We start from the raw sequence: 121,896 nt of genomic DNA on the forward strand, positions 1-121,896 counted from the left end.
CGGGGTCTGCAGTTCCCACCAGCAGAGCTAAAACTAACCAGGTCTCTGAAAAATACAAACATGTTTTAAGAACTGATTACAGCCAGGTGGTGGTGGCGCATGCCTCTAATCCCAGCACTCGCAAGGCAGAGACAGGCAGATCTTTGAGTTCAAGGCCACCTTGGTCTACAAAGAGAGTTCCAGGAAACCAGGGCTACACAGAGAAACCCTGTCTCAAAAAGAAAAAAAAAAAAAAAAGTTTCAAATTCAATCACTGAAGTTGGTCTAAGGATGATTCTTCTTAGCTCCTGGTTCTTACTAGAGTTTGTACCCAAAAAAAAAAAAAAAAAAAAAACCTACCCAATCCTGAATGAAAACTGAAACACACTCTAGGCATGTGTACCACTTTATAAACTAGAGCCCAGGTCAGCAAAACATAAGGTATAAAAGTCAATAAAAAATACATTGCATGATTTATGAGTTTATGAGTTTTTGCGTTTTATTTTAAGGATCATTTTAACTGTGGAAGAACTATAATGAATTATTCAGGATCAACGTTTAATTGCTCAACAAGGTATGGTGGTTCATGCTGTAATCCCAACACATGGGAAGAAAGAATCAGGAATTCAAGGATAGCATGGGATACATGAGACCCTGTTTCATACAAACAAAAACTATAATCACTTAAGGCAAATTAAGCTTTTGCAAGATTTGAACACAATTTCTCTTTGAAAAGCTTGCTCACGTCTGAATCTTTTACAGTAACTGAGTTTAAGCTGGGCACAGTAGTCCCACCTGCTAGGAAAGCTGAAGCAAGAGAATCGCTAGGGCTCAGGATCCTGGTCAAGGCCCGTCTTTTAAAAACCACCACCTAAAACAAAATCCCTATTTCCATATGGCTTATATAATCATTGAACAAGTTTTCTAAATTTAACTGAAATGTCTTGAAGTCTGAGATAAATTTTTATCAATTGGAACACTATCTTCTTCAAGAAAAATGGTAATGGTTTGACCATTATCTATATTACCAGTGCTGCAAAAATGAATTCATTTGTGCTCTTTCTCTCTCTAGCTCCACTACTGATAAGCTCCTTTGTAGCTACTCACCAGCTATCAGTCACATTCTGAACCTCTCCATCCCTGTTGGGGACTCACTAGGGATACTGTGTAAAAAGAACCAGAGCTCCTTAGCACCTGCTCCCAGGCCTACTAATCAATCCTCTACACTTGCCCTTCATTCTAACAGAACAGGTAAGAAAAGACCATAAAAGGATGGACGGTAAAAGGACGTTTTAAAGTAGTCAAAATTAGGCTGGGCAGTGGTGGTGTACACCTTTAATTACAGCACTTGGGAGGCAGAGGCAGGCAGATCTCTGTGAATTTGAGGCCAGCCTAGTCTACACTACAATTCCAGGACAGCCAGGGCTATACAGAGAAACCCTGCCTCAAAAAAAACAAAAACAAAAAGGGAGGGAAGATGATTTTAAGTAATTTTTTAAAATCACCTTTCTAAAGACCGTCCCCATTTGAATTTTTGAGACATACCCAAAAAGGTCCAGTTCCTCTGTGGAGCTTTTGCTGCCTGTGATTTAAATCAGACCTGACCACACTGATGGCTGCTATCAACCCCAAGGACTGGAGACCCACAAGAAGCCTTGCTTCAGCTCCTGTCTGGTTCTCAACACATCTGCTTACTGGAAGAGAGTTCAGGAGCTGTAATACTTGAGGAGATTCTCATCTGTAGGTTTTAGAATTTTCTTATCTGCCATATTCACCACCCAACCAGGAGCAAGACCAAAGAAGATCTGCCTTGGATCCTTCCGAGCACTAAGCATTTTGAAGAGTTCATCTTTCGTGATATCAGGAAGAACATAGCCATACTTCATGGCAAGTTCAAGTCTTGCTTCAGGAAACTTGGCAGGGTCAGCCAGGTAGCCTCGGTTTCTGGCGTCAGTGTAATACGGCACCAGTGCTTCCGGCGGGAGCATTCGCTTTGGGATGGGCTGTCCCCGCAGGAAGAATGGAACAGGCTTGCACAGAATGTCTAGAAACAATTTTAAAAAGAGAGATGTCAAGACTGGCTTATACATAATAACTATGTTGGACATTCTTTAGTTATTAATTCACTGAGATGAGAACTGAATTCCAAGAACTTCCTGTTAAACAGGCTTAAGTAAGAAAACAGAAACAACTCCTTATAATTTTTTTCATTTTTTTATTATTATCCTATGTGCTATGCTGCACATGGAGATCTGATGACGACTTTCAGGAATTGGCTCTCTCCTTCCACCTGATCAAACCCAGATCAGACTTGCAGAGCAGGGAGGGGGTCTTGCCTACTGAGCTATCTAAGCTAGGCTGAAAAAAGTCATTTTTTTATAATTTGAAAAGGAAAGGGAGACAGAAGGGAGAGGGGAGAAGGAGGGATGAAAGGTTTTAAACACTTGAGATGAGCTAACACCCCTCTGAAAAACATATTTTAAGATTCTTTTAGTTTTAATTATGAGTCCCATTTATGTCAGTGGTGTTATGTGTACACGAGTGCAGCGCCCAAAGAGGCCTGAAGGGGGCAGCTGTGAGCATGACAGAAGCACTCAAAAGGAAACTGGCAAACAGGCAGTATAAGATAAAGAAGAAACTGACCACCAGACTTACCCAGACTTCTTGGGTCATAGAAGGCTGTAGTAACAACACCACCATTTTTCTCAATTGCAGCAATTGCTAATTCTGAAGCCAACTGTACCTCAATATTAACTTTTGCTTGAAAAGTATCAGCACCCTGTCATAAGTTAAAACAAGGCCTGTTAGTAAATAGCTTAGCTGAAGGCAAATCAGCACAAGGTCTGTTTTCAGCTGTGCTTCCCCCTCCAAAGTACCTGCAATTCTATCTTGAACTACCTCCGTCAAAAGCATGGGAGCTTAGTTAGGATCCTCTATGAGAAGACAGGAAAAGTAACACAGAGAGGAACCAAGTGTCAGGACAGAGCTGAAGCTGTATAGATAGAGTTTTGTCTTAGAGAGATAAAATAAACGGACAAATGAAAAAGAGCATGATGTACATAGATTCTTTTCCTTGAGATAACCCACCAGACAAAGCATCTTCCCCAGGATTCTGGGAGGAAATCTTCTAAGAAAATTCCAGTGTGTGTGTGTGTTTGTGTGTGTGTGTGTGTGTGTGTGTGTAATCACAGCATGCAACATGCATGTTGAGGTCAGAGGACAATTTGCGGTTCTACCTTTTTTTTTTTTTTTTTTTTTTTGGTTTTTCGAGACAGGGTTTCTCTGCGTAGCTTTGCGCCTTTCCTGGAGCTCACTTGGTAGCCCAGGCTGGCCTCGAACTCACAGAGATCCGCCTGGCTCTGCCTCCCGCGTGCTGGGATTAAAGGCGTGCGCCACCACCGCCCGGCGGTTCTTTCTACTTTTATGTGGATTCCAGGGATTAAACACATGTCTCCAGCTCTGAGTGGCCTTTACCCACAAAGCCATTTTACCAGCCCACCTCTGTTCTTAACTACAACATTATGCTCCATTATACAGACTAAAAACAAATCTTCCTGAGACTGGAGAGACAGCTCAGCAGTTCAGAATACTGGCTGCTCTTCCGGAGGATCATAGTTTGATTTCCAGCACCCACATGGTGCCTGAGAACCATCTGTAACTTCAGTTCCAGGGGATCCAATGCTGATGCCCTCTTCTGGTCTCCCCAGGCACTAGACACATATGGGGTACATAGACATACACACAGATAAAACACACATACATATTAAACATTTTTAAAATTTTAATAATAAAATAAAAACATCCTTATCCCTAAGTAAGCAACAGGAGGTTATAGAGGAGGCAAGGGTCTGGACTAACCTGGAAAACAAAATATCTGACAATACTGAAGGGGTTGGCTGTCTTTAGGGAAAAAAGGGAGAGAGGGATCCATTTTGTACTCATTGTCAACTTTATTATACTCCCTAAAATGGAGGATGCATCTATTTTCCCCCAGAATGTTTAACACTAGAAGATGAAGCAATGAACTTAAAGTCCCGTCACTCAGGATATGCTAATATTTGTCTAACTTCAAAACATATTGCTTTTGCCATTTTAGTATGGCTAAACTAATTTTCACTCACGTTATGAACATTTCATATATTTCAATATTCCATCAACTACAGGATGTAGTTTCATTTTATATTTGATAATGGTGTGCATTTTTATAATCAACTGACTGTTGATTTAAAACTAGGGACTTGATGTATTAATTTGTGATTTTTTTTTTCAATTACTACTCTGAGGCCAGGCAATGGTGGCACACGCCTTCAATCCCAGTACTCAGGAGGCAGAGGCAGGCGGATCTCCGGGAGTTTGAGGCCAGCCTGGTCTACACAGTTAGTTCTACGACAGCCAGAGCTGTTACACAGAAAAACTCTGTCTCAAAAAACAAAAGAAAAAAGCTTCCTCTGTTACTTCTCTGGTTCTGCTGCTCCACCACCTCACTCTTCTTCTCTGGTGCTAGTGCCAGGGTTTAAGTATTATAAACTGCATTTTTAGGAAGGTCTACAAATCAGGTTTCTTTTATTTTCCTTGAGAACATATACTCCCAAATAATTCTGTGCTTAAAATCACAGCCATCTTATTACCCACTATTTACTTGCAAATCTAAACTCAGAAAAGGCAAACAATGTACAAGCTACAATAACTGTGTGACTACATTTATTCAATCATTGGCCCAGTGTAGAATTTTCAGTATAATGTCTGCTAGCATAATATACACATACCTAAAGCATACTGAGACATGCAATTTAAATACTGCCAAGGTTATGGAATTTTCTATGATGTACATGTCTTTTTCTTTACACATCCATAGTAGAATATTGAGGCTCAATCATGTCTTCAGTATTGCTTTTCCAAATGAACTTAACCGGTTTTATTAGGGTTTGCTTTGTTTTGTTTTTCTGTAAGACAGGGTTTTATAATGCAGCCAAGGCTCACCTAGAATTCACTTTGTAGCTCAAGGTAGTCTCAAACTTACAGCAATCTTCCAGGCTCAGCCTTTCAAGTGCTGGAATCACAGGCGTGATCTACCACATCAGACAATGAATGAGACCTGGAAAGTGCTTATCTTTAGGTTCACAGTCTCAAAGAACTTGAAAAGCTTCTTCCATGGGTATATGCTTCCCTCTAGTGGACACTAAGTTACTATTTGGCTATGTAGTTAATCTATTTATGAATTGTTGGTCAATCAGTGTAACAGAAATTTCTACTGAAGTTGAAATGGGATTAAATTCATTCTTTTTTCCATAAATATTAACTTTCGGAGCTAAGATTGTCATTAACTTTCGGAGCTAAGATTGTCAATATTGAAACTATAATAAAGCACCTACCTTTACAAGGCTTAGGTGATAGTGAGAAAGATAAAATGGAAGCGCAGTTGTGCACCAGATAATAAGAAAAATTAGTTGGGAGGCTAGAGAGATGGCTAAGCAGTTAAGGGAACTAGCTGCTGTTCCAGAAAGCCAGGATTTTATTACATTACATGTGGTGGCTCATAGTGTCTGTAACTCCAGTCCTAGGGGAGCCAAAGCTTCAGCTGGCACCAGGAGTACATATGGCACACACATGAAGTCAAAACACTCACACATTTAAAAACAATAAAAAGAAAACTGCTTTGGGCAGGAAAAGGCAGACCTAGAGTGTGCTTCTAAGAGTGGGGACAGGGCCACAAGCTGCACTTGAGTTTCTGGCCGGCTCTTGTCACCCTGCAATGTAAACTATTTTTTAAAAAGTGTGGGGTAGGTAAACAGATGTAGTGGCACAAGCTTGTCATCTCAGCACTGAAGAGATAAAGGCAGGGGCCAACCTGGTCTACACAGTGAGTTCTAGGACAGCCTGCCAGAGCTATCCTGCCTCAAACAACAAAAATAATTTCAGAAAGATGTTTCTGGGGCGGGAAAGAGAGCTTAGAGGTCAAGAGCACTTGCTGCTCTTCCAGGGTTGGGGTTTGGTTTCTAGCACTCACATGGTGGCTCACAACTATTTGTAAGTCCAGTTCCAGGACACCTAACATCCTCTTCTGAACTCTGGGGACACCAGGGATACTTATGGTACACATGCACACAGGCAAAACACGCATACATATAAAATAAAGAAATCTAGCCAGGCAGTGGTGGCGCACACCTTTAAAAATCCCAACACTTGGGAGGTAGAGCCTGATGGATCTCTGTGAGTTTGAGGCCAGCCTGGTCTACAGAGTGAGTTCCAGGACAGCCAGAGCTACACAGAGAAGAAACCCTGTCTTGAAAAGCAAAAACAAAACCATCTAAAAAATATTTTAAGGAATTTTTTTTCAATGAGGGAGAAAGATGTACAGATCCACAGAAGCAGAAGACAAGGCTGTGGCCTAAATGTACATCAGCTTTCTGTACCCACAGCTAGCATGAACTACATTTTTTATGTTTGTATTTATTCTGTGTGTATGTATGTTTTGTCTGCATGACTATCTGCATACCACGTGCATGCACTTCCCATCAAGGCCAGCGAAGGCAGTGGATCTCCTGGGACTGAAGTTACAGATGGTTGTGAGCGACCATATGGATGATGGGACTTGAACCCAGGCCCTGTGGATGATTGGCCAATGTTCTTTACTACTGATCTATCTCTCCAGCCCCCAAGAAGGGGTAAGTGCTGATTAAGCAGTCTCTCAGTTTCACCTTCCATGGTTTCTGTTACTGGCTCTGCAAGGCTAGGAATCAAACCAAGACCCTGTGCAAGCTGGACAGTGCATCTCCAGTACATTTTAGAGTGTAAACTGTGCTGTGGAGCATGAGGAGGTCTTGTGCTGCTCAACCCCATCCCTTCCTGACATGAATTACACCTTTCTATATCATTTTTACATTCTATCTGCTACCCACCCACCACCCTGCCATAGTATTTTAATACTGTATATTTCTCTCTTATCGTACAAGAACAGAGATGCTAACAATTCTGATATGACAAAGAGAACTACAGTGTACTTTAAGCAGAGAGATGGAGTTCTCCATTTCAAAGGGTTAAGGTTTCTAACAACTGTAGCAAATTATTACTAACCTCCCACTACACCTAACTTATGAATTAACCTTTATCATATGTCTATATAAAAAGAAGAATACAGTTTATACAGTTTGGTAATGACCACAGTGAAGCATGCACATGGTATGTGTCCCTCACAGATAAGGAAAGACTATTATGGCAAAGTGTCTATACACCAAACAAAACAAACAAGCAAACAAAACAAATCCAGACTTACCTCTTCAACCAGCTGGACCCCATAATCCCTTTTAAGTGGTTGGATGGTCACACCTCTCCCATTGACAAGCTGGGTTAAGTCAATAGGTTGAGTTGTATCAATTCGACCTAAATCAATGAGATACTGCAGTCTCCTGAGACTCAAAGGTTGATACTGACGTCTGAAACTGTAAAACAGGAACATAATAGTTAGAAAACACCAAGTAATCTTCCTGTAACCTCTTCAAATCAAAAGCTTTGTTTTGTGTTTTCCTTCATCATTTCTGATGGTTTAAAATAAACTTGAGTACAATACAAACACATAAAGCACTAGTGCTTCCTTTGTTCCACTAAAAACAATTTACCTCTCTAAACATTTACTTCACTCACGCAAACAAGTAAACTCACAAAGGTTTAACCCAAAGTAGCAGATTATAGAATAATGGTAGCTACAATATACCATAAACATTATATATATACATATATGTGTGTGTGTATGTATACACACACACACACACACACACACACACACACACACACAAAATCTAGGTTAAGTTTCCTTACTGGAAATTACTCAGAGGAACAATATAACAAGTTTGCTTCTAAGTAAATATAAGGTTTCTACCAAATTATTTATTTATGCAATTCTTGTTGGAAATTAGGGATTTGTACTTCAAAAGAAAAAACACCCTTACCTATGTCCTTCATTAAATCCGTATTTGGGGATTCGGATGTAAAATGGAGTCTGCCCTCCCTCAAAGCCCAGCCGGGGCCGAGTTCCTCTCTGTCTTTCTCCTTTATGGCCTCTGCCACATTTCCTGCCTCTTCTCCGATCTCTGGGACGTCTTTCCTACAAGGAAAAGTGAATTTCAGGATTTTGTTCACCCCATAGCACATTTCTTTACTATGCCTTTTATTCATCCAACCAGTACTAGTTAGGTACTGTGTGCCAAGCTAAGGAAAACGCCATTGTGTGCTACGAACCCATTCCCAATTCCTAAAAGATAAGCTCCTGGTGTCCCTGACTCCTTGTCCCCCTCCCCAGAATTGTAAAGCTGTTGTAAAACTGATTAACCGCTTGCTTTGGTTTCTGTAAACTCCCTACATGGCAAAGAGTGAGACAGTTCTCAGGTATGAAGTAATCGCGACCTGCCTTTTAAGCCCTCCTCCCCTTTAAGCTGTGCCTCAGTCCCAAATCCGACCACGGGAACCAAGGACAGCTGCACCTTAAATTAAAAACTGGCTGATTACAACTCGGTAGAGTCGGGTGCTCTTTCGGTGTTTTCTAACTCAGTACCAATATCTTCCCTTTACTTTACTGTATCACCTCCTACAAGCAATAAACTGAGTTACAATAAGAGGTGACAGAAAACAGCTTTCCTAGTTGTGCCGTGGGGTGCACCTAGGACAGCTGAAGTAAAAAGTCAGTAACAGGCACTTTGCTAAAGGACTTCCGTTTGGAGGTGTCTGCGGATGAACCATGCAGCAGTTCCCCGGAGTGTGCCCTCCGCACCCTTGGCATCTTGGTCATTTTCAGCCGGAGCCGTACTACGGGGCGCACGCGGGAGGCCGGGGGCCAGGGCCCGCGGGGCGCACGCGCGTCCTCCACCCCGGCGGCGCGGCCCAGCACTCCCGCACCGCTGCCATCCGTTTACCCGTTTTCTGGAGTCAGGGTTGGGCTTCAGGTTGGCCAGGCTCACGCGCGGCAGGGACCGCAGCAGGTCCAGGCTGGCCCCGCTGCCCCGCGCGACGCCAGCCATGACGCACGGTCTTTCCAAGGGCGCCCTGGGAGGCCGGGCGGGCTCGGCGTTGCTTTACGGCCTCGCCCCGCCCCTGTCGCGCTACAGCACGCCGACGACCGCGGAATACGGACCCTCGCTTCCGGTTTCCGGGAACCGAGCTAGTACAGTGTTTGGAATGGCATCGGTTTTTGTGAGGTCGTGCTTTGTTTTTAGGCTTTGGCACCACGTTCTGAAAAATGTTCGCTTCCACCCTGAAACGTTAGAGGATATTTTGAGTTAAAATTCGGCTTCTTCGTTGGGTTTTGAAAGTGGTGTCTCATGAAACGAAGAGTAATCCAAAATAATGTGAGCAGTTTCTAGCTTTGGGGCTTTGGTAATCTGTTACAATGCCTGGCTCATCTTCCTGCTCCGACTAGCACTGAATTGCTAACTTATCTTACAGTTAATGATGGGGGCCATACTGAGCACCTGCTGTGTGCCAGAAACCGCGTTAAGTTAGCCTTCTGTGATGTGTATCACAGCCACCCTAGAGGTAAGGAAGATTTGACCAAGCCAATCCCTGACCCAGCCAGGATTCAAAGCTAATGAACTTATACTGCCAAACATATATTTGACTCCAAAACTAAATGATTTTAAATACTTGTCTTAATGCAAGTAATATAGAAAAGACCGTGTGCCTTTTGATACTCTTTTGCTATTTCACTGTCTTGCAAGAGAGTTGCTCCTGCTAGCTCTTACTAACAATTACATAGTTAAGGTGAGACAATTTGTAAAGGTTGGCAGTTGTTTCTAAATCTCACTAAACCTTTTTGAAGTTACTGTAAAGGTTTTGTTTTGATTTTTTTGTTTGTTTTGTTTTCATGTGTATGTGTATTTTTAAGAACTGGCAGAGGCCAGAAGAGGGCCTCCTTCTGGAGTTGGCATTATAGGTAGTTGCCAGCTTGAGCTGCCCCAAACCAAATGCAGGTCCTCTGAAAAAATAATAAGTACTACACCGCTGAACCATCTTTCCAGCCTCCAAATCAACTATAAAACAGCTACATAAACAAGTTACATTCATGCCTTTAAAAAATATTTTTATGAGCAAGGCACTGGCCAAACCAACAGACGTAGTAGAGGAAATCAATCTAAATATTGCTCCTAGGTTGTTTGAAATCCAGAAGAATCCAAAGTCAACTTATTTTAAGTTTGTTTTTATAAGATAGGCTCTTGTAGTCTTGCAAACTAATTAGCAAAACTGTTGCAGTGGTTCTCAACCTCTGGGACGTCAAATGACCCTTTCATAAGGGTCGCATACCAGATATGCAAAATTACAGTTATGAAATAGCAATGAAAATAATTCTATCTTTGGGACAGTTACAACATGAGAAACTGCGGTAGAACAATGCTTTTGTACACTGTGAATATGTATCACTCTCATTGGATTAATAAAGAACCAACTCGTCAGTAGGTAGGCAGGAAGAAGATAGGTGGGAGGGCCAAATGGAGAGGACACTGTGAAGGAGGGCGGGGTCACCAGAGTTGCCAGAGAGAATCAAGTTGACCGTGCCATACTGAGAAAAGGTACTGAGCCACACAGTAGAATGTAGATAAGAAATATGGGTTAATTTAAATTGTAAGAGCTAGTTAATAACAAGCCTAAGCTAATGGCAAAGCATTTATAATTAATCAGTCTCAGTGTGATTATTTGTAAGCTGGCTGGTGGCCCTGACAAAAACTCCACCTACAAGGAACTGTAATAAAGGGTTGCAGTATTAAGAAGGTTAAGAACCACTACATTATGGGGTCCCTGAGTTTTTGTCTTTTTGAAGGAAAGAAAAAAATCAGTCAAGTAACAGACAACTTGAACAGTTTATTTGAAAAAGATAAGCAAATAGTCCAGTTATTGGAATGGGCTGCCCAAAGGTAGGGAGCAGTCTCTTGAATTCTGCCTTGTGGAGTTTTAAGATTGATTGATTGATTGATTGATTGATTGGTTTTTCAAGACAGGGTTTCTCCGTGTAGTTTTGGTGCCTTTCCTGGAACTCACTCTTTAGAGGCTTGGCCTCAAACTCACAGAAATCCGCCTGTCTCTTCCCGAGTGCTGGGATTAAAGCCACCACCACCCGGCTGGGTTTTAAGAGTCTTATGAATAGTTATTAAGTGAATGATATTTAAAAGGGAACAAGTTTATGACCTTCCATGGTGGATGGGATCTCCGTTTAAGGATATTTCTTCCAATGATTCGCTAAGAAAGCCCACGGAGTGGGGGGAATTCAAAATTACAGTGCAAGTGGGTTGATCAGCACATTTGAGGATGCAGACCCTTCCTTAGTGTACATAAGTGGGAACATGCCCTGGTGCTTTAATTTCTGGTAATGCTTGAACATAATGGCAGCTTCAAGAATATTTACCCACAGAGGGCATTCTGAAAGTATGAAACAGAGATGTAAAGATTCAACCACAGTTTTCCCCCATTTCCTCATATCTTAAGTCCTTGCCTATCCAATACCAAAACTAGTTCTACAAAATGGTAAAAAGATAAGGTCCAGACTCAATTTATAAGAACAACAACAACAACAACAACAAAAACAGAACTATAATAGTTCTAGTCCATAGTTGTTTTTAATTATTTTCCATCACCTTTTTTAGTAATACTTTTGGGGGAAAAATTGCAAAATATAGTTACAAACTGTACCTTAATTTACAGAAATATATACATTGTATTAAATGACGAACTTCCAGTTGAGTGTTAATACCAATAATGGCTTCTCTATTTTGAGAAGAATTTGTATGGAGTAAATGAGATTCAGAAAATACAAAATATGGTGTTGCATTTCTTGTGAGAACACATTTTCTTTGTTGTGTGGGTTATATAATGTAACTAATATTCATCAGTCAGTAACAGTGGAAATATTGGTCTGTAATTGTAGGCTATATTTACCTCAAATTCAAAAGCATATAAAACTGTGAGAATGAGTTGAAGAGTTTGATGTATGTCATTAAGAGTGTCATAAGGGTGTAGTAAATCACCAGTCCTAGCTCTGTGATAACAAAATTTCTTTAATCACTCAGTTGTTATCTATTATACACAAATATGCTTTAGGCATTACTCTGAATTCTGTTTAAATAGTTAAAGAGGACTTGTAGTAATAATATATTTATTTCAACAACAACAAAAAGAGAAAACACCAAGTCATAGTCTCAAGTTAAAGGTCACTTTTTACAATTAAAGAGGTTTTTGCTTTAATTTTTTGAAGTATATTTATATATACTATTATATAATACATATATAATAAATATAATAGTACAGAGGGGTTATGATGAGACAAGTAGACAGATAAATCTCTCCCACCCACCAGTACATGAATAACCAGTCAGAGGCTTAATATTAATTACAAACTGTTTGGTCTATGGCTCAGGCTTACTGCTAACTAGCTCTTTTAAATTAACCCATTTCTATTAATCTATGTATCTCCATGTGTCTCATGGTTTTACCTGTGTCCCATTACAGAGAAATAATTGTTCCTTTCTTGATTGAGGTTTTGTGCCTCTTCCCAGATGAACCTAGTATGTGTCAACAGAAAACATACTTTCATGATAAAAGTCCTAAAGAAATTAGTAACAGATTGAACATACCTCAACATAATATTATATATATATATATAATTTATTTATGGAGAGAGAGATGTATGAGACAAATTATATAACCAACATTATACTAAATGGGAAAACACTGACAGCATTTCCTCTAATATCTGGAATTATATATAGGTGTGTATTCTTTCCACTTCATTCAACATAGTGTTTGAAGTCTTAGCTAGAGAAATAAGATAAGAGGATATAAAAGAGATACAAATAGGAAGGAAGAAGTCAAGTTCCTCTATTTGAAGATGACCTCATTCTATACTTAAATATTCATAATGATTCCACCAGAAAACTTTTGGATCTGCTAAATACTTTCATTAAATTTATAGGATACAAAAACAAGATGCAAAAATAGTAGCTTTTATATATATGTGTGTGTGTGTGTGTGTGTGTGTGTGTGTGTGTGTGTGTGTGTATATATATATATATATATATATCAATAATGAATTTTCTGAAAAGAAATTAACAAAAAATATCCCAGTTATACAATCACTTCAAAGAAATTATCGGGGGGGGGGGGGGACAGGGAGAGCACTGGCTAGAGAGAAAGATAGCTCAGTAGTTAAGAGCACTCAGCTGCTCTTCCAGAGGACCCTAGTTGAATGCCCAGCAGACATGTAGTAGCTCACAACTGTTGTGGAATATTACCTTAACTATGTAAAGATGTGTTACATTTGTTTATGCTGCATTTGTTTAATTATGTAAAGATGTGTTGCTGTTTTACCTTGCCTGCCTGGTTGGTCTAATAAAAAGCTGAATAGCCAATAGCTAGGCAGTAGAGGAATAGGCAGGACTGGCAGGCAGAGAGACTAGGAGGAGGAATGTAGGCTCAAGAGAAAGAGAATGAGAGAGAAAGAGAGGGAGACACCTGGGGCACACAGAGTAGAACATAAAAATGAAAGAAAGGTAAAAAGCCCCAAGGCAAAACATAGATGAAGAGAAACAGGTTAATTTAAGTTGTAAGAGCTAGAGGGACAAGCATAAGATAAGGCCAAGCACTCATAACTAATAATAAGTCTCTATGTCATGATTTGGGAGCTGGCTAGTGGCCCAAAAGAAAGCCTGCTACACACAAGTGTCTGTAACTCCAGTTCCAGAGGCACCAGACACACAGGTGGTGTACAGACATACAAGCAGACGAAATACCCATACACATAAAAATACTAATGAAATTTATGAAAAAAATTATGTAAGAATGAGCCTAACCATGGAGGTTGAAAAACCTTTACAGTGAAAACTTTAAGACACTAAAGAAAGAAACTGAGGATGGCACTAGACAATGGAAAGAGTCTCCATGCTCCTGGACCAGCAGAATTAATGTTGTGAAATGACAATATTACTAAAAGTCATCTATAGATTCAGTGCTATACCACTTCTGGGCATGTACCCAAATGAATATATTCTCCAACAGAGATACTTGAACATCTATCACAAATGCAAATGATACTTTTCATATAACTAAAAAAAAGAAAAAAATCCTAAAATTCATAAGGAAATATAAAAGACCACAGAGAGCTATATAGTTTTAAGTAGCAAGAACACTACTGGTGGCATTAAAAAAATGTGACTTAAAATTTTACTACAAAGCTATAATAACAAAGAAAACATGGTACTGGCACAAAACAGAAATGTAGATCAATGAGACAGAATAAAGGACTTGGAACCTAAATAGCTATGGACATCTAAATTTTGGCAAAGGTATAAAGATACAATAGAGAAAGGCCTGTTTAACTAATGGTACTGACAAAAGTGTATATGCAGTGAAAAAGAATGAAACTAGATTCATATCTCTAACCCTGTACAAAACTTAATTCAAAATAAGCCAGGCATGGTGGCACAGGCTTTTAATCCCAGCACTTATGAGGCAGAGGCAGGCAGATCTCTGAGTTCCAGGCCAGCCTGATCTACAGAGCGAGTTCCAGGACAGGCAAGGCTAAACAAGGAAACCCTCTCTGTGTGGTGTTTAAATGAAAATGCCCCCAATAATCTCATGGGAGTGGCACTATTTGAAAAGATTAGGACATGGGGTCTTGTTGAAGTAGGCGTGGCCTTGTTGCAAGACACATCACTAGGAGATGGGCTTTGAGGTTTCAAAAGCCCAAGCCAGGCCCAGTGGCTCTCTCACTCTCTCCCTGCTCTCTGCAGATCCAGATGTAGAACTCTCAGCTACCTCTCCAGCACCATGTCTGCTTCTTTGCCATCATACTTCCCACTATTGATGATAATGGACTAACCCCCTGAATAGGAGCAAGCCCCAATTAAATGCTTTCTTTTCTCTTCTTTATTTTTTTAAGATTTATTTATTATGCATACAGTGTTCTGCTGTCTTGTACACCTGCAGGTCAGAAGAGGGCACCAGATCTCATTATATATGGTTGTGAGCCACCATGTGGTTGCTGGAATTAAACTCAGGACCTCTGGAAGAGCAGCCAGTGCTCTTAACCTCTGAGCCATCTCTCCAGCCCCTAAATGCTTTCTTTTATAAGAGGTGCTATGAAAATCCACAGAGGAAACAGAAAGCAAGAAACAAAACACCCACCCAACAAAGACAAACCTAGAAATCAGCATCTGGACCTATAATCACCCCAAACTCAGATGCCTAGACACAATGAAAGACAGGACAATGTGTCTCCACTAGAGCCCAGCTGTCCTACCATAGCAGGCCCTGATTGTTCCAACATAGCTGAGGCACAAGAAAAAAACCTTAAAAGCACCTATATGAAGTTGATAAAGGTCCTTAAAGAGGAAATAAATGAATTCCTCAAAGAAAGCCAAGAAAATACAAACAATTGAATCAAACATTAAAACTATTCTAGAGTTAAAAATGGAAATAGATGCAATAAAGAAATCACAAATTGAGGGAATTCTGGAAATGAAAAATTTAGGAATTCAAACAGCAACTACAGAGTCAAGCTTCACCAGAAGAATACAAGAGATGGAAGACATAATCTCAGGAATTGAAAATACAATAGAAGAAATAGACACACCAGACAAAGGAAATGTCAAATCTAAAAAATCCTGGCACAAAACATCTAATTGGGACATTATGGAAAGCCCAAACCTAAGAATAATAGGAATATACAAAGGAGAAGAAACCCAGGCCAAAGGCTCAAAAATATTTTCAATAAAATCATACAAAAAAATTCTTAACCTAAAGGAGATGTTTATAAAGGTACAAGAAGCATACAGAGAACCAAATAGAGAGGACCAAAGAAGAAAGTCTACTTGGCACATAATAATAAAAACACTAAACATAGAGAACAAAAAAAGAATATTAAAAGCTAAAGGAAAAAGGCCAAGTAACATATAAAGGCCGACCTATTAGAATTACACCTGACTTCTCAACAGAGACTAAAAGCCAGAAGGGGCTAGACAGATGTGCTGCAGACTCTAAGAGACTATAGATGCCAGTCCAGACTACTATACTGACAAAACTTTTGATCACCATAGATGAAGAAAATAAGAATTTCATGATAAAGTCAAATTTAAACTATGTATGTACAAATCCAGCCCAATAGAAGGTGCTAGAAGGAAAACTCCAACCTAAGGAAGTTAACTACATCCATGAAAACACAGGAAATAAATAATCTCACACCAGAAAAAAACAAAAGAAGGGAAACTGATAGACCAGCTTAGTTTGGTAAAACACCATTTTGTTAAGGTCAGAATAAGTTGCTTCTAGTTGCTGCAAAATTCAAGTTTGACTCACATGTACCCCATCCTGACAAGATACTTTGTCATGGAATCTTGAGATTTTCTGCCAAGATGATCTGCAAATAATCTAATCTGCTTTCTGCTTCTGTAAAATTCACTTGCAAAATTCTTATATTACAAAATCCCCAGTTTATACTTTTTCCCTATAAAAGGAGGCCTGAAAAGTTAACCCACACTGTACTCTCAAACCCCACTTTGGAGAGTCAGTTCTACGCATAGTAAATAAAGCTTTCTTTCAACTGGTTTTAATTTGGATGGTGGTTTTTCATTCTTGGCTGGAGGGGTTAACAAAATACACATACACACACCACTACTAAAACCACTACCACCACTTCCACTACTAACACCACCACCAACAACAACAAAACAAAATAAAAAGAATCAACTGTAGTCAGAAGGTTTCTCTGGTTCCGCCCAGCCCGGTCCCACAGCCACATATAAAATAATTACTCAGAGGCTTGTATCAATTACCAATTGCATGGCCTATGGCAGGCCTCTTGCTAGCTAGCTCTTATAACTTAAATTAACCTATTTCTGCTGGGTGGTGGTGGCGCGCACCTTTAATCCCAGCACTCAGGAGGTGGAGGCAGGCTGATCTTTGTGAGTTCAAGGCCAGCCTAGTCTATGGAGCAAGATCCAGGAAAGGTGCAAAGCTACACAGAGAAACCCTGTCTCGAACCCCCCCCCAAAAAATTAACCTATTTCTATTAATCTATGTTTTGCCACGTGTTCCGTGGCTTACCAGTTTGCTGACATGTTGTTCCTTAGGCTGGCATCTCTCTGCTCTGCCTTTCTTCTTCCTGTCTCTCCAATTTCCCACCTAGCTATAACCTGATTTGCCATAGGCCATATGGCTTTATTTATCAACCAATCAGAGAAACACATATTCACAGCATACAGAAAGTCATCCCACAGTAATCAACAATCATTAGTTATTGATATCTCTCAATATCAATGGTCTCAATTGTCCATTAAAAAGACATAGAGTAACAGAATTGATGTGAAAACAGGATCCATTCTTCTGAAGCATCCAAGAAACACACCTCAACATCAAGGACAGAAGTTATCTCAGGGTAAAGGGTTGGGAAAAGATGCCAAGCAATATAGCTAAGAAGGACGCTGGTGTAGTCATTTTAATATCTAACCATATAGACTTCAAATCAAAAGAGATGGAGAAGGATACTTCAAACTCATCAAAGGAAAAATCCACCAAGATGACATTTCAATTTTTAACATGTATGCCCCAAACACAAGGGCACACACTTTTGTAAAAGCAGTACTACCACAGCTTAAATCATATACTGACCCTCACACAATGATAGTGGGAGACTTCATTGCCCAATTCTCACCAATGGACAGGTCATCCAGACAAAAACTAAATAGAAAAATACTGGAGCTAACAGATTTTATAAACCAAATGGTCCTGCCAGAAGTTTACAGACCATTAAACCAAACACAAAGGACTATAACTTCTTCTCAGCACCCCATGGAACCTTCTCCAAAATTGACCATATACTTGGTTAAAGCAAAACCAACTCCAAATTTGTAAATAATCTAATGTCCAATGTCTAGGATCCACTCATGATCTGGAATCCTCCCAAGGGAGTGGGTCACTTCTCTGGTTCTGTCCTGTACAGCACACGCAGCTTGTCTTCAAGGCTTCAGCTGTTCTCACTCCACCATTGCTGCTGTTCTTGGTGGTCATCTCATGGTACTGGCATCTCCAAAATGCTGGGGTGTCTTGATGCAACTGGTCTGTACTTTTACCAATACCCTCTCCTGAGTTCTCTTCAAGGACTCCAGTCCTGCCACATAGTGCCAAGGCTCAGCTGCTCTCTATGACCCTTGCATCCCTTCAAAACCAGTACCACCTAGGTGACTTACACTACCAAGCTCAGCTTCAAGCATGATATACAACCTTGGCCACATCTGGAACACAGCTTCTGTGTGCTGACCTTGAGGAAATGTGGGGGTCCCTGAACCTAACTCCATGTTCAGCACACCATCTATGGGAGGCCAGCTCCCACCTTTTAAAGGTGTCTGCTATGACACCTTCTGCTATGAGAAGGAGAGAGGAATAAATTTTTAGATAGAGAGATAGAGAGGAAACAGTTAGAAACATGACAGCTTCAGGAGGACCTAGATCAAAATCCACCGGCCCCATCTGTCTTTTCAAGAGGGCTTTTTATAACAATGCCAAGGGGTGAGGCAAAAGACCTCCCCCTTGCTAGATACCGCACAGCCAAATGCAGACCGTTCCAAATACCTGGTAACCACACCTATTGTCCAATCATTCCCCTATGCAGCCCTGCTGGGTAAAGCAAGTTCAGACCTCACTAGGAAATCTCTGTGGGTCTCCATAGCTCCCCCTTCTTCACGTATTAAAGGGCCCCTTAGATAGACTGTGTCTGCCTTAGGTCGTCTTCTTTAGCTAGACAAGCCTTACCCATCTTCCAGATATACTTTCTGCCATGTGAACTCTGTCTTATGTTGGAAGCTAGCAAGAAGAACGTTTCCCATCCCTGACTACCAGCCTCTGGCAAAGGGAAGTACAGAGCTTAACTCAGCTCTGACTCAGGTCCTAACTAAGAACATGCAAGTAGTTGAAACAACCACAGCAATCCCTAGGGCTGCCACACACCCCAGTAAAGTAGAGGTTGATAAAGATGGAATATAATTTTCAAATGGGTCTAAGATGTCTATAACAGCCTTAGCTGTGCCAAGCCCTTTTTTAAAATGAATAGACTCTTGATGCAAACACATCAAATAAATCAATAAACTCCAGATGCAACTGCATCAAACTTAAAGACTCCCAGGACTGGTGAGATGGCTCAGTGGTTAAGAGCACTGACTGTTCTGCCAGAGGACCTATGTTCAATTCCCAGCATCCACATGGCAGCTTATGACTCTGCAACAGCAGTTCCAGGAGATCTTCTGACTTCCTCAGACACTGCACATAAGTGGAACACAAACATACATACATGTATCATATACATAAAAAATAATAAAATAACATTAAAAAAAACTTAAAGACTCCCTTAGCTTCACCAAACCATGGTTCATTAATATCAACAGATTAACATAATTCTAGCAGAAATATTACTATATATTTACAACTAGCATGAATATTATTATACATATTTACAACTCTTCCAAACTTACATTCAAAAGCAAACTCTATATAGGACTACTTTGCAAACTTTAGCAAACATCTAAAAGAGATCTCTTAACGGAACTATTTACATTTTCTTCCAACAAGACAGAGGGTGAATGAATCATGAGCCACCATAATTTAAATTGCAGGTGAACTCAGAATTGCTTCATTTTGAAGTTCAGAGTCAGTTTTAATACCAGTCCCAAAGTTCAACTGACAGTTTGAAACCAGAGCCTAATTCATCAGTGGCACTAGAGCCTTTGTATACGGCCCCCTCACCCCTGGGATTCGGTGAGTGCTTACCAGGGGGCTGTTACACTTGGAGTGATGCTGCTCTCCCGAGCCACCTTCTCTGCCTGACCCTCCGAACATTTTGGAACCAGCCGAAGTGCACCCAGTGGCAGATGGTCACCAGCCAAGGAGTGGTCTCTTTACCCAAAGTCATTGCAGTTCCCCTGAATGCAACAATTCAACTAAGTTCAAACAAGAGGCTCTGAAGTTTCACTCTTAGCCATGGGGGCATTTTCAATTAGCTTTCCCTAGTAGAAAACTGCTCCAGGGCAAAAGCTGTTGGCTGGCTAGAGAAAAGTCCTTTCAAAATTACAGCCAGCAAACAGAAACTGAGAGGTAATAGCTGCTAGCTCTGTTCAGGCATTTACAATTCCAGTCCTGAGGCCTGTGAACACTCTCAACTGCCTCTCACGCCAGAGGCTCAAGGTTCCTCCTGCTGCTATGAGCCATGGCTCTCCAGCAGCCCTGGCTCCTGGAGGAAACCCAGCCACAGCTGCTCCATTTACATTCACTTGCACTAGGTTTCCCCGGGTGTCTGGCTGTTCAATTACAGGGAATATTTGAAAGCCTTGCACCTCTTCCCCTCTGCTAACTGCCTTCTGAATACTGGCTTGAAGAGGAGACACAGCGCTAACAGCAAGGGTTTGCCATGTTCTGGGAGGTTTTTATGCCAGGGCAATTATGGGCGGCTTTCCCATTCTGATAGATGACCCCCCAGGTGAGTTTAGTTCTACCCCTACTGAAGGAAGAGACCTAAAGAGCTTCCAGTTTTTGAGAAAGAGAAATTACTAAGTTTTTCAAGCCCTTTAGTTCCTCCCTTGTCCCATCCCAAGAGTTCTGTTCCTTACACTCAGCTTCATGGCCAAGAGGGAACTGACCCTGATTAAACGATGTTGTAAAAGTGTTCTCATCTAGCAGCAGTTCCAGCAGAGAAGAAAGTTTTGTTCAGCCCATGTCTGCCTCAGGAAAAATTCCCCCTTACAACTCAGGGGTTAGATCTAAGCTGTCCTGAATTAATGCCCACAGGCCAAAAGCTTCCACAGGACTCTTTTCTGGGCCATATTCCTTATAATATTTTTGCATTGACTCCAATTCTCCCCAGGAGTCTGAAATTCCTCTACAAACTCCAAGAACCTCAGCACTTATTGCAGTTCTACCTTAAATACCCTAGTTTTCAGACTTTCTACAAGCGAGTATACTATTTCTCTGCCCCATAGTGGCTTTTCTTTCTCAGACTGCTAAATCCACAGTGCTGCTTGTTCCTGGATGCTGTTTTATGTGCATCAGGTCTGGTACTAAGGAAATTCTACTCTTACCCTAAATTCCTTCCTACACAATATTCCTATATTTAAATTCTATAATTTTACCTAATTTAATAGATAGAAATTAAGAGAGAGATAGAAAGAAACCTAGACAGAGAGATACTTGCAGCAGCCTAGTCTTCTTATATACAGGTTTCATTCCTGAAGAATAAAATACCACTGTCTAACCTTTTCATAATTCACAACTGGACATGTCCAACCACTTCTGTGGTGTTATCCTACTCTCACTTACTATCCTCTGCACCCAAGTCCCTAGTTTTGGTACCATCTGTGGGGGTCCCTGAACCTAAGTCCCTATTCAGGGCACCATCTGTGGGAAGCCAGCTCTCATCTTTAAAGGGTTCCTATGAGTAGAAGAGAGAAATAAGATAAAAAAGATAGTGGAAAGGAGACAGAGAGAAACACAGGAAACCTCTGTGGGTTTCCACAAGGAAATCATTCCCAGAAGACTTTATCTCAACAATGCTGGTCTCTTGTTAATCTCTGCTAATTTCTCCCAGCATCAATTATCCCAGCAAAGCAAAGGTTTCACTTAGTTGTTCTGGTATCTTGTTAACCATAGCCAATTCTTCAGCCCCAGCTCTCAGGGGGCAGAGGCAATCAGATCTCTGTGAGTTCAAGGCCAGTTTGGTTTACAGAGCAAGTTCCAGGACACCCAGAGCTACACAGAGAGACCCTGTCTACACACACACACACACACACACACACACACACACACACACACACACACACACACACACACACACAAAGTTCCCTCTCTTAATGCAGCTCTTCTAAACTGCCTGGCAACACCTTTCCACAAACCTGTTGTTTCTCTTTTCCTTTATAGTAAGTAGGAGGTTGAGAATAGTTAGGGTTTTGTAATTTATCTGTACTTCTAAAAAGCTATTTATTTGTTTATTTATTTATTTATTTACTTATTTACTTATTGTTTTTTGAGACAGGGTTTCTCTGTGTAGTTCTGCCTGTCCTGAAACTTGCTCTGTAGATCATGTTGGCCTCAAACTCAGAGATCCAAGTGCCTCTGACTCTCCAGTGCTGGGATTAAAGGCATATGCCACCACACTTGGTTTTCCTATTTATTTCTGACATATCTTTTAAACTTGTAATGTAGCTTGTGAAACTCATTAATTTTTTGTAAATTATTAATTTTATCATGTTTTTTTAAAAAGATGTTTTTATATTTCAGTTAAAGGAGGCTGGACATTCATGATTCTATTGCTTAGAACTCTCAACTTAGCATACAAACAAAAACGAAAAATTAGGATCAAATGTTCCTCATTGAAGGAAGCATAAAGCCAATTATCTTTAATTAAATTTTACCATTTCCCAAATGGTAAAGTAGTTGTATAAATACAACTATCACATTTATGAAGCCTAAAACCAACTAGAGTACAAAATGGCAGTTTTTCTCTCAACATTTTCTCCTTACTTGAACTAATATTGGAGGAGTGACAGGAAAAAAGTTGAGAACTAGAAAATTAACAAGAGAATACTCTAAAGCAAATAAAACAAAAATAAACTCAGTGCTTTGAAACTATATACACTGAAAACAAGCAATTTGGATGCTTAACCATAGGTTCTGAAGGCAAGAAAAAAGATATTCAAAAAATAGGATCCTAGGAACCAGCTCAGAATAACCAAAGGAACATCAAGAAAACCATGAGAAGTCTCAGCCCTAAGAATTCACCAGCATCCATGTGCAGCAGCAACACTAGACTGTTGAACACAAAGGGCCCATGCGGGTACCTGGCACCAACTCATCTTACTTCTTCAGTTGTGGTAATTTGAATGTAATTGGCCCCCATAATCTCATAGGAAATGGCACTATGAGGAGGTGTGGCTTTGTTGGAATGGGTATGGTCTTGTTGGAAGAAGTGTGTTACTAAGGCGGTCGGTTTTGAGATTTTCTATACTCAGTGTCAGCCCAGTGTCTCAGTTGACTTCCTGTTGCCTGCAAGATGTAGGACTCCCAGCTACTTCTCTATCATCATGTCTATCTGCACACTGCCATGTTCCCCATCATGATGATAATGGACTGAACCTATAAAAGGTTCAATTAAATGTCTTACTTATAAGAGTTGCCATGATCATGGTGTGTCTTCACAGCAGCAGAAACCATAAATGGATCATCCATGGGGCCCATGTTTACACACCAAAAACTGATGATAGAAAACTTCAACTTTGAACTTTCACATGGAAAAGAAAACGAGATGGTTTATTTATTCATTATGAAATATTTATTCAGGACCATGATCCAGGAACACAGATTGTGGTTAACCCAAATACTGTGTTCCAAAATGATAAGTCTCATGAACTTTTTATAGCAACAGAACAAAGTCACAAAGCAAGCTACTGTAAAAAATGCATTGATAGAGACATCAGATAGGGAAGTTACTGCAGAGAGGAAGTCCCTACTAAAGGCTCCAGATGTTATCTGACAACATTCTTAGCCTGTGGGAACCTAAGGGATCTGCTTGTATATTCCCAAAAACATTCCCTGACACTCACAAACATGTTTAAGCAAAGAGGTGGGCAATAAATGACTACTAAGGAGACTAAAGATACTCCAAGATAATCTGTCTCCAAACTGGTAACATTCCAGCTCTCTATAGCCATTAAAGTTTTAATCAGCAGAAAACATCTGATGATAAGCAACAGCTTGTTTGAATAAATTGTCATAGATGATTAAAATACTCTCCTATAGAACAACCAGAGCTAGAAACTAAATACCAAAGTGGGGCAGCATCATAAGCAATGGTTGACACAATAATGATGAACTCATTGGCATCACACCTATCTGTTCATCTCTACACCTGCTGAGCAACCGTGGATTAGTTCTAACCAGTGACAACATAGAGACGAGAATAGCTTCTTTTCATCAGACCCATCACTGAAACATTTCTGGTTGATGATTATATCAACAGCAATTGATATATTTCCTGTATGCTTGTTACCAACAATTACCTTATGCTGACCATAGCTGTTTTAATTGGGATTCTCTAAAGAAACAGAATGGATAGATGGTGTGTGTATAGGAGGTGGGTAGTGACTTACATGCTGTGGAATAATCCCTTTATACACTGTGAAGATTTGTCACTGTCATTGATTTAAAGAAGAAGCTGATTGGCCAATAGCTGGGCAGGATAAGGTTAGGAAGGAAAACCAGACTAAGGACACTGGGAAGAAGGATGGAGTCAGAGGGTTACCAGCCAGGTGTAGAGGGAGCAGATGAACATGTCATGCTAATAAATGTACTGCCACATGGAAGAGAGTAGACAAGAAATATGGGTTAATTTAAAATGTAAGAGCTAGTTAGTAATAAACTGAGCTACTGGCCGACCATTTGTAATTAATATTAAGTCTGTTCATTTATTTTGGAGCTACGGTCACAACAAAAACTCCACCTACACTTACAGGCTATGGCTTGGGTAGTCCAACACTGGCTGTCTCGTGATGGAAAAGCCAAACTCCAGCAGTTGTTTCATCCACTGGATGTCTCAGCAGTCTGAATCTGGCCCTGTAGTCTTGGAATTTTACTTAGAATTTTACTGTGTTCTTCAGTTTATGTTGGAATTCCAAAGAAGTAGGATCTAATGCCAGTGAAGGAATGCTCAGCAGCAGTGTAGATGAACTTGCCAGCAAGAATGAAGACAAGCAGGCAAAAAGCAAAAGCTTCCTTCTTCCATGTCTTTTTTTTTTTTTAGATACAGTGTCTCACTGTATGGCTATGATGGCTTGGATCTCACTATGTAGACCAGGCTGGCCTCAAAGTCACAGAGGTTCACCTGCCTCTGCTTCTGGAGTACTGCGATTACAGGCATGTGCCCCCACACCCTGTTCATTTACCACCAGAAGATGTTGCCCAGATTTAGAGTGAGTCTTCCCATATCAAATTATCCAGTCAAGAAAATCTATCATAGCCATATACAGCCACTTGCATTTTAAATTATTCCAGATGTAGTCAAGTTGACAACTAAGATTAGCCATCACAATGACTAACCATTATCATGCCTTGATGCCAGTCTGCATTTGTTCTTGTACAGATTCAAGGAATCATTCATACACATGTCCTATGAGTCTTGGAACCAATTGAATCCTCTCCATTGATAGCAATATCAAGAACATCCACTACATGATCCAGATGTTCCTTGATAGCTGGCATGCCCATAATGGTTTCTGTTTTCTTTGTAATGCCCCCTGAATCATTTCCAAACACAAAAACAACAGGGTATGATTCTAAGTTCAGAGATAAGACCTTTAAGCCTGAAGGAAAAAAACTCTACCATTTCTTCTGCTTGAACAACCTCAGTCCTTTGAATCTGGCAACATTACACCAATACTTCACACACACTTAGTATATCTGAGGTCAACAATGCTTTCAACTCCAAGAATATATTCTCTAAGACCACAAGACACCTCAACAGTGCCTGTGTTCTGAGGATGAGTGTTGGAGGCATGGAGGCACTTTGTAGCAATGAAGGAAGATCTCAACATAGTTTTTGAAACACCTTAGACTGTCAAGGTAAGACACAGGAAGCTGCTGCCATGGAAACAGTATAGACAACATTTTTATAGTTGCTTCTTGAGTGGCCACTCTGAAGCTGCTGTCTCTAGATCCTCTATTTCTTCTTCAAGAACTCTGAATATCTTTGCATAGTTATTTTACCATCTTTGTAACTTTTATAATTATAAAATTTAAAAGTCATATTACTGAAATTTTAAATAAAATTGTTATTAAAATAAAATGTGTAAGTATTTTAGTGGAGATTACATGGTAGATTAAGTCTGAGAAAATTGGTAATTGTATAATATTGGATCTTCCTATTAACTTGTCTCTTCTTCACCTGGGAAACTTGATACTTTTCTTGATATAGGTCTAATATATTAAAGTTTTGCTTATGGAAAGTAAAATTACCTCTGCAGATGTCACTTTTAGAAAACTCTAGAGTCTCCATCAAAAAAAAAACAATTAGAATAATGGTGGTGTAATCAATAGTCTTATTAAATAAGAAACACAGAAACAATGTAAAAGAGAAAGCCGAGAGGTCAGAGCTCAGAGCTAAAATCTCACCCTTCAGCCTGCGGTGTCCCAGCTTCCCGAAAGAGACCTATTTCCTGTCTGTTCATTTGTTCTGCCTTCTCATTGGTTGTAAACCCAAACACGTGACTGCCTCGTCACTGTCTAAATGTACAGCCCCCTAGGTCTTAAAGGCATATGTCTCCAATGCTGGCTGTATCCCTGAACACACAGAGATCTATGGGATTAAAGGTGTGTGCCACCACCGCCACACTCTTGCTATGGCTCTAATAGCTCTGACCCCCGGGCAACTTTATTTATTAACATACAATCAAAATCACATTTCAGTACAATTAGATTACCACCACAGAATAATGTAACAAATGCAGTAAATCTGCAAAATATAAGGTTAACAGACAAAAATTAGTTGTATTGCTATACACTGGCAACAAACTATCAGAAAAAGAAATTAAGAAAACAACCCTTGCTGGGTAGTGGTGGTACATGCCTTTAATCCCAGCAGTTGGGAGGCAGAGCCAGGTGGATCTCTGTGAGTTCAATAACAGCCTGGGTTACAGAGCGAGATCCAGGTCAGGCACCAAAGCTACAGAGAGGAACACTATCTCAAAAAAAAAAAAAAAAAAACAAGAAGAAAAGAAAAAACAAAAAGAAAACAATCCTATTTACAATAGCATGGAAAAAAATACAGGGACAGCAGGATGGCTCTGTGGGAAACCACTGTAGAAATCAGTATGGCGGTTTTTCAGAAAATTGGGAATTGATATCCTCAAGACTCAGTTACACCACTCTTGGGCATATACCCAAGGAATGCTCAATCATACCACAAAGATACATGCTCAACAATGTTCATAACAGCATCATTCGTAATAGCCAGAACCTGGAAACAACCTAGATGCCAGTCAACTGAAGAATGGATTAAGAAAATGTGGTAATACACAACGGAGTACTACTCAGCAGAGAAAAAATGACATCATGAAATTTGTAGCCAAATGCACAGAACTAGAATATATTATCCTGAGTGAGGTAACCCAGACTCAGAAAGACAAACATGGTATGTATTCACTCATAAGCAGATACTAGATACACCAAGGACAATCAGACTGCAACCCACAGATCCAGGGAGGCTACCTAGCAGGGAGAACCCTAGGATAAGTGTGGCTTATAATAAGTTTTGGTTTTGCCCCATCACTGGGCAAGCTTTAGTAAAACATTTCACTACTAGGATAAGAATTTGTACCATATCGAGCTGATGAAAGGATATGCTAGCTGTACTTTCAGGAGGGGAGGCTAAAATCTTTTAGATTATGGATTAGCCTTTAGAAAAATGTCTGCCGTAAATCAAATAGTGAAGGGGAAAATGAATAGGAATCTCACACAACTTAAGTAAAACATAGCTCTCTGAGCAGATGAAGATAGGTTTCTTCTGTATCCCAGAATCTAATCAATATTTATATGTATAATTCAGCTATTATTTGGCCTAAAAGGGCTTACTGGGAAATGTTATCATTTTTACTATTTTCTACAGAGGAAATATTTTCCAGTTTCAAATAACTCTGGACCTTGGAATTATAACCTGTTTTTATGTTAAAAAAATCATTTAAGTGGAAAATGCTAAAGGACCACTGAACTTGATGCTGTATTTACATATCTGTATCTGTATAAAATAATGATTATAAATGTTTGTTTAAAAAGGTGAAGTGCAAATGTGAATTTAACAAGAAGTTGTAGATTTTCAACACTGTACACAACTCCTTTGTTACAAATAATTATTTATGCTTCTAAAAAAAAATCCTATTTGCAATAGCATGGAAAAAAAATACAGGGACAGCAGGATGGCTCCGTGGGAAAGGCTCTTGCTGCCAAGCCTAACACACTGAGTTCAATCCAAGAAACCCATACAGCAAAAGAAAAAAAAATCAACTTCAATAAGTTGTCTTCTGACATTCACATGTGTGCCATGGCACAAGCATGCATACATACAATAAGTCAATAAATAAAAACATGTCAAGAAACTAAAAAATAAAATGCAAGTAACTCTAGCCTGAGATTAAATATCTGTATGGTGATAACATTAATGAAAGTAGACACAAATTAATAATTAGAAAGATATCCTATGTTCATGGGTTGAAAAATTAATATTGTTAAAGTGCTCATACTATGTGAAAAGACCTACAGGATCAATACACTTCCTATCAAAATTCCAAAGCAATTGTTTATAGAAGGGGAGATAAACACATAGACTAAAAGTAAACCAATGCATGTAAAGTCAACTAACTTGACAAGAGCACCAAGAAGATACTTAAAATTACCAAGAAGGTAAATTTTATGTAGCATTCTAAGTAAAATAAAAACAAAACCCACAGCAATAATAGAAAGGGTAGGAGGAGACTTTTGAGGGGTGATTGTTGTGGAATATTAGTTTAACTATGTAAACATGTATTGCATTTGTTTATGTTGTGTAATATTTGTTTCAAGATTGGTTGCATTTGTTGTTTACCTTGCCTGCCTAAGGCATCTGACTGATCTAATAAAAATCGAAATGGCCAATAGTTAGGCAGGAGCTATAGGTGGGACTTTTGGATAGAGAGAGTCAGTAGGAGGAGGAATCTAGGCTCAAGAGAGACAGAGGGACAGAGGGAGACACCAGGGAGTTGCCAGTTGCTAGCCAACCAGCCACAGAGGAAGCAGAAAGCAGGACATGCAGATTGAAAGAAAGGTAAAAAAGCAAAACAGATGTGCCGGGCGGTGGTGGCGCACGCCTTTAATCCCAGCACTCGGGAGGCAGAGGCAGGCGGATCTCTGTGAGTTCGAGGCCAGCCTGGGCTACCAAGTGAGTCCCAGGAAAGGCGCAAAGCTATACAGAGAAACCTTGTCTCGAAAAACCAAAACAAAAACAAAAAAAAAAAAAAAAAAAAAAAACAAAACAAAGCCGGGCGGTGGTGGCGCACGCCTTCGCACGCCTTTAATCCCAGCACTCGGGAGGCAGAGGCAGGCAGATCTCTGTGAGTTCGAGGCCAGCCTGGGCTACCAAGTGAGTTCCAGGAAAGGCGCAAAGCTACATAGAGAAACCCTGTCTCAAAAAAACAAAAAAAAAAAAAAAAAAAAAAAAAAAAAAAAAAAAGCAAAACAGATGAATAGAAAAAGGTTAAATTAAGTTATAAGAGTTGTGGGACAAGCATAAGCTAGAAGCTGAGCTTTCATAATTAATAAGAAATCTCCCTGTAATTATTTGGGAGCTGGTTGGCAGCCCAAAGATAAATCCAGCCACGGGTGATGATGATGCTTATGGTCTTGATAATCATGGTTTCACAGGCAGGTATGTACTGCATAGCATTTTGTCAGTCATATTCAATAATGTTGCTTATATTTTTAAATCTCTATTGTGACCGTTTCATATTGTTACATAACTAACTGGCTATTGCTTATATCTAGAAATATACTTTTCTGCACATGTACTGACCTAGTATGACTATATGGCTAATTTTCTTATTGGTGGCTTTGTTTTATTTTGTACAATCATATCATCTGAATAATTTTTAACTGCTTTTTTTCCTTTAAAGAAATTTTATATTTACTTTATTACCTTACTTGGGGAAGAAAGAAATCATTCAGAACAACAGAAACAAGCTTGTTGGAGAATGTAAAACCCCAGAAACAATGCAGAAACTTTGAGGTAGGAAGAACAGACACCCCGACTTGAGGTGTCCTCATTCTCTCTAGTGGAATAATGGTAGGCCTTGAATTCTACATATCTTATCATAGAGAAACTCACATCACAGTGATTTGGACATTATGCTCATACCGTCACAAAGAAAAGACCCAACAGATTGACTTAAGTATACAGTGGCATCGCAGGGTCTGGCAGCGAGCGCCTTTAGTCCTAGCACTCCGGAGGCAGAGGCAGGATCTCCAGGAGTTCGAGGCCAGTCTACAAAGTGAGTTCCGGGACCGCCAGGGCTACACAGGGAAACTTTGTCTCGAAAAACCAAAAATATATTGTGAACTAAGTCTTGTGAGTTACATTGCCTATCATTTGGAGAAATTATAAACTGAACAATTTTTGAGACTACAAAATTTTCACCATTAAAATCCAGGACAAGAATGATTTAAAACAGTTCCAAGTAAGACCCTCAAATCCCTCAGGACTGAGTCTGTCCTGTGTAATTTAATTAAGTGAACTGTATTTACGTGTTTGCCTCACCAATCTCTTCCCAGTCTTGAAGAATGTTCCCTAAAACCTGTATTTGGTGTCCTCACTGAATTGTAGACTTCTGAAGGTCATGGCATTTTGGCCTTAGATCTTTGTCTTTGACCCTTCTCAACTCAAACAAATCATGTTTGCACTAAATATGCAACCCGTGCAAAAAGGTGGCCTTATAGTCTCGTGCTTAAACCGATTAATAAATCTCAATAAATCCCTGTCCATTAGTTAATAACGCTGACCTGTTTGGGGAAGTGGATTCGGGAGTCAAGCCCGCAGGGACCACAGCAAGTGCTCGCCCGCCCGACCTGGTTTCTGTCCTGGTCACCTGCTGCTCGCCCAGCCCTGCCAGCCAGGAGGGGCAACCCGAGGTCAGCCCCGGCGCGCTCTGCTCCCGCTGGGGGCGGGAAGCCGCATTGTGACGTGCACGCGCGGCCGAGGCGGGGCCGAGCGCCCGGAGCAGGGGCGGGCGGCGCGTGCGCGCCCGAGCGCGCGCCCGGAGGGGCGGGCTGGGACTCCGGGCTCACACGCCCTTCCACGGCCGGGCGCCTGCGCTCCCTTCCGCTTCCGACGCGCTGTCCGCCAGCCGGTGGATGTGCGGCAACAACATGTCGGCCCCGCTGCCTGCCGTCGTGCCCGCCGCCCGGAAGGCCACCGCTGCGGTGAGTGGCGGCGGCCGGGGCTCGGGGCCCAGCGGGCGCAGCGGCACGCAGGCCGCCGCGCGTGGGTGCGTCCGCGCCGGCTCGCGGGCTCCGCGGGGGTCGGGGCCGGGGTATCGGAGCTGGCGGGCACCGCCCGCCCGCCCCGCACTCTGACCCCCGAGAAGCGCGTTCCGAGGGCTGGAGCTGGAACAGCCGACCTGCGTGTGTAACTGTGCCGCAGGAGCTCAGATTAACTTTCGCTCCGGGAAACTTTTGTGACGAAAAAATTCGACTGTGTATGTGAGGCTTTCGTGACTTGACTTTAGAGAGACGACTATCTTGATCCGACTGTGATTTGCCTCTAAGTGCTAAAACGCCGCATTATTTTAGGAATGAAAAGGAAGGCGTATAGAGATTAATTAGCTTGAGGAATAGTATTCTGTTGGAAGTTTTTAGGACCTTCATTCGCGTTTGTAACTTAGCCAAAGCTACGGTGTTTAAGAGTTCAGTGTGGGCTTATTTTTTCTTATTCTCTTTTAGGTTATTTTCCTTCATGGATTGGGAGATACTGGGTAGGTACCAATATTAGTAACAGTAATGAGATGGGGTCATGCTGCTGTTTACTGGTGAAAGGTTGCATGCTGAAGAAGACTGAGACTGTAGAAACAAGTATTGCTGCTCGCATTTCTCATAGCCCAGTGATGAGACTGGCTTTTCTGCTTACAACCCCCCCTCCCCCGCCCCCAGATTTACCCCCTTACCTTGAATTTCTCCTCTTTGAGCTCGTCTCTAGAACATATTAAAATTGTTAATTCTCTTTGGGTGGATATTAGATACCAGAGGAGTGGAACGTTTGCCGAAGCAGTGTGCAATTGAGAGCTTTCCAAGGGAATTAAAGTTTCAGAGCACGTTGAGAAGGAGAAATAGCAATAACATGAAGCATATGATCCCTTAAAAAAGAAAATCAAGAAAGAATAGGTAGAGGCGACAACTCAAAGATTAATTTGGAGGCTTATCAAACAAATTTTGTTTTATTTTTGTGGTTCTGGAGACCAAACCCGAGGCCTTATATGTGCTGGGCAGACGCTTTATCTCAGTCCCTTATCAGTCTATGCTGTACTAACTTTAGGTTATGATTTTTTGTTATTCATTCTTTTTTTTTCTGCTGAGAGGTTTTCTTGTGTTTAATTCAGTGAAAATCTGATTGAAACTTGGGTTACATAGGGCTGTTGTTAAAAATTGAAATTGAAACTAGGGAGATGGCTCAGTAGTTAAGATCACAGGCTGCTCTTCCAAAGGACATGGGTTCAATTTTGAACACCCGCATGGTGACTTACAACCACCTGTAACTCCAGTTCCAAGAAGTCTTATCACTCTTCTGACCTCCACAGGAGCTGCACACTTGTGGTGCACAGACATACATGTAGGCAGAACACCTGTACACATAAAAAATTAAAAGATTAAATTTTTAAAAATTGGTTAAAAAAGATAAATTTTTATAAAGTAGCCAAAATATTATTAAATGTTCTTTCCAAGGAGTTATTAGGCCTGCTGTTTCCAATACTGAAGAGATTGAGACAGGCAGTTTGCTCAAACCCTGGAGTTTGAGACCAACCTGGACAACATAGACCTCGCCTCTGAATGAATGGGGCATTGAGCTAGTCTAGAGTCCCTTTAAGGTACTAACTGTGTCCACCCTCTTAACTTTGGAAATTAGATGTATTAGCTAGATTCTTGTTTTGTTTTTTGAGACAGGGTTTTTCTGTGTAGTCCTGGCTGCCCTGGAACTCACTCTGTAGACCAGGCTGGCCTTGAACTCAGAGATCCACCTGCCCCTGTCTCCGAAAGATATATATGTGCTACCACCTCCCGACAAGGGCTAGATTTTTTAAAATTACATTGTGTGTGGGTGGGTGGGTCCATCAGGACATTTTGGAGGAGTCAATTTTCTTTCCACCAGGTGGGTTACTGGGATTGAGTTCAAGTTGCCCATGATGGTGGGAAGTGCCGTGGCCACTCAGCCATCTCCAGCCCAGTTGCTGTCATTTTTCTCTGTATCCAAGGGCGGCCCAGAATTAGCAGCTGTCTTCCAGGCCCACTTCTGTCTGATAAGCCTTCAAATTAACCTAGCTGTCACCTGGTAGTTGACTGGTTTTCCCTTTGAAGGGATAATTTTCTTTCCCTTTCTCTCGCCCTCTCCTCTACATGCACAGCTGGTTTTCTTTGTTGTTGTTGAGGTAGTCTCTGTGTGCTGGCTGAGGTCAGTGTAGACCAGACTTGCTCCAAGCTTGTGATCCTCTTTCCCTGCCTCCCCAAAGCTTCCTTTACAGATGTTTGCCACCATGACACACAGCCTAGGGGAGCAGCAGTTCTGTGTGTGGGTGCACATGTGTACATACATGGGGAGGATGGAGGATAGCCTTGAATGTTGTCCACTGTTGACCTTTACATTTTTGTTTGTTTGTTTTTAGAGATAGGGTTCAGCATTGGCCTGGTTTTTTGGTTTTGCTTTTGTTTTTAAAGATTTATTGATTTATTATGTGTATAAGTGCTTTGCCTGCCTGTGTGTAGGCTGTGTGTGTGTGTGTTTGTTTCTGGTGCTATTGGATGCCAAAAAAGGGCATCAGGTGCCCTGTAACCAGAGTTGTGGTGCTGAAAACCTAACCCAAGTCCTCTGCAAGAGAAGAGCATCAAGTGCTCTAACCACTGAGCTGTCTCTCGAGCTCCTGCTTTTTTGTTTCCTTTAAGCATGGTTTCTGGGGACTGAACTGAAGTCCTCAGGCTTACAAGGAAGACAAGCATTTTTACTAACTAAACTATCTTCTCAGTCCCATCCCTAGTTTATTGGTGGAAGTATTAAGGCAACTCCATGTAGTTGAAAGGGGGGTTTACTTGGGGCTTCTACTTACAACAAGTAAAGGGATAGGTTACAGGGTCCGGGAGAGGTGAAGTAGTGTAGTCCAGTGGTGTTCTCTGGAGAACTCTGCTCGGTCTACCATCCCACATCCAGGATTACCAGGAACCAAGAGAGCAGACACATCCAGATCCCAGGTCCTAAGGGCTCCTGTCTCAACCCCACCTCAGGGGCAGGCCATAGGTAGGCATGTCAGTTACTGGAAGCCTCAATGGGGGTAGTACTTCCAGGTCAAAGCTGGAACAGCTACCCATTACACTAGTTCTTAAAAATGATTTATTTTTCATGTTCTTCTATTTGTACTATGTCTAATATGAGGTTAATGAAAATGTTGTAGGACTCTATCAATCCATTTGATAAATATGGCAGATTTGTGGACCAAGCTTGGTGGTACAAGCCTTTAACCCCAGCATTTGGGAGACAAAGGCAGAGAGGGGCCTCTCTGTGATTTTGAAGTCAGTCCTGGTCTTGGAAGTGAAACTGATTTACACACACACACACACACACACACACACACACACACACACACTTGCTCTACTAAATGGATTTTTATGTTTTTGAGACAGGGCCTGTCTGTGTGGCCCTTTGCTGTCCTGAAACTCCCTGTGTAGACTGACGTGGGCTTGGCTTCAAACTCGAGATTTGTCTCAGAGAGTGCTAGTTAAAGGCTTGCTTCACCTTGCCTGACAACTGAAAGGATTTTAAATGGCAGAACTTCTGGGGAGCTGTTTTTTGTTTGTTTGTTTGTTTGTTTTGTTTTGTTCATTTATTTTGTTCACAGCTTAGTCTTGTGGACCAGGTGAGTCAAAACAAGAACAGACTTTAGTGTAAGCATGTCCTCTACAGATCCAGTGTGGCCAGATTCCTTGAACTAAGAGAGTGAAAATATGAAGGAAAAAAAAAATCAGTTTAGAAATACCAGAAGCTTCTGTGATATGAAAGGAGTTATTTGTTTCATGTTACAGTTATTTATGTAAAAATTAAAAATATTCAGTTATGAAAATACCATATGAACTATCACTAAAGGCCTGGTAACATGATTAATTCCATGAATATACAATGAAACTCAAAACCAGCCAGCCTAAAAAGTAGCAATTTAGTGTTTAAAACTCTTTAACAGAAGTCCTCTGACATGCTTATATGTGTAACATGTAATAAAATGAATGTTGAGGAAATCATGTTCTGTATTGCATACCATCAGTTTTCTTTCTAAAGTAAAAATAGTTTTTGTAATTTGAAAATGTTATAGCTGTATGGCAAAACAAAATTAATATGTTTAAAAAGGGAATGAAATGCATTGAAATTCTACAACCCAGATATACCCTATTTATTTTCATAGCATTTAAAAACTTTTATTTTGAAATATTTCCAAACTTACAGATGTTTCAAGAATAACAGATCCCTGAGTCCCCTTTATCTAGATTTACTAATCTCTTCCTCTGCTGACATACATATGCTTGCTGTACCGGTGAGGGTAAGTTGCAGATGCAATAGTTGTGTGTCCTATATGCCACGCAACTCCTATAAGCTATATATAAACTGAATGCTTTTTTTGTATAAGGACATCTTATATAACCGTGGAACAGTTATCAAAATTCAGGGCATTTGATATTATCTAATGTAGCACATGTGCAAGTTTTGCGAGGTCACCCAGTAATGTAATCCAATTCATTGTCACATGTAAATGGATTCCTGTCCTGACCACTTGATCCCAAATAAACATACAGAGGCTTATATGAATTATAAGTGCTCAGCCAATGGCTCAGGCTTATTACTAACTAGCTCTTACATTTTAAATTAACCCATATTCCTTAATTACACTCTCCCACATGGTGGTACCTATATTAGCATGACATATTCATATCCTGCTCCCTCTGCATCTGGCTGGCGACTCCTGAGTGCACCCTTCTTCTTCCCATCATTCTTAGTTTGTTCACCCTGCCTATACTTCCTGCCTGACTACAGGCCAATCAGCATTTTATTAAACCAGTTCAATTGGCAAATCTTTACAGTGTACAAGAGGATTATTCCACAGCATTTCCCCCCTTTTGTCTAATTAAAAAGGACAGTTTTAACTTTAACAAAGTAATATTATATACAACAAAAACAATTATCAAATAGGAATTACAGTTACAATATCCAGTCTGTTTGTATTTGACAAAATCAGAAAACATTTAAATTTCTATCCTATCTTGGTGAGTCCAGAGTTTTGTTTTTTTTGTTTGTTTGTTTTTTTAAATATTTATTTATTATGCATAAAGTGTTCTGCCTGCGTATATCCCTGCAGACCAGAAGAGGGCACCAGATTTCACTACAGATGGTTATAAACCATCATGTGCTTGCTGGGAATTGAACTCAGAACCTCTGGAAGTACAGCCAGTGCTCTCAACCTCTGAGCCATCTCTCCAGCCCCAAGTCCAAAGTTTTATATCTCATTTACCCTTTTATTATAACTAAGGCAAATTATAACTATTACTATCTAGTCTTCAACTCTATCAAAGAATCCAGAAAGATGAAATGTTACCTAATAACAGGGACATCTCAAAGAAAAAAAATTAAAAAGTTAGCTGGGCATAGGAGCACACTCCTTTAATCCCAGAACTAGGAAGGTAGAGGCAGTTCCAGGATAGCCAGGGCTACACAGAGAAACCCTGTCTCAACAAACAAACAAAAGAGTTGCAGCCATATCACCTCATTAGTCCTTTATACTTCAGCTTGTATTTTACAAAATTTATTATGTTTTTATTTATGGAGGGGTTATATTTGTGAAAACCAAAGGACAACTTTGCTTTGGAGACTTGGTTCTTTCTCTCCACCATGTGGTTCCTAGGGCATATCTCAGGTCATCAGGCTTACTTGCCACCTAGCCAGATGGCAAGTGCTTTCTTTATCCTCTGTGCTATCTTGCTGGCCTCAGTGTGTATTTTTAAGGACAAGGACATTCCGACATGCTAACAGTATAACCATCAATTCTGTCTAATGTTACCATCTAATCTCCCAACACCATATTTCCTTTAGTTGACCAGTCCAAGATTACAAGTTACATTTATTTCTCTCCTTCAATCTTTATCTGGATTAGTCTTTTCTTTATCTGAATTAGTCTTTTCTTGTCTTTTATGATATGTTTAAGAATTGTGCCTCAGTTTGGGTGGTGGTTGCTTGTTTTTGCCAAAGTCTGGCAAGGCTGGTCTCAGTGCATTTATCAGAAGACTGTTGCTATTTGTCTCAGGTACACATGATTTCAATTCTTGTTCCAGTGTTGGTGATACTATATTTTGTCAGTTGGTTAAGATGTTGCCTAGTAATTATGAATAATAATTTAATATAACATTTTAATGCAGAATACTTACATATTCAATATTTTAAATATTTAAGAATATTTTATAAGAAGCAACTTGGCATTCCTGAAGGTAATCTTTTCCTCACCATATTTTTTTTAAAGTAATTTATTTATCTTTATTTTATTTGTATTGGTGTTTTTGCCTTCATGTATGTATATGTGAGGACGTCAGATCTTGGAGTTACAGACAGTTGTGAACTGCCATGTGGGTGCTGGGAATTGAACCTGCGTCCCCTGGAGGAGCAGTCAGTGCTCTTAACCTCTGAGCCATCTCTCCAGCCCCCTCCTCACCATATTTTTTACTAATGGTTTTAGCACTAACCAAATAAATCCCTAAGGTTATTCACACCACTTTCCTCTGGCCTCTTGGTTTCTCACTTTTGCTTCTCTTGGTATATTTACATAGTAGTGTCTGACTTCCGAGTCATTTCGCAGGTATGGCTTTATGTCCACTCTCAAGAAACCAACCTATGTTGAGTCATTTTTGCCTTTGGCCAGTTAGGTAGAAAGACTGATGAGAATTTAGATAGTATGAGGGAAATTCCTTGCAAAGATCCAGGCAGAATCATTGTTGCTATTACAGAATAGGGAACATAATGGAAAGTGTACTTTACTTTGCAGCCTCTTCTAAAAGATATGTAGATAGTAGTGAATGTATAGATTTCCCCTAGACTCTCAAATGTTAGCTGATTGTGATGATATACGCTATAGCCCTTCTAGCACACACAGGCTGAAGCAAGAGGTTTAGAAGCTCCACACCAGCCTAGACTATACATAGCTGAAACCAGCATGGACTACATAGCAAGACTCTTTATTTTTTTTTTTTAATTTTTAGATTAATTTATTTTTATTTTATGTGTATGAGTATTTTGCCTGCATATATGTGTGTATACCATGTACATGCCTATTGGATACCTTGGAACTGGGATTACAGGTAGCTGTGAGTCATCATATTGGTGCTGGGAATCTAACCCTGGTCTTCTGCAAGAGCACAAATGTGGTGATGTTTTGTAATCGTAACCACTGAGACATCTCTTCAGCCTGGCAAGACCATTTGAAACAAAAACAAATCCCAAACCAGACAAACCTCACGAACTTGCATTATATAAGTTTATTATTAGGCTTTGTTCTCTGTGTTTCTCTCCCTCTTACATTTATTCATTTGTGGGGGTGTGCACATATGCATGGAGGTCGTAGAACATTGATTTGTTCTTAAAGCTTTGTGTTAAAGTTTTTTTTTTTTTTTTTTTTTAGTGTTTCAAGACAGGGTTTCAGTTGATTGGCTTGATCAGTTTGGGAGGCAACTAGGCAGTGGGACCAAGTCCTGTGCTCATTGCATGAGTTGGCTGTTTGAAACCTGGAGCTTATGCAGGGACACTTGGCTCAGGCTGGGAGGAAGGGACTGGACCTGCCTGGACTGAGTCTACCAGGTTGATCACAGTCCTCGGGGAAGGATTTGCCCTGGAGGAGGTGGGAATGCGGGGTTTGGCTGGGGGTAAGGGGAGGGGGTGGGAGGGGGGAGAATAGGGAAACCTGTGACTGATATGTAGAACTGAATGGTATTGTAAAATAAAATAAATAAAATTTAAAAAAAAAAAAAAAAGACAGGGTTTCTCTGTGTAGCTTTGCGCCTTTCCTAGATCTTGCTCTGTAGACCAGGCTGGCCTCGAACTCACAGAGATCTGCCTGGCTCTGCTGCACCACCAGTGACCAGCTCTGTTAAGTTCTTATACTGTGAAAAATTTTAAAGGGCTGAATACAAATTGACCTAGACATGGCTGACCTTGAAACTCACAGATACCCCCCAGAGCCTGCCTCTGAAGTGCTTGCTGTATTTAAAGGCATGTGTCATCAAGCCACACTCCACTTGTTTTTCTTATGTAAGAATTTTTATCAGCTAAGCAGTGGTGGTGCACTCCTTTAATCCCAGCACTCGGGAGGCAGAGGCAGGCAGATCTCTGTGAGTTAGAGGCCAGCCTGGTCTACAGAGCGAGTGCCAGGACAGGCACCAGAACTACACAGAGAAACCCTGTCTCGAAAACTAAAAAAAAAGAAAAGAATTTTTATCATTGTGCGTCTGGGACAGAGGTTGGGAAAAGATAACCCAAATTCAACTGTGGCTCACTACTTACTGTTGTTATTTATTGAGATGTAATTCACATACCATAAAATTTACACCTTTAAAATATATGATTGGGTGATTTTTAGTTTATTTGCAAAGTAAGTTGCAAAGATCCTCACTGCCTTAACTGCAGAATGTTTCCAATGTCCCACAAAAGACAGACTCTTTACTCCTGTCTCAGGCATTACTCGGCCATTCATTTTCCATGGTTTTGATTATTCTGAATGTGTCATATAAATGGAACCCAGACTGTTTGGTCTTCTTTGTCAGACTTCTTTGACTTGGCATAATGCTTTTCAGGATCATTTATGTTGTGACAGATAAATACTACATTTTCCTTTGGGTGGTGATGTTGCATGCACGTGAGTATTCCGTACTGGTGCATATGAGCACACATGTAGGGGCTGGAACAGGACACTGTGTGCCATCTTCTATTGCACTCTGCCTTATTGACTTAAGAAAGGTTCTCTTTCTTTCTTTTTTTTAATTAAATTTTTTTAATTTATTTTTTTTGTCTTTTTTTTTTTTTTTTTCCCCCGGAGCTGAGGACCGAATCCAGGGCCTTGTACTTGCTAGGCAAGCACTCTACCACTGAGCTAAATCCCCAACCCGAAAGGTTCTCTTTCTATACTAGATGCTCATTGTTTTGATGAGGCTGGCTGGCAAGCTTTTGGAATCTGTCTCCATCTTCCAGGGTTGGCATGTGCAGCCATGCTGGGCTTTTTCATGGGTCCTGGGATTCAAACTCAGGTTTTCACACTTGCAGAACAAGTATGTTACCTCCTAAGCGTCTCTGCAGCCCCAGATATTGCACCTTTTTTTATTACCAAATGATCCATTGCATGGCTATACAGTCTAGAGTTAATGAAAATTTGGGTCATTTACGCCTTTGGACCCCTAGGAATGATGCTACTCTGAACATTGACGGACAAGATTTTGCATGTGTTTAGTTCTCTATGTTGTATGCCAGAGTAGAAATGGTGGGTCAGTATTCTACCCTTTGAAGAACTCCCAAGGTATCTTCACAATGGTGGTGCTGTTTTACATTTCTTTTGTGTAGAGGAGGGGAGTATACATGTGTGCAAGGAGACCAGAGGGCAACCTCTTACATCATTTCTTAGAAGCCATCCAACTTTACTTCAGACAGGGTTTCTTATTGGCCTAGTGCTTACTAAGTAGGCTGGATGAGCTTGTCAGGGAGTCCCAGGACCCCACCTCTCTTTACTGCCCCCCACCCCCGTTTTGTTTAAATGTGTGTTCTGGGTGGTTAACTCAGGTCCTCATGCTTAGAAGGTAAGCACTTGACTGCCAGAACTGTCTCCCCAGACCCAGTTTTACATTCTCATCCATACTTGTTATTGTCTACTGCTCTTCCCCCTCTCCATGCACCTCCTCTTCCTCCTCCTTTTTGAGACAGGTCTTGTATAGCCCAGGCTGGCTTCCTGCTGGCTATACTGGGGATGACCTTGAAAGTTTGATCTTCCTGAGTATGTGTGGCATTGCATGTTACTACCACATCCAAGTTTTATTCTGTTCTGGGGCTCAAACAAATGCTGTGTAAGCATTCTTAACAACTGGGCTTCTGATTTTATTCTAGCCATTCAGTGGTTTCTAATTGTGGATTTTGATTTGCATTCCTTAATGGCTGATGGTGTTCAGGAATTTTCATGTGGTTTGTTGCCAACTATGTATTTTCTCTGGAGAAATAACTATTCAAATCATTTGCCTGTTTCTTAAATTGTTTTGTCTTTTTGTAGTAGATTTTAAAATAGTCTTTTATGTGTTTTGGATACTGGACTTTTGCCAGATAATGTGATTTATAAATTTTGTTTCCCATTCTGTTGGTTGTCTTTTTGCTTAAACTTAAAGCACAATGATTTTTCAATCCTGGTAAATTCCAGTATATATATTTTTTATTTTATTATTATTATTTTTATTTGGTTGCTTGTGCTTTTGATTTTATATTTAGAAATCATCCCCTAATCCAAAGTCTTAGAATTTTTCTCCTTTCTTTTTTTCTGCTTTACACACTTACTTCTTATGGTTAGAGCTCTGATTCATTTTGAATTAAATTTTTATTTATTGTATCAGATGAGATATTCCAACTGCATTGTCTTGTATGATTGTGCAGTTTTCTAAGCTGATCCTCTAGTGCTGGGCTTCAATTCAGGACATCATGAATGCTAGGTAACCTCTTTACCATTGTGTCTAAGCCCCCCAAAAAACTAATCTTTTCCCAGTGACTTATCTGAGGTGGTTTTACAAAAATCATTTGACCGTAAATGTAGTAAACCCTACTAATCTGTATGTGTGAGCATGCATGTGTCATGGGGAAGACATGGGACTCTCTATAGTTCTTTTTTGGGGTTAGACATTGAACCCTCGGACTCAGACATGATAAGCAGATGTTCTGCTACTGAGCGTTACTCTAGACTGTGTTGACAGTCTTTTTTTTTTTTTTTGGATAGATTTATTCATTTTTATGTTCATTGATGTTTTGTCTGCATGTATGTCTGTGTGAGGGTTCCAGATCCTCTGGAAATGGAGTTATAGACAGTTGTGAGCTGCCATGTGGGTGCTGGGAATTGAGCCCAGGTCCTCTGGAAGACGAGACAGTTCTCTTAGCCGCTGAGCCATCTCTCCAACTCCTTGACATTCTTTATAACTTCTTTGTAGTACTTATATTTTGATTTTTGTGGTGGTATATTTATGTCCATTTTCTTAAACTAGATTGTAGATCTGGAAATAGTGTCCAAATTTTAATCCTTCTTTCGTTATATACAGAATTTTTGAAATTCTGTCCTTGATATTTTTTAAACATCTATTATTAAAAAATTATTTTTAGGGGGTGTTCCATTAGGCTAGAGATGTTGACTAAATTTATACAGGGAAAACAGTGACTTGTGTGGCAAAAACACCAATTAATGATAGTAGCATATCTTAGGGGAAAAGAGCCTGAAAGCCTGAAATATCAATTAGTAAATATTATTAAAATTGTTAGATTATAATTTGGACAATAAATAGAGGTAGAATCTTTAATAGTCAAGATTTACATTAAGTAATACTGCAATTAATTATTCTATCATTAAGTAATTGAAAGACAATTCTTCAGCAACCTTTTTTACCCCAGACTCAAGAGCTAGAGAGAAAAACAAAAGTACCTTGAATTGCAGTTCTATATTCTCAGGCTCTTGTACTTTGTTTTTCTAAATACAATGGATTCCAGCTTTCCAAAAATATTTTACTGATTTATTGAGAATGTGTTCATTCATACAATGTTTTTCTCCCTTCCCCCATACAATGTGTTTTAATCATAATCAACCCCCTTGCCCAACTACTACTAGGTGTGGGTTTCATCTTGTGTAACAGGTCTTAAATACAAGCAGAAAGTGGTTGGTTACCCCCAGAACAGTCATGCCACTGTGGCACCAATGGACATACCTTGCGAAGCAGGTCATTATTGCAGCTTGCAACATTCATTGGTGAGATTGATGAATACCAGTACCTTCCAGCACTGAAAGCTAGCCAATAGAGATAAAGCCTTCAGGTCAGTATCTGCTTGCTTTCTCCATGTTTGTGACTTAAGTGTGTGATATCTTCAGCAGTAGGTTCTTACTATCAGGTTCTGCTTACCAAGAACAGTGGCAATAGCCTCTAATGTTTGAGAGTCTGTGAGACCCCAATGGCTAGCAACTCAGAAAGAGGTACATTCTGGTGCTGGGGTTTTTATTTGAACACTGGCTGTTTTATTTATTTATTTGTTTGTTGGTTTTTACATAGGGTTTCAGTGTAGCCCAGGCTGCCTTTTTGTAGGCCAGAGATGACCTTGAACTAATTCTCCTTCCTCCACCTCTCCAGTGTTGGGATTACAAGTATACGCTGTCCTGCCTGGTCTGTGTAGTGCTTGAGAGTGAACATGGTGTTGTATGAACTAGGCAAGCACTCTGCTAACCAGCCTCACAACTCCAGCTTTTTTATTATTCGTCATTGAATTTGAATAAATATACAGGCCACAAAAGATCATAAGGTTAAAAGCCTGTACTGTAGACCATTTGATATGGAAAAAAATGACCAAGATTTTGTATATTAGCATTGTAAAATTAATGTTACATTTTTTGTCTGAGTTCTGTTTTCCCATTTGCCATACTTTTAAGTCACTGCTTCTCAATAAAGAGAAGGAGGTGAGGCCATCAAGCATTCTAGTTAGTCATATTAAATCAAGCTTTGTTATATGTGGCTATTTTTCTCCTTAAGAGACTGTCTTGCTATCTCTTCTAGGATGGCTTTTAATTCCCTGTGTAGCTAGCTTAGTTGACTTCAAGCTGAACAGTCCTCCTGCCTTAGCCATACAAGTATTCATTGCATGTGTATGTTACCAGACCAGGCTTGCAGTAATACTTTGAGGAAGATAATTGAACCTGTGTTCCATTCGGACTCTTAATAATTGGTGGACAATTGTTTTATAAACATGGTTTTTGGTGACTATCCATTCCCAGAGCTCTAATTAACTGAAATCATGCCATGGTGTTTATGGCTTATTTAGTTATCCCTGAGGTCATTAGAACAAATCCCAAAATAGAGAATACACTAATGGTATACTTAGAAATTGAAAAAGAAACTGAATCAGCCTTGGCAATGAACAAGGTAAAAACCTTTTCTATTGTGGCTGGACTGTTGCCTGTTGCCTTTTACAGGGATAACAGGGTGTGTGTGTGTGTGTGTGTGTGTGTGTGTGTATGTGTAGTTTAGGTTTTATGTAATTAATTATAATAATTATTTTTTGTTTTTTGAAACAAGGTCTCACTTGTAACCAGGTTGACTATAAACTCATAACCTCTCTAGACTTAGCTGGGATTACCCAGAAGGTTTTGTATTGTACTTTGTTTCAGATTTATTTTATTTATATGAATGTTTTTTCAGCATATATGTGCATGCCTGGTGCCTGTCGAGATCAGAAGAAGATAATCCAATCCCCTGGAACTGGAATTAAGGACAGTTTTGAGCCACCATGTGGGTGCTGGGACCCAAACTCCAGTCCTCTATGAAACCAAACAAGTTCCATCTCTCCAGCCCTACATTATGTATTTTAAATGTTGCTTTGGTCACGTGACTTAAAAGATCTCAGGTTAACACTCAGAGGCAAGGATTGCCTTGATTACTTGATAATGTCTGGCTTGGTCTGGTGAAATGCAGGTATATATCAACACTGCAGAAAGTTTCTTACTATGTACATGACACATGCCTGTGTAAACCCACTACTCAGAGGCTAGGCAGGAAGATGGCCATGAGTCTGAGGCCAATTTGGGCTACTTAGAGAATACTAAGCCATCCAGTTACAGAGTGTTACTCTGTCTCAGCAAACAAACAGCAACCCCAATTTTTAGCCCTCTTAGTGGGTATGAACTGGAATCTCACTATGTGTGCTCGCTGCGTATGTGTGAGGTTTGAGACAGGGTCTAACTGCAGCACAGGCTGCCTTTGAGCTCCAGCTCTTCCTGCCTCAGCCCCCTGGGATGACAGGCATTATGTACTCTGTCAGCCCTTAGTGTGGTTTCGACTTGTATTTCCTTAATGACTAATGATGGTGAATATCTGTCCTTGTGTTTGTTGAGTATTACAATGCTTTCTTTGCAGAATGTCCTTTGCCCGTTTGTAAACTGAGTGGCCGCTATGTTAGTTACAGGTGTTCTGTATATATTATGGATGGGTGCTATTATATATATATATATATATATATATATATATATATATATATATGATGTGCATATAGTTTAATTTTCTGTAAATTCTCTTCACTTTCTTCATAGTGTCCTTGAAGCATAGGTTTTTAATTTTGTTGATTTATAGTTTATTTTTTCATAGTTATTTCTCAAATCATTGCTAATTTCAAGACCACAAAGATTTATATGGCTTATTTGGTAAGTTCTATATATAGATTTGTTTGCTACATTTAATAATTTGACCTATTTTGAGTTAATTTTTATGTATGGTGTGAAACAGCAATCTAGTTTCATTCTGTTGCATGTAGATATCCACTTGTCCCAACTATGTTGACTAAAAAGACTGTTTTTTTTGTTTTGTTTTGTTTTGTTTTTCTTTTTTTGCACTGTCTTAGTATGGCATTGTTTAATTGGCAGGAGTAGTGTTTGTTTATTTCTGAACTTCCAGTTGATTTATAGCTCTGTCCTTACCCTGGTCTTGCACTCTTTCTTACTATTACATTGTGTGTGAGCATGGGATCTGTTTCCATTTACATAGCTCTTTGTTTTATAATTTTCCAAGTAAATCTTAATAGAGGTACACAGACACACACATATATACTCTAGAAGTGATGGGACCTGGGAGAATGGAGCTGATAAATGAGAGGGACTAAAGTCTCATGCAATAGCCAACTTTAGAGCATCAGACAGTTTATACTGAGGGTTAAGAAGAGTCACATGAGTAGAGTGTCCAGTCACAAGGACAAGCCACACGTGGCAGATAAGCCGCCTGCAGCAGTCATGCTTTTCCACAGAGGCAGGTAAATAAGTAACAGTAGCCAGTTGTAATGAGTAATCTGAAGTAAACTCACTCCTATCTTCTACACCTGGGAGGATCAGGAAAGAACATTCTAAGAACAATTCCATGTTATTGAAGAAACTGAGGTCACAAGACTCTTGTCTTGATTTCTTGGTGTCTTCCCACAAGCACTCCATTCTTGAACCATGTTCTGACAACGCACAACATGTAAATCCGCATGAGCTTGTACTTAGACACACATGCACCCAACTGCTAGAATAGCCTAGATCATACTTGTTTTAAATCATTTTGTCTTTAACACTTTGAGGACAGTGGATTTAATAAAGAATAAAAGTTTATAAAAGTATTTAAAATTCATGTTGGACAGTTTTGCAAAGGAAATCTGGCTCAAGTGACTTCTGCTTAATTCTTTAGTAAAGATAACATGTAAAAAAGTATCATATGTAATGTAAGAGTAAGCAAGGCAGAAACTGTATAGAAGGTGTTATGATGCTGCACGAGGGGGACCTGGGCTGGCCAGGCCAGGGTGTCCATCCCACTCATGCCGGGCAGATGCAGGGCTGGGCTGCAGCACATAGACAGTCACTTATACCCCAGGCCCTGCATCCACATGGAGATAAGTTTATTATAATAGAGAGATGAAGAGACAGAGAAAGAAGGAGGCAGAAAGAAAGAGGGGGGATGGGGCAAGGGTGCACGCCTTGGAGGAATGGAGGGGGAGGGGCAGTTCTCTTTCTTAAAGGGGACTTTACCTGAGCACACTGGGCAGGTCTCTAAGGGGCAGGTCAGAATACTAACAGAAGTCTCATTTTTATCAAATCTATTACATTTTCATTTTTTGGTGGTACTAGGGATCAAACCCAGTGCCTTCTACATGCTAAGTAAGCATTCTACCACTCAGAAATATCTCTAGCCCCCCACCCCCTAACTTTGAAACAGAATTCACTTAGTAGACCAGGCCTGTCTCAAATTCACAGAGATCTACCTACTTCTCTGCCTTCCATGGTGTTGGGGGTTAAAGTTGTAAGCTACATGTACCATGCCTGCTCAACCCTTATTTTTAAATTAATATATGTTGGGGGGGGCGATAAAAAGAAAATACATCGGAAGATTCACTCAGGTGCGTATGTTCTCGATTCAGCCTGTCTTGATTTAACTGTCTGTCTCTATGTAGTAGCCTGTTTTCCATCTCCATCCAGGCTATTGCTCTCTCCAAAAAAGGCATAATGTGGTAATTGGACCTAGTGACCATCAGTTGAATGGTCCCAGGTCTGTCTTTTATAAATTGTACCAGTTTATTTAAGATGCAAGGGCCAAAAGTTAAGAGCAGTAGCAATATAACAATGTGACCCAACAAAGTAGAGATTAGTCAGCCATGGAGAAGCATTAAACCATGATTCGAACCATCCCTGCTTTGCTTCCACTCCCTTTGTGCTTCTCCAGCCCTGCCCTCACTTTGGCACCCAGAGTTTGTGGGTGTTGCTGGATCCCTGGAGGCTTCCCATCCTTCACCCTGGTAATCTTGGAGTGTGAAGGGGTCTACAGGCCTGGCATGGGTGTAGTGGATCCAGGCAGCTACACCATCAACTTTGATGGCTGCAAAAACTCTGGGTTTGGTGTCCCAGGTTTCAGCACCAAAATGTTAGTAAATTGATGGCTGAAACTGCAAGGAGACAGTTCAGCCCTAGAGGGCGAGGTATCCCGGACACCTCGAACTGCTCAGAACAAGAGCTCTGCCCCGAAGGTGTCCCGGACACCTGGAGCTGTTTAGCACAGCTCGGATGGCTGGGACTGCAAAGAAACAGCCCAACCTTGGAAAGGAAGGTTTTCTGACTTCTTGGGAGAGTCAGGCCTGGAACTGCTTCAGCAAGGAAGGGTGTCCTGACTCTTCGGGAAAGTCAGGATGTACCTGGTGTGATGGGGAATGGTCTCCCCACAGGACACAGCAATCCTGCTCCTCTCCTTGAGAGCCACACTCTCTGGCTCATTGTTACCAGCTCACTCTCACTCAGTCCACTGTGCGATGTCCCAGCAAGGTTCTTCTGTTCAGCTGTCAGTGAAGGTCTTCACCCAGTGAGAAAGAGGTTTATTTGGGAAGGAGGAGTCCAGGAGAGTAGCTACCTCTACCAGGGTGGAGAGAACAGCTCACAACTGACCGGGCAGGGTGGTTTATATAGGATGTCTAGGGGGCGGAGTCAACTGCGATTGGTTAGTTTATTTTCTGCCCAGGGATTGGCCAGTTTTGTGAGCAAGGGGCAGAGATGGCCCTGATTTCAGGGCCAAACTGTGTTTCTTTCACTGGCCTTTCTTGGCTTCTTGACACTACCTCTAAGGCCAGGGCTCATTTCTTTCACTGACTGTGATTCTAGGGGCTAAGAGTGTTATTAATAGGTACTAGTTTTGGAGTCAGGGCATATTTCCTGGGTTCTGGGTTTGGGGATAAAGTGTTCATTTCTCTGGCTCAGGTCACAAACACAGGCTGTGTTTCTTTCCTGGTCCTGGGCCCTAGGGCCACGATTCTGCTGTCCTGCCCTGTGATTGGTTGGTTTCACAAGTCAGATGGCCAGGGGCAGAGATGGCTCTGATCTGAGCTAAACTGTGTTTCTCTCACTGGCTTTATCTGAGCCATCCTTCCCTAATTCTGGGCTCCAGGGTGAGGGTGGGTTTCTCTAGCCAGCCCCTTTTCCCTACTGTGGGTGTAGTCGGCAAGGTGACAAGGCCCTTCCACCTGGGTTTTAGCATCCACTGGCGATGCCTCCTGACTTTACCCAGCTGGAACCTGTGGGGTTCTGGAGGGACACCAGACTCACAAAGGGCCCTGAGCTTTGGCCACACATGCTTGTGTGCCCACTGGACTCCTTGCATGGCATTAAGTAGATCCTGATCATCCAGTTCTGCCAAGAGATCTGTCTGCAGGCTGGGAATAATAAGGGGTGGTGTGTCAAACATGATCTCATAGGGTGTCAGTCCCATTTGGTAGGGGACCACCACTCTATGTAAGGCAAAAGGGAGAAGAGCGACCAAAACCACACGAGTTTCTAAGGCTAGTTTGTAAGACTCTCTATTAGAGTTATGTTCATGCATTCTACCTGTCCTGAACTCTGCGGTCTATAAGCACAATGTAATTTCCAATGGCTCCCCAGGGCAGTGGCTAAATTCTGACTCACCTGGGACAAAAATGCTGGTCCATTGTCTGACCCTGTCATAGCAGGAAATCCATACCTGGGCAGGATGTCTTCTAGAAGCTTCTTGGCCACTGTCTGCACCGTTTTATGCTTGGTAAGAAATGCTTTTACCCATTCTAAAAAGGTATCCATAAACACTAACAGATATTTATATCCATAATTGCCAGGCTTTGTTTCAATAAAGTCTACCTCCCAGTAGGATCCATATTTTTTTCCTCAAAGTCTTGTTCCAGGATTCTTTGAGTTCGCAATGGTGTTGGTTAGTTGACAGACTTTGCATTTGGAAACAATGTCTATGACTTTCTGGTGTCCATCCTTGATTTTTACTCCAGACTGCCTCAGTAGGTCTTGTATTCTCTGGGCTCCCATATGGGAGGCACAATGAATTTTTCAGAACATCTTTTGTCCCAGGTATTCAGGCAAAATAACCTTGTCTGCTCACCACCACCATCCCTCTAGGCACTGCACCATGGGAAGGGACTCTATCCAAGCAAGATTGTCCTTGGTGTATTAAAGAGCTTCAGGTAAGTCAGGGGGCCCTGGATCCACTAAGACTGGAGCCAAAACTGGGCCATTCTGCAGCACCACCTCCTGGGCGGTTTTGTCCATGAATTACCCTTTGGGATCCGCCCATTCCCTTTTGGTGTCCTGGGCAATGTATTATGCCCCCTTTCTTAGGACTCCATAGGGTCTTGAGAAGGACCAGGATTTCTTCCTTATTTTTGATAGTCTTACCTTCTGAAGTCAACAGCCCCCTTTCCTTATATATTGCCCAGTGCACATGGGCAATGGCTAATGCACAGCGGCTGTTGTGTAGATATTAACCCTTTGCCCTTGTCCCACTTCCAGGGCTTTTTTTAAGCCACTAACTCTGCTCTCTGAACAGAGGTGCCTACCCAGACTACCTCCTCCAAGGTGGTAAGCACTGTCTCTGCATACCTCTGTCCATTTGCACAAAACTGCTTCCACCGGTGTACCAGGTGACTTCCGTGTCAGACGGGAGTATCCCTCAGGTCAGGTCAGACACAGTGTACCTGAGCTAAAATCCCAGAACAGTTGTGCTGGGGTGCTCTTCCAAGTCCGGGTCTGGTAGCAGGGAGGCCATGTTCAGGGCTGTGAGTACCTGGAACGTTATTCTGGCAGGATTGAGCAACACAGTCTGATAATGAGTCATTCTAGTGTTACTCAGCCACCTATCAGGGGGATGCTTAAGAGCTCTCTCCAAAGCATGAGGGGTAGTTATGGTGAGATTTTGTCCCAGAGTCAATTTGTCAGCATCTTTGACTAGTAGAGTCACAGCTGCTATTATACGGAAGCATGGGGGCCATCCTGCTGCAACCAGGTCTAGTTTCTTGGACAGGTAAGCCACAGGGTCGCTTCCAAGGACCCAAGATTTGAATCAGGATGCCTTTGGCAATCCCTTTGTGCTCATCCACGAATGAGTGGAAGGGCTTAGTTAACATCTGTCAGGCCTAACGCTGGGGCCGAAAGCAGGCTTTGTTTGAGTTTGTCAAAGGCTTGCTGACATTGTTCAGTCCACAAGAAGTCTTGCCCCTCTTTAGTTGCTTCATACAGGGGCTTAGCCAGTTTAGCAAAGCCCAGGATACACAGGCGACAAAAGCCCGCCGTGCCTAGGAACCCCTCACTTGCCTGGCAGTCTGGGGCTTGGGATCTTAAGGACTGTTTCTTTTCATGCATACAAAAGCCACCACTGTCCTCCCTTCAGGACGTACCCCAAATATGTTACCTGTTGACATAGCTGGGCTTTCTTGGTCAAGGCTCGACATCCCAAACTCCCCAAAGCACAAGAGTAGTTGCTTAGTCCCTTCAAGGCAGCTTTCCCGGTTGGCAGCTGCGATTAGCAGATCACCCACATACAGGAAGAGACTAACTTCAGGGTTCTGCAGGAGGTACTCACCCAGGTTTTCATGCAGTGCTTCATCAAAGATGGTAGAATTTTTGAATTTTTTGTGTTAGCCTAGTCCATGTCAGCTGGCCACTGACACCAATCTTTGGGTCATGCCATTCGAAGGCAAAGTACTGCTGACTTTTGGGAGCCAGAGGCAGACTGAAGAAAGCATCCTTCAGATGTAGGACTGTGTACCATTGCCGGTCAGCAGGTAGGGAGCTGAGCAAGGTGTAAGGGTTCGGGACTGTTGGGTGGATGTCAATCATCCTTTTATTGACCTTCCTCAGATCTTTGACTGGCCTCATTAGTATAGGGCTTCTTAACAAGCAGCAGGGATGTGTTACAGGCTGATTGCACAGGCCAGAGGATTTCCAAGTCAATCGCCTAATGTGTGGAGTAATGCCCTTCTTGACCTCTAAGGGCATGGGGTACTGACAGACTTTTACTGGATCTGCCCCTGGCTTGATTTCAACATAGACCTGGGGGCGATGTGCTGCCAGCCCCATCCCCAGGTCTCAGCCCAGGCTGATGGAAACTCCTGGAGCCATTCCTCCAGTCTGGGGTCAGGTGTGGGAGCCACTTGGTGTAATCTATATTCTTCAGTCATGTGGTTACCAACACATGAGTAGCTTTCCCATTTTCACTGAGCAATTTAGCTCCTTCATCAGAAAAATGTATCTGAGCTTTCATTTTGGTCAGTAAATCACACCCTAATGGGGATATGGGCATTCTAGAAATACCAGAAATGAGTGGGTTACCCATCCCGCTCCTAAGTTCACTGTTCATTGGGTAGTCCATGAATAGAGCTTATCCCCTGTGGTCCCTTGGACTCAAGTTCATTTGTCTGTCATGGGCCCATTGGCCTTTAATACTGAATTTTGAGTTCCCGTGTCCACCATGAAATCAATCCTTTTCCCCTCCACTTTTAGGTTTACCCTAGGATCAGGGAGGTGGGGCCGGACCCTGTCTCCCATAATCACTGTCCATTTCTCTCTGGCTAAGGACTTTGGTGTTGCCCTGAATCATCTTCTCAGGGCAATCTTTTGCCCAATGCCCTTCCTTCCTGCAACAAGCACACTGGTTCCTCCCTAGCCAGGGTCCTCTGTGACTTCTTGGTCTTTCTTCCGCTAATTGTCGCAGCCTCCTTCAACATTCGTCAGGATAAGCAGTAGCAGCTAGTAGAACACTAGCTAGATGCTGGTTCTGATGCTTTTCCTCCTTTATCTGTCACCTCAACACTTTCTCTTCCATTATACACTTTCTCAGCCACTGTAACTAAATCTCTACTGCTTTTGTGTCCTAGGCACTCTAACTTCTGTAGTTTCCTTCTAATACCTGGGGCTGCCTGATTGATAAAGGTCAGAGTCAAGGTAGCTTCATTTTCCCGCGACTCTGGATCATACGTGGTGTATCTCCTGAAAGCATCCTATAGTTGCTTCAGAAATGCAGCTGGACTTTCATTTTCGCATTGCCTAACATCATAGACCTTGCTTAAATTTGCAGGCCAACACACAGCTGCTTTGAGACCCACCAATAGAGCCTGGCAATAGACTAGGCACTTCTCCTTACCCTGCTCTGTATTGTAATCCCCCTCAGGACGGGTTATCTATGAGAGGCAGGTTAGTTGTGAGCTCTCCATTGGGGCCTGGAACCCATTTCCGGGCTTCCAGTTGGATTTGATCCCTCTCTTCCATGATAAACAGCACCTGTAAAAGCTGTTGCAATCATCCCAAGTGGGATGGTATATAAAGAGGACAGTATCAAGAAGGTTAATCAGGTCTTGGGGGTTCTCAGAAAAAAGGGGCATTCTGAGATTTCCAGTTGTATAGGTCACTGGTTGCAAAGGGTCAGTAGTGGAAAGGCTGATTTTCATCTCGATCGGGGGACCGACAGCTCTTAGGGGAAGGGCAACCCCACCAGGATCAGGAGTTTCTCCTCTCCATCTCCAGGTACCCCTCGCCGGTCCTCCCCCTAGGGTAGGGTCTGCAAGAACCACGAGGGTTCTAAGCATGACCACCACAGAGCCGATGTCTGATGCAAACACAAAGGGGTTTTTATTGATTACAAGCCCAGGCTTGGTCCATGTTCCAGCACTCCAACACAGTGAGAGGAGGAGGACGGCCTGAGCCCCCAAAATGGTTTGTAAAGGGAAAATCCTGTTTCTAGTTGTGGTGTCCCTCAGCCCTAGTATGCACCTTTAATTCAAGAACTTTCTGTTTGAATATTGTAAACAGGGTTAAATTAAAGTCAACCATAGGTTAAGAGGCAAAGCAACCAGTTGGCAGGAGTAAAACAGAGTAAGAGGGAGTCAGGAGGACTGATAGAGAGATGCACAGGAAGTAGAAGGGAGGGACATTCAGTTTGAGGAGTTTTGTTTGAGACAGTTTAGGAGAAAGCTGTATTTCTGGGATGTTGGCAGAGGAGGAAGGTCAGTTGGGTGTTTTCTCTACCTCTCTGAACTAGCAGATTTCCACCCTGTTGTATTTAATGGTAAAATAGAATGATAGAGATTTACTTAAAAACAGTGCAGGATGGTTGTTTCAGCTCCATCCATTTACCTGAAAATCCTATGATATAATTTTTCTTATCTGCTGAATTGTGTAATGTACCATTGTATAAATATACCACATTTTCATTTTACATTCATTTGTTGATGGACATCCAATTGTTTTCCATTTCTGGCTATTATGAATAGAGCTGCAGAGAACATGGATGAGCAAGTGTTTCTGTAGTAGGATGTAGAATCCTTTGTGTATATGCCCAAGAGTGGTGTAGCTGGGTCTTGAGGGAAGTTGACTCCCAGCTTCTTGAGGAACCTCCAGAGTTTCATAGTGACTGTACAAGTTTGCACTCACACTCACAATGAATAAGTGTTCCCCTTTCCCCCACAGCCTCACCAACATGTACTGCCATTTGTTTTTATTAATTGTGAACATTTTGAATTGGGCTAAGATAAAATCTGAAAATAATTTGTCTTTTCTGATGATTCAGGATGTTGTACATTTCTTTAAATGTTTCTCAGCCACTAGTATTTATTTAATCTTTTTATAACTATCTGTTAGTTCTTTAAATTAGGTTATTTTTTTGACGTTCCAGTACTTTGGAGTTTTGTTTTAGTTCTCTTATATTCTAGTTACTATGTGATTGGTAAAGATTTTTTCCTATTCTGTAGGCTACCTCTTTGCTTAAATGATTGTGTCCTTAGCTGTACAGAAACTAAGTTTCCTGAGGTCCCATTTATTGTTAGTCTTAATGCCTGTGTCCTATTTAGAAAGTCCTTTACTGTGCCAATGAGATTGAGTGTATTCCATACTTTCTCTTTTCTATCAGTTTAAGGTATTATGTCTTATGTTAATTGTGGGGGCTCACAGAGGCTTCCTAGTAAGTCCTTATTCAAGGTCAGAAAGTCTGAGCTTGCTTTGCCCAGCAGGGCTGCATAATGGGATGATTTGGCCAAGGGCATGGTTACCAGATGTTTTGAAGGGTCTACACTTGTTGATAATGTATACCTTGACCTTGGAATGGGGGGGGGGTCTTTTGCTCCTCCCCTTGCTGATGTATAAAAAGCCCATCATGATTAAACTAGGGGTTGCTGGATATTGACCCAGGACCCTCCCAAAGCTATCCTGTATCTCTGTCTTTCTCGTCATCTAGGCTTATATTTCTATCTAATTCTTCATTCCTCACTCCTCCCCCCAAGAACCCTTGGACAGGTCAGTACTAGTGTCTGACAGTTAATGTCCTTGATCCACTTGGAGTTGAATTTTCTGTAGAGTGATTGATGAGGCTCGGTTTCATTCTTCTGTATGTAGCTGGCCAGTGTGATCAGCACCATTTGTTGGACATACTGTCTTTTCTCCAATGTGTATTTTTTAGCCTCTTTATCAAGAATCAGGTGGCTATAGGAGTTATACTTTTATCTGAGTCTCCTATTCTATTCCATTTATCAATGTGTTTTGTTTTTATGCTAATGCCATGCTGTTGTTATTACTATAGCTCTGTAGTATCACTTGAAGTCAAGGATGGGGATCCTTCCAGCAGTGTTTTTATCGCTTAGATTGTTTTAACTGTCGTTGGTCATTCTTATTTCCTGATGAGTTTTGAGATTATTATTTTCAACTTCTGTGAAGAATTGTTGGAATTCTGATGGGAATTTCATTTAATCTGTAGATCCTTTTAGTAGGATGGCCATTTCACAGTGTTAATCCTACCAACTCATGAGTGTGGGCAGTTATTCCATCTTCTGTTGTCTTCTTCATTTCTTTGTTTAGTATCTTAAAGTTTTTATTATACAGGTCTTTCATTTGTTCGTTAAAAGATGTGTGTGTGTGTGTGTGTGTGTGTGTGTGTGTCTTAGAATAACTATATTTTGAACACATAGTTTTTAGAATATATATTCAGAATATATATAATTGAGGCAGTTGTGAAAGGTACTGTTTCCGATTTCCTTTTCAATATGTTTGTCATTTGTATATCGGAAGGCTGTGGATTTTAGTGTTGGTTTTGTATACAGCTACTTTCCTGGAGTTTTTTGAAGTTTTTTAATGTATCAAATCGTATCATCTAACAACAGCAGTGTCTGTTGACAGAACTCACGAGAGCATCCTTTTCTATGGAGGCAAATGTTAGAGAATGGCCATTGCTCCCAGGTCAGCAGTGGTGCTCAGTAACACAATCTCCTCACTCGTACAGTACTCTAAGGAGCTAACCTTTAACCTCATAGAAGCATTAAATAACAGTTCTGTATCAGTTTACTAGAATTTAAAACAGTATTTACTAGCATGGTTTTAATAATTTTCTACCAGGCACGGATGGGCAGAAGCCTTTGCAGGTATCAGAAGTTCCCACATCAAATACATCTGTCCACATGCGTGAGTATTTCTAATATTTAGGTTTTTTTCTTCAGAATCTAGAACAAATTGTAATAGGTTTGCTTTTCCAGGAAAATATTTGAATGCAATTTTTTCCCTCTTAGGTAAAAAAAGACTACTAACACTCCTTAAAGCTAAAATAGTCTCTTGGTTAAATTGAAAAAAAAAAAATCCCTTTTTTGAAATTTAAGATATTCTTCTGGAGGTCAGATGAACTTAAAACCACAATTCTTTTAGATATATAAGTACCTGCAGAGTTCCAAGGATACCCTTGTGTTATCTATAAACAGGTTACCGGCTAGATTTGTGAGAAATCTTCATGCAATTGAAGACACCCAGGTTTTATTAATTAAAGGCAATGTGATACACTGTCATAAACAGGATCTCAGTACCTAGCTCTGAAAATGTTTTCTGGTATCAGGGAACTAGCAAGTTTTGAGCAAACTCAGAAAATCAATAAGGTTGAGGTGAAAGGTTACTTAGAATAGCCAGAGGGAAGCTAAAAGCATTGGGTCCACAACAGTAGGTTAGCGCTTATGCCTCAGAAATGACAAGACAACTGAGGGGACAGGATAGGGGAGTGAAGTCCGAGGGTTTCCTTGTCTGGCAGCAGAGAGTCTGACTTACCTCTGTAGGCTACAGCTGAACGCTTTAGTGGCCAGCCCAAGCAAGAGACAGAATTCTTGACTATTTTAATTTTCACCATATTTGCCCCTAAGTTGAATTGCTGTAAAGATGTTTCCTAATCTGGGGAAGTTTGTTTTCCTAAAATGTTGAATTGGTTTTGTTGTATGAATCAGGAGGAGGGTGGAATTGGTAACTTAAGAGTATAGTCATGTTTCTTTCCTCTTATACCAGACTTTTTTTGTTGCTCAGCCTATTTTTCATTCCAGATTTGAGTTGGGCATATGAACACTAAGGTAGAACTTATATTTATTTCTAGGTTTCTTAATCAAGCAAGTATATAACTAGGAAATAAACAATGTAATACAAGCATATGGAGATTAATGGTACAGTAGCTAGCAATAAATTGCTCTTACCAGAGTCTTATTGTGTATGTATTTCCAGTTGTCTCAGTCCCTATAAGTTACAGTTATAAGTAAGGCCACTGAGACAAAAAGTACTTGTTATGAGCCAAGTTTAGTCCTGAGCCAACTTAGTCCTCTGCAACAGCTGTTCTGTCTTCAGAAAACAGTTGTGGGACAAAGGGAACAGAGATGTGAAATGCACCCCATGTTAAAGCCATGCTGTTATACTTGGCTCTGTTATCCTGATGTGCGGTTTCTTTCTTTCCCACATAGGCCCATTATGCCTGTTACATTAAATATGAATATGGCTATGCCTTCCTGGTAAGTAAGAGTTGGCTTTCTCATTAAGAACCTTTTAGTCATTGAGCAGTGCTGGCATACACACTTTTAGTCCCAGCATTGGGGAGGCAGAGGGGAGGCAGAGACAAGTGGATCTCTGTGAGTTCAAGGCCAGTATAGTCTACAGTGTGAGTTCTAGAACAGCCAGGGCTACATGGAGAAACTTTCTCAAAAAAACTAAAAACAAAACCTTTTAATCTTTTCAGAAGAGCCCTTGTGTACACCCCTATTTTTTTGTTTTTGTTTTTTTAGATATTTTTTAATTGCACGGGAACATTTAAGCCTAACTGGTTTTTCTTTCTTTTTTTTTTTTTTTATTTAAACTTTTTTTGCATGTTACATACCAACCACAGTTCCCCCTCTCTCCTTTCCTCCCACTCCTTCCCCATCTTCCCCCTACCCCAACCCCCATCCACTCCTCAGAGATTGTAAAGCCTTTCATGGTGAGTCAACAAAGCCTGGTAGAGGCATGCCCAAGCCCCTCCCCCCTACATCAAGCTGAGCAATGTATCTCTCCATAGGGAATGGGCTCCATAAAGCCAGTTCATGAACCAGGGATAAATCTTGGGTCCCACTGCCAGGGGCCCCACAGACAGACCAAGCCACACAACTGTCACTCACATTCAGAGGGCCTAGTTTGGTCTCCTGCAGGTTTCCCAGCTGTCAGTCCAGAGTCCATGAGCTCCCACTAGCTCAGGTCAGCTGTCTCTGTGGGTTTCCCCTCCATGATCTTGACCCTTCCCCCCATACAGTCCCTCCTTCCTTTCATCAACTGAACCCAATGTGCTCAGCCCAGTGCCTAGCCATGGATCTGCTTCCACCAGTCACTGGATGAATGCTCTATGATGACAATTAGGGTAGTCACTAATCTGAGTACAGGGGAAGGCCAGTTCAGGCACCCTCTCCATTATTGTTAAGAGGTTAAACTTAACCTTTATTCCGGTATTCATGCGTAATAACTGTGAGTTAACTTAACAAGCTATACAAAAGGTAGAAAAACAAGAGTGAATAATAAAGAGAAATCTATCCTGCTGCTTGGTGTTTGTTGGGATCATTAATCCAACATTTGACTCATGAGACGTGCACACGGATTATGCCACAGCATCTTGGATCTGCTAACCCCTTGCCTTCCTGGCTGGCTAGTTGATGTTTAGGTCATTTCCCTTGCAGCCCTCTCAAGATGCCTCTTATGCCCTGCACAGCCAGAAAGAAGAGTTAGTGAGTGTCCATTTCTCTACAGACTAACTTGAAGTTAGTAAACGTATTTGCCAGGTATGGGCTTTTAGAATCCAGCAGTTCTTTTCTCTTGGTCTTATTTTCCAGGTTTGATATTATTGGACTTTCACCAGATTCTCAGGAGGATGAATCTGGAATTAAACAGGCAGCAGAAAATGGTGAGTACCAAAAGTGTTTGTAAAGGCAAACACATTCATAAATGTTTCTAGTATATTCAGTCGTTAAATTTTTATTAAATATTGTTTTTAGTAGACTGAATAGTTAAATTTTGATTAAATGTGATATAGTTATGTGTTTTTAAGAGCCAATCCTTTTGTCCCTTTCCCTTACTTCCTGCCGTCCTGTTCCTCCCTCCCTTTCTTTTCCGCTCCCTTCCTCCCTTTGTCATATTGGGGACTAGCCAAGGGCCTCACAAATACCAGACAAGCACACTGTCTCCATTCTCATTACTTTCCTTTGCCACCTACATGCACTCTCTTATCTGTAGTCAGTAGTGTCATTTATCAAATTTGAGCTCTGTCGGATAGGGATTTTGTTTTGATTGACATAAGCAAAGCTGAGTGTTGTGATGCCCATATATAATCGCAACTCTTGGGAAGCTGAGGCAAGAGGATTGTTGTGAGATATAGCCAGCCTGGATTGCACAGCAAACCCTGTCTCAAAACAAGAACAGATCAGCAGTGGAGAAAAGAGTACTGTGTTTGATAGTTGTATATAGGTATTAAAGAAACTTGAAGTAATGACAGTGACGTAAAGGTAACTAACAGTAAAAGACATACGGATGCTAATGTTAGTGAAGTCATAATAGATTCCACTGACTCATCACTTAGCTTCTTACCAGCTAGTCATTTCTTATAACCTGTCTCATTTAACAGTTCTGTGAAGTTGGTATTCCATTCTCCTTTATAAAGTATTGTTTTGTGAGTGAAAACAGGTTAACTTCCTGAGATACGTAGTTTTTAAGAACTGCACAGAAAGAGCCTTTTCTTTTACATATGTGTTGGAGTTAGACTATCTTTGGTTTTCATGTAATGCAGTGACTGGCAATGACTTAGAAAAGTGTGTGGGCCACATTAGAAGAAACCAGTCCAGCTGAGAACTGGTAACTGCAGAATCTTGGAGCCATGTACATGAGCTGCTCTTTCTACTTTTATATTTATTTGAAGTTTTCCAAAATAGATGAAAAACCAAAACCCAGAGAAATCATTTTATTCTTTTTAAAAACAACTTGAAATCTTTGCGATAGTTAATGTGTTTTGAATGTATTTTCTCTATCTGGGGATGTGAAACCCTGATCAGTGACTTTTTAGATTATCAGAATGTGCATTAATGCCAGAATCCTAAAGTCAAGGTTTTGTCTTAAGATTAAATGAGAAAAATATTTATTTTGGTATAAGTGTGTTAGAACCTGTGGAAGATGGAAGGGCTGTCGTGGTTACTGAGCCCCTGAGTAAAAGAGTCTTTTAACAACAGAGTTGCTTATTTCTTTGCTGCCAAATGAATATTGAAGGGGATGAAGGTTAGAGAGCTGGCCAGGAAGACAAGGATAGATGTGCTATTGGATAAAGTCAGAGCTGCCCTCTGGGAAGGGCACGTGCCTGTGCTCTGAGGTAGAATGTGACGGAATTTGGGACCCACTGCTCTACAAGTGGCTGTTTTCAGTGTGGTTTGTTAAAACATTTCTGTTTTCTACCATCAGTTGGTGAAACCTAGAAAGTGAAGCTAACTAGTCTCTTTGGGTTCCTGGGCTGGATGGAGTTCGCGTGCCTCAAACCCACAGGGTGGCCCCCTGACAACTGGGCTGTCTCTGCCCTCAGCTCCTCCTGTGTCTCATAGTTCTTTCATTGCCTGCTGCAAAACCCACCGTCTCATGCTCTTTGCACTGGTTGGACTGCCTTTTCTTTTTCATACAAACTTTAAGAACTAACTGAAAAAAAAAGAAATTAATTTTTGTTTGTTTTGAGACAGGGCTGTCCTGGCTGTCCTCACTCTGTAGGCCAGGCTGGCCTCAAACTCACAGAGATCCACCTGCCTCTGCCTCCCGAGTGCTGGGATTAAAGGCTTGAGCCACTACACCCAGCTAAAAATTTTTTATAAACTAAAAATAACTTTAAATTTGGACATAGCTGTCTATAACTGCAGTCCCAGGGATTCTGACACTCTCTTCTGGACTCTGTGGGCACCAGACACACACAGGTACACACAGAATTTCAAATACCTCCCCCATTATTTGCTGTTTCTATTTAAACAGAATTCTAATCATTTGAATTATAGGAAAAAGTAATGCAGCAGCTTTTAGAAATATGACTAATGGTGTTAGACACTGTAAGCCACAAATTACATAATCTTTAAATGTATTCTGTTTTAAAATGACAAGTTTTACCTAATTTCCGTTTAGTTTATTGGACAGAAGTATATAATGAACACTAGAACTAACCATAAATAAAAGGACATACAGCTCTCTGTGAGGACAAAGTATATAACAGGAAGTTATAGAAGTGTGAAGCTCAGCCACCCCTGGAGAGCCTGAGGAGTCACATCATGAAACTACATGCCACTTTGTGTTTTAAAGTAGATTGCTTCAAGGTGTCATTCACTTCTGTCTTTAATAGACTCTGTTTCTGTTATTTTTCTTGGATTTTTAGTTGTCTCAGTGGACTTAACTTTGAAAATATTTATGATATTTTTCTTGTTTTTAGTAAAAGCTTTGATAGATCAAGAGGTAAAGAATGGCATTCCCTCTAACAGAATTATTTTGGGAGGATTTTCTCAGGTAAGTGATTGGTGTGTCCATATCATCAGCATATTGATCTATAAGTCCATACCTTCAATTATGTTTCTTTGGAAGAGTCTCTTGTTTGGACTTGTTACAGAATCTTAGATGATATAGGTGCTGAGTTAAAGTTGAATTGGACTGGACAAAATTTCTGCCTCATGCATTTTCATTTACTTATTTATTTTCTAGTTTCTTACCCCAGTCACATTTTTCTTTTAGATTGCCTTCAAATGGCATGGTGTGGTGGTGCACACCTTTAATCCCAGCACTCAAGGAGGCAGAGGCTGGTGGATCTCTGTGAGTTTGAGGCCTGCCTAGTCTACAAAGTGAGTTTCAGGACAATCGAAAGGCAGACAAACCCTGTCTTGAAACCACACACACACACACACACAGAGAGAGAGAGAGAGAGAGAGAGAGAGAGAGAGAGAGAGAGAGAGGAGAGGAGAGGGGAGAGAGAGAAAGGAGAGAGAGAGGGAAAAGAGAGAGAGATTGCTTTCAAAGTTGATTAAAAAATTGTTTGGAACCTAGACTTTTTTTTGTTTTGTTTTGTTTTTCGAAACAAGTTTCTCTATATAGGCATGGTTGTCCTGGAACTTGCTCTGTAGGCCAGGCTGGCCTCAAACTCATAGAGATCCATCTGCCTCTGCCTCCTGAATGCTGGAATCAAAGGCAGGCACCACCACTGGCCTGGTAGAATATAGTCTCTTAAAGTAACTGCAATGTGCTAGTTAAGCTTTTTTTAGTGAAACAGGACTGTAAGGGGACAGGTGTAAGTGCCTAGGTTTCTAAGATATAAGTACGGTATTACTTGGGTTACTTTCTTCAGCCTGATAATGTGTGTTGACCTTACATCCTTCTTGGTTTGTTTTGTAGTGCTAGTGACTGCCCTAGGTCCTAGCACAAGCTGAACAAGAAGCTCTTTATCACTAAGTTATATCCCTACTTTGAACTTACATTTTTACTCACCAGTTTCTAAGTAACCTGTTCCCAGAATGCTCTAGCTTCTAATCTCCTCAGTCAATAACTATGAGAAATATCAGAATTCTGGAATCAGTTGAGACAATACACTCAATGGAATGTTGTATATATGGTAATGTGGTTAATACAACACATTAAAAAGGTAATATTGATGGGTCCTGCACAATGGTTAAGAGCACTTACTCTTCCAGAGGACCCAGGTTCAATGGCAGCTCACACCTGTCTGCGACTCTAGCTCCAGGGGATCTGACACCCTCCCACAGACAGACAGACAGACAGACAAAACAGCAATGCACGCCTTTAATCTCAGCACTTGGGAGGCATGATCTCTGAGTTCACGGCCAGCCTAGTCTACAGAACAAGTTCCAGGACAGCCGGAGGTACACAGAGAAACTGGAAAAACAAAGTAACTTTAAATAAAAAGCTTTTATTGATATATGGCCTTTGTCCAGATAATACAAAACACGCACACCCACACAAGCATAAGGGCCAAAGATTGAAGTCTAGTGTGCACACAGCTGTTGTCATTTGATACTGATCACAGCCTACAGAGACTAACTCCTAGGGCTGGGGCAGTGGGGCACTTACCACAGAGCCATAAGGTGCTGAGATTGGATCCCGGGACCCTGTGTAAAACGCTGAGTGTGATGGCAAACATCCATAACCCTGGTGCAAGGGAAGTGGCAACACACAGATCCCCCGAGCTACCTGGCCCCCCAGCCTTGAGTAAGTCCAGGTTTATTCAGAAACCAGAGATCATGCCTCAAAAAATAAGGCTGAAAACAATTGTGGAAGATACCTGACTTCAACCTCTGATCTCCACACTAACACTCCATACACCTGAGGAAACCCATTCTAGATCCTTTTAAGCAAGAAGTCACTTGTAAGTGTGTAGCATCATTATATCCAGGAAACTGAAAATAAAACTACACCCTAGAAAACAGTTAGTACTTGGCAAGCCATCAGGACTTTCTCTCCATCATAATTTCTTTCCCTGCTTATCTGTTTATTTGCCTTTCCACCGACCATTAGCCATGTTAGCTTTTACAGCTCTTTGGTTTACGTGTTGCGTTTCTAACCATATGGATATGGCCTTGACAGTAACTGAATTCCAACCCCACAGTCCTGAGGGAAAGAACATCACTGCCTGGGATCAGAAAGTCTCTCAGGCTGGGCAGTCATGGCGTATACCTTTAATCTCAGCACTTGGGAGGCAGAGGCAGGCAGATCTCTGTGAGTTTGAGGCCAGCTGGTCTACAGAGTGAGATCCAGGTCAGGCTCCAGAACTGCAAGTAAGTCTCTCATGTCCCCATGTGGTACAGGCCTGGTCAGGGTGTGGCATCTAGATGGCTGACAGAATTATAGTTCCCAACACATGGCATGTTGTGAGCTAGGTGGGCAAATCTCTAAAGGTATCTGGTATTCCATCTGTATTACCTTAAATTTCTGTTTTGGAAAAATAGCCTAAATCTCATTTGGAGTTTATATCTAAGACTTTTCAGATAGGAAAATGAGAGAACTGTAAATTCAGACTGTTCTTAAGCCATGCTGTGCTCTAAGTGGAGATCTTATATTGGTGTGTTTTCTTAGAGGTAGAGATCCATCCACTATGAGTATATAGTTTCATTCTTTACCTGATTTGATTTTTTCCCCTTTGGTTTTTCAAGACAAGGTTTCTCTGTGTAGCCCTGGCTATCCTGAAACTGGAAACCAGGCTGGCCTCAAACTCACAGAGATCCACCTGCCTCTTGTCTCCTAAGTGCACCCCACACCCAGCTTACCTGGTTTGATTTAACAGAGTATATTTTCTTATGGACATTACTAATAGGAATTCTCTCACAAGCTTTTGGCAGAACTGTGCTCCAGTTAACTCCCTGCTTCTGTTCCAGGGAGGCGCTTTATCTTTATACACTGCTCTTACCACGCAGCAGAAGCTGGCCGGTGTCACTGCGCTCAGTTGCTGGCTTCCACTTCGGGGTTCGTTTCCACAGGTAGTTTGCGTGGTTCGAATAAACAAGATTACAGAGCTAGGACATAGCAGAAAATATTTAGAAGCAAGTCGTCTTTTCTTCTAATTAATGAACTTTTTATCTTTTTTAGAAAATTTAGGTTGATAGAAAATTTGAGTGGGAAATAAAGAGTTTTCTTATTCCTCCTTTCTGCTGCACACACAGCCTCCCCTACGGTAGATATCCCACACTACAGTGGTACCTTTGCTTCAGTTGGTGAACATACACTGAAACATCTCTACTACCCAAAGTTAATGGCTTACACCAGTTATCTTATTTTTAAAGTATTTCTTTAGACCTTTGTGGTGTATTACTACACTTGATCTGTATATCCTTCTTGTGGTTTATATAGATAGAAGAAGCAGCTTACTGTCCTGTCTTACATTTAATTATTTGGTACATTTTAAGATACATATTCACATACACATTTTAACTCAAATTTTAAATGTTTAGTCATTTGCAGAATTTTACTATAAAATTGTAAATTATTTTAACAGTGGTGTAATATGCTATGTACCATCAGAGATGTGGATATTATTTTTAGATTCTTTATTTTACTTCTTGGTTTTGGTGCCGCAGATTAATCTCAGACCTTGAACATGCTAGTCAAGTCCGTTACTGCTGTGTTCAAGTTGCTATGATGTTTTCTCTTGAGCTGGTATATTGATGAGGCTGACCTTAAATCCGTGATCCTCTTACCCCAGCCTCCCAAGTGCTGGGGTTGCAGGTATACCAATTTGCCACACTCCAAATTCATTTTCTATTCTAGATAGAGTTCAGTCTTTTTGTCATGTAGTAACTTTTCAGTGTACTATACATAATAGATTGCTAACTCTCTTATTTAATTTGGTCATAAAGTTGAGGAGAACATGACTTACCTAATGTGCCCTAATAGTTATTGATTACCTCTCATATCAACATACTGAAAATGAAAGATGAATTAAAATGTAATTGGCTTAAAGAAACTGATTCATTGGAAACATGTATTACAATATGTGGCAAAATAATCATGTATCCCATAGAAGTTTAAATTAAAGATGTTGGGGGAACATAAGGATAGAGAGTTTACTTGACCAAAATATGTGACTGAATTATAAATAATAGCATATGCATGTATATCTATAGTTTTTAGGAGTCTGGCATGGTGTTTTACATATTTGATGAATAACATTCCTTTTATATTTGTTTTACAGGGTCCTATCAATAGCACTAATAGAGATATTTCTGTTCTCCAGTGCCATGGAGATTGTGATCCTTTAGTTCCCCTAATGTTTGGTTCTCTTACTGTTGAAAAGCTAAAAACACTGATAAATCCATCCAATGTAACCTTCAAAATCTATGAAGGCATGATGCACAGTTCATGTCAGCAGGTAGGTGTCTGGAAGCAATGATTATAGCCACGACTTTAATATCTCCCATGTTATATTTTCAAGACAAATAACACTTGGATGTTGGTGATTTAAAATGAATTCATAATTGAATCAATTTAACACAATTTTCAATGATAGCTTACTCAATTACATTTTAAAAATGAGCATATAATATATATATATATACATATATATATATTTGTATATAATCCAAAGGCCAATTTATAAATATACCTTTTTATTCAGTAATATTTAAGTTACAATAAATGAGAGTCTTCTTTAATGAAATGGCAGAAAGACTATGAGTAGAAGGTGATAAAGATATTTGATGAGGGGATAACTTAAATCATTTGATCATCTGGGACCATAGCTGGATTGTGCTACCTCAAAAGAGGAGAACAAGATTGGGTGAGTATTAATAGAAGAAGTCAAGAGGGATCAGGGTTTTTGGGAACTTACATTACATGCTCTTTGTCCTCTTGATGAAGTAGGAGATACAGTTACTTAGAAGAGAAAGACCTGGATGGGTGTGGGATGCTTGTAATGGCCTAGAATAAAATTTGATTAGCCAGTCGCTGGGGTGTAGTCCAAGCTAACACTATTGTACAACCATTAAGCAAAGTTAAATCATTTGCTTTAGGCACAAAAGAAGTGGGTAATAAATAATATGATGTACACAGAAAGACCAACGTGCCTAGGATTCTAGAGAGCCTCCACCCCACACACCCTGAAAGGACCTGTTGAATCCAGAAGAGTAGGGAGTCACTAAACCCTCAAGACTCGGGGGGTGGCTGAAGACTCGAAGCATCTTGAGAATCATACATATAAATGAGTTCTTGTGCTGGCATTTGAAAACTTTGGGCTGATCATGAATGAGAGGATGATGGGGGTGGAATATTACAGGAAACTGTGAGATAGGGCTTTAGAGTGTTGTAAAATAATCTCTCTCATGCCGTAGCTCTTCTCAGTGATACATATATAAGGTTGGAAGTTCACTGCATAGCTAGATTGTTGACCAATGAGGACCAGGAGCTTGAGGAAAGGAGGAGATGGGTTCAGACCTAGGAGGCTTCCAGGAGAAATTTACCTTCTTTTTTTTCCCAAGGACTGTCTGACATATATACATTCTTTCAAACGAGTAGCTGTATGCCATTCTTTATGAACGGCACACACAAAAAGAGATGAGCTATGTATCATTTCATTCTAATGAGGAAATTCACTGATGCTCAGTTGTTAGTAAGTAGACATTATTAAACTTCTCTGTATAGGTTATTGTCATTCTGAACTTCCTGATTCCCCAGTGTTTTATTTGAGTGTCAGAAAATATAGACTTCATGGAACTAGATAGTATGGGAGCATATATTTCAGTGTATAGTAATAATCCTAAGAGATTTTACAAAATTTCTGTTGGGAGCCTCATTTTTCTTACATGCCCTTTTACTATAATAGTAAAACATCTCACCTACATGGATTTTATTACTAGCATTCTTGTAATTGTAATTTTTGACTTATGTAGCTATTTATTAAATCATTTTTTTTCCAAATAGGAAATGATGGATGTCAAGCAGTTCATTGATAAACTCCTACCTCCAATTGATTGACGTCACTAAGAGGCCTTGTGTAGACGTTCACCAGCATCACTGTAGTAGAGTATAAACCCTTTCCCATGCCTGATTGTAAAACTTCTAATGTTTGCAGTATTAAAATGTTTTGCAAATGCATACCAATGATACAGACTAAATGGTGTCTCCCTCATGGGAAATATGTGATCCTTTTAAGTTTCTATACATATCTGTATTATACAATCCAGAATATACTAGTATTAAAGTAGGTGAAAAGAAGCAGCTAGCTTCTTTTTCTCAAATTAATTCAGCAAAATAAAATACCACATCCAGAATTTTATTACATCATTTGAAAATCACTAGTATGCTCACTGAAAATTTGTTAGGTCTAAACAAGCTTTTAGGATAATCTGTAAGTGACTCGTTAATGCTGTGAGTTAGACTATGGTTTTACTCAATTGTTTAGTCACCATGCAGTGTCTATTTTTATATATGTAATCATATATACATGACTGTAATACATAAGGACTAGATGGTATTACATTATCCCTGATACTAGGATAATGCTTTTTAAGTGTCAGAAAAGTAATACTGCTCTCTTCAATTAATGGTCCTTTTATTGGGGGACCAGGCTGTTCTTTTCCTTCTACTTAATTTTTCCCCTCTCAAGAAACAAAAAAGTTTCTTTCTTTCTTGATTTCTTTTCATAGAAGACCAATATTGCCTCTCTGCCATTAAAAAAAAACTGTCAATATATATACTATAATTTGACATTTTGAATCACAAACATACAGTATTCCAAATCTAGGTAATGTAAAAAGAAACCAAACATTACTTATGCTTATGTATTTCAAATAACTGCACTGTAATCCAACCTTAGACTGTAGAGTTATCGGCATCTTCAGTACTGATAATAATTCTGTGGTTTTATTTTTCTGTAAAAAACTTAAAAGAGTAAATAATATCTTGGCATGTTCAGAAATAAATATTTAAGACCAGTGTTGAAGTCTAATTTTTAAATCAGTTACATCTTATAGCAGAGTTTAAGTTTACATTTTCTGTACATATGTTATGATTGAAACCAAATATTGTTCAAGATGAGCAATCAGAAACTTTTATTTTTATCTGGTAACAAACTAATTTGAAAATTTTGTCTTTACCGGTAAAGGAGTTTTTGAGAATTAGTCTCCTGTACAAACATTAAAATAGCAATCATTTGATTTTAAATCAACATGTCCAGAATATTGGTGAAAATTATTTAAACTAATTTATGGGTAATAAAAACTGAATAGAACCTATATATATCTAATTATATATATAGTGTATTTACAACACAGTTGAATATGTTGCAAAAAATTATGGTCATTTATGAATTGTTGTTCCTGATGTTTCCAACTGACCATGACCGTGCTAAGAAGCATCATTATAAACAGGTGCTAACTGATATGGAGATCATTTGCTATGGACTAGCTAGGATGTTAATAATGAAGCCATATGCTTATGTCTAGGTTTAAAACAATTTCAAACAATCATTTACTATTTTGCTTTACTTTGAAGAACATAAACTTACTTCAGTTATAACATCAGTAAAATTTTATTTGTGGTAAGAAATATTCCGTTGAATTCTTGTGCTGTAATGTGAGAAAATGTCATATTTCTCAGTTTCTATCAGTGTGAAATAAAATTTAATTCTGGCTTTCTTGGATTGTTTTATGATACATTCTTTCTTTCTTTCTTTTTTGGAGCTGAGGATTGAACCCAGGGCCTTGTGCTTGCTAGGCAAGCACTTTACCACTGAGCTAAATCCCCAGCCCCTGTTTCATTTTTTTTTAAAGAGTCTTACTACTTAGCCCTGGCTGGCCTAGAGCTTGCCTAAATTCTTTCTACTAAGTTGCTTTTGGCCGTGGTGTTGTATCATGGTGTAGTTACAGCAACAGCAAAGTAACTAATCATGCTGACCCAGAAATCATGGAGATTGACCTGCCTTTGCCTCTCAAGTGCTGATATTATAGGTATATACAGGTATATACTCCCATGACCTGCTTGTTTTCCCAAGTTTTTGTATTGTTTTTAAGGCAATGTCTCCCTCATAGCCATCCCAGTCTGGCCTCGAAGTCTCAATCCTCCTCCCTCTGTCTCCTTAGTGCTGAATGACTGGTATAGGAATGGCCATCTATGTTGAAAAGGAGGATACAAAAATGTAATCATAATGCATTGGGAGAAAAGTTTTGATGTGATAAGATTAGCTTGGAAAGGAACTAGCCATGAGAGAAAAATTTTTACTTAATTTTAATCTGCTAAAAATTCATTCAGTGTCTTAATCTATTGGGTGTTTTCATCTTTTTTTTAAAAAAACGTTATCACTAGGAATTTTAAATAAGTATCATATGTCAGTTATCCAAATATTTTTTTCTCCATGTATTTCATTATTGAGTTCTAACTTTTGCTAATACAGGGTTCTATTCTTTTGTGTTAAATAGTCTTTTAGTCTCTGCTTCTGAATACTTAGAGCTCACCTTTTTGTGATTTTGCTTTGTTTGATTTTGGCATAGTCCTAGTGGCAAGAGATTTTGTGATGGTTTGAATAAGAAATGTCCCCCATAGGCTCTGTCCCCAGTTGGTGGTGCTGTCTGGAGAGGTCAAGTGGAGGGGCAGGTTTGCTGGAAGAAGCATATCACTGTGATCAGTGTAAGCATTGCAGCTCTGGTGGAAAGTATCCTGGCAGCTGGGAGCCAAGGAATGCCACAAAGTCACACTGCACAACAAATCTCACACAAAAGATTTATTGGGAGGGAAAAAACCAGGAGGGTGGCTGCCTCTGCCTGGGCGAGAAACAGCAGCAAACTGAAACCAGGATACAGGGCTTACAGAGGTTCTAAGAATGGGGTGGGACTTTCCAGGGTGGAGTTGGTGGGATTTCATGTCCAGAGATTGGGCTTTTTACTCTGTAGGGTGGGGGGCAGGGCCCAGCAATTAGGGCAATAAGAGTATTCTGTGGGCGGAACCTGGCAGTTAGAGGTCCTGGGTGGGGGGGGCTACTCATGTGGCTCTAGGGACTGAGTTTAAAGCCTCCTCCCACTTCCAGTTTGCTTTCTCTGCTTCATGCTTATGGTTAAGATGTGACCCCCTCAGCTTCCAGCTTTGCCACCATGTCTACCAACTGCTGCCATGTCTTCCCACCAAGATGGACCCTTATGTTTGAGACAGGGCCTCTCTAAATAACCCTGGCCATCCTGGAACTCATTATGTAGACCAAGCTGGCCTCAAACTCACAGATCCGCCTGCCTCTGCCTCCCAAGTACTGGAATTACATACATGCCCCACCATGCCTGGCACCAGGATAGACTCTTATCCTTCTAAACTAGTAAGCCAAAATAAGCTTATATATATATATATGTGTGTGTGTGTGTGTTGGTTTTGGTTTTGGTTTTCGAGACAGGGTTTCTCTGTAGCTTTGCGCCTTTCCTGGAACTTGCTTTGTAGACCAGGCTGGCCTCAAACAGAGATCCGCCTCCTGAGTGCTGGGATTAAAGGTGTGTGCCACCACCACCCGGCTGCTTTTATGTGTGTGTGTGTGTGTGTGTGTGTGTGTGTGTGTGTGTGTGTGTGTGTGTGTGTGCGCGCGCGCGCACGTATTGATTTTGATCATTATTTTATCACAGCAATGAAAAAGTAACTAATACAGAGATATGTAACATAAACTGTTATTTCTTTTTTTTTTTTTTTTTTTTTTTTTTTTGGTTTTTCGAGACAGGGTTTCTCTGTGTAGCTTTGCGCCTTTCCTAGAACTCACTTGGTAGCCCAGGCTGGCCTCGAACTCACAGAGATCCACCTGGCTCTGCCTCCCGAGTGCTGGGATTAAAGGCGTGCGCCACCATCGCCCGGCTATAAACTGTTATTTCTAACATCTATTCTTCCAGATTTACCCTGCAAAGCACATTCCCTATGGTTTTATTTGTCAGTCAGGGTAGGATCTTATAATATAATCCTGGCTCTCCTGGAACTCATAGCAGTCCTCCTACCTCAGTTTCCAAAATACTAGGATTACAGGCATGGGGCATCATACCCAGTTCGTGCAGTGCTAAGGATCAGACCCAGGTTCTTGGTCATGCACTAGACAGTCTACTGAGTAATAACCTAACTTAAGGTGTTGATATCTGTTTCATCAGCTTTGTATTAAAAAGAATCCAGTGCATGCTTAATTAATTGTAGTCATAAACAACAGAATTTTGCCTGCTTTTGTAGTAGGTAGGACTTGTTACTTTCTGGAAGTAAACATATGCAACCCTTGCCACACTATAAGAACATTTTATTTTTGTACAAATTCCTAAAACTGAAAGAGGAAATGGGACAGAGGTAAGTTGTGCCTAGGACTATAGTTATTGGAATTCAAATGAATTTGCCTAATTCCATGGTCATTAGCATTTTACTCTGTGCCCCCATAGGGTAATTATGTTTTAAACAAAAATGTATTTCCTATACTACAACACACTTTAAAAATGCTGAGTCATATTATGATGCAAATCATCACGCCATGCAGAAATTGAAATCTCAAGAGCCAAAGAGAATTAATAAAACAGCTCATGTGGCACATTTAACTTGAGGCTCAGATGAGGAAAGATGTGGAAATAATCTACCACTATAAAAACATGATCCTTCTAAGGGTTGTCAACATCCTCTACTGGCCCCCACACTTGCACACATATTCATTCACACATACACACAAATATATCTGTGGAGCATGTGTAAAGAAATGAGTAGAAATGAATGGGAGTAGGAGAAAGGACACCTGCCATTGGTATACACTGATTATTAAACCAGATATTTTTAGTGTGTTAGAAGATAAAGTTTACCATTTTAGTTTACCACTAGCAACTCGATTGTGTAAATAAAATTTAAATTGCCATTTACAGTTGATTACAAATGAATAAAGTTAAATTACAGGATTTGAAGGGAAAAGAAATTCTACAAAGTAACGCAGAAGACATGGCATGGTGTTTGTTGATCAGGCTATGGATAGGATGTGGTTTGAATGAATCCCCTGAGATTCATATATTAAAATTTAACTCATTTTGGTATTAAGAGAGTTGTCTTAGTTTCCTGTTGCTATGGTAGACCGCTTTGACTATTTTAGTTCACAGTTCTAGGTTGCAGTCCACTGTGTAGTGAAGACAAAACAGCAGCTTTTTAAAGAGAGCTGGTCACGTTCACTCTCCTTAACACTCACACAAAAGACACATAATGTTGACTTCTGTTTTAAATTGTTGTGTGGCCTAGCTTACAAGGAAAGTAACTGACCAATCTGATTTCCTTATTAGTATTCTTTAATTTCTGCTTCCTTCAACTTTTTTTCCTGTCTATGTAACAGCTCTTGTGATGAGCTCATCAGAACATGCATTTTTTTTTCCCACTCAGTGGAATGGAGTTTTATTGACTTTAAAAGGTGTTGCAGTCAACTGAAATCGTCACATTGTTATCCTGTCCTTTCCACAATAATACTTTTCAATTATATCAAACTACATGGAAGAACACCCCTTTAAAGCAGTGTATGAAATCAGTATTTCCAGGTACCAAGGCCACACTACAGGCCTCCATTTTTTATCAATAGAGATGGTTTTAAATTTTTTAAATTATAAGCAAACCCAATCTAAGTTCATATTTAAAAGACTAAGCTATGCAGAATTTAAGAGTGGTTCAACATAAAAAACCAGCTGTATATGCCACATTAAGTGTTAACATTAGCAGCTGTAGAGAGAAGATAGGCTTGGTCTGACCTTAAGTGGGAACATGCTTATTCAGGTTGAGGGGACATCTTGTCACTCATGTGTGCAGATGGCTAAATGAGTGGAGATGACTTCCATAGTCAGTAAAAGAAGCTGGGAAGTATAGTTAGTCCTTCAGCAGGAAACTAACAAATAGGATAAAGGAAAATAGCACCTAATCATCTCAACACCAAATTATGATAGGAACAACAAATTAGAACTAGGAATATAGCATGCTGAGTGTCTACAAAAAAACAGCTGACATCATATTCCACAATGGAAAGACAAAGATTTCTCCCTAAGGTCAGAGACAAGGAAAAGAACTATTTTTACTTGTATTCAACAGCATACTACAAGTTGTCGCACCCCGGCTCAGCTCTGCAGAGACTTACTGACCAATCAGAACTTCAGTACTGTGGAGAGATTGGAATTCTGCAGACCCACTGTCTCAGGGTTTCTATTGTCGTGAAGATACATGGCAACTCTTATAAAAGAAAACATTTTATTGAAGTAGTGATTTATAGTTCAGAGGTTCAGTCCATTATCATGATGGCGGGGAGCATGGCAGCATGCAGGCAGACATGATGCTGGCAATATCTTGATCAGGACAACAGGAAGTGGACTGTCTTACTGGGAGTAGCTTGAGCATAGGAGGCCTCAAAGCCCATCCCCAACAATGACACACTTCCTCATACAAGGCCACACCTACAAAGCCACATCTCTTAATAGTGCCACTCCCTTGCGGGCAATTTTCTTTCAAACATCACACATACCTAACATTGGACTAGTTTCAAGCCCTCTGGAACAATTATTCCTTGCCCACCTCTGTCTAAAGTGAAATCTTAACTTAGCAGACAACTGGCTTCTATCAACCCCAAACCTAAGAATAGAATCAGATTGCTTCTTGAGCCTATAGGAAAAGCTTTCCACATCTTGCTGTAACCACCTCTGATGTTTCCACCATTTTTTTTTTTCTTTTTTGGTTTTTCAAGACAGGATTTCTCTGTGTAATTTTTGGTGCCTTTCCTGGATCTCACTCTGTAGACCAGGCTGGCCTCAAACTCACAGAGATCCATCTGCCTGGCTCTGTTTCCCAAGTGCTGGGATTAAAGGGGTGTGCCACCACCGCCCGACTCCACCAATGTATTTTAAACTTGCCTTGATTTTTAACTTTTCTTTGTTCTGAAAAAGTATAAAACTTTTATGAAACTGCTTCCACATTGGAACATGGAATTTAGGATAAATTAAATATGTTCTTAAGCCATAGTCACTAGAGATGAAACTGTTTTTTGCATCAACACTTTTTGTTTGTTGGTTGGTTGGTTTTGAGACTGGGTTTCTCTGTGTGTAGCCCTTGGCTGTCCTGGAACTCACTCTGTAGACCAGGCTGGCCTCAAACTCACAGAGATCTGCCTACCTCTGCCTCCAGAGTGCTGGGATTAAAGGTGTGCACCACTACTACTCAGCTTTGCATCAACAATTTATATATAGAAAATCCTATGGAAGCCTGATGGCACATGCCAACTATTCCAGCATTCAGGCAGCTGATGTCAGATGATTGCCAGTGGACCAACATGGATTACATAGACCCTAACACACACAGAAACAAAAAACCGAAGGTGCAGATGTGTCTCAGCACTTGACTAAAGTACACTAGGCCCAGGATGTGATGGCTAGAAACACAAACAACATCTTTTCAAAAACAATGATACTAGACATGGTGATGTAGGCCTTGTAATCCTAACACTTGGGAGGTGGAGGCAGGAAAAGAAATTTAAGGTCAACCTCAGTTACACAGCAAGTTAGAAGTATTTTCACCCTGAAGGTAGACCTATGTTATTTTCTACCCACTCCTAAGGTTCTGATGACAAATGATTCACTCTGGGAACCAATGAGTTCGTAAGCCTTATTCACAGTGCATGGATGACCCTAAAGCACAAAGTCTGCCCTTTCCCCACCTGCTTCACCTGGATAATGGCTCCCATGCGGCTACACAGATAGAGACCTGCCCCCCAGTCTTTTCCAGCCTACAGACTAGCCCTTCCCCAGGATCCTGAGGCCATCTGCAATTGTGACAGAACTGTGTACAACTAGTTGGGAGAGGTGGCTGGATACTCAGGTGAGGGTCTAATGACCCTCCCCTTCCTGCCCACTTGTATGTATCCAACTTGTATGTATCAACTTTTATGTATCCAACAGCAACAAGGTCAGCTATGATGAGCTTTTCCAGGTAGGCACAACTGAATTCATGAAAATGGCAGCTATTTGGCTCTATTGATAGTGATGATCAACAGAGGCCAACCAGGGCTGTCTCAAAAACCAAACAAACAAAAAACCACTAGAGCGAATAAACCAACAGATTTGGAGGATAAGAAATCAGTACAAGAATAGTCACTGTATTTGTAAATACTAGCACCAAATAAGTTGAAAGAGATCCTCAAGAAAGAATTCCATTTACAATTGCATTCTAAAGACTAAAATACTTAGTAATTTAGCCATAGTAAAAATCACATGCTGAAAATTATATTGCCAAAAAAAAAAAATCAAAAGTTAGCTCCAAATTAATGGAAATAATTTTAATGGATTAGAAGACAATATTATTAAAATGACAATGGTTATTCTCCATAACCTTGGATCTGGTGATTTTTTTCTGTGATTTGACACCATTTTTGGGTACCTGAAGAGAAAAACTGCCAAGATGCTTGAATGTCATATGGAGTCTTTAAGCAACACCAGCAAGGCAATTGCAGGCAGAGTATTGGGAAGTAACCTCGACCTTCAGTTTGTGCAAGTTTTTAAAGGCAAGGATGACAATTATGACAGATACAGAAAGGCAGCTGTGGACATTGCAGCAAGCAAGCATTGTTTACAGAAGTGGAAAAATAGTTAAGTGTTCAGGCAATTCTCACAATCTTTAGGTCACATTGTATAGGAATTTATGGCTGGTCTAAGTGACTGCAGACCAGGGATACTTTCACAAGATGGCATAACTATAGTTCAGTAGCCTTCTACAACAGACAGGCCAAGTATCCAGGAAAAGATGAATGGGAAGACAGACTGCAGAAGAGGAAACATCCCCTAAGAGTTATATCCAAAATATAAAAAGAATTACAACACAACCTGACAGTCCAGGTAGAAGTTAGGAAAACAGGAACTGGAGAGATGGTTCAGAGGTTAAGAGCACTTGCTGCTCTTGCTGAGGAACCACATAGTGGCTTAAGGCTGCCTCTAACTCCAGTTCTGGGGATCTGACGCCCTCTTCTGGCTTCTACAGGCACCAGACAGTCACAGACATAAAATAGAAATAAATTATTAAAAAATTAGGCAAAATTGTACATTTTTTTAAAGTGAAAAATGTATAGAGTGAGGGCATGACCTCTTCAAGGTATGGTTGAGGGTAAGGTCTTTATTGTAGATATGAGGGAAACTACAGCCAGAAGCATCATGAAGAGTCCAGAGCAGGAAGACAAAGTAGTAGAGTAAACATGGCCAGCAGAATGGACCCAGCCATGGCAGGGTGGAGCAAGAGAGGACCAACAGAGGGGGGCCCAGAAAGTGGACCAAGAGCCAGGATGACACATGGCTAAAACAGCATGGTTATATAAGAATCAGAAGCTGTGGGGAGGGAAGCCTGTAAATTGGAGAATTTTAGGTAACGGGATAGGATGAAATGAGTTAGGAAGCCAGGACGCCAGCAAGGACTCTGTAACAGGTACTTGTGATATGAAAAGAGCATAGAGGTATGCTAATAGGTACCACAGTTAGCCATTTGTTCTAAGTTTCTTTTGGACCTGACAAAATTACAAGAAAATTTGGTAACTGTCTAGTGGTCAAAATTGTACAAACATCCCACATCTTGCTCTGGTCTCCCCATACATGAACCATAAAAACCTGTTATCTTGGTATAGAGAGAATTGTATTAGGTGGTAGATTTCAATTAATGATAATTAATTTTGGGATGGGGTTATAATTGAGAATAGTATGAATTGGTAGTAAATGGTTTAACTGAGCACAGACCTAGTTTCTCATGTGCCAATGAGACAATTCTTGTCCCCTTTTTTTTGTTTTTCAGTTTTTCTTTTTCATTTTTTTATTAAGAAATTCTTTATTCATTTTTTATACCAACCGCAGATCCCCCTCTCTTCCCTCCTCCCGCTCCCAGCCTTTCCCCACCAGCTCATCCCCCATTCCCTGTTCTGAAAAGGTATGGCTTCCATGGGCAGTCAGCAGAGCCCGGTACATTCACTTGAGGCAGGTCCAAGCCCCTCCCCCTGTATCAAGGCTGTACAAGGTGTCCCAACATAGGTAATGGCCTCCAAAAAGCTAGCTCATGCACCAGGGATGGATCCTGATCCCACTGCCAGGGGCCCCTTAAACAGATCAAGCTACACAAATGTCTCTCCTATGCAGAGGGCCTAGTCCAGTGTTCTCTTGTCCCTTCTTTATTAGCTCACAAGAATATTGAGGGGAAAGGTAAAAAAAGAAAACAATGGAAAGCACGTATTGTGGATAAAACATGCTACTGAACTGTTTCATTTCAGTGGAAACTGTGACTGGTGACTGTGTCACCCTGGGGAACTATACTTTATTTGCTCATTAGAGAAGCCCTAAAGTGTGGAAGCACACATTAGTTACTACTACTCTCATAACACGGTCTTCTTTCATGCTTAATGACACTTGTTTAATTAATAACACGATATGTGTTTTAATTAACTTTTTCATTGGAAAGAAGACATTTTGAGGCTTAATGTCTGTAATATGCATTGGCTCTTGATTTATTAAAAACTTTCACACAGGAACGAAGTAAACAACCCCAAACAATATATATGTCAGTTTTCTACCTTGGCTTTTATTAGTCACAGTTCTCAAGGCCGTCATCTTCTAAATAGGTTTCCTTCAGCAGGTGAGAGGCCAAGAGTGGACCCTGGGCGCTCGCTCAGCCTTCCAAGGGGACAGCCACGCCTACTCCGGTCCCTTCGGACCCCGCCGTGCAGGCGGGGTTCCGTTGGAACCGGGTGCTGTCTGTCGCCTAGAGCCGGGCTCCCGCCGGCGTGAAAGCCCGTGCGAGTCCCATCCCAACTCTCCAGCAATGCGAGTTGAGGTAGGACCAGAAGTTGCAGACTTCTGCGGCCGGGAGCAGGTCAAGGGAGAGGACAGTGCGGCCTTCCAGCGACCCTATCCAGTCCTCCGCGATCGACTGGTAGCGCCTGCGCGGCGCGTGCAGCGCTCGACTGGCGCGGCCTAGGGGGCGGAGCGTTTGTCGCCGCCGCCGCCGCTGCCGCGGGCCGGGTCCGTGAGGAAGGCCTAGGCCGCCTGCTCCACGGTTGCCGAGCGTCTGCGCAGCCTCTCCCGCTTCCCGTCCGCTGCGGCCGGGCGCGCGGAGGCCTCCCGGAGCCATGGAGGACGAGGTGGTTCGCATCGCCAAGAAGATGGACAAGATGGTGCAGAAGAAGAACGCGGTGAGCGGCGGGCCGGCGGGCCGGCGGGCCGGCGGGCGGGCGGGCAGGCCGAGACCGCGACACCGGCCCACGCGGAGCCGGTCGGGCCGCGCCGCGCCGCGCGCCCCCCGGCTTGCACGTCGGTGCTGGCAACGTCCGCAGGGAGCCCGGGCCGGGACCCTTCTCGTCTGAGAGATGTGCGGCCCCGCCGGTTGCCGCCGAACGGCTGCCTGGGGGCCGCGGTCCGTCTGCGGGCGGTAGAGTGCGTGCTCTGCCGCGGACCCGCGTCGGTACTAGAGACTGTAAATCCGCCGTCTCTGGGCAAGCAGGCCTGGTGGGATACGCCGGCCAGCCGTGGTTAAAAACCACACTCCCGGCAGGCTGCTGGGGTGGGAATGGTGCGGAGGTGGTGGCGGGCCGGTGACACCGTCTGTGTTTTTGAGTCTACCGGTGTGTGCGTCTTCCCACCCCTTTGCTTCACACTACCTCTCCTCGGCCAACTTCACCTGGATTTGTTCTCCCGTGCTCCGCACATTTTTGTTACCAAAAGTACTAGAAATAATTTGTTCCCATTTATTAAATTAAAGCCGTAAAGGGGTGCTTACATTTGTTAGCGCGTTAGAGTTACAAACCTCTGCAGAATTCTTTTGTAAGTAGGACACAGTTGTGAGTGCATGGTATATACGTTTTCAAGTCAAGAGATTGAGTCAAATTACTTCTGCTTAAGTACTGTGTAGTTTTGGTTGAGCCAGGAGCTAGCTAAGTTTCCACTTACTGCAAGCATAGGAATTAAGTGTAACTACCAAATAACTAAAACTTTAGACATCCCCTGTTCCTCTTTTTCTTAAGCAGGTGAGTTGCCAAGCATTTAATTTCATGCCCTGTTAATCTGCATTTGCAATTTTGGTCTTTTCAAATATTTCCTGTTTGTTTTCTGTTCCAGATTTTAGCCTGTCGTTTATCGTCCTTACTTATTGAGCCATTTCATTCCTTGCTGCAAGAGATGAGTTTTGGTTATATGATAGGTTGAGCATTTCTTTTTTTGTATTAAATTGGGAAGCTTTTCTCTCTGCCTGGAGGTCCCCAGTTTGCCACACTAGAAGCTCTGCGGGGGGGGGGGGGCAGGACACGACACACTATTAACTGGGTTATTTCTTTTCCCTAATCCATCAGAACAAACTTCAAGCAATTCTCGAGCCTGTTTTCTGACAGTGCACAACCTTAACCAGTATGAAAAGAAAAATAAGGGCGTTGGTGGCGCACGCCTTTAATCCCAGCACTCGGGAGGCAGAGCCAGGTGGATCTCTGTGTGTTCGAGGCCAGCCTGGGCTACCAAGTGAATTCCAGGAAAGGCGCAAAGTTACATAGAGAAACCCTGTCTCGAAAAACCAAAATAGATAGATAGATAGATAGATAGATAGATAGATAGATTAAATAAATAGATAGATAGATCAATCAATCAAGTCCTTTTTAGGTTTTTCGAGACAGGGTTTCTCTGTGTAACAGCCCTGGCTGTCCTGGATCTCACTCTGTAGACCAGGCTGACTTCGAACTCACAGAGCTAGGCCTGCCCCTGCCTCCCAAGTGCTGGGATTAAAGGCGTGCGCCACCACATCCAGCATAAATCTGGTTCTTTTAATTGTTTTTTATATAATATTTCATTTTCCTGTCCTCCGAAATTCAAGCAGGCTGATGAAATAAAGAGAAAGGTCAGAGTGACAACTCTCTCCGTGAATTTTAAAATTTAAAAGCATTAACATTTGTGCATACGCACAGGTGCATAGTTAGAGGACAACTTGAGGATTTCTTTGAGTAGCCCTGGCTGTCCTGGAACTCGGAGATCCCTCTGCCTCCCAGGTGCCAGGATTAAAGGGATGTTCCTGGTGCTGAACTCACCTTACTAAACTTGAGATCCAGTGGCTTTACCGTTAATCATTTCCTTGGCATCCTCCCCCCCCCCTTTTTTTTATATTGGGTGTCATAGTGTAGTCCTGGCTGACATCAGGATTTTACTATGTAGACCAGGCTGGCCTCAAACGCCTAGAGATTGTCTGCCTGTGCCTCCTGATTAAATCCTCCTGGGATTAAAGTTCTGGGCCATAATTCTGCCCACTCCCAACCCTGGTTTTTTTGGTGTGTATGTGTGTGGTTTTGAAGATGGGGTCTTGTATGTAGCCCAGACTGACCTGGGACCCCTAGCTAGGCTCATATAATTCTCCTGACTCAGTCTCCTCATAAATGGATTACAGCCATGAACTGTGATAGGAGCTATTTTTAAGTTATTTAGATCATAAAAATGGAAACTACTTGAAAATGATAGTTGTAACTAACAGACAAATCTAAGTACTGCTTTTTTAAAAAAATATCACTTCATTTTAATAAAGCTATAGAGTAGATGTCACTTAATTACAAACAGCTACCAATTATTGAGCTGGTATTCTTAGCCACATATTCCTCTAAATCCAGTAATTATCACTTGCACCTCTTTTTATTACTAAGATAGTTTTGCTAGGTTAGTAGTCCCATTCTACAAAGGAGAATTTGGAAATGTAAAACACTCTTGGAACCACTGCATACATTGTGTCTTTGCTGCTTCTGGAAATTCCGTATCAATAAAATCTGATAGTATGTGACATCTTTTAAATAGCTTCTTTCGATTACTGTAATGTCCTGTGTTTTGTTTTGAGACAGGGTCTCACTGTGTTGTCTGGACTAGTTATGAACTCTCTTATTTTTATTTATTTATTTATTGTATCTTGAGTAGCTGGCTGGGACCCTAGATACATGCCACCATGCTCAGCTTACTATATGTGTTTTAAAATCCAATCTGTATCATATCTTGTTAATATTTCTTTTTTTTTTTTTTTTTTTTTTTTTTTTTGGTTTTTCGAGACAGGGTTTCTCTGTGTAGTTTTCCTGGAACTCACTTGGTAGCCCAGGCTGGCCTCGAACTCACAGAGATCCGCCTGCCTCTGCCTCCCGAGTGCTGGGATTAAAGGCGTGCGCCACCACTGCTGGGCTTCTTTTTTTTTTTTTTTTTTTTTGATAATATTTCATTTTTTTCTATTATAGAACAGTATTTCATTGTACTGGCATGTATATCACATTTGGGTTCATCTTTTGATGTACATCTAGGCTGTTTCCACTTTGGGCTATAAAACTAATGTTAAGATATACTTATGTCTGTCTGTTTTAGCATATGTTTTCATTTTTGTTAGGTATATATATAGGAGTAGAAATACTGAGCCATACAGTGTCTATGTGACACTGCTTTTTAATCCTAGGTCTAGACTCCTAGGCAAACACTGTACCATGAAGCTATACCCCAAACCTACTTAACCATTTGAGAAACTGTCCAAAAAAATTCTTTTTTTCCCCCACAAAGTGGCTCATACCATTTTACATTGCCATCAGTAGTACTTGACTGTTTTGATCTCACCATATTGTTCCAATACTTGTTGATGTTTATCCTTTAAATTACAGTCTTTAGTGAAATTCTCTGGGCATCTTTTCCAAATTTACTGAACGTCTGTGTGTCTGTTTTGAAGGAACATCTATACAAGGCCCACCCCGCCCCCCAGCTGTCTCTTATACCAGGTGTTTTCTGTGTTTTAATACTTCACTTGTGTACTTGACCGTTTCATCTACCTCTTAGAAGCTATGTTATTCTCTTCAATATGTGAGAAGCCTGAAAAGGATTTTTAAAATTATGGAAACAAGAGTATGGATTTGAATCTGGGTCAGGGGGAAATATAGCACATGTTCTTAACTGTAAGTCCCTTATGCCTCTTCTTTTAGCATGTGGAAAAGAAGGATCTTTGAATCCTCTAGTTTTATATAAATTAGGTTGTCTGCAAGTTTGAATACTGTGTTTTGTAAAAGCACTTCTGCTAACAGGATTACTAAAAATTTAATCAAATAGTGTGATAGTTGTAGTTTACTTTTCAGTCAGTACTATGAACTAAATGTGGCTTTGGAAGTTAGAGTCAGATCTTTCTTCCTCTTGCATCATTATCTGTAGACGATGCTGCAATGGGCTTGATGCTAGGAGGGAGATGACTGGGGAGGGATAGAATGCAGCTTTTGTTTGGTAGTGAGTTCAGAAAGCACAACTATCAGTGGTGGGCCAGAGGAACGGAAGACACAGTTGTGCTGGGTCACAGACTGTAGAGTTTTGTTGTTTGTTTTGATTTAATCCCTGGAGCTGGGTATACAGCTTACTAGAAGAGTAATAGGTTAGCATATATGAGGCTCTAGGTTCAATCTCCAACATTAAATAAAATTCTCTGAGATCCTAAGGGATTGCTGTCTTGTTTACTGCTATGTGCTCACACAGAATGGAGCTTATTATATGGCATTAAGAGTATCTGTTGAAGGGCTGAAGAGATGGCTTACCTGTTTAGAGAACTTACTGCTCTTGCAGAGGACCTGGGTTTAGTTCCCAGCACCCACATTGAAATATTTCACACAACTCAAAGATAAATTGTCACTTAGTTAGCATACAATCATGCTTTTTGCTAGTTTCATTCAGTTCATCTTAGTTTATTTTGTAAAGAACCTTGAATGAAATTCTCATCTTAACTGGTTGGGACACATGGTAGTTGTTGAGAACAAGCATAGTTGCTGAATCCAGTGAGTCACTTATTATTTTCTTCCTATCATAGCCTCGGTCTCCTAAACCTATTCTCACCAGAGGGCTGGCTGAGTAGAAACAGAAAGTCAAAGTAAATCTGTTGCTGCTACATGGAAAGTGATGTTACAACATGTGTTGTATTTCTGATGTGACATGGCATGTGTGCCTTAAGAGAGGTGCTGCTTTTAAGAACTACCTATAAATTTGAATTTGTTAACTTCTTGTTGATTTTTGGTCTGAAATGGATCAGAAAGTCCATGGAGATGTGGCTAGAAAAAAAAAATGCTATCAAAAATAGAGAATACAGATAGATCTGTTAAAAGCCTTTGGACTCTTGAGAATTATAGAATATTTCAGATTGACAAGATATTATGCCTCATCATGTATTACATGATACCCCTAAAAGGGATTTGGGCAGCTCCTAACAATCAGACATTAACATTTCTATAGTGAATACTGTACCCTTAACATTAAGTGAGGTTAAAAAAAAAAGACATTAAGTGAGGTATGTAGAACCATTAGCTTTACATCTGTTGAGACTGGCCTTTGCTGCCAAATGAATTTCTTAACTTTTTAATTTTGAAAGTTTTTGATTTGGAGGGAGGTGAGACATATGCACATAAATGATTAAACCTCATTTGTACTGAAAAAAAGTGCTGTAGAAATTCTTTAAGATGTATTTATTAATTTATTTTACACATATATATCCAATCCTGAGTGTATGTATATGCATCACATGCATGCAGGTGCCCATGAAAACCAGAATGTTAGGTGCCCTGGGACTGGGTTGCAGGTGATTCTAAGCCGCCTGAATGGGTACTGGGAACCAAGCCCGAGTCCTCTGCAGGTGTTTGTAATTGCTGGGCCATCTCTCCTGCCCCTAGAATTTTTTTTTAATTAGTGTTGAACTTTAGACCAATGATCTCTAACAATGTTTCACTGTATTTAGTTCACTCTAAATGTGATGTGTACAGAATTTTAACATAAAAAGAGATCTATAAGCCACAGATGGTTAAAACCCTTTATAATAACCTGCTTCATAATTTTTCTTGTGTTTTCTTTCAAGTTTGTGGTTAAATTTAAATGTTCTATATTGATGTTGTCGGAAGAGATGTTAATACCATTTTATTCTGGAAGGTCAGGTCTGATGTCGAATGGCTTCAAATAATCATGATGGGAAATCTTTTCTTGGTTTTATTTTTTAAAAGAATAACAGTACAAAGGGCTGGAGAAATGCCCCAGTTAAAGAGCCCTAGCTGCCCAGGTTCTATTCCCAGTACCCCAGATAGTGGATAACAACTGGCTGTAACTCTAGTCCTAGGGAATCCAACATCCTCTTTTAGCCTCCAAAGGCACTGGGTATGCATGTGGTGCTTAGATACATGGGCAGCCAAAACACCCATGCACATATAAAAAACACATTAAATTTTTTATAAAAGAAATACAGTATGAAAGTCTTTGCTTCTTTCTATAGAATGCACTGTGGTGAGGGATTTTTATTGTTCCCAGGTATGCTATATTTTCATTGATTTGTAAGGTGCTTTGTTTTCATATTTTAAGAGTTTGGAAGGCAGCGTGAGTTACATATATAGTTGGCCAGATGGCTCTTGGAAGTGTACTGTGTACTTTCACAGCACGAGTCAAAACTTGTAGAGAGAGGGCTGGTGAGATGGCCTGACAGCATGAGTTCCATCCCTAAAACCCAAAGTGGGAACAGAGAGCCAACACTTGCATGCCATGTCGCCCTCTGACTTTCCCAAGTGCACTGTGGCATGCATTCACCCCCACACATGCACAGTAAGAATAATAATGATGTGCAGAGTCAGTATCATAATCTTGGAAGAAAATCAGAGATACCCTGAGGAAGTAAATAGTTATAGAAAGAGTAGATAAAGTATGGTTCTCCATGCTGCAGATCCAGCCTGACATTAGTTTTCTTATGTATTCTTTCAAAGAGTGTTTCATTACATTCATGTTTTGAGACAAAGTGTCCCTGTATGGCCCAGGCTGACCTTAAACTTGTGATGCTCCTTCCTTAGTCTCCCAGTGTTGGGATTACAGGCACCTGTTATCACACTACCAGAGTCATCACCCTGTTACTAGTCTTCTTGATACAACTTTTTTGTTGTTGTTGTTGTTGTTGTTGTTGTTGAGACTGGGGCTCACTATGTAATCTGGAACCTGCAAAGAGTTGCCTGTCTGCCTCCCAGGTTCTAGGATTCAAGTTATATGCTGTGCTGCCTTACCCAACCCTCTGTAGAAACAGACATTATCACATTTGAGCCAAAAAGTGATTTATAAATGTCTGGTTCTGAATATGAAGTACTTTGGTAACACCTTAGCTGATTTGTTTTATTCATATTTTCCATTTTATGATTATAATAATAGGCAATATATAATAAAAATAAAAATTTCATGCCTAAAAGAATTCTTGAGTTTTGCTGTTGTTGTTTGTTTAACAGTATCTGACTTCCAGCTCTTAAAGATCCATTTACCCTAGCATTGTGAGTGCTGAGAATAAAGGTGTGTACATAGCTGAAAGGATATATTTTTCAATAAGCAGAAGAAAAGGGAGTTAAAAGAAAATATACCATAACTTTTGTGTTTGTGTGTTTGTGTGTTATGGGGCAAAGAGTAAAGCATGGGAAATGGAGTTGTTTTTTTCCAGAACCCACATAAAAAAGACTGGAGGTGGGTTTGGTAGCTGTCTTGTCACCCCAGTGCAGAAGGTACAGGCAGGGAATCCCTGGAACAAGCTGGAGCACTGAGTTGAGCAGGAGGCTTTGCCTGAGTGTGTAAGTGGAGAGGGACTGGGGAAAGACACCTGACCTCAGACCTCTTAGCACTCTCTGACACACACAGGGAAACCCACACAGATGGAAAAACAAATTAAACTTTCCTTTTTTTTTCTGTTCTGTTGAAATGTAGAGCATTAATGAAATGACTGTTTTAAGTGAAATGAAATTAAGTGAATACCAGTGTGCCCAGCATGGTGGCACATGCCTTTAATCCTTGCACTTAGGAAGCAGAGGCAGGTGGATCTGAGTTTGAGGCCAACCTGGTCTACATAGGGAATTTCAAGCCATCCAGAGCTACCTAATAAGACCCTGTCTCAAAAAAAAAAAAAAAAAAAAAAAAAGGCAGTGGGGGGTAGGGAGGGATAGTTGGCCAAAGCTATAGGTGACACTGTTGCCCCTCTGTTCCTCTTTAATGCCAGTTTGTATTATGGATAAGCACTAGAGGGTGTAGCAGCTGTTGGGCCTCCATTTTCTCAGTCTGGCTTTTCTCTAATGCAGCTCTTTCCAATGGAAGTCTTAGGTATGTTTTTTATTACAGGAAGAAATTTTACATTTCTTCTCGGAAGACACATTTGAACAAATACTGTTGAAAATACAATTCAAAATTACTTCACAAGTGCTAGCCATAACTCAGAAAGCAGATATTATGAACCTCTGATGTTTTAATCTCCTTTGTAAGATGATGAATGTATGTATATGCATACATGTATCTTTGTACTCATGTGAGTAGATGAGCCATTGTAAGTTGTTAATTGGCTAGTCCTTGCTTTACTTCCATGGGAATTCAATATGAACCTGTTTTATTTTATAGGCTGGTGCATTGGATTTGCTGAAAGAACTTAAGAATATTCCCATGACTCTGGAACTATTACAGGTATGTGCTTCTATGTGTCAGAATGTTTAAATTGGTAATTGCCATAAAATAATAGATCATCTTCATTACCAATAACATGCTTTTAATCTATCCTTTTGTAGAATAGATCATTCCTTTTTTAAGATGACAACATAAATCAGTCAATTGTTATAAATTATATATGTGTTCCTCAAAGAACTTTCCAAGGTTATGGGGTCGTGAGATCTCAACGTAAGGGCTGCCCCTGGATTCCTGGCCTTGGTTTGGTCTTTCAGCATTTCACTGTAGCTTAGTGTAGGGATGAGGGAATCACCCCTCTTCTCCCTCTTTCAGCATCAGCCAGACATGCAAACAACTGAATGTCAGCAGAGTGAGTACTAAAGTCTAGGTGCTCAATCTAAAGTAAGAAAGTAAGTCAAAATGTTAAAAAGGGAGGTAAGTATGGTCAATAACATGAATGTAGATTTTTCCACTAGATATACCTTGTTGTTTATGAGCATTCTTCCTTGATGTTTCTATTTCATTAAATCAGAATTCAAGAAAGAATTAGAAAGGTGTGTGAACCTTACTGGAGAAAATTATCTTCAGGAGTGTCTAACTGAAACTGAGCGTGTTTCTCATTATAATGATGATAAAACTACAATCATTTTAGTAGCATTTATTGACTGTAAAAGAAATCGCAAATATTTTAATTTCCATTAACCTATATTTTTTCAAATGTATTAAAATTCATTTGCTCATCCTGATGGTTGCTTATGTTGCTTATTCTGTTTTAATATTTTAATAATGACATAAGTGTATTACTGTACTTAATGTATAGTTGCTTTTCTTTGCACTTTTTTTTTTTTTTTTTTTTTTTCTCGTTTTTCGAGACAGGGTTTCTCTGCGTAGCTTTGCGCCTTTCCTGGAACTCACTTGGTAGCCCAGGCTGGCCTCGAACTCAGAGATCCGCCTGCCTCTGCCTCCTGAGTGCTGGGATTAAAGGCGTGCGCCACCATCTCTTTGCACTCCTATGTGTTTTATTTAATGTGCTTTAAAGCACTTCTGAGGAAATGTCTGTAAGTTTCACCAGATGGCCAGAACGATCTATAGTGGAAAACAAAACCAAATTAAAAAAACTTTACATGCAGACTCAAGAAAGAGGAAACTACCCATGAAGTTGAATTTGTGGGTTCTAGGATCAGCAGCCATTTCCTTTTGGATAGTACCTAGGTGGGAGGTAAGGTACTATCCAAAAGGAAATGGCTGCAGTAGACTTATGTGAGGAAAATACATTGAAAGCAATTCTTAGTAATCCCAGCATGTAATTAAGAGGTATGTAGAGTTATAAAAGTGTGGAGGCTAGGTAGGGTTTGCATTTCTATCCATCTCTAATTTTTTTCATAATTTTTTTCTCTGCAGTCTAATTATATAACAGATCCCTGAATTTTTATTATGGCTAACAATTGTGCATGTCAGTAAATTAAGATCTTTCTCCCTTGGAGCTCAAAGACTAGGAGAAGAAATTGTATTTAAAAGCAACAGCATTGGTAACTAGGTAAAGTCTGGAAGAAAGGGACGTTTCTGTTTTTCAAAGTTTTATTATTTTATGTGTATGGATGTTTTGCCTACATGTGTGTTTATGCACTATGTGTCAGAAGAGGGAGGGCTTCAGATCCATTGTAACTGTAATTAACAAATGGTTGGGAACCACCATCTGGATGCTGGGAATTGAACCTGGGTCCTCTTCAAAAGCTTAACCACCAACTCTCTCTCTAGCCCCAGAAGTTAATTTCTTAGCGTGACCACTTAATCTGGGAGCTTGTAAAAGCCTTCACACAGGTGATCTCCAAAGATATTCAGGTTCTCTCCTAGCAGAAATAGCATGAGGAAGCATTGTGGCATATTGGGTAGTGCGGGGCAAAGAAGAGTTAGAGGCAGGATAGCATAGAGCTTCATATACTATCAAGAGCAGTACTGCCTGGAGGTGTTAGGAGATGATATAACTACATCTGCACCTTGAAAGACAGAAGACTGGCTGACTAGTGAAGTTATTCAGTTATACTGTGATAGGGGAGTAAACAGATATTTACAGTAAAAATGGAGAGAAGAGGATTTGAGGGGGTTATGGGCTGGGAAATAATTATTTCTTTATATAGCCCAAGGTGGCCTGGAACTCTCAATCTTACTGCCTTAGCCTCCCAAGTAGAATGCACCAACATGGACAGCTTCTGTCAATGTTTTCTTAAATATGATAACTAAGACACGAGCAACCATAGATGTAAACAATTACATCAAAAGGTAAAACTTTTATGCTTAAAAAAAAAATCAGTAGGAAAATAAAAACATAGACCGGGTTCCTGCCTATAACTCTCTCTCTCTTTCTCTCTTTCTCTCTTTCTCTCTTTCTCTCTTTCGCTCTCTCTCTCTCTCTCTCTCTCTCTCTCTCTCTCTCACTCACTCACTCACTCACTCACTCTCACTCTCACTCTCACACACACACACACACACACACACACACAACACACACACAACACACACACAGAAAGTAAGTAAAAAGAGAGCCAGAATGTGGCTCATTGATAGAGTGGTAGAGTACTTTTTTGGTTATATATAAGGCCCTGTATTCAGTGCCTGGGGGATAATGGGAAATAATATTTTCAAATCTTACCTGATAAGGATTGCATTAAGAGCTACTACAAGCCGGGCGGTGGTGGCGCACGCCTTTAATCCCAGCACTCGGGAGGCAGAGCCAGGCGGATCTCTGTGAGTTCGAGGCCAGCCTGGGCTACCAAGTGAGCTCCAGGAAAGGCGCAAAGCTACACAGAGAAACCCTGTCTCGAAAAACCAAAAAAAAAAAAAAAGAGCTACTACAAATCAGTAAGAAAGAAGCAATCCAGACTAAAAATGGGAAAGAGAAAGAAGACATTTCTCCAAATAAAATGGAGAAAAGACTCTGTAGTCAGGAGGTGGTACCAGGAGGGTTTCTCAGTTCAAGTCGAGCCTGGGGTACATAGGAATGACCTTGACTCAAAGAAAAACAAAGAAGGAAAAGCCAACTAGCACATGAGAAGATGCTCAGCATCACAAGATCCTTAGACACATGGAAAGCCACACCACATTTTAATCATTACTCCATACTCCCTAGAATGCATATAACCCAAGAGATCCAAGGCTGTACTTAACTACTACTAAGAATGTATGTTACATGGAGTAACTGTATAATGTATCAATTCTATTCCTAGGTATGTATACAAGAGCAACGAAAAACATATTCACACAAATCTGTGTGATAACATGTATAGAACATGATTCCTAACAGTCCAAAAGAAACCCAAATGTCCATTAACTAGCAACAATAAATGTGCTATTTACATACTAGCATTTGTATATGTGTGTGTATTTGTCTATACAGTGTAATATTATTCACCTGTAAAAAGGAAAAGGTTCTGATGTATTCTACAACATAGACAAATCTTGAAAACGTGAAAGAAGCCAGACATATAAAGTCGTATATATGTGATTCTATTTCTAAGAACTCTCCAAAGTTGACAAATGGACAGACACATAAGGTACTGGTTGTATAGGGCAGATGGAGGGACCCCTACAGGGGAAAATGAAGAATGACTTAAAAAGTAGACAGCATTTTTGTGGGATTTTTAGAGTAACAAAAATGTTCAGAAATTCATTATGGTTAAGGATAGAAAAATTCTTTGAACATATTAGGAACTACTTGTCTTAGAGTTTCTACTGCTGTGACAAACACAGTGATGAAAAACAACTTGGGGAGGAAAGGATTTATTTCAGCTTTCAGTTCCTGATCACAGTCCATCATGGAGGAAGCCAGGACAAAAACTCAAGGCAGAACCTGGAGGAAGGAACTGAAGCAGAGACCATGGAAAAATGCTGCTCATTGGCTTGCTCTTCATGACTTGCTGAATTCACTCTTTTATATACTCCAGAATTACCGTCTCAAGAGTAGTATTGCTCATAGTGGGCTAGGCCCTTCCACACCAATCATCAGTCAAGAAAATGCCTCACAGACTTGCCTGCAGGCCAAGTTGATGGCATTTTCTCATTTGAGGTTCCTTATACTCTAGTGACTCTAGTTTGTGTTAAGTTGACAAATAAAATAACTCTAACCAACACACTACTAAAGTATATAAAGGAATAAATTATGTAGCATGTGAAGTGTATCTTAATAAAGCTGTTAAAAACTAGAACAAAAGCTGGGCAGCAGTGGCGCATACCTTTAATTCCAGCACTGGGGAGGCAGAACCAGGCAGATTTATGTGAGTTTGAGGGCCAGCCTGGTCTAGAGATTGAGATCCAGGACAGGCACCAAAACTACACAGAGAAACCCTGTCTCAAAAAACCGGGGAAAAAAAAAAAACCACTAGAAGAAACAGCTAGAGATACAGCTCAGTGGTAGACTGCTTGCCTAGCTTAATGTAAGGTGTCTGGGGCTTGGTCCCTAGCATAGCAAAAGATTGTTAGATGGCTAACAAATATTGCTATATTTACTACTATCTTTGAGTAAGTTTCATCCTAAATTCTTCCTTTCACCCTTCCCTACTTTGAGTCACCTAACCATTCTTTTGGTTTTTCAAGTCAAGGTTTCGCTGTGTAGTCCTGGCTGTCCTAGAACTGTTATATAGACCAGGAGGGCCTCTAACTCACACAGATCTGCCTGCCTCTGCCTCCTGAGTGCTGGGATTAAAGGTATGCAATACACTACTCTCCATAATTCTTACACACTGTCCATCATTATCAAGTTCCTCTCCTCAGGCTGGTGATGGATCACTTGCTTAGCATATGCAAGTCCCTAGCCCCTGGTTTGATCCTTGGTTTAAAAATAAATAAATGAGGGCATGCTGGATAGGTGGCACATGCCTGTACTTTCACCACTTGGGAGGTGAGGCAAGTACAAGTCTAGCTTGGAATATATGGTGAGACTCTATCTCAAGATTTAAATTAATAAAACGTAAAAGTATCTTTTGCCAGGTATTATGGCACATCCTTTTAATCCCTAACCAAAGAGGCTAAAGCAGCAGGGCTGCTGTAAGACCAAGGCAATTCTGAATTACTTACCATCTCCACCCCTTAACCACCACCCCAATACTACCACCCCTCAAATCCTCTTCTCTCCATTTTTACTGCTAATATCTGTTTACTCCCCTATTACAGTATAACTGAATAACTTCACTAGTCAGCCAGTCTTCTGTCTTTCAAGGTGCAGATGTAGTTATATCATCTCCTAACACCTCCAGGCAGTACTGCTCTTGATAGTATATGAAGCTCTATGCCATCCTGCCTCTAACTCTTCCTTGCCCCGCACTACCCAATATACCACACTACTTCCTCATGCTATTTCTGCTGAGAGAGAACCTGAATATCTTTGGAGGTCACCTGTGTGAAGGCTTTTGCAAGCTCCCAGATTAAGTGGTCAGCTTCTTTGTACTTTTATCTCTTTATGTCATCGTTGTCTTCCTCTATCCCCTTTCCCCCCAGATACCTCATTACATATACCTTGTTTCAAAATCCCTTGCAGAGGACTGAGCAGATAGATACCCATGCATACCAGCCATTGCTTAATCCAAGGTTACAAAGACTCATTCTGCAACCATATGTTAAAAGTGTTTTTTGGGCAGGCTGCTGCTGGAGGGATGGTTCGGTGGCTAAGAGCATACTGCTTGTAAAGAAATATAGTTTGCAACTCCAACCCCTTTCTGGTCTTTATGGATATAAATTTAATTGATGAAGGTCTGAGGGAGTCCTCTCTGCTTTACTCATCTGCACTTGTCCCATGCTAGCACTGTAGCCAGAAATTTTCCTGTGTCTCGCCCAGTCCATAGCCACTCAGACCCAAGTAAACACACAGAGGCTTATATTAATTAAAACTGCTCGGCCATTAGCTCAGGCCTACTACTGACTAGCTCTTACACTGAAACTCAGCCCATTTCTGTTAATCTATATGTTGCCACATGTTCCGTGGCTTCACCTGTGTGTCATTACGTGTTGCTCCCTGGACGGTGGGCTGGCGTCTCCTGACTCAGCCTTCCTCTTCCCAGAATTCTCCTTGTCTACTTATCCCACCTATACTTCCTGCCTGGCTACTGGCCAATCAGCATTTTATTAAACCAGTGTACCAGAAGCATTATCCCACAAGATAGCACCTTAGTATTGTCATCTCTGTGGGTTGTAGTGTATTTGGAAATAGTGAATTGTAAGTTCTCCAACTTTGTTGCCAGGATTGTTTTGGTAAAATGTTTCAGTGATTTGGGGTAAGTTACCAGTTTTACCCAAAGAAAGGTCAGATTCCATTCATAGCATTGGGTCTGTAATTTTGACTTGATTATTACAAAAGTACTAACATTTAGGCATTCCAATTCCTGAAGCCAGGATGTCTTTCCATTTATTTAGCTCATCTTTCTTTTTTTCCCCACAGTGTTTTGTATCAGCTATTTATTTCTTAAATCTTTTCTTTATATGTGTGTGTGTTTGCAGTAGCAAACTTGCAGTAGCAAGTTAAGATCTAGTAACTTGATCAGAAAGTGATAGTGCATGCCTTTAATCCCAGCATTTGGGAGGCAGAGTCAGGTTGGATCTCTGAGTTCCAGGACAGCCAATGCTACAGAACAAACAAAAATCTTGGGATAACTCTAACCAAGCAAGTGAAAGACTTGTATAATAAAAAACTTTAAGGCATTGAAGAAAGAAATTGAAGAAGATACCAGAAATGGAAAAATCATCCACACTCATGGATTGGTGGGATTAAAATAATGAAAATGGCCATCATAGCAAAAGCAGTCTATAAATTGAATGTATTCTTCATCAAAATTCCAAGACAGTTTTTCACAGAAATTGAGAAAGAATCTTCAACTTTATATGAAGACAAAACCCCCCAAAAAACTGGATAGCTAAAACAATCCTGAATGATAAAAGAACTGCTGGAAGCCGGGCGGTGGTGGCGCATGCCTTTAATCCCAGCACTCAGAAGGCAGAGACAGGAGGATCTCTGTGAGTTCAAGGCCAGCCTGGGCTACCAAGTGAGTTCCAGGAAAGGCACAAAGCTACACAGAGAAACCCTGTCTCAAAAAAACTTAAAAAAAAAAAAAAAAAAAAAAAAAAAAAAAAAAACCTGCTGGAAATATCACCATCCAGGTTTCAACTTCTGTTACAGAGTCATAGTAATAAAAGCAGCATGGTATTGGTATTAAAACGGATTGATCAGTGGAATTGAATTGAACCAGAAATAATTCCACATACCTGCCAGACACCTGATTTTTGACAGAAGCCAAAAATGCACACTGGAAGAAAAATTAGCATCTTTAACCTATGGTGCTGGTCAAAACTAGACAACTGCAAGTAGAAGAATGCAAATAGAACCGTATTTATTTGAGTCTGCATAAGACTGAACTACAGGTGGTTCAAGGACTTCAGCCTGATACCAGACACCCTGAAGAAGAGAAAGTGAGGAATATTCTTGGAACACATTGGCACAGAAAAGGACTTTCTGAATAAGACACCAATAGCATAGGCATTAAGACCAACAATCAGTAAACAGGACCTCATGAAGTTGAAAAACTGCATAATAAGGACACCATTATTCAGACAAAGGGTCATCCTACAGAATGGGAAAAGATCTTTACCAATAATACATTTGACAGAGGGTTAATATCTGGTATATATAACAAACTAAAAAAAAATAACTGAGCATAAAACCCAATTTTAAAATGGGCTATAGAGCTAAACAAAGTTCTCAAAAGATAAAACACAAATGCCTAAGAAACACAAAGAAATGTTCAACATCTTCAGCCATCAGGGAAATGCCAACTAAAATTTCTCTTGAGATTTTCTCTTACCCTAGTCAGAATGACCAAAAGGGGGGAAAATGATAGTACATGCTGGAGACTATGCAGGGACTGTCCATTGCTGGTGGGGGAGCAGACTGGTACAGCCACTATGGAAACTGTGTGGAGGTTCCTTGAGATGCTAGGAATAGATCTATCTTAAGATCCAGTTATAACGCTTTTGGGCATATACCCACAGGATTTTGGGTATATCTTACTATAGAGATATTTGCTCATTCATGTTCATTGCTGCTCTATTCATAATAGACAGAAATTGGAACCAACCTAGATGGCCATTAACCAATGAATGTGTTTGGTAATGAAAATGTGTTATAGTTATACAATGGAGTATTATTCAGTTGGTAAGAAAAGTAAAACTTAATATTAAATAGATCAAGTTAGAAAAAAAAATTCCGAGTGAGGTAATCCAGATCCCAAAAGATAAGTATTGCATGTTTTCTCTTATATGTGGATGTTAGCGTTTAAGCCTTTGATATGTGTGTTACAGTCTGAATGACTTCTAAGGATAGTTAGTAAAACACCAGGGAGGGAGGGAGGGAGAAGATCTCCCAAGGAAGGGAAACTAGAATATAGTATTACGGTTAAATAAAGGAGAAAATAGAATAGGAGGGTAAAGTAAGTAATGGGGAGGGATTACTAACTTTAAATGCCATTTTAAAAAACATTGGGAAATCTAATATAGCTTCCAAAAATAACATATGATAGGAATCTAAATGGAGTCACCAAATAGTAGTGGAGACAAACATCTTATTCTAAACATCTTATTCTGTCACGTCAAACCTCCAGTGCCAGGAATGCATTGCATTCCTGCATTCTTGTTGGCTCATTGGCCAAAGGGCTCCTGTGGAGTCCCCAAACATCACAGGCCATTGGTGTGCTCTTCACAACCTGATGCTAAGAACCTGTTGCTGAAGACATGTAAGGAACATGAAGAAGTTAAGCTGAATCCTGACTAGAAGCTTCACCCCTACTGACTAGTAGTGTTCATAGTGCTAGAAAGTACACTGTATGATACTGAAGGAAAAAGGTAGTATCACCCACCTACAAATCCTGTGACCTGTCTGCAAAATGTACTGGTAGAATAGTGGCACAAATGTTGTGGGAGTAAGTAACCAATCACTTTTTAAATTGGATTTGAGGCCCACTCCATGAGATAGAACCCATATCTGAAACTGATAAGGACCTGAGACTAGATAGGTTGTGGACCTAGCAGAAAAGCTAATACTATTACTTTACTAAAGGAAGAGTAATAAAATAACTCCTAATGACACATAAGTTTCTCACTTCACTCAACCCATATCAGAAAAGGTTCTTTCTGTAATAGATAGTAATTAACACAGAGACCCACAACTGGACAATCTGTAGAGAGTGAGAGACTTTGGAGTGCTCAGTCCTAAATCGGATGTTTTCACCAAACCCTTCTCAAGGCTTGGTAGAGGAAGTGAAAACATTGTTAACAACCACAGATGATGGATGACTCCAAGGAAACAGTGTCTTCTAGATACTAACTTCACTCAGAGACTGGTAGCATGTACAGGTTCAAGCCAGATGGGGTCCTAGCACTGAGAAAGGGAAGTGGACAGTTTTCCACCTTGAACCAAGAATTTATCTGCAGTTGGTATTGGAGGGAAAGGGAAAAATCATTCTTTTTTTCAATGGAGTGTGACGTGGGTATGTCAACCACATTCCAGAGCAGGCCTCATGTCCAGGAATGGTTGGCCAACAGAAAATGAACTCTGGTATTTTTGTGGACTTTTTATTTCATTTTGTCTGTCATGTTTGGTTTTATTAGTCTTTTGCCTGTTTGTCTTGATTTTCATTTCTGTGGGTCTTATGCAATTTATTTAATTATATATTTTTAGAGAAAAAACAAAGGTCGGTAGGGAGGGACATGGAGAGCATCTGGGAAGAGTTGCAGGAGAAGGGAAAAACAGCAAAATATTATATTAAAAAATCTTAATTATTCAACTAGGAATATAGCACATGCCTAACATATACAAGGTGTTGGGTTCTATCCATAGAACTTGAAACAAACAAACTTGTGTATGATGGTGAATGGGATTTCTGAGTTGGAGCCACTTGATCTAGATGTTCATTGTAATTCTTGAGTGTGCTCAGTGCTCTACCATGTCTTTCATCATAGTCCTCCCTTCTTTCCTCCATGCCTTTTCTCCTGTCTGATTTTAAATAGAAACCTGGGTAGAAAGAAGATAGATAATTTCTCTGTGACAGTGTAACGGGTCACCTTTTAAACAGTCTATTTATAATATCTAAATCTTAGCATACCAGTTTTAGGAAGTCTTTTAAGAGAGAAATCCAGACCTGTTTGCCCAAGCAAATAGCTTCCTTTTCATCTCCATCCTCTGCTTTCTTCCATTTCCCCAAGTGTCTACTCATTATAGGAAAAAGAAATGTGCTGTGGTCTTTTTTCACTCCACCTCAGCAGCCTGATCTTGTTATGCAGCTCAATAGTCTCTTGTAGAAAGCTGCATACTTAGACTAGGTGCCAAGCAAGGAATGGTTGGTTTTAATAATCAAAGCGTCCTGTCATCATTAAATAACTGTCACTCAACAGCACAGTTTATTCTCCTCCTTATATCGTGGTCTCCTGTAGGAGCTTCTAGGATGCATTTTCTGACACTGTTGTCTGTCAGTCTACACTTCATAACTCAGTAATTCCAGTTATTTCCTCCATACATCCAAAGTTAGGATTTCTTTTAGAAAACTTGCTTTGTTATCCCCAAACATTGGGGGTAGGTGTTAAAATTTGGGGTCCTTTTCATTCTTCTGTTGTTGAACCTCACCTGCTTTGCTCAGCTTTCTGTGAGATACAACACAGGCTACTGCAGCCCACTGTGTATTCTAAATTCTTCAGCTTTTGTGCTGAGCGTTTAATAATTTAGAAGGAAGCCTTTAAGTACCTACTTACTTTTATACCACAAAAGTATCAGCAGGAGTTTTCCTTTATTATTCCTAAATAGCTAAGAATTTCTTTATCATGTTTTCTTCCATAGACCATGTTTTGAAAGATTGTCTACTAACAACTTGAACTTACTGAATAATTTACCATTGTTATTTACTGTTCATAATTGAGCTGTCATAGCTTTTATGGTTTTTAGTGAGTTGGAAAGAACATTCATTCTAGAAGTGGTAAAGCATAGATGGAAATTCTAGTCTTGCCAGTGAGCAATAGTATAATGCTGAGCAGGTTATATCGGTATTTCCAGTCTCTTTGTCTTTAAAAATAGGTATAATGATCTCAATGTTGAAAGGTTCTTGGGAAGATTTATATACCTAGTTATTTCAGAATAATCCTAGGATAATATTACTGCATGTTAAATGTTATCTGTATTCTGAAATCCATTTTAATACCTAATTATATGCTGCTTACATAGAATCAAAAAATAAAGATGCCTTTTAATCTTCTCTAGGTGGTAGTTTTTGTTTGGATAGCTTTGTTAGGAGTTGTAGGCAAGTGCTCTGAGGTAATCTCTGCCATGGCCATGAGCATCTCAGCTTACCTTCTGTACACATACATTTTACATCTCACCCTCATTTCTCCCTGAAAGACTGAGTTCATTTCAGTAGTTCATTGCTTGATACCACATTTCGAAGTTGTTGATCTCAGTGATGAAGCATTGGTGACTCCAGTGTTTGATCTGAAGATATGTGTACTTTTACCAGAATGTGAATAATTGAAGTTTTTAAATCTGAGATAGAAAAGTCTGAAAAAGAAGCACGTGTAATTAATATACTGAATTGTTTGTAACAGCGTTGATGGACACTTTGTTGTTGTTGCCTTGCAGTCCACGAGAATTGGAATGTCTGTCAACGCTATTCGCAAGCAGAGTACAGACGAAGAAGTCACATCTTTAGCCAAATCGCTTATCAAATCCTGGAAAAAATTATTAGGTAAAATTGATCTTTGCTCACATATATTTATGATGTCCTGGCTTGTTCATATGGTTCCTGCATTTTTCTGTCTATGAATCTAGACTTAGTGAACTCAGTGCTTTGCAATAAGCATGAGGGGCTTGGTTTAATTTGCTTGAAAGTGGTAGGCTAATAAGCTCAGTGGTCTCTGACAGTTGTAATTGTAGATGAGATCTTTCAGGAATTTTCTCCAAAGGAAAGGTTGTACGTGCTTTCTGGAGTGATTTTAAAACAACTTTTTACTTTTAGCAAGGATAAAATGACTGTCCATAATTCCTTTGTCCAGATCAGCTTTTGTTCTTTCTTTATTTTTGGCTTTTCAAGACAGGATTTCTCTGTGTAGCCCTGGCTGTTCTGGAACTTGCTCAGTACACAAAGGCTGTCCTTAAACTCAGAGATCCACCTGCCCCTGCCTCCTGAGTGCTGGGATTAAAGGCGTGCGCCACCATTGTCTGGCATTATTTTCCATATTTAATCATCTCTCTTTCTTAAAAATCATTTGAGAGTAGATTAAATGTGCCGTTTTTGTTTATGTTATACTTGAGTATACATCTCCTCAGAACACTTTTCCTTTTCTGTCTTAGTTTCCTTCATTTATTTGAGATAGGCTCCCATTATGTTGTGTAAGCTGGCCTGGGCCTTGGGATCCTGCTTCAGACAGTCCCCAGAGAATCTAGACTTTCAGGCATGTGCTGGCATTCTCACACAAGCATGTTTTCTTATGCAAATGTAATAAAGGAAAGCAAGCATTGGGTGATACTTTAATTTACAGTTCATGCTCTAGTTTGTTGCTGTCCCTATATACTTCTTAGTTTCCTGTTAACTTGATACAAGCTAGGGTTATCTAAGAAGAGGGAACCTCAACTGAGAAAATGCCACCCTAAGATTGACCTGTGTGCCAGTGTGTGGTGTTTTCTTGATTAATAGATAATGTGGGAAGGCCTGGCCCACTGTGGTTTAGTGACACCACTGGACAGGTGTTCCGGGGTTATAAAAAAAATCAAACAGCCATGGAAAGTAAACATTCCTCCATAGTCTCTGCTTCATTTCATGATTCTCAGTTTCTACCCTGCTTGAGTTCCTTGGCTTGGCTGCCCACAGTGATAGATTAGGTAAGCCAGATAAACCCTTTCCTACCCAAGTTGCTTTTGGTCAGTGTTTTATTACAGCAACAGAGAAGCCAACTAGAACACATTATAATGTCCTTTATAGTTTTTTTTTTTTTTAACCTCCTCCAATATCTAGTCCAGAATTGTGTTGAGTTTCTAGTCTAATCAATTCTTTAAGCCTTTAATTTTTCTTCTATGATGGCATTTTGGAGACTATAGTAACTTTTTCTTCTGTTATGTCACTTATTTATTTATTTGTTTATTTGTTTAGGCAAAGTCTCATGTAATCCAGGCTAACTTGAACTCAGTGTAGCAAACGATGACCTTAAACTGATGACCTTAAACTTCTGATCCTCCTGTCTCTGCCTCTCAAGTACTAACGTTACAGGCAGGCAGGCTAGAGGTGGAGGAGGTTACAGGAGCCAGAGAAACATGTAGTTACCCACATGGAGGACATAGCAGGCCAGAGTCCAGGGGAAGCAGGTAGAGAGAAGCAGCAGCTAAAGAATCAGCCTCTGGAATTTGCAATCAAATTTTGTGGGTGGCACAAGCCAACAGAAACAAATGATCCATACATACTTTAGGAATCTCAGATCAGCAGCTTGGTTCAGAGCAGCTGAGTTTCTTGGGAGGGAACTCATTTATGCCACTCCTGGGTTTCAGTACCAGATGAATGAAAAAAGAAATAGAAAGAACATGACTATTTCTAGGTATGCTGGAGGAGAAAGTTTATTGTAGATAAACAGGAGACATAGCTAGACGCAAAGAACTCTGGGAGAGTCCAGAGTGTATATGACCCTGAGTCATATGTAGAGAGGGAGTAGGGGAAGGAAGAGGAGAGAGAACTAGGTAGGTGCAGCAGCCAGAAGGCCCCAAAGAGGAGGGATAACCAAAATGGCTGGATTATATAGGGAGGAGCCGCTGGAGGAAGGACAGCCCAGCCTCTGGGCTGGAGAATTTAGGAAAGGGGGTGGGGTGTTCAACCAGGAGAGCCCTGTAACAGATTGGGAGGAACTGAGAGATGCAGGGGGAACCTGCTGGCCAGGTCTACTTTGATAGTGTGTCTTAGTTTGGGTTTCTTTTTCTGTGAAGAGACACCATGGCCACAGCAACTCTTATAAAGGAAAAACATTTAATTGGGGTGACTTACATTTTCAGAGGTTTAGTTCATTATCATCATGGTAGGACATAGCAGCATGCAAGTAGACATGGTGCTGGAGAAGGAGCTACATGTTGATCCCGCAGGCAACAGGAAGTAAACAGAGACAGTGGGTGTGCCTTAAGCATATGTGAGACCTCAAAGCTTGCCTCCACAGTGACACACTTTCTCCAGCAAAGCCACACCTACTCCATCAAAGGCACACCTCCTATGATAATGCCACTCCCTATGTGCTTATGGGGGCTAGTTACATCTAACTATCACAATATGTTAAATAGGCACCTCAGCCATTTGTCCTAGATTTAAGACCTAACACTCCCCTCTTGTTTCTAGTGATGTGTTCCCTTTTTCTGATTTGTCTACTGTTTTCTCTTGGATAGATCATGTTTTACATCCACAGTTGGAATACTCCATAAGGGTATTAGGTTCTTAAGTCTCATACCCAGTCAAAGTGTGTACTTTATTGTGCTTCTTGTAACAGTTACTCTATGAGAAACGTTTGAAGACCCTGAAACTTACATTTGATCAGATCCCCTCCTCCAACTTAGATCCATATTTTTCCCCAACCCAGTCTTTATAGTTACGATTACAAATTTTTATTTCTTTACTCTTCAAGTCATCATTAAACTCTAAGAAAACTTGTCTTACATGGATTCTTATCCTGTATGATGGGCTGCAATATATTACTATTCATATGTATTTACAGTGTTTTACACAGAAAATGAGATAAACTTTATAGGGTCATTTATGTATCCCAGAGAGCAAAGTATAGATAAGTGAAATAATTTTTAGAGTAGACCTAAATATTTTCAAAACCGAGATCAGGGACAGTTTTGACTGGCTTAAGGTGAATGCTTCTTGTCAGTCCAATGATAATTACGTTGACTCATGTTACATCTGTTCACAGTGTCTGGTCACTTTCTTCTAAGTTAGTGGTTCTCAACCATGCTAATACTTCAACCTTTTAATACAGTTCCTCATGTTGTGGTGACCTGCAACCATAAAACTATTTTGTTGTTCATTGATAATTGTAGTTTGGTATTGTTGTGAATCATAATGTAAGTATCTGATATGCAGGATATCTGAGATATGAGGCCCCCACCACCACCACCACCACCAGGTTGAGAACCACTGCTCTACATCTTAAAGGGTGTGGACTCTGCTGCTCTGTTGATAGATCAGAGTTAAAGAAGATGCTAAGTGGACCATACTGATACTGGGATGGTCTCTATGAAGATGCTCTTTATCTACTTTCCCAGAAATATTGAACTGTGCTTTAGGTAGCACGTTAACATTTTCAACTTCTTGAAAAATCACTCAGATGCTATTGTTCTCTATGCCTAAGCTCTCATTTTCAGGATGGCTGTGTTTGTGTGCGTCCACACTGTTTCCTTTACATATTTTCCTTTTGAACTTTCAGGTGCCATTGGCATATGAATTTCTATTTCTTTCCAAGTGACAATTTAGGAGTGTTGATTGTACAGCTATTGTGAAAAATACCCCAGTACATATGCTAACGTAATAGTTTGCTTATACTTTATATACAATTGTGTGAAGTTGAAGATTTTAATGATGAATGGGTCCTCTTTGGGGTGTGATTTTTTTTTTATTTGTTTGTTTTTGGTATATATAGGCTATTAATGTGCAGTACTTTGTTTTCATTTTTGACAAAAGTAGACTGTTTAGGAATTTGATAAATTTTTCAGATGGACCATCAACTGATAAAGACCCTGAAGAAAAGAAAAAAGAACCTGCAATTTCATCACAGAATAGCCCTGAAGCAAGAGAAGAAAGGTAGCTCACTTTATATAAATTTCTGCTGAGGTTGCTATTTTAGGGTTTCTAGACTTAGGAAGCAGAGGAAGGCAGATCTCTGAGTTTGAGGCCAGCCTGGTCTACAGAGTGAGTTCCAGGACTACACAAAGAAACCTGTCTCAAAAAAAAAAAAAAAAAAAAAAACCCATGATCAAACGGGTTATTTGGCTTACTTATTCCAGGACACAGCTCAATGAGGGAAGCCAAAGCAGAAGCCATGGAGGAATGAATGCTGCTTACTGGTTTGCTTCCTGTGGCTTGCTGCTATCTTATACAACCCAGGGCCACCTGCCCAATAGTGACACCATCCCCAATGAGCTGGGCCCTCCCATATCAATTATTAATGAAAATAATGTCCTACAGACTGGTCTATAGGCAATCTGGTAGAGGCATTTTTCTCAGTTGAGATTCCTCTTGCCAGACAACTCTAGCTTGTCAAGTTCACAAAAACAAACAAGCAGCCAGAATAACTAGATAGTTTACCTGCTCCATTACTCTGTTCCTGATCTTCTGATCATGCCTGCACTCCGCTTTCCACTGTCTAGTTAGATGGAACTGGTACACATGTTCTTTAAAAATTTCTAGCAAGATTTCTTAGAATTTTAGAAGAAAAATAGAAGTCTACGTAAATAAAATGAAATAATTTATATTGTACTGTCTTAGTTAGGGTTTCTATTGCTGTGAAGAGACACCATGACCACAGTAACTCTTATAAGGAAAACATTTAATTGAGTGGCTCACTTATAGTTTCAGAGGTTCAGTCCATAATCATCATGGCAGGGAGCATGGCGGTGTGCAAGAGACATGGCACTGAAGAAGTAGCCAAGAGTCCTGTGTCTTCCAGGCAACATGAAGTTGACTGACATTGGGATTAGCTTGAGCAAAGGAGACCTCAGAGCTCCACCCCTACCATGACACACTTTCACCAACAAGGCCACACTCACTCCAACAGAGCCACATCTCCTAATAGTGCCACACCCTATGAGATTATGGAGGCCAATACATTCTTAATAAGTTTGAATAAGATTGCTAGGATGAGTAATAATGGATGTGATAGTGAAGGTACTGATTAGGAATTCAAATGACCCTTGAAGTCATTTGCCTTTTGAGCACTTTTCCTCCTAAATTTAGCCATTTAGAAGACAATGAATTTATTTTTATTAGTATTTAAAGCTTAGGTAGAGTATTTATCTGCTAAAGCCTGGTATCTATGCAGAACAGGACTCAGGAGGAAACAGGACTGTCCAGACTAGTCTAAGGTATAATATAAAGGAAGTTGTAAGTCAAATCTGAGTGATTTGAGGTTGAGCAAGATTTTACATTTTAGTGCAAGCTTTTGGGAAACTTTTGATTTAAATGGTTCAAACCTAGGCATTATATTTTAAGAGGTTGAGTTGATAATAGTGAAGCTAGGCTCTATCAGTCCACACAGGTAGGTTGCAGTACCTTGGCTAAGTATGGGCCATAGGCAAAGAAGCAAAAGCCTTTAAAATATTTAAGAAGCTTTGTTTTGTTTTTTTAACATTGGTTGGGGGCTGCAGATGTAGTGCTTCCTGGGCATATGCAAAGCCTGGATTCAATTCCCAAAACCCATGAAATGGGGTATGGTGGCACACGTCTGTAATCCCTGTACTTGGGAAGTAGAGGCAGAAGGATCAGAAATTTAAGGTCATTCTTGGCTTCATGGAGAGTTCAAAGTCAGCCTGGGCTACATGAGACCTTGTTTCAAAAATGAACAATTCTTTTTTTTTTTTTTTTTTTCTTTTGCTTACTACTTACAGGTGCCATGCTACATGTTGAAAATACACACAGGATGAAATTCTAGTTTTTGCTTTTGGGAAACTTAATCTTTGTAGGGGAGAGTATAAAAATCTATGTGCAAACCTCTGTGTAGACAGTATTTCCTAAATACAGGGGTCATAAGAGATGGCCTCTGAAAAAACCAACTGGAGTTAGATGACATGGATGACTCTTGTCCATAGTGAGCTGTTTTGATGATTAACAGTGATTTTTCCTGGAGAGAAGTGGAGGAGATGTATTCTTAACAGCAAACACAGCAAGTTAGTTCTACAGTGGGCGGGCGGGGGTTGGACAGCTTCATAAGTCTGAAAAAGCTGTGATAGATACCACTAACATGACAGTACTTAATTGGGACTAGACAGAAGCATTGTAAAAAAACAACTTGTTTGGGTGAGTGTCCAGTAGAAGAGGTTAGTCAGATGTAATTGAAGTTTTGGAGTTTGACTAGAAAATTATTAGACTATTCAGATTAAGCCATTATTTCTAGAAACAAATCTTTTGACAATCTTGATTTATTATACCTACTTAACGTTTTGTCTTAAAGTTTCATTAGAACCCTGTTGTCTACTAGTACGGAGGTTTTTAAACAATTTTTTTCCTCTTTCTAGTTTGACTGTAAGCTGCCCTGTTTTCTGGCCCCATCCCCTCATACCTTTCCTCGAGCCAAGATCCCTGATTGTTATGTACTGTGCTGAACTATATACATTTTCCCTGTTAGAAATAGTGTAGGGCTGGCTGTGATGATGCTCACTTTAATCCAAGCACTCAAGAGGCAGAGGCAGGAAGATTCCGAGATGAGGCCAGCCTTGTCTACATAGATAGTTCCAGATTATCCGGGGTTACATAATAAGACTCTGTAGCAACAACAAAAAAATTGTTGCTGTTAATGTTTAAAGGAAAATAAAGTCGGAATTTTTTGAGACAGAGTTTCTCGGTGTAGACCTGACTGTCCTGGAACTCACTATGTAAACCATGCTGGGATATAGACCTCTGCCTTCCAAGTGCTGGGATTAAGAGCATGCACCACTGCTGGCTATCACATGAGATTTTGGAGGTTTTTAGCACATGAGATTTAGCTACTGAATTCAAATTTTTAAAACTTTTAGTCTATATGTAGATGGCATTTTTGTTATGTAATGATGACTAAAATACTATCTCATTTAGGCCCCAAGTATTTATTTTTAGAGTAATGATAATGCTCTTCAGAAAGTTTTCCTGATTGTTTTCTGGTCTGTGTACCCGTGTATGTGTATTTTAGTAGTTCCAGTGGCAATATAAGCAGCAGAAAGGATGAGACAAACGCTCGAGACACTTATGTTTCATCTTTTCCTCGGGCACCAAGCACTTCTGATTCTGTGCGGTTAAAGTGTAGGGAGATGCTTGCTGCAGCTCTCCGAACAGGAGGTAAGTTTATTAGTCTTTTGCACCCCCATGCCATCTCCACTTTTGTGTTGGTGTTTTATAGGTGTCATCATGCTTATAGCTTCCACTGTTTAGCTTAGGAGTTTGTTGCTAGTAGCAATTCTTTTTTTTAATTTAATTTAATTTAATTTTACAATATAATTTAATTCTACATAACAGCCACGGATTCCCTTGTTCTCCCCTCCTCTTCCCCCCCCCCAGCCCACCCCCCATTCCTATCTCCTCCAGGGCAAAGACTCCCCCGAGGATTGAGATCAACCTGGTAGACTCAGTCCAGGCAGGTCCAGTCCGCTCCTCCTAGGCTGAGCCAAGGGACCCTGCATAAGCCCCAGGTTTCAAACAGCCAACTCATGCACTGAGCACAGGACCCCGTCCCACTGTCTGGATGCCTCCCAAACAGATCAAGCCAATCAACTGTCTTACCTATTCAGAGGGCCTGATCTAGTTGGGGGCCCCTCAGCCTTTGGTTCATAGTCCATGTGTTTCCATTCGTTTGGCTATTTGTCCCTGTGCTTTATCCAACCTTGGTCTCAACAATTCTCGCTCATATAAACCCTCCTCTTTCTCACCAATTGGACTCCCGGAGCTAGTAGCAATTCTTGAAGGGCAGTAGGAAGGAGGACACTGGGACCGCCAACAAGCAGAGCCTTCTAGGGTGTTGATGCTTATTCATGCTAATTTAAGCTTTTCTCACATAAGTCTTTGATTTAAAAACTCATTACCTTGACCTTAGGTTGAACAGTAACATGAATATTAAATGTTAGGATGATATACAGTATTTAACTTTTATATTAATAATTCAGTTTTATACTTTTTAAAAGTTGAAAAAGTGATATGTAATCTACAGCTTACACTTCTGTGGGAAAATACTAAGAAATACTAATCCTTAGACTTTACTTGCAAACTTTTGGCTTTAAGGTTTCATATATAATGAAACACCATATGGTATCCCTAAAATGTGTAAAATGTGTGTGTATAAGTTAAGAAAGTAAGTTAGGTAGGTAGGATGTTTGACATCTTATGCAAATTAACCCCTTTTCTTTTCAGTTATGCTGAACTCTGCATAACTAGGATGACCAGTTTTGCTACTTACTTGGCCCTTCCTACTTGAATTTTCTTACTGCCTCTGTCTATTTTTTTCCTTTTTCTTTCTGGCAGTTCTGTTTATTCCTTCTCCTTTTGAGCATCTGTGATAGTCTTCTGAATATGTCTATGTATGTGATTGGTAGATGAAATGAGTAGTTTCTCTCTGTGTTGAATCCTGAATCACAGGAAACAAGGCATTTCTTCCTAATATCTGTTCTTTCTCTTCTCTGTTGCAACACCCAGAATTTATGATGTTGTGAAATGAGGAATTGCCTAGTTAGTATATAAATTACTTCCTCAGGAAAGAGTCATCAGTGCAAGAGTACTGTGTCACAGCTCTTAGATCAATCCCAGAGGAAAGAAGTAGTAGGTAGTAAGATCCCAGGTCCTAACAAACTCCGAGATTCTGTGTATGAGGCAAATTGAAGAAATAGAAGTGGTTTGCTTACACTATACAGTAATGAGTTTTCATTCCTGTTTCTAGATGACTACGTTGCTATTGGAGCTGATGAGGAAGAACTGGGATCCCAGATTGAGGAAGATATCCTTTGTGTTCACATTCATAGCTTTGTTTAATAATCTGTGAGATTAATTATCCTTTTCCGTCTGCTACATACCTCAGAGGGTTATTCTGTACTTTCTTAGGAAGGAGAAGTGCATTTGTGTTCATTTGTTTCTCTCTCATTCAAAACTAAAACAGCATATGGTTGATGATAGTTTTGCTTTTCTGCCTTTGCATATTGGGAGCATAGCATCTGAATTTCAGTTGTGTAAAATGGCAGAAAAGATGTGAATATTGCTCATTGGGAGGACCTCTAGAGTGCTCAGTCCCTGTTCCTTCTGGCAGGACATGTGTTCATGCCTGGCACCATAGAAAAGACTGCAAGAGAGGTCTTGCAAGGGGAGTACCTACATGGCAGTGTAAGATGGGACTGTCCTTTTTGAGGAACTTGCTTTTGTAAAAAGTAAGCCCCTCTAGGCCTTGGTCTCTGTAAAGTGTGAGCCCCTCTGGGCCTTGGTCTCTGTAAAGTGTGAGCCCCTCTGGGCCTTGGTCTCTGTAAAGTGTGAGCCCCTCTGGGCCTTGGTCTCTGTAAAGTATGAGCCCCTCTGGGCCTTGCTCTCTGCTTTGACCTGGCCTTCTGTAGAGAAGAGCCTGCTGTAATATATCTCATTAAGCTGGTAAATGAGATGAGCCTCCAGTGCTGCCTCAGATGGTTTCTTCTCATAAGACCTAAGGGAGCTATGGCGATTCGCATAGATTTTAAGTCCTTAGTAGGATTTGGACTTAGGCAAGTTAAAAGCTTGTATGATTTTAGAACTCTTTCAAATATCTACTAACTTGGGTTATGTCAGAGTTACTCCTTGAAATCATGTTGATGCATGCTTCTGATTAAGCATTAAAAAAAGTATCACTTAGTCACAGTTGTAAAGATTAGCACTATTGATCAATTACAGATAAAGGAATCTGAAAGAGCTATTGTCTTATTTATCAAAATTGGGAACCATTTTCGTGAATTGCTTAGAAAATTTAAGAATTATAAATTTGACGGAACAAAAAAATGTTCTTATCTTTATAACAATCTTTTTTCCTTAATGGCCAAGCACCTATATATCAAGAAATAAGGAATACAGACATGAAATACAAAAACAGAGTACGAAGTAGGATATCAAATCTTAAAGATGCAAAGAATCCAAATTTAAGGAAAAATGTGCTGTGTGGGAATATTCCTCCTGACCTGTTTGCTAGAATGACAGCAGAGGTGAGCAAGTCTGTATATAAGTGCTGTATAAATATTGCATGTGCCAAAGGCCTGCGAAAACATCATGATGTAGTCATATATTAGAGACACTCAAGATTGTTTGCTTCATTTACATTGTTGGTTTATTCCTTATGTCTTGAGCTACCCAAATGTTCTTTTTGTGATGCATTAAGTCATCTGGAACCCATCATCTACACTCTGTTGATTTTATTAACCATCCAACAGGGTAATATTGACTTTTAAATAGCTGGTAAAGTGTGCTATCTTTAAGAAACTTTGCTTTAAAATCTGCACCACCACTTCCTGACTTGTCATACTGTTTTTTAAATATACTTTTTTTCTATTTTCTTCTTTGCTATTGAATTTATGTCAAGCAAATCCCAGGCATTTATCTTTTCAACTCTATATGTATGTGTATCCATATTTTTAAAATATATATTTAAAATACTTCTCCTTGTATAACTATATTGTCAACACCATGTCCAGCTAACAATATGTCCTTGCCATGATATACTTACTCATATTCTGCAGTGATTTTTGCTTCACCCATGACCTTAGGCTATAGGGCCTGAAGGAGGCAGTGTTTCTTGCCATTATACATGACCTCTTAAAAAGAGAGGAGAGAGAGGTCATGTGGGCCCTTCTCCCATTTATTTATTTGCTTGTTTGCTTGTTCATTTATTTATTTATCTATTTATTTGACCAATCCTGTCATGATCGAACTCCGGATAACCAGAGATTTGAACCCTGTTCCTCTGGAACATCAGTCAGTGCTCTTAACTGCTGAACCACCTTTGATTATGCATTAGATGTACCAGGAGCTAAAGTCTACACATTACCTTTGATTTGGGTTTTTTAAGCTAAAATGGTTTCTTTTAGGGGGGTGTATGTGTGGTAGGGGGTATTTCGAGTCAGGGTTTCTCTGTGTAACCTTGGCTGTCCTAGAACTCATTCTGGACCAGGCTGGCCTCGAACTCACAGAGATCTGCCAGCCTTTGCCTCCCCAGTACTGGGATTAAAGACATGTACCATCATGTCTGGCTTAAAGTAGTCTCTTTTGCCCCTCACATCCCCTCTCCTCTGCCTTTTTCCTCTGTGGTGCTGCTGTGTTAAAGGACCAGCTCTCTCCACACATTATAAATTTCTGTGAGTATTGCATTAGATCATATTCCTTAATTTTTCTCCCCCACCCCCTTGATGTTCTGTATTGTTTGATTATACTCAAGCTTCCCTTTTCTTAAGTGATGGATTTTGCTTCATTGCATTCTATCAGAAGGCACTTAGTGTCTTACTGCTTTCTTCTTGGTGTACTGGGGTTTGTTAGTGGCTTTGGGTAATGTCAATGAGAATTTCCATTGGAAAGTACTCCATTAATCTTTTATCCATTGAATTCATCCATTGATGATCATGTGTTACTTGAGTAGGATAATCACTGCAAGAGAGCGGTTTCTAAAATGTCATTTTGTAGCTAGAATTCTTTTATTGAAGCAGTTTCTCATATAAATTCAAGCTCTTGGTTACCCGATTGGTTTGATAAGAAAGGATAAACTTAAATTCTTTGTGTTCAGTTAAGCCATTCTCAGAATGGTAGCTGCTGTTGGCTTTTGTATGTACATGCCCTCTACTAAGTACTATAATAGAGCTGTTTATCTACCTTATGGGGCTTTTTCCTTCCAGTAATTATTTCAGTGAATGAAGAAGCTATCTTATTTTGGTCCGTCAGACTCTCCTTGATGCCAGCTCTTGTGCCCATTTGCCCGAAACATGATAGTCTCTATGCTTTCTGGCATGAAAAGTAACCCTGGCATATTCTGGATACTTGCTTCTAAACAAATCCAGATGTTCCTCCAAAGTCCACTGGCTTCGTTGAGGATTGTATGGGTGGTGATAGTATTTAGATCACCTTGTGGATACCAGAAGTGCTGATTGCTGTAGGTTTGCATTGTTAGTTTATAAACAGTATGTATACCTAATTTTCACATAAAAACTTGAGTCTTTAAAGAGATTTTGGAAGGTCGAAATTATTTAAATCTTCTGAGGGAAAAATATTAGTCTCTTTTAAAACTTTAAAATTTTTATAAGCTGATTTTACTTTAAGTTTTTTAAGACTTATTTATTTTATATATATACAATGTTCTTCTTGTACATCAGAAGAGGGTACCAGAGCTATGAGCCACCAAGTGGTTGCTGGGAATTGAACTCAGGACCTCTGGAAGAGCATCAGTACTCTTAACCTCTGAGCCATCTCTCCGGCCCTGATTATACTTTTATTACAGATTATTGTTAAGCTATGTGAACATGAAAGCATTCAGGTTATAGAGTAGCTGTCAAAAGTATCTTTAACTCATTAATATTGCCATTTCTGTCATAGGAAATGGCTAGTGATGAGCTCAAAGAGATGAGGAAAAACCTGACCAAAGAAGCCATCAGAGAGCATCAGATGGCCAAGACAGGTGGGACCCAGACTGACTTGTTCACGTGTGGCAAATGTAAAAAGAAGAACTGCACTTACACACAGGTTTGTGATTGACTGGGGTCTCATGATCACATTAAGAATGTTTCACTCCTGTTTCAGAGTAAGATAATTACAGAACCTGATAGTGTTAGAGAAAGATGTACCTCTGGTGAAAAAGTGCTTTCTCAGTAGATTCCAACTAGTAGAAGATAAGTTGATATATTTATGTGGTCATTGAAATATTTACTGTAAAAACTGTAGCAGTTATATAAAATACAGGATTACTACAGTGGGCAGGTTGTTTATAACAGCTCATAAGCAGTGGATGGTTACTGTGTCATAGTAAGCAAGACCATATAGTTTAAGGGAAGTTTTCCACTCTCACATGGCCTATGGGCACTTCAAACCTAATGCCTTACAAATAGATGCCTATTCCTATTTGTAGCCAGATGACTTTTACATTCATATATGACATGATTGGCCTTTTTGGTTTTGGATAGCATAAAGAATGGTTAACAAATTTCTGTTGTTATATAAAAATACTTCAAACACTATCCTCATTTTCGTTTGCAAAATACGATTTTTTTTCTTACTTTTTTTGTTGTTGTTATATATCTATAATTTCCTAACCTTAGAAATTCTCTCTTAAAGGCCATATGTTTCAGGTTTGGATGTAGGTGTTGATCCCACTGAGCAAGAGTAAACATCGTTATCCAAATTCTTTTAGTTAAATTAAGGTAGCTTTATTTTCTGTTAGACAGGACAGAAACTCCACTCTCCATAAAGCCAAGGTTGAGAAAATAGCAGTGCTGGAGACAGTGGGGTACATATAGCTTAAAAAGAAACTGCAAGACTAGGGGATTCCCAAAGGGTTTTGGTTACATAGGAATTTGGATGAATATTTCAAAGTTATTTGGCAAAACATCATATCAAGGTGGAGGTTTTTGGGGTTTTTTTTGGTTTGGGTTTTGGGGATGGGGCGTCATTGCTTTTGGTTTTTTGAGACAGAATTTCTCTGTGTAACAGCTCTGGTTGTCCTGGAACTTGACTTGTAGATCAGGCTGGCCTTGGACTCACGGAGATCCACCTGCCTCTGCCTCTCAAGTGCTAGGATTACAGGCATGCACCACCACCAACTGGCTAGGACTATTTATTTTTATCCGAAGGCCTTGTACTACTATTTTTAGAATGTTTCCTCTTCCTCCTCCTCCTTTTAGATTTATTTATTTTATGTTTTATGTGTGGAATGTTTTGCCTGCATGTTGCCCTGCATCTCATGCATCTTGGTGCCCTTGGAGATCAGAAGAGGGTATCAGATCTCCTGGAATTGAATTTATAAATGGATGCGAAGTACCATGTGGGTACTGGAAATAGAACCCTAGTCCTCTGCAAAAACAGTGCTCTTAACTGCTGAGTCATCTTTTCAGCCTTTAGAATGTTTCTTTATTTTGTGAGCTTTGATCATGCTGATGATTTTATGGAAACTTCTGGCTAGGGATTGAACCTGTGGCTTTATCCATGCTAGGCAAACATTTTCACAGCTGAGCTACATCTTCAGCACAGTTCTTCCTAAGTGTTCTATTAAGATGTGGTCTCAACGTTTTCCGGTTTTGCTTTTCTACTTTCAAGTGTGAAACTACATTCCCATTAAACTGAGTAGCCATTGACTATTATTGTGAGTGATACTGCCATGTACTTGAGTGAACAATACATCTTTGAGATGGTGCCTTCATTTCTTTGGCATTTTGTACCATGCCCAGCTTTTTTGTAAACATCTTAATCAGTGCACAGTTTTCCATCAGATGCATTTACTCTTCTGTGTTCAATCCAGCATGTGTGCTACAGAGATCTTTGTATTTCTAATTGTATATCAGAGTAGATGAGAATGCCAAGTTCCTGTAGCAGAGATATGGATAGTTAACCTGACTTTTAGAGAGGTTGTGTCAGTTATGTGTGTCATAAAGAAATGCTTTGGGATCTGGTGGTGGTAGCCCACACCTTTAATCCCAGCACCCAGGATCACTATGAGTTCAAGGCCAGCCCAGTTTACAGAGTGAGTTCCAGGATAGCCAGAGGCCAGAGCTACATGGTAAAACCCTGACTTGAAAACAAGAAGAAAAAAGAAATGCTTTGGATTTTATTAACATCTTTACTAATGTGTAGGTTATTAACATGTTAATTATTGGTTTTCATATTTATTAACATTTATAAAAAGCATAATTTAATGAGAGACTTTTAGAGGATTTTTCTACTTAACTAGATAAATTACACATGAAAGACGAACAGAAGGATTTAGAAAAATGAAGTTTGAAATTATGCTCCTTTGCCAGTAGTGTATTTGAACTTGTATAGGCTCATATACATCTTAGGGTGATATCTGTTATGTCTTTATGTAGAATGTTCTTTCATAGGCTGGATTATTTTTAGTGGTAATTCAAAAAGTAATGTTTTTCATTTAATTTCGCTACAGGTGCAAACTCGTAGTGCTGATGAACCAATGACAACATTTGTTGTATGTAATGAATGTGGAAATCGGTGGAAGGTATGGCACCCCCTTGGTTGTATAGCATAATTTAGAGTATCTTTATAAGCTGTCTAAGATAGGAATATGTACCTTCCTAGAGCTTGATCATAACACATATGTTCTAACACAGGAATGGCAGGAAAGATATTAAGTTACCTTCACACGTTCCCATATATCCTGTAGTGATAAAATTTTTTCCACTCTTGTTCTTCCAGAAAAGTCGTGTATGTTTATTGTTTATTTTAATACATTTGATCTTGGAAAATTTTAAAGAGTTTTATATGATGTCAGGGTTTATTTTAGGAATTCTAGTGGGCTTGGTTCTGGTGTGATAGCTTTTCATTAAGCCTTCATATTGCCTCTGTGAATTTGTTGTGTTCTTTGCTGACTTCATACATGTATATAATGTACTCTGGTTATTCTCACCCCCAGCCTCTCATCTCTCTCCTACCCCTGTCAATTCCCCTTCCCTACACGTCCCTTTCTCACATTCATGTTGTTTTGTTTGTGACCCCTGAGTTTAACCAGGACAGCCTGTGTGAATAAGGGTTGTGAACTGTCTATTGGAGTTTCCATTGCTCCCCTGCCCCTGTCCCCCACCCAGAATCTACCAGTAGTTAAGCAAGGAGTGGGGCTGTGCATCCCTCCTGACTCAGAAGTAACTGCTAATGACAGTACCATTTCTGTACAGGCCCATGGAAAGTTGATTTTTGAGTGGTTTCTTTCTTTTTTTTTTTTTTTTAAGCTCCAAGACCAAAAACCAAATTAGGATTGCATATCAGTTCCAAGGGCACTTTTATTATTTAATGATGAAGCTGTTAGCAGTGTGGGATTGGGAGATGCCCGTGGTAAGGATAAGTCTGGAGTCACACAAAGGTTGGAAAACCTTTGCCTCTCACCCTCACTGATCTTTTGTTTCCTCATGTAGTAGGCATAAATGATGCCTGAGTTCCCCTCCGTCATTTTTTTTTTTTTTTTTTCGAGACAGGGTTTCTCTGTGTAGCTTTGCGCCTTTCCTGGATATCGCTCTGTAGACCAGGCTGGCCTCAAACTCACAAAGATCCACCTGCCTCTGCCTCCAAAGTGCTGGGAGTAAAGGCGTGCGCCACCACCGCCCAGCTCATTTCTTTCTTTTCCAGTCTTCTTGAACAAACTTGGCTTGTCTAAATGGCCTTCTTAGATCTGTTATATATAGTTTTATCACTGCGATGAGAGAATATAGTACAGTTTGTTTTACTACAAGCAGTTCACCAAACAGATTGTGCCACATGGTACCTAATGAATTTAAGAAAATTGAGTTTAATGTAAAAAGCTGACAAGAATTGGTAGTTATTTAACCTAGAAACATTAAGAAAAGTACTTTTAAAAACTACTAAAAACTTTACATATTTGTTTTTTAGTTACATAGTCCTTGTAGTTCTAAAGTGGAGGGTCAAAATGAGTAACTACTGTGTATAAAAACGTTTTTTCAAAGGTACCTCTTTCATAAAGAATATAAAGTCAAGATATATACACCATTGTTTGTATTTTAAAAGTTTTACAAAATATTTCTTTTGTTTTTACAGTTCTGTTGAGTTGGAAGAATCGGCAAGGTATCTGGACCATTAAGAAAAATGGATTTTGTAATTAGCTTTAAAATTAGGCCAGGCAACTCGCTTCCCTGCAAGTGTTAATTGTAACCATACACATCCCATGGGTTGATCTTTGTTTTTCTCCTAACATTCTTCCTTAAAGGCCTTCTGTGGTTTTAGACCAGCTAGGAGACCATAGAAGAATTTGATAATGTGTTGCATTTTTTTTTATTTTTATAAGTAAGTTGGTGTTACATTTTATTAAATATTAACCTTTTGAGTCTGGAACACATAAAAATTCTGTTGTTCTCCATTAAAGACAAATTGCTTTTTCTCATTGGTATGTACCTAAAATATTAAAGGGAGAGAAAAGGAATAATATAAACGTTTAGAGTTACCAAATATGATATATATTCCAGTAGTACTTGACCAGCTTATCAAAATTGTGCACTATTTGATCTAGCATATTAATTTGCTGTTAATTACCATGCTCACAAAGCCTTGGATCCCTAGATCTCTTGCATCTGTGACTAACTGCAGTGATCATTTGTATTTCTCATACATGTATATTACTGTTTTTAATAGATTTTTCTTTGGGAATTGACTTGATTACAATCAGTTTTATTTGACTTTGCACTCTATTTTAGTTTCACAGAACTCTGTTATAGTTTCTTAGGCTTTCACAAAGCCCCTCACAGGCATACTTCTGGTGAATATTCCCCTATAGAAGACATGCTGGGAAGAAAATGTCAGCATCTTAGTAGAGTTCCTGGAAACAGCATGACTGGACTTGCACTTGGAAATCTACTGACCAAGGATTAAGCCCAAGAACTGTGTAAATCATTAAGCTGTGCTCTTTGCATATGGAGATTGCAAAAAGAAAAAGAAAAATCTTTTAGTCTGAATCTTTTGTGCTGACTTTTTTCTTATATGATGATGTTGAGCCAACTGAAATGTAGGCTATAGCAAGTAGTTTTACAATACATATTTCACAATTAAGTTTTACCTTTGTTTAAATGTGTCCCGCTTGTTTTGCTGGTAATAAAAAGCAGTGGTTTTCACATGGTTTTCTTGATACAGATGTTCTGATGCATAGAGTAAAGGCCACTGTTGCAAAGCTTACAAAGTACGTGCTTCTACATCTGGCCAGACTTTTACGTAAAGACCACTGCACAAGCTTTGCACTCTGCTCTGCAGATTGTTTGACATAACATAGAAAACATTTAAATGTCCGTGTTAAAAAGGATTGGTCCATGGGTAATTTCTGTCACTTTAAAAATAAAGTACATTTTGAAAGAATTAGTTTAAAAATAATAAGGTTAAAATAGTCCCACTTTTAAGTGATCCATTTTAAAATTTGTAAATCAATAAATTTTTTTGTTGTTAAACAGGTATTTTTTTTGTCATTTTATTTAGATGTTGAAACTTCATTTAAAAGTTTTGTCTTCCTTTTCTCCCCCAACTATTAGCAATACTCTCAGGTTCTATTCTACTTAATCTTGGTCATACTCAGGTCAAAACTGGTATTGAACAGTGGTTAGAGCTTGTCATTTTCTGTTCTTTGCCTGAACCCCTGGTGATGGAGAGAGCCGTGGTTCTCAGGCACAGGAGCTCATCTTATATGCACATAATTTCACATGTGACTTTTTGTTGAAGAATACTGATGTGTTCTTAGGGATCTTATAATTATCCCTAGACAGAGTAACTGAAGGGAACACGGGGAAAATAACTTGGACAGATACATTTGCAAGTAATGAAGATCCATAACCGTCAGGCAAAGAGAAAGTAACCACCTTGACCTTCTTAACCTTCAACACTTGGAGTGCTGGTGAACAATGATTTTATACATTTTTGTAGGCTATGACAAAAATTCTGAAATACTTATATAAGCTCAAAGGTCCAAATCTGTATATATTTTACAGATGAAGAGTATTTCAAGTATTAACAAACCAACAAAAGAAATCAGCACCAGGTGTGGTGGCTCATGTCTTCAATCCCAGCACTAAACGGTCTGGTCTACAAAGCAAGTTCCAGGCTACCCTGAGCTATGTAGAGAGACCTTGCTTCAGAGAGAGGGAGAGGGACAAGGGAGTAAAAGAGGAAAACTCAAAAGTGTGATTTGGGGATTTAATTTCAAAATAAAAACTAGAATTAAAGAGCTATCATTTGAGAAATGTTTATTTTTTGTTTTCCTTCAAGACAGGGCCTCTGTAGCTCTTGTTGTCTTGGAACTCATTATGTAGTCCTGGCTGTCCTTGAACTCACAGAGATTCACCTGTTTCTGACCCCCAAGTGCTGGGATTAAAAATGTGCGCCACTGTGCCCAGCTTAGTTTGAGTAGTTTGATTCAAACCTGTCTTTCACCCTCATTTAGCCAAGGGAAGTTAGTCATTTGAGAGCCTGTAGGAGGTAGAGGCAGAGGGTTAGGAGTTCATCCTTGGTTACATAAGGAGTCCAAAGCCAACCTGGGCTACATGAGACACTGTATCCAAAACGGTTAAAAATAAAGGAGCATCCCACCAGGAATGTGATGTGCTAATCAGTGGAAGGGGATTAAGGGGTGAACACTACATATTGAGAAGAAAGCAAAATGCCAGCCCACTGGAGGACTACTTCACAGAGACCTAGCAACAAGTTACTAGACAGCAATGGGAGAATAATTGATGTATGCTTGCAGCAGAGTGTTGAATGACATCTCAAGACCATGACTATCTCCAATAACCAGTAGCTACAGTTCTACAAAGTTGAACTCCAGGAGCAGATTTGTTTTATATCTTTGCAACTAGGAGAATTCCTCATCACAAAGGAAGAAGTTCCTGAAATGATTTTATTAGTTGTAGTGTCAGTGTATATAAATTAGGATATAGATTTTGTTTGTTTGTTTGTTTTTTGAGACAGGGTTTCTCTGTGTAGCTTTGCGCCTTTTTCTGGTACTCACTCTGTAGCCCAGGCTGGCCTCGAACTCACAGAGATCCACCTGCCTCTGCCTCCCGAGTGCTGGGATTAAAGGCGTGTGCCGCCGCCGCCGCCGCCGCCGCCGCCGCCGCCGCTGCCGCCGCCGCCGCCGCCAGGATATAGATTTTACAAGTGTTCCACAGATTGGGTATCTGAGAGCTACAGGTTGTGTAATATTTTAGACACCCAACTTTAAAGAAAAAACTGACTTGAGTCTAGGGATAAGTAACCCCTTTTTGGTGCTTTAATTCTACCAAGTGATGGCAGCAGTATTAATTTCCAGGTTTTGAGGTTTTTTTCAAGTCAACTTCTGTATTCTTGTGTTCAACTCGAGGACAGAAAATTAAAGCACAGGAAATTGCCTTGAATGAATCACCTATTCTGGTGACCTCAAAGACAGAAGCACGTAAGTAATATACTTTGGCAAAATTAGCCTGTGTTTTTCCCTTAACTGGATACTTGAACCTGCTTTGTTTGAAAATTATTTGTGTAATGATGCAATGTGAAACTTAGTTGACATTTGAAAAAATAAAAACATCATTAAGAACCCTGAAGTTGGGATGGCAAGGCTCTAGCTTTTGTTTCATTGGCACTGGTTCTTACACACTTTTGTAATTTATTTAAGGGGTCAGTGACCCTCATGGGTCTCACTCACTGTAAAACAGCTATGTCTAAGCCAACATGAGCTTTATTTAGGGATCTTTGCTTTTGCTAATGCAACCTTCTGTGATGAAGCCAAGGGCAGTTGAGGATGCCTGAACCAGGTCAAGCACATGGAAATTAGAGCTGCTATAGGCTTTCTTATAAAAATAAGTCCATATAGGTTTCTGTCAGAAGTAATTTAAACAATAATAAATTATTTAAGTACTTGGGTTTAATAAAAGAACGTGGTGGGGGGTACTGAAGAGATATCTTAGTGGTTAAGAGCACTTGCTGCTCTTCTAGAGGGTCCAGGTTTGATTCCCAGTACACACACCGGGTGGTGGCTCACAACTGCCTATAAATAACTCTTATAAATACTATCTAGGAAGTCATCCTCTTCCAGCCTTCACAGGTACCTGTGTGCGCATAGTACACATAAACTCAACCAGTGGCATGGTTGCGTACACAAATCTTAAACATACTGAACATACTGATGTTTATGTATTGAGAATAAGGGAAAATGCAAAAGAACAATTTTAAGAAGGAATTCTGTGGTGGAATATATTAAAGACCTGTGAGGTGGTAACCAGTAAGTACAGTGCCAAAAGCAAAATAAGAAAGCCCAAACAAGTAACTACTGAAAGGTTATAAACAAGGTTTATATTTGTATTTAAGGTATAGTTATTTTTAAGACAGGCTAGAGTGATGACACAGCAGTTGCCTGCCCTTCCAACCAACCCAGGTTGAGTCTTAGCATCCACATGACCATTAACAACTGTCTGTAACCCCAGTTTCGAGGGATCTGACTCCCTCCCTCTGAGGACACTTCATATACATAGTACACAGTTATATGCACAAAACAGCCACATACATCATTTTTTAAACCTAATTTATTTTTGAGATTGTGGAGATTCAGAAAGATAAAGTTGTTATTTTAGCACATAATGAGTTCTTTTGGTCTGGATGGAGTAGTCCTTTATCTACCCTGAGACGTGTTAGAAAACATCAGAATGTGTGTTTTTGACTAGTCTCATCTAGCATTGCTTTAGCTGCTGTAAATGTCCGAGTAGCCACATGTTACAACTTTTGGCTGGAGAACTGTGCTGGTTTGAATGAGAATGCCCCCCATGGGTGTAGCACAAATCCTAATTGGTCTTATAATAAAAACCCGGAGCCAGGTATCAGGGTAAATGCTAAAAGATCAGAGGAAACAAGCCACAGCCACTTCTCACCTCACCAACTCCTCAGCCAAAAGGGGAAGATCCTGTCTCCACAAATCCTCAGACTGAATGCTCCTGAGTCCTCAGCCGAAAGGGCACTAAGCTCTTGTCTCCTCCTGCATTATATTCCTTTCTCTGCCCAGCCATATCACTTTCTGCCTCAACCTTCCTAATGCTGAGATTAAAGGAATATGACTCCCAAGTACTGGGATTAAAGGTGTGTGTCACCATTGTCTGGCTATGTTTCTCTTTTACACTGGATTAATTTTGTGTAGTCCAGGGTGGCTTTGAACTCACAGAGATCCAGACAGATCTCTGCCTCTGAAGTGCTAAGATTAAAGATGTGTGTCACCACTGACTGGCCTCTATGTTTAATCTAGTGGCTGGCCCTGTCCTCTGATCTTCAGGCAAATTTTGTTAGAGTACAAACAAAATGTCACCACACGTGGGCTCATATGTTTTGAATACTTGGTCCACAGTTGGTGGGACTGTTTGGGAAGGGTTAAGCGATGTGGCCTTGTTAGAGGAGATATGTCACTGAGGCTGGACTTTGAAAGTTCAAAAAAACCATGGCATTCCTAGTTCTCTCTGCCTGGTGCCTGTGGATCAAATGTGAACCCAACAAATACTGCTCCATCTGCCTGCTTCCCCGCTGTTATGGTCCCTGCCATCGTGGTCATAAACTCTAAACCCCTGGAACTGTGAGCCTCAAATTAAATTCTTCCTTTTATAAATCTTTTATTCTAATAGTACAAAAGTAACTAAGACATGAATTAAGCTATGGATCTAGGAATGTTCTCTAGCTTTCAGACAAGGACTTCCGATGCTATGCTTTATTGGGCTGTGCACTGGGCAATTCCAAGCCTGGGATTGACAGCTATTATTCCTTCAGCTTTGGGGCAAGCTTGTTAACACTAGTTACTACATAAGTTCATTTAGTAAAGGATCCTTAGTTATTGATTAAATCAAAGAATGAAGTTTTGTTATTGGAGAGAAAACACTTTTTTTAAACCTGTCATATCGAGAGTCACCAAGGTGGGACTAGAGAGATGACAGCAGTAAAGACCATGTACTGACTTCATGCAGAGGACCTGAGTTCAGTTCCCAGCATACGTGTTAGATAGCTCAGAACTCTTTGTAACTCTAGCGCCAGGGGATCCAACATCTCGCCTCTGTGGGCACAGCACTCATGTTCACATAGCCCCACATACATATACATAATAAAATAAATCTTAAATAATAAAAAAAATCACCTGAGGTGCCTCAATGGCCATAGCCTAATTTCATAATCAGTGAGGATCTAAGTAGGTTTAACAGGCATCAACAACATCATTTAAAAATGACCTTTATTCCTCTTTCATATTAAATTGGGCATGAAAAGAACCCTGGAAAATGTGGATTGTTACTGATGGGTATTTTTGGTGGTGGTTGTAGTGGTAATAAAAGAGAAAAGCATAGGTCAACTAGTCATTTTTATACCTTAATGCCATAATTGTAAATTAAAATTTCTCTTTAAAATATAAGATACTAGTTTTTTTTTTTTTTTTTTTTTTGGTGGATCATTATTTAGTGTGTGTGTGATGTGAGACTTAACAGCATATTTCCTCCACCTTGCATATCACATATAGAGTAAGCTTACCCAGATTCTGAACGTCACTGCCGATTTGTTTTTTTTTGGGGGGGGCCGGGGGGGAGTTATTTTTGTTTTGTTGTGTTTTGAGATAAGGTCTCTGTGTTAGTCTGGATTCTCTAGAGTTTCAGAACTTATAGAATGAATTTCTATCTATATAAAGAAAGGAGATGTATTAGAATGACTTACTAGCTGTGGTCCAGCTAATCCAACAATGGCTGCTTTTGTATGGAAAGTCCAAGAATCCAGCTGAATGTCTCAGCTGGTCTTCAGTAGGTGCTGGAATCCTGAAGAAGTAGATTCTAATGCCAGTGAAGGAATGGACTTGCTATCAGGGGTGGGAGCAAGCATGTAAAG

The 121,896-nt window shown here is 40.2% G+C and overlaps 3 protein-coding genes across 7 annotated transcripts; 2 read left to right on the forward strand and 1 right to left on the reverse strand.

Annotated features, from left to right (window-relative positions):
* Nucleotides 1–449: 449 nt before the first annotated feature.
* Nucleotides 450–9,049, reverse strand: Mrpl15 (mitochondrial ribosomal protein L15). Its single transcript, XM_028893664.2, has 5 exons — nucleotides 8,886–9,049; nucleotides 7,926–8,080; nucleotides 7,253–7,418; nucleotides 2,635–2,758; nucleotides 450–2,023 (listed from the first exon to the last, which is right to left on the reverse strand). The coding sequence occupies exons 1-5, from the start codon at nucleotides 8,988–8,990 to the stop codon at nucleotides 1,686–1,688; spliced, it is 888 nt and encodes a 295-aa protein (XP_028749497.1). The 5' UTR covers nucleotides 8,991–9,049; the 3' UTR covers nucleotides 450–1,685.
* Nucleotides 9,050–30,820: 21,771 nt separating this feature from the next.
* LOC114709698 (acyl-protein thioesterase 1) lies at nucleotides 30,821–68,824 on the forward strand. Of its 4 annotated transcripts, XM_037202451.1 has the most exons (10): nucleotides 30,821–30,984; nucleotides 31,504–31,535; nucleotides 49,503–49,567; nucleotides 55,758–55,823; nucleotides 57,125–57,172; nucleotides 58,514–58,584; nucleotides 61,126–61,199; nucleotides 64,070–64,171; nucleotides 65,383–65,559; nucleotides 67,107–68,824. In XM_037202451.1, the coding sequence occupies exons 5-10, from the start codon at nucleotides 57,132–57,134 to the stop codon at nucleotides 67,158–67,160; spliced, it is 519 nt and encodes a 172-aa protein (XP_037058346.1). In that variant the 5' UTR covers nucleotides 30,821–30,984; nucleotides 31,504–31,535; nucleotides 49,503–49,567; nucleotides 55,758–55,823; nucleotides 57,125–57,131; the 3' UTR covers nucleotides 67,161–68,824. The 4 variants fall into 4 exon arrangements, 3 of the variants coding, with proteins under 3 accessions (XP_037058346.1, XP_037058347.1, XP_028749498.1); XR_005090802.1 differs by lacking the exons at nucleotides 49,503–49,567; nucleotides 67,107–68,824 and adding an exon at nucleotides 64,769–64,916 and having other exon boundaries at nucleotides 30,823–30,984; nucleotides 65,383–65,465; XM_028893665.2 differs by lacking the exon at nucleotides 49,503–49,567 and having other exon boundaries at nucleotides 30,823–30,984.
* A 9,290-nt stretch (nucleotides 68,825–78,114) lies between these two features.
* Tcea1 (transcription elongation factor A1) lies at nucleotides 78,115–116,486 on the forward strand. 2 transcript variants are annotated; one of them, XM_028893646.2, is made up of 11 exons: nucleotides 78,115–78,342; nucleotides 86,564–86,626; nucleotides 98,265–98,370; nucleotides 102,366–102,453; nucleotides 105,533–105,678; nucleotides 107,267–107,323; nucleotides 108,388–108,542; nucleotides 110,914–111,060; nucleotides 113,468–113,539; nucleotides 115,087–115,113; nucleotides 115,740–116,486. In XM_028893646.2, exons 1-10 carry the CDS (start codon nucleotides 78,280–78,282, stop codon nucleotides 115,093–115,095), a joined length of 906 nt encoding a protein of 301 aa, XP_028749479.1. In that variant the 5' UTR covers nucleotides 78,115–78,279; the 3' UTR covers nucleotides 115,096–115,113; nucleotides 115,740–116,486. The 2 variants fall into 2 exon arrangements, with proteins under 2 accessions (XP_028749479.1, XP_037058348.1); XM_037202453.1 differs by having other exon boundaries at nucleotides 115,087–116,486.
* The last annotated feature ends 5,410 nt before the right edge of the window (nucleotides 116,487–121,896 follow it).

Source organism: Peromyscus leucopus, chromosome 2 (assembly GCF_004664715.2).
Source record: "Peromyscus leucopus breed LL Stock chromosome 2, UCI_PerLeu_2.1, whole genome shotgun sequence".
In the NCBI taxonomy this organism is placed as follows: domain Eukaryota; kingdom Metazoa; phylum Chordata; class Mammalia; order Rodentia; family Cricetidae; genus Peromyscus; species Peromyscus leucopus.

What these genes read in the sequence shown, in the direction of transcription:
- Mrpl15 (XM_028893664.2), bottom strand. Translation starts at nt 8,990, where the DNA reads ATGGCTGGCGTCGCGCGGGGCAGCGGGGCCAGCCTGGACCTGCTGCGG. An exon ending in ACCCTGACTCCAGAAAACGG is followed by an intron (nt 8,081 to 8,885) that starts GTAAACGGATGG and finishes TTTTCCTTGTAG; the next exon opens with GAAAGACGTCCCAGAGATCG. An exon ending in GGATTTAATGAAGGACATAG is followed by an intron (nt 7,419 to 7,925) that starts GTAAGGGTGTTT and finishes CCTGTTTTACAG; the next exon opens with TTTCAGACGTCAGTATCAAC.
- LOC114709698 (XM_028893665.2), top strand. Translation starts at nt 30,916, where the DNA reads ATGTGCGGCAACAACATGTCGGCCCCGCTGCCTGCCGTCGTGCCCGCC. An exon ending in CCCGGAAGGCCACCGCTGCG is followed by an intron (nt 30,985 to 31,503) that starts GTGAGTGGCGGC and finishes ATTCTCTTTTAG; the next exon opens with GTTATTTTCCTTCATGGATT. An exon ending in TGCACAGTTCATGTCAGCAG is followed by an intron (nt 65,560 to 67,106) that starts GTAGGTGTCTGG and finishes TTTTCCAAATAG; the next exon opens with GAAATGATGGATGTCAAGCA.
- Tcea1 (XM_037202453.1), top strand. Translation starts at nt 78,280, where the DNA reads ATGGAGGACGAGGTGGTTCGCATCGCCAAGAAGATGGACAAGATGGTG. An exon ending in ATCCTGGAAAAAATTATTAG is followed by an intron (nt 98,371 to 102,365) that starts GTAAAATTGATC and finishes TAAATTTTTCAG; the next exon opens with ATGGACCATCAACTGATAAA. An exon ending in TTGCTAGAATGACAGCAGAG is followed by an intron (nt 108,543 to 110,913) that starts GTGAGCAAGTCT and finishes TTTCTGTCATAG; the next exon opens with GAAATGGCTAGTGATGAGCT.